Raw genomic sequence first — 144,179 nt, 5'->3', positions numbered from 1 at the left:
TTGGTGAATTGGAAAGCGCGGGGTTAAAATTTCACCTCACAACATAGCCTATGACGCTCTCAGGGTCCAGACGTGTGACTGTGCAAAATTTTGTGGCTGTAGCTGCGACGCCTCCAACACTTTTCCTTTCACTTTTTCCCCATTATGTAGATAGGGGCAAAATTGTTTGGTGAATTGGAAAGCGCGGGGTTAAAATTTTGCCTCACAACATAGCCTATGACGCTCTCGGGGTCCAGATGTGTGACTGTGCAAAATTTTGTGGCTGTAGCGGCGACGGTGCAGATTCCAATCCCGGACATACACACATACACACATTCAGCTTTTTATATTAGATTGTTAACATTGTTACCTATGACTGTTGTGTTTGAAACTTGTAAACTGTAAAGCGCTGCGGAATATGTTGGCGCTATATAAATAAAGATTATTATTATTATTAATTCATAAAAAACTTTTCAGTGGTAGCCAAACCACTCACAGATATGACCAAGAAGGGGACAGATTTCTCTGTGGTGCAGTCCTGCCAGGGAGGCATTTGACATATTGAAAAGGTGTTTCGCTTCTGCGCCGATTCTCATTCAGCCTGACATTTCTCAGCATTTCATTGTGGAGGTGGATGCATCTGAGGTGGGAGTGAGGGCTGTATTGTTGCAGGGTGCATCTCCTGTAAATGGCAACCATGTGCATACTTTCCAAAGAAACTGTTGCCAGCTGAGAGAAATTATGATATTGGTAATAGGGAACTCTTGGGCCTCTTTCACACTTCAGTTGTGTGGCGTCAGTTAGGTCCGACATCGTGGCGGATCGACGGATCCGTCAAATTTGGTGAAAAAACGGTTCTAACGGATCCGTTTTTTTAACGGATCAGCTGCCTTGATCCGTTAAAAAAACGGATCCGTTAGAACCGTTGCGACCGTTTTTACATCCGTTGCAACCGTTTTTTGACGGATCCGTTTTTTAAAAGGGGAGGAATTCAATGTGATTGGCTACTGGAAACTACTGGAAAACTATATATAGCGTGTATTTACACCACATCTTTGAAAGGTTGTAGAGAAAGTGGCAGAAATGGAAGGAGTACTGGCGAACATTGCAAAGATCTATGCGGATTTTACTTTTGAGGCAAATCAGTTGGCTGTCAGCGTTCGAGAGAGGGAGGAAGAAAGACTGCGCATCCTACGGCAGCGGCGGAAGAGAAGGCTGTGGATCCATCCCATCACAGCACAACGTATGACCCGTGGTGTTTATTCCACGCTTTACATTGAACTAAGGGAAAACCCTCAGAAGTTCTTCAATTATGTGAGGATGAGAGCTGAAAATTTCGAATTTTTATTGGGCTATGTGGAAGACTGTATACGGAGACGAGACACCCAGATGCGATTCTCCATATCACCAGCAGAGCGTCTCATGGTGACTATTAGGTAAGTAATTTTTTTTAAAATGATTCTCATTCATCATACTTTTAACTGTAATGTTGTTTTTTGAATTTTTTTATTAATTATTGTCTTTTCGTTTTGTTAACAGATTCCTTGCAACTGGAGAGTCGTTCTCATCACTCCATTTTCAATTTCGGCTTGGGATATCCACCATCTCGGGGATCATCAGAGATACCTGCCGGGCATTATGGGAGTGCCTACAAGCGGAATACATCCCAGAGCCATCACAGGAGAGGTGGCTGGAGATTGCCAAAAATTTTCATCAAATTTGCCAGTTTCCAAATTGTGTTGGAGCAGTTGATGGAAAGCACATACGGATCGTCAAACCTTCAGGCTCTGGATCACAGTTTTATAACTATAAGAAGTACTTCTCTATTGTGTTGATGGCCATAGCAGATGCACAATGCAAGTTCATCGCTGTTGATATTGGTGCGTATGGACGCGCAAATGATTCACAAATCTTTAAAAATTCACCAATGGGGCGCCGTTTATATGGAGAGACATTTGAGTTTCCGCCCCCTAGACCTCTCCCTGGAACCACTGGTCCACTATTACCATTTGTTTGCGTTGGAGATGATGCGTTCCAGCTTTCCCCACATTTGCTGAAACCCTTTGGAAGTAGTGGACTGACCCAGAGGAAGAAAATTTACAATTACCGCTTAACCAGAGCACGTAGAGTAGTGGAATGTGCTTTTGGCATCTTAACTGCCAAATGGAGAGTCCTGCTTACTGCAATTAAACTGCAGACTGAAACTGTCGATGATGTGGTCAAAGCGTGCGTGGTCCTGCACAATTTTGTTTTATCAAAAGAACAAGTTTCCCTGGAGGATAATGTTTCAGAAAGCACCTTACGTGATTACCAAAACCCCACTTTTCGCAGTCCAGTAGCAGTTTCCAGAATGCGGGACAGTTTTGCAGACTACTTCATGTCTCCTGCAGGATCAGTTGACTGGCAGTATGAAATGGTGTAAAAAAATTTGTCTTTTTACACTTGTAAAAATACCATTTTTTGTTTGCTTACAAAATCTTTGTACTTTAATGCAGCATTGTATGTTTTGCAACGGTACCCTTTAAACACTGTTTATTGTAACTATTGCTATAACCTTGGTTACTTAAAAAAAAAGAGAAAGACAATAAAATTGTTTTTAAACCAAAAAACTGTTTATTTATTTACAGATTCTCATAGTTTGGGGTGGAGATAGTAGCGGAGGGGCTGACAGGGCGGACCACGTCGAGAGTGGGGGACATGACATCACGGGGAGGAACAGAAGTGGAATGGGTGGTGAAAACATGAGGTTGTGTAGAGAGTTGAGGTGCAGATGTGGTGTGTGTGAGGTATGAAGGTGTTGGTGGGATCGGGAACGGAGAAGTTAAAGGAGAAGAATGGAAAGGGGACGGTAAAAACTGTGAAAGACTAAGGGGGGAAGGAACAAATGACGAAGGAGTAGAATGGACGGGAGGAGGACGGACAGGAGGAGGACGGACGGGAGGATAGACGGTGGCTTGAGAGGGGAAAGGTGTTGACACATGATGGGTAGGTGGAGGGGCATGGGACAACGCCTGCGCTAGAGCAGTGTGGCAGCCTTGCATCACATGCATCTGCAGGTCAGGAGTTAGATTTTCCATGTGCCTGAGGACAGACTGAAAAAAACAGTGTCTTGGTGACTGGTTTGCATCTGATTGCATTTTGTTAAGCATATTGTACCCAGCAGACGTTTGCTCACTCAAAAGCTTGATGGCACTGTGAAAGGATGCATTCAGGTGCAAAAAGTCAGGCGCATAGCTCCTTTCCTGACCTCTCTGGCGCTGCCGTCCTGACCACAAAGTTGGTCTAGATGTTGCGGCAGTGGCAGAGGGGTGGGGTAAAGGGAACTCTAACTCATCACCTGCAGTTTCAAGTGACGAAGTCTGCCCTGCTGCTCCAGCGCTGGTGGATGGGGCTGAGGGATCAAACGAGAGGGAAGGTGCAGAAACAGAGGGGTCGACGTGGTCCCCGGTGGCGGACTCTTGAGGGATCGCTCCAGAGGGGTGCAACTCTGATGCAGGCTCCCGAGTGCTGCAGAAAGTGCTGTTAAAAAAGAAGAAGATAAAAAAAATTAGTATCTGGATATTGCAATTGCCCTTGCTGCAAAAAAAATTGAAGGTTACACATTTTTACAGTTTGACTGAAAATATGTGGCGTTGAATATTTACCTTCTGCTCAGCAGTGTCGAACGGAGGAACGACAGGGCTCTGGCATGTTTATATCTGCTCCTGCGTCCTCTAGATCCACTCGGGGCCTGCATCTCCTTATTAAACTCCCTCTTGAAGCGATCCCTGAGTGACCGCCACCGCACGATAATCCTGTTACCTGGAAAGAGAAAGCAAAAATTGGTTACTATACACCACATTAAATCATGCTTAAGCTGGGTTCCCATTGCGTTATGGGACCGCGTTTAACGGACAGCGTTGCACGGCTAAATTAACGCCGTGCAACGCGTCCGTTAACGCGCCCATTGAAGGCAATGGTAACGCGCTTCACTAGCGCGTGCCATGTTCGGCACGCGATAGCGTCGCGCCGGTGATTCCTGGCGCACCGCGGACGCTGCTTGCAGCGTCCGAGGCGCGCCCGCAGTCCGTTCCCCGCTCTCGCAGATCGGGGATCTGCAAGAGCAGGGACGTTACCGCGACCCCGACCGCAGCCCCATAGAAAACATTGCGTTAGCGCAATCCGCTAGCGCTAAACGGATTGCACTAACGCAATGTGACCCTAGCCTAACATAAGGTAATGAAGTGTGAATACTTACGCGCTAGATCCTGGGCCCCAGCATCGAGTTCCTCCCAATTATCCATAACAGCACTGCACACTTCCTCCCATAGCCGTCGGGTGATTAACTGGTCAGCATGGCGGCGGTCCGACATGTTCCACAGCGGCTTCCGACTTTGTACTGCTTCGATGAGGGTGTTCACATCGATGCCCTCCTCTTCATCATCTTGTTCGGGAGCACGCCGTGAAGCCTAACAAAAAGATAGGAATAAAAATGGAAAGATTATACCACATGAATTTCAAATTTTACTAAACACCAAAACAAAAAGGAACTTACTCTTCTGCGACCGCCACGATTATCATTCCGACGACTATGGGAGGTGCTTTGAGGAACTCTACGTCGAGCCCCGGATTGTGAAGACTAATTTTAAAAAAAAAAATAATAATTAATAATGTTCTTTGATTGATGCATATGTATTGTGTGTGCTGTGCTGAATGTTTGTGTTGGGTGTAGTGCATTGTATGTGAGGATCGGTCTGTTCAAAACTTACACTATGCGCTCCCGCTCCTTGCATTTCTCCACCCTGTCCGTCTCCTTCTGTTAGCCCCTCTGCTTCATATTCCTGTGAATACATAACACACAATTACCATAGTTGTACCCCCAAAAAAATTTTTAGAAGGAAAAAAAAAAAAACACACCTCAGTTTGCTGCTGATGTGCTGGGGGGCTATCTGAAGAAGACATTGTGGTATTGCGTCAATCTTGGAGTAGGTCAGTGCTTGCGTACCTCTAGGTTCCTAGGATCTGTAAGTATACAGAGAGTTCTAAGCTACTATACAAAAGGATAGATGCAGGTGTAGGAAGTTTACACTTACATCGTTTTAAAAAACTTTTAGATTTCCTCCAACACAAAATGAAAAAACATTTTTTTAACCGTCAAACTTTATATGGTAGATATGCTTGATGCACAAGCTGCCAAACCCTCTAGCCCCTGTTTCCCCACCAAAAAGCTACACTGCTCTTTATTTGAAATGCAACTACATTATGGAGAACAAGAAAAATGCAGAACACATCACACATCATTTAAACACACACAAAACACATTTTACACCTCAGCTATTCAAAATACCAGCATAGTATGAAAAACATATAAACAGGGCAGGCAGGCGCACGCACACACGCACGCACGCACACAAGATAGCAGTACTCACATGGCTGTCTCAGGCAGGGTCTGGCTTGCAGGGCCTCTCTGGCTGGCTGGCTGGCAGGGCCTGGCTGGAAAGGTCTTCCTTGCTGGGTCTGGCAGGGTGTCTCTGGCTTGCAGGGCCTCTCTGGCTGGCTGGCTGGCAGGGCCTGGCTGGAAAGGTCTTCCTTGCTGGGTCTGGCAGGGTGTCTCTGGCTTGCAGGGCCTCTCTGGCTGGCTGGCTGGCTGGCAGGGCCTGGCTGGAAAGGTCTTCCTTGCTGGGTCTGGCAGGGTGTCTCTGGCCTTCAGGGCCTCGCTGGCTGGCTGGCTGGCAGGGCCTGGCTGGAAAGGTCTTCCTTGCTGGGTCTGGCAGGGTGTCTCTGGCTTGCAGGGCCTCTCTGGCTGGCTGGCTGGCTGGCAGGGCCTGGCTGGAAAGGTCTTCCTTGCTGGGTCTGGCAGGGTGTCTCTGGCTTGCAGGGCCTCTCTGACTGGCTGGCTGGCAGGGCCTGGCTGGAAAGGTCTTCCTTGCTGGGTCTGGCAGGGTGTCTCTGGCTTGCAGGGCCTCTCTGGCTGGCTGGCTGGCTGGCAGGGCCTGGCTGGAAAGGTCTTCCTTGCTGGGTCTGGCAGGGCCTCTCTGGCTGGCTGGCAGGGCCTGGCTGGCAAGGTCTTGCTGGCAGGGTCTGGCTGGGTCTCTCTTGCATGGAAGGGTCTCTCTTGCTGGCTGGTACATTTGGGAATGACCTGTCCTCTTTATATAGTTTTTAGGTTGTCTGGGCAAAGTATCCACTTTTTGGGGCATGCTCAATCAAAAAAGCGGATTGAGGCGACGGATCCGCCAAAAAGCGGATTGCGACGGATCCGTCGCCCATAGGCACCTATTCTAAAAAAAGGCGGACGCGACGGATCCGCCGCGGTCCGCCTTTTCGGCGGCGACAAAAAACGTTACAAAGTCCGTCAATGTCTAGACAACGTCCGCCAAATTTCGACGGATCCGTCGCATGGCGGATGGAACGGACGACCATCCGCCACAATCCGTCGCTAATGCAAGTCAATGGGAAAATAACGGATCCGCCAAAAAGAAATGGCGGATCCGTCATTTGACGAAAATGGCGGTTTTTGACTGACACCGAAACACTGAAGTGTGAAAGAGGCCTTAGCAGTTAAATGGGCATTTGAGGAGTGGCGTCATTTTTTAGAGGGAGCAGTTCACCCAGTGATGGTTATCACAGGCAATAAAAATCTGGTTTACTTGGAGTAGGCAAAACGTCTTACACCACGACAGGCAAGATGGGCATTATTCTTTGCCAGGTTTAATTTTTTTGTTACTTTTAGGCTGGGGAGCAAAAATGTTAAGGGGGATGCCTTATCCCGCTGCTTCCCTGGGGGAGGAGATAAGTGCAAACCGGTACCTATTGTAAAAACACACACAGTGTGTTTTTCAATGGATTGCCGCACGTAAAACATAGGACAGCCAGGGAATGCAGGGTCACCGCAGTGCTTGAGGAAAAGCGGATCAGGACCTGGCAATCATGTGATGGCCGGGAAGGTGCCGGGGGCGGAGCCAAGCTCCGAGAACGGATGAGAACCAACAGCTAGGTGAACGGTGAATGCTGGAAACATAGTCAGGCAAGCCGAGGTCAGAAGCTGGGAAGACGAGCAGTAGCCAGGGATGAGATAGAACAGTGGTGGGGGACAAGCCAAGGTCGGTAGCCAGACGGGAGCGCAGGTCAAAAGAGCAAGACAGAGAGTGGTCAAAGACAGAGCCAAGGGTCAGAACCAGAGAGTACAGAACGGTACCGAATCAAGAAACAGAAACAGAGTCTAAGCCGGGTCATACACTGGATACACAAGCACATAGAGGCACAATGATATCAGAATGATAACTTGCGTCAACAACTCAAGCCGGTAAGCAAAAGAATCACTGACACAGAACTAGACCAGCAGCAGACGTAAATAGCCCTCCCTGAACCAAAGAGAGGCTAAACAAGGTTAACCCCTACATGACCAGGACAGGAGAAAAAACCCCAGAGTCAAAACAAAAGAAAGTCAAAACAGCACCCTTTTCTTTATAGATTGAAGGTCTCAGCGGACACAAGGGCGCATGTCCAAAACCAGAGAGCCCATCCCGGACAGTACGAAGACCACAAAGAACAAAAAGACAGCGCCACAATGGATGGTGAAAAAATAAGAGCTTACATTTATTCTGCCTTCTGTAGCGAAGTTTCGGTCAACAGACCTTTATCGCCGCTGCAGGAGGCAGAATAAATGTAAGCTCTTATTTTTTCACCATCCATTGTGGCGCTGTCTTTTTGTTCTTTGAGAAGAAAAACCCCGTCCTGTGTCATGACAGTACCCCCCTCTCAACGGGGGGTCACTGGACCCCCAGGTTTCCCAGGATACCTGGCATGAAATGACCGGACCAAGCAATCAGCATGGACGGAATGAGCCGGGACCCAGGAGCGATCCTCAGGACCATACCACTTCCAATGTACCAAATACTGCAAGGTACGGCGAACCCAAAGGGAATCCAGAATGCGCCCCACCTCGTACTCCATGTGACCATTCATCAAGACCGGTTCAGCAGAAGTCGAGGGCTCTTTCTCCATTGCCCTCAACAGTTTCAGAAGGACCCTATGAAAAACATTGGGGATCTTGAAGGAAGGTGGAAGACGCAACCTAAAAGCCACAGGATTAATGACCTCAGTGATTTCATACAAGCCAATAAAATTAGACCCCAGTTTGGCTGATGGAGCCTTAAGTTTAATGTTCCGAGTAGACAACCACACCTTCTCCCCAACCCGGAACACTGGTCCCGCAACCTGTCTCTTATCTGCAAAGAACTTATACTTCCTCTGGGCTTTCTCAATATTCCTTTGGATCACCTGCCACAATTCTTTCAAATGCCATAATGCCCCATCGACCCCAGGACACCTGGAGTCCAAACGTGAGAACTCCCCGAAATGCGGACTAAAACCATAGTTTGCCAGGAAAAGGGATATACCAGTGGACTGATTCACACGGTTGTTATATGCAAACTCAGCCAACGGCAATGCATCACACCAATCATTCTGTCTAGAAATGCACAAACGCAGAATTTGCTCCAAGGATTGATTGGTTCGCTCTGTCTGACAATTGGTCTCCGGATGGTATGCGGAAGAGAAGGATAAGGTAATACCCAACCTTTTACAAAACACCCTCCAGAACTTTGAAGCAAACTGCACACCACTGTCAGACACCACATTCAACGGCACTCCATGTAAACGAACCACATGCTGCACAAACAACCTGGACAAAGTTTCCGCAGAGGGCAAGGCAGACAAAGGTACAAAATGAGCTTGCTTAGAAAACCTGACCACCACCACCCACACCACAGTATTGCCCCTGGATGGAGGGAGATTGGTGATAAAAATCAATGGACAGGTAGGTCCATGGTCTATCAGGAATTTGGCAAAGGCACCAATTCACCGGCCGGCCAGTTATGAGAGCTCTTAGCATGTGCGCAAACCCCTCAAGCAGACACAAATTTTCAGTAGCAAGCGAGGGCCACCAAAAACCCTCACAATGGCCCCCCGGGTAGCCGAGATCCAAGGGTGTCCACTCAAAGCCGACTCATGGAACTCACGGAGAAGCCCTGAGGCACAATTGCACTGGAACAAACAATTTACCATCAGGCTTAGAGCTGGGTGCTTGAGACTGAGCCTCTAGAATCTCCTGTTCCAACTCAGACAAAATGTCAGCCACCACCACCCTCGGTTGGAGGATAGAGGCTCAGGAGGAGACACCGGATCCAAACTCTGAGACAGCATCAGCCTTAATATTCTTAGCTCCCGGATGAAACGTAATTGAGAACTGGAACCGAGAAAAAACAAAGCGACCACCTGGCCTGCCTAGGAATCAACCTTTTGGCTGATTCAATGTAAGCCAGGTTCTTATGGTCGGTCACCACAGTAATAAGATGAATAGCATCCTCCAAAAAATGCTTCCATTCCTCAAAAACCAACTTAACAGCAAGAAGCTCCCGATTGCCCACATCATAGTTTTTCTCAGCCGGAAAGAACTTCTTGGAAAAGAAGGCACAGGGTCTCAAATTAGTAAAAGTGGTGGGCCCTTGTGACAACACTGCCCCCACCTCTGAAGCATCTACCTCAACAATAAAAGGTATGGACGTATCTGGTTGGACCAGAACTGGAGCAGACATGAAACTCTTTTTTAATGACAGAATTTACGCTACAGCTGCATTAGACCAATTTTTAACATCCGCCCTTTACGTGTCAGATCAGTGAGGGGTTTGACCATGTGTGAAAACCCTTTGATAAACCTTCGATAGTAATTAGCAAATCCCAAGAAGCACTGCAAACCCTTCAAATGTCGGGGCAGAACTCCATCAATGATGGCCTGAACCTTCTTGGGATCGATGCGAACCCCCTCCTCTGAAACAATGAACCCCAAAAATGGCAGTTCCTGAACAAAAAACGAGCATTTTTCCAATTCAGTAAATAGTTGATTTTCCCTGAGCCTCTGGAGAACCAAACACAGATGATCAAGATGAGTTTGCTTATCAGATGAATAAATGAGGATATCATCAACATATATTACCACAAAATGTCCAATAAAGTCAGAGAACACAAAATTGATAAAATTCTGAAAGACTGTTGGGGCATTGGTTAAATCAAAGGGCATAACAAGATTTTCAAACAAACCCTCAGATGTGAGGAACGCCATCTTCCACTCGTCCCCCTCTCGTACCCATATCAAATTATAGCCCCCCCCGTAAATCCAGTTTAGAAAACCATTTGGCCCCAGACAGTTGGTTACACAAATCAGGAATCAGAGGAAGCGGGTATGTGTTTCGAACAGTGATCTTATTAAGTGGAGGCAAGGGCGAAGGCCACCGTCTTTCTTCTTTACAAAAAAGAAACCGGCTGCCACTGGAGAAACAGAAGGGCGAATGTGCCCTTTATGGAGACACTCAGAAATATATTCCTTCATAGCAATCAGGTCAATAGCGCAATCAAAGGGGTGGTGGGGTGGTTAGAGCCTCAGCCTCACTTTTGGAGAACACGTCTTTGAAGTCCTTCAGGTACTCCGGAATACCCTCCAGACCGACAGATGACACAGATATAGATTTCAGACTTTTGTTAACACAGTTCGAACCCCATTGAACAATCTGCCAAGCTACCCAATGAATGACAGTGGTGTGACATTGTAACCAGGGAAACCCCAGAACCAACCCCGCAGATAAATTGTCCAGAACAAAACAGGCTATGTGCTCCAAGTGTGCAGAACCCACCTTGAGGAGGAATACCTCAGAAATAGAAGTGATCCCCTCCTTGGTGAGCATAGTAGAGTCGATAGCTACCACTTTCATGGGAGCATTTAACCTAACTGTCCCTATCTTGCAATGAGTCACCAATTTTGAGTCAATAACGTTCACAGATGACCCGAAGTCCAAAAAAGCCGGAGCAGAAAATACAGTTATTCACACCAAGTTCCACCTGAAGCAACAATTTACAAGCTGAGGAAAAATGTACCTGGGGGTCTGGGTAACCTCCTCGACAGTTAACCAGACCTAGGTGTTTTCCGACACCTTAGAAGACGGGGGGCAGGATGGCCAGTCCTTCCTACAGTGTCCTGGGTCCCCACAGTAGAAGCAGGGCTTGTTCTCCTTACGACATCTCCTCTCCTTCTCCTTAACTGAAACTGTTCCAACCTCCGTGGGTTCAACAGACGAGGAAACTTCAGGTTTAATAGAAAACAGAGGGGCTTCCAGTTGCACCACTCCCCTCTCTCGAAGTTTGCGGTCCATACGGACGGCCTGTGTCATGGCCTCCTCAGGGAGTCAGGTGGTGGGTGCAGGGCCAGAGCGTCATTTGGATGTTCGGACAATCCTCTGCGGAACAACCCCCTGAGGGCAGAGTCATTCCAGGATACCTCTGCGGCTCAACGCCTAAATTCAGAATAATAATTTTCGGCCGAGCGCTTCCACTGGGAAAGACTCCTAATCGTGTCCTCAGCCAATCTCACACGATCAGGTTCATCATAAATCTGCCCCAGGGCCTCAAAGAACTGATCCACAGACATTCTCTCAAGAGCAGTAGGAGAAAGAGAAAAAGCCCACTTCTGTGGACCCTCCCTCAGAGATATGATAATCCCCACTCTTTGACCCTCGTCGCCCGAAGATCGAGGTCGCAGGGAAAACAACAATTTGCACCCCTCCTTAAATACCCGAAACTTATTTTTCTCCACAGAAAAAGTATCTGGGAGTTTAATGGAGGGTTCAAGAGAAGGAATGGAGACATCAGTCACACCGCTATCCTTATGGCCAGAGAGAGAAGCACTGCTAACGGTTTTAACCATATCCGCCATCTCCCTCTGCACCTGTTGATGAGATTGAGCAAGTGCCCTCTGCTTTACCGACAGGTTTTGCATTATTTGAGTAAGACTTGAAACCTGCTCAGACAGAGTACGGAGAGGATCCATATTACACAAAAAAACAAGTGCCCCCCCAAAGCGTTAAATGTATAAACGGTTAGTGATAATGTTAAGACACACACACAGTGTGTCTTTCAATGGATCGCCGCACGTGAAACATAGGACAGCCAGGGAATGTACGGACACTGCAGTGCTCGAGGAAAAGCAGAGCAGGATCTGGCAGATCACGTAATGGCCGGGGAGCAGAGCCAAGCTCAGAGAACAGACAAGAACCGACAGCTAGGTGAACACTGGGTATGTAGTCATGCAAGCCGAGGTCAGAAGCCAGGAAGATGAGCAGTAGCCAGGAACAAGACAGAAGGATGGTGGGGAACAAACCGAGGTCGGTAGCCAGAGGGGAGCACAGGAGAAAAGAAAAAGACAGAGAGTGGTCAAAGACAGAGCCAGGGATCAGAACAAGAGATGTACGGACTGGTACTGAATCTAGATGCAGAAACAGAGTCTAAGCTAGGTCATATAATGGATATACAAGCACACGGAGGCACAACGATATCAGAATGATAACCTGGGTCAACAACTCAAGCCGGTAAGCAAAAGAATCACTGACACAGAACCAGGCCAGCAGCAGACCTAAATATCCCTCCCTGAATCAGAGAGGCTAAACAAGGTGAGCCCCTACCTGACCAGGACGGGAGAAAAACCCTGTCCTGTGTCATGACACCTATTCTACAAAAAGGGGTAGTGATGGTGTCTTCAATCTTGAAAGAGGTTGCTGACACTCGGGGACGCCCCTGCTACCTGTCCTCTTGGTAAATTGTTTGTTCCAGTCAATCTCCGTCTTAGAGTCCTCAATGAACATTATGATATGGTGTTGGCTGGACATCTTGGGTATAAGGCCACTGCAGATTTATTTACTCTGCGTTTTTGGTGGCCAAGTGCTCATAAGGATGTTCGGGAGTATGTGGCAGCCCTGCAATATCTGTGTGCATTCTAAGACATCGCATACTCGTATGTCATGGGCTCATTTGTCGGTCGATTTTCTGTGTCTGCAGGGAACACTGTAATCCTGGTGATGGTGGACTGGTTCAGTAAAATGTCTCATTTTATTGCGTTACCAGCTTTGCCTTCATTCATTCTTGTCTGGACTACTGCAACTCTCTTCTGATCTGTCTCCCTCTTTCCAAACTTTCTCCTCTCCAATCCATCTTGAATGCGGCAGCCAGGGTCATATTTCTGTCCAGCCGCTTCACCGATGCCTCCATCTTGTGCCAGTCATTACACTGGCTACCCATTCCCTACAGGGTCCAGTATAAACTCATCTCTCTCACCCACAAAGCTCTCCACAGTTCTGCACCGCCTTTTATCTCATCTCCGTCTATCGCCCTACACGTGCCCTCCGTTCTACAAATGACCTAAAACTAACATCCCCCGTAATCCGAACCTCGCACCTCCGTCTCCAAGACTTCTCTCGTGCTGCGCCAGCTCTCTGGAATGCACTTCCCTAGACGATCAGACTGATACCTAGCCCCGACCTATTCAAGCGCGCTTTTGAAAACCCATCTCTTCAAACAAGCCTACCACATCAACTACTTTGTAAACTAACTTTGTCCTGTTCCCTCCTTCCAAATATTATCTGCGTGTGAATCTGCACCCTACTATTCACCCTCCATGCACATGATAGCTGCACTTGATACTTGACTATTGCACTTAAACACATGGGCTGATGACCGGATCATGCAGCTTTATATGAAAATCCCTATCTAATATATAATTGCCTAGAATACTACTTCCTGCAATTTGTGCCAACTTCCGTGGCTTTGTCCGGAGCTAATGTCCGGAGCTAATGTCCGGAGATTAATTGCCTAGAATACTACTTCCTGCAATTTGTGCCAACTTCTGTGGCTTTGTCCGGAGCTAATGTCCGGAGCTAATGTCCGGAGATAATGTCCGGAGATAATGTCCGGAGCTAATGTCCGGAGATAAGTGACGTCAACAGTGTCCAGTGTCTGATTGGTTGCCGCCTGCTGCGAGCGACCAATCAGAAACGTGCTATACTGTGACACACTCCGCCCGCCATTTTGGTGTGATTTTTGAATTTTTACCTCACAGCATGTTACTACTGCGTGGAGGCGGGCCCAGATTTTTACATTTGAATAAATAAAGTATATATGGATTCTAGACTCCCGATTCTTTAGAATCGGGCTGCCATCTAGTTTATTATAATTGCGAGACCTGAAATAACAAGCACTTTTCACCTATTGTGTCCCCCCATTTCCTTGTAGATTGTAAGCTTGCGAGCAGGGACCTCACTCCTAATGTCACTGTTTAAATTGTCTTAACTTGTACTGAATTTATTGTCTGTACATGTCCCTGCTTAATTGTAAAGTTCTGCGGAATATGTTGGCGCTATATAAATAAAAATTATTTTTATTATTATTGCCTAATGCCAAATATCTCTCTATTGTCTCGGATCGGGGGGAGCAGTTTATCTCCAAATTCTAGAGGGTGTTTTGCACCCGTCTGGGAATCTGTCTTTTTCTTCTGATTTTCACCCGCAGTCTAACGGGCAGAGTGAACGGGTTAATCAGAATTTGGAGACATACTTTATATCAGATATTTTGTGTCTTTGAAACAGGAGGACTGGATTACCTACTTACTGTTGGCTGAATTTGCGGTAAATATTCGTTGTCAGGAATCAACTGGTAAGGCCCGGTTTTCAAGGCATATGGGTTCCATCCGCAGTTTAGTTCCTTCAATGGTTATCGTCCTTCTGGATTACCGGAGGAAGAATGGTTATGGCAGGGGGTGACTAATAATTTGTGAAAGATGGGTTCCAAGTATAAGAGTGTGGCTGATCGGAGACATTTGGTGGGTCCGGACCTTCTCCTGTCATTATCGATGGTAATCTGGAGTTCCAGATAGTAAAGGTCTTAGGGTATGTGCACACACTGCAGATTCTGCTGCGGATCCGCAGCGTTTCCGCAGCTGCGGATCCGCAGCAGTTTCCCATGAGTTTACAGTACAATGTAAACCTATGGGAAACAAAATCCGCAGTGCACATGCTGCGGAAAAAAACGCAGCGTTTTATTTTCCGCAGCATGTCAATTCTTTGTGCGGAATCCGCAGCGTTTTTACTCCTGCTCCAATAGAAAACGGCAGATGTAAAACCGCAGCAGAATCCGCAATAGAAACCGTAATAAATCTGCAGGAAAAGCCGCAGCGGTTTTGCACTGCGGATTTATCAAATCCACTGCGGAAAAATCCGCAGAGGAGCTTTCTACGTGTGCACAGGGGTGGACATATCATTGGTGCAACCTGTGCAGCCGCACAGGGGCCCAAGAGGTAAGGGGCCCATTGTAACCTACAAATCAAGTGTAATTTTGCATTTTTAGGAGCTCTTGGGCTGCAAAGGGCCCATATATTGTTCTTGCACAGGGGCCCTTTTCTGTCTGTGTCCGCCTGTGCGTGTGCACATACCCTTAGACTCTCATCTTGTTCAATATATGGTACATTGGAAAGGGTACGGTCCTGAGGAGAGGATGTGGATACCAGCTTCCATCGTCCATGCGGCCAGACTGGTTTGGGCCTTTCATGTTGCACACCCGGATAAACCGGACCCTGAGGTTCCGGAGGTCCCTCGTAGAAGAGGAGGTACTGTCATGGTGGTTACGGCAACAGAGCGGAGCCAGAAGACCACAGCGTCTGGTGGCTCTTACTCCGCCGCTGAGAAGAAGCACTTCTCCAGTGTATTAAACATGTTTCTTTCTTTCAGCAGAACAGGGGTTAATGGACCATGTTGAAAATTCCTGCATTCAGCTGTGCTCGGTTAACCACTCCTCTTCCCTATAAAAACAGGGCTCGATTACCAGGTCTTTGTCTGAGTTAGCATTAGCTACACAGATCTGGAGTGAGAGAAGCTGGTGTGGAAAAAGAGGGCTGGAGGAGTTAATTAGCCTGGTTTCATACTTGCGTTTGGATGGTCTGCGAATGGCTGCGTGCATCCTCCCTTAAGCTCCGCCTATGCTCTGCCTACTTCCGCCTGTGTCGTCCTGCATACCTATCTTTAACATTGGGTATGAAGGGACATGCGTTGTATGCAGATGTTAAAGATAGGTACACAGGACGCATGCAGAAGTAGGCCGAGCGTAGTAGGAGCTTAAGGGAGGATGTATGCAGTAATTCGCAGATCAGCCAAACGCAAGTGTGAAACCAGCTTTAGCGACTGTTGCTTGGTTTGTACGCTTGGAAATTCCTTATCCTTTCCCGTTTTACTTTCTTCCCCCCCCTCTTCTACACTCCCTGGTGTATACTTCTGTTAAATGTGAGTGTATATTTTGTGTGTGGAGTTCTCTTTAAACCCTTGTCTCTGTCCCCCTGTCTGTCAGGTTGGTGTACTGCGGTACACAGTAGACCCTCTCTTCCCCGCGTTGGGGAAGGGGACAGACGTAGGGCTGTTGTAGGAGATAAGGCAAGGGCGGAGGCCCCGACATCTTCGCCATCTGAAGTATCCCGGGGAACAGGGTGAGCTAGGGCGCCCCCTAGTGTTAGGGCCAGGAAAGTTGCCCCCTGGTCCCAGGTCACTCGCCAGTTGTATTGTGACAGACTGACGATCACCATACACTGTGACTGAGCACTATATGTAGTAAATAATGAGCACTATATACAGTGACTGATGGACACTATATACAGTAATGGACACTATATAGTGACTGATGAGCACTATATACAATGACTGATGGGCACTATATGCAATGACTGATGGGCACTATGTACAGTGACTGATGGACACTATATACAGTAATGGACACTATAGTGACTGATGAGCACTATATACAATGACTGATGGGCACTATCTACAGTGACTGATGAGCACTATCTACAGTGACTGAGCACTATATACAGTGACTGATGAGCACTATATACGATGACTGATGGGCACTATGTACAGTGACTGATGAGCACTATATACAGTGACTGATGGGCACTATATACAGTGACTGAGGAGCACTATATACAATGACTGATGGGCACTATATACAGTAATGGACACTATATAGTGACTGATGGGCACTATCTACAGTGACTGATGAGCACTATATACAGTGACTGATGGGCACTATATACAGTGACTGAGGAGCACTATATACAATGACTGATGGGCACTATATACAGTGACTGATGAGCACTATATACAGTGACTGATGAGCACTATATACGATGACTGATGGGCACTATGTACAGTGACTGGTGAGCACTATATACAGTGACTGATGGGCACTATATACAGTGACTGAGGAGCACTATATACAATGACTGATGGGCACTATATACAGTAATGGACACTATATAGTGACTGATGAGCACTATATACAATGACTGATGGGCACTATCTACAGTGACTGATGAGCACTATATACAGTGACTGATGGGCACTATATACAGTGACTGAGGAGCACTATATACAATGACTGATGGGCACTATCTACAGTGACTGATGAGCACTATATACATTGACTGATGAGCACTATATGCAGTGACTGATGGGCACTATATGCAGTGACTGATGAGCACTATATGCAGTGACTGATGAGCACTATATGCAGTGACTGATGAGCACTATATACAGTGACTGATGAGCACTATACAATGCCTACAAGTAGTATTCAACCCCCTGCAGATTTAGCAGGTTTAATAAGATGCAAATAAGTTAGAGCCTTCAAACTTCAAACAAGAGCAGGATTTATTAACAGATGCATAAATCTTACAAACCAAAAAGTTTTGTTGCTCAGGTAAATTTTTATAAATTTTAAACATAAAAGTGTGGGTCAATTATTATTCAACCCCTAGGTTTAATATTTTGTGGAATAACCTTTGTTTGCAATTATAGCTAATAATCGTCTTTTATAAGACCTGATCAGGCCGGCACAGGTCTCTGGAGTTATCTTGGCCCACTCCTCCATGCAGATCTTCTCCAAGTTATCTAGGTTCTTTGGGTGTCTCATGTGGACTTTAATCTTGAGCTCCTTCCACAAGTTTTCAATTGGGTTAAGGTCAGGAGACTGACTAGGCCACTGCAACACCTTGATTTTTGCGTCTTGAAGCAGGCCTTGGTTTTCTTGGCTGTGTGCTTTGGGTCGTTGTCTTGTTGGAAGATGAAATGATGACCCATCTTAAGATCCTTGATGGAGGAGCGGAGGTTCTTGGCCAAAATCTCCAGGTAGGCCGTGCTATCCATCTTCCCATGGATGCGGACCAGATGGCCAGGCCCCTTGGCTGAGAAACAGCCCCACAGCATGATGCTGCCACCACCATGCTTGACTGTAGGGATGGTATTCTTGGGGTCGTATGCAGTGCCATCCAGTCTCCAACATCACGTGTGTGGTTGGCACCAAAGATCTCGATCTTGGTCTCATCAGACCAGAGAACCTTGAACCAGTCAGTCTCAGAGTCCTCCAAGTGATCATGAGCAAACTGTAGACGAGCCTTGACATGGCGCTTTGAAAGTAAAGGTACCTTACGGGCTTGTCTGGAACGGAGACCATTGCGGTGGAGTACGTTACTTATGGTATTGACTGAAACCAATGTCCCCACTGCCATGAGATCTTCTCGGAGCTCCTTCCTTGTTGTCCTTGGGTTAGCCTTGACTCTTCGGACAAGCCTGGCCTCGGCACGGGAGGAAACTTTCAAAGGCTGTCCAGGCCGTGGAAGGCTAACAGTAGTTTCATAAGCCTTCCACTTCCGGATGATGCTCCCAACAGTGGAGACAGGTAGGCCCAACTCCTTGGAAAGGGTTTTGTACCCCTTGCCAGCCTTGTGACCCTCCACGATCTTGTCTCTGATGGCCTTGGAATGCTCCTTTGTCTTTCTCATGTTGACCATGTATGAGTGCAGTTCACAAGTTTGGGGAGGGTCTTAAATAGTCAGAAAAGGCTGGAAAAAGAGATAATTAATCCAAACATGTGAAGCTCATTGTTCAGGTGGGTTGAGGGGTTGAATAATAAATGACCCTCTGAAAAGACTTTTCACAATTTAAAAAAAAAACAAACAAAGAAATAACATTCTTTTTTGCTGCAGTGCATTTCACACTTCCAGGCTGATCTACAGTCCAAATGTCACAATGCCAAGTTAATTCCAAATGTGTAAACCTGCTAAATCTGCAGGGGGTTGAATACTACTTGTAGGCACTGTATACTGTGACTGATGGGCACTATATACAGTTACTGATGAGCACTATATACAATGACTGATTAGCACTATATACAGTGACTGATGAGCACTATGTACAGTGATAAGCACTATATACTGTGACTGATGGGCACTATATACAATGACTGATGAGCACTATATACAATGACTGATGAGCACTATATACTGTGACTGATGGGCACTTTATACAGTGACGGATGAGCACTATATACAATGACTAATGAGCACTATATACAGTGACTGATGAGCACTATATGCAGTGACTGATGAGCACTATATACTGTGACTGATCACTACAGTGATTGATGAGCACTATATACAGTGACTGATGGGCCTATATACAGTGACTGATGGGTATTATATACAGTGACTGAGCACTATATACAATGATGAGCACTATATACTGTGACTGATGGGCACTATATACAATGACTGATGAGCACTATATACAATGACTGATGGGCACTATATACAATGACTGATGAGCACTATATACAGTGACTGATGAGCACTATATATAATGACTGATGAGCACTATATACAATGACTGATGGGCACTATATACAATGACTGATGAGCACTATATACTGTGACTGATGAGCACTATATACAGTGACTGATGAACACTATATACAATGACTGATGGGCACTATATACAGTGACTGATGGACACTATATACAGTGATGGACACTATATAGTGACTGATGAGCACTATATACAATGACTGATGGGCACTATCTACAGTGACTGATGAGCACTATCTACAGTGACTGAGCACTATATACAGTGACTGATGAGCACTATATACGATGACTGATGGGCACTATGTACAGTGACTGATGAGCACTATATACAGTGACTGATGGGCACTGTATACAGTGACTGAGGAGCACTATATACAATGACTGATGGGCACTATATACAGTGACTGATGAGCACTATATACAGTGACTGATGAGCACTATATACGATGACTGATGGGCACTATGTACAGTGACTGGTGAGCACTATATACAGTGACTGATGGGCACTATATACAGTGACTGAGGAGCACTATATACAATGACTGATGGGCACTATATACAGTAATGGACACTATATAGTGACTGATGAGCACTATATACAATGACTGATGGGCACTATCTACAGTGACTGATGAGCACCATATACAGTGACTGATGGGCACTATATACAGTGACTGAGGAGCACTATATACAATGACTGATGGGCACTATCTACAGTGACTGATGAGCACTATATACATTGACTGATGAGCACTATATGCAGTGACTGATGGGCACTATATGCAGTGACTGATGAGCACTATATGCAGTGACTGATGAGCACTATATGCAGTGACTGATGAGCACTATATACAGTGACTGATGAGCACTATACAATGCCTACAAGTAGTATTCAACCCCCTGCAGATTTAGCAGGTTTAATAAGATGCAAATAAGTTAGAGCCTTCAAACTTCAAACAAGAGCAGGATTTATTAACAGATGCATAAATCTTACAAACCAAAAAGTTTTGTTGCTCAGGTAAATTTTTATAAATTTTAAACATAAAAGTGTGGGTCAATTATTATTCAACCCCTAGGTTTAATATTTTGTGGAATAACCTTTGTTTGCAATTATAGCTAATAATCGTCTTTTATAAGACCTGATCAGGCCGGCACAGGTCTCTGGAGTTATCTTGGCCCACTCCTCCATGCAGATCTTCTCCAAGTTATCTAGGTTCTTTGGGTGTCTCATGTGGACTTTAATCTTGAGCTCCTTCCACAAGTTTTCAATTGGGTTAAGGTCAGGAGACTGACTAGGCCACTGCAACACCTTGATTTTTTGCGTCTTGAAGCAGGCCTTGGTTTTCTTGGCTGTGTGCTTTGGGTCGTTGTCTTGTTGGAAGATGAAATGATGACCCATCTTAAGATCCTTGATGGAGGAGCGGAGGTTCTTGGCCAAAATCTCCAGGTAGGCCGTGCTATCCATCTTCCCATGGATGCGGACCAGATGGCCAGGCCCCTTGGCTGAGAAACAGCCCCACAGCATGATGCTGCCACCACCATGCTTGACTGTAGGGATGGTATTCTTGGGGTCGTATGCAGTGCCATCCAGTCTCCAACGTCACGTGTGTGGTTGGCACCAAAGATCTCGATCTTGGTCTCATCAGACCAGAGAACCTTGAACCAGTCAGTCTCAGAGTCCTCCAAGTGATCATGAGCAAACTGTAGACGAGCCTTGACATGGCGCTTTGAAAGTAAAGGTACCTTACGGGCTTGTCTGGAACGGAGACCATTGCGGTGGAGTACGTTACTTATGGTATTGACTGAAACCAATGTCCCCACTGCCATGAGATCTTCTCGGAGCTCCTTCCTTGTCCTTGGGTTAGCCTTGACTCTTCGGACAAGCCTGGCCTCGGCACGGGAGGAAACTTTCAAAGGCTGTCCAGGCCGTGGAAGGCTAACAGTAGTTTCATAAGCCTTCCACTTCCGGATGATGCTCCCAACAGTGGAGACAGGTAGGCCCAACTCCTTGGAAAGGGTTTTGTACCCCTTGCCAGCCTTGTGACCCTCCACGATCTTGTCTCTGATGGCCTTGGAATACTCCTTTGTCTTTCTCATGTTGACCATGTATGAGTGCAGTTCACAAGTTTGGGGAGGGTCTTAAATAGTCAGAAAAGGCTGGAAAAAGAGATAATTAATCCAAACATGTGAAGCTCATTGTTCAGGTGGGTTGAGGGGTTGAATAATAAATCACCCTCTGAAAAGACTTTTCACAATTTAAAAAACAAACAAACAAAGAAATAACATTCTTTTTTGCTGCAGTGCATTTCACACTTCCAGGCTGATCTACAGTCCAAATGTCACAATGCCAAGTTAATTCCAAATGTGTAAACCTGCTAAATCTGCAGGGGGTTGAATACTACTTGTAGGCACTGTATACTGTGACTGATGGGCACTATATACAGTTACTGATGGGCACTATATACAGTGACTGATGAGCACTATATACAATGACTGATTAGCACTATATACAGTGACTGATGAGCACTATGTACAGTGACTGATAAGCACTATATACTGTGACTGATGGGCACTATATACAATGACTGATGAGCACTATATACAATGACTGATGAGCACTATATACTGTGACTGATGGGCACTTTATACAGTGACGGATGAGCACTATATACAATGACTAATGAGCACTATATACAGTGACTGATGAGCACTATATGCAGTGACTGATGAGCACTATATACTGTGACTGATCACTACAGTGATTGATGAGCACTATATACAGTGACTGATGGGCCTATATACAGTGACTGATGGGTATTATATACAGTGACTGAGCACTATATACAATGATGAGCACTATATACTGTGACTGATGGGCACTATATACAATGACTGATGAGCACTATATACAATGACTGATGGGCACTATATACAATGACTGATGAGCACTATATACAGTGACTGATGAGCACTATATATAATGACTGATGAGCACTATATACAATGACTGATGGGCACTATATACAATGACTGATGAGCACTATATACTGTGACTGATGAGCACTATATACAGTGACTGATGAACACTATATACAATGACTGATGGGCACTATATACAGTGACTGATGGACACTATATACAGTGATGGACACTATATAGTGACTGATGAGCACTATATGCAATGACTGATGGGCACCATCTACAGTGACTGATGAGCACTATATATAGTGACTGATGAGCACTATATACAGTGACGAGCACTATATGCAGTGACTGATGAGCACTATATACTGTGACTGATCACTATATACAGTGATTGATGAGCACTATATACAGTGACTGATGGGCCTATATACAGTGACTGATGGGTATTATATACAGTGACTGAGCACTATATACAATGATGAGCGCTATATACTGTGACTGATGAGCACTATATACAATGACTGATGAGCTCTATCTACAGTGACTGATGAGCACTATATACTGTGACTGATGGGCACTATATACAATGACTGGTGAGCACTATATACAATGACTGATGAGCACTATATACAGTGACTGATGAGCACTATATATAATGACTGATGAGCACTATATACAATGACTGATGGGCACTATATACAATGACTGATGATCACTATATACAGTGACTGATGAGCACTATATACAATGACTGATGACCACTATATACTGTGACTGATGAGCACTATATACAGTGACTGATGAACACTATATACAATGACTAATGGGAATTATATACAGTGACTGATGGACACTATATACAGTGATGGACACTATATAGTGACTGATGAGCACTATATACAATGACTGATGGGCACCATCTACAGTGACTGATGAGCACTATATACAATGACTTATGAGCACTATATACATTGACTGATGAGCACTATATACATTGAGGAGCACTATATACAATGACTGATGGGCACCATCTACAGTGACTGATGAGCACTATATACAATGACTTATGAGCACTATATACATTGACTGATGAGCACTATATACATTGACTGAGGAGCACTATATACAGTGACTGATGGGCACTATATGCAGTGACTGATGAGCGCTATATACAGTGACTGATGTGCATTATATACAGTGACTGATGGACACTATATAGTGACTGAGGAGCACTATATACATTGACTGAGGAGCACTATATACAGTGACTGAGGAGCACTATATACAGTGACTGAGGAGCACTATATACAGTGACTGATGAGCACTATATACAATGACTGATGAGCACTATATACAGTGACTGAGCACTGTATACAATGACTGATGAGCACTATATACAGTGACTGAGCACTGTATACAATGACTGATGAGCACTATATACATTGACTGAGGAGCACTATATACAATGACTGGTGAGCACTATATACAATGACTGATGTGTATTATACAGTGACTGATGAGCACTATATGCAGTGACTAATGGGCACTATATACAATGACTGATGAGCACTATATGCAGTGACTGAGGAGCACTATATGCAGTGACTGATGAGCACTATATGCAGTGACTGATGAGCACTATATGCAGTGACTGATGGGCACTATATGCAGTGACTGATGGGCACTATATGCAGTGACTGATGAGCACTATATGCAGTGACTGATGAGCACTATATACAGTGACTGATGAGCACTATATACAGTGACTGATGAGCACTATATGCAGTGACTGATGAGCACTATATGCAATGACTGATGAGCACTATATGCAGTGACTGATGGGCACTATATACAATGACTGAGCACTATATGCAGTGACTGATGAGCACTATATACAGTGACTGATGAGCACTATATACAGTGACTGATGAGCACTATATACAATGACTGATGAGCACTATATGCAGTGACTGATGGGCACTATATACAATGACTGATGGGCACTATATACAATGACTGATGAGCACTATATACAGTGACTGATGGGCACTATATACAATGACTGATGAGCACTATATGCAGTGACTGATGAGCACTATATGAAGTGACTGATGAGCACTATATGAAGTGACTGATGAGCACTATATCATATGCAGTGACTGATGAGCACTATATACAGTGACTGATGAGCACTATATACAGTGACTGATGAGCACTATATACAGTGACTGATGAGCACTATATACAGTGACTGATGACCACACAGGATTGTACCCACCATTTCTACAGCCATCACATTGGAATACTCCCCTGCATACCAAGTTAGCAACAGCTCGTCCAGACCCCCTCCCTCCTCCACCCCTTTTAGAATTAACTTGTGACGTCACAGTAGCGTCAGTGACAGTTATCGATTTAAACGGAAGCTGCGTGCATTAGGCCTCTTTCACACTTGCGTCGTTTGGCATCTGTCGCAGTCTGTCGTTTTGGGAAAAAAACGGATCCTGCAAATGTGCCCGCAGGATTCGTTTTTTGCCCATAGACTTGTATTTGTGACGGATTGCGACGGATGGCCACACGTCGCATCCGTCGTGCAATGGATCCGTTGTGTTTTGGCCACCGGAGGAGGGGCCACAACCAGAGAGGAACGGAGGAGCTGCAGGCGGAATAGGAAACTGCACTGTAATTCGAGGTACAGAGATCGTCTATTTATGCAGAGGCTCCATCTTGTGGCCATAGTGAGTTATAACAGCTTCTTGTCTCCAGGTATCGAGCTACTTAATGTCTGAGAGAAGGAAATCTGTTGTCTATATTATCAACCAAGTACAACTTCCGTTACTTATTGTTCTTTAGATAGTGGAAACTGTGCTGTTAATAGTTAATTTGGGCAAGAACTGCATTAAATTTAGATGGTTTCATGAATATTTCTAGGTGTGTGCATAGATGCATGTGATGTGTATATACATAGATGTATACTTCTGTCACTGCATGATTATCTACTATATAATTGTCTAAGGCTGCGTGTCCACGATCAGGATGGCCGGCGGTATCGTCGGAGCGGCTTTGCCGCTCTGCGCTAAGCCCCGCCCCCTTCTGGGACGCGATGATGCCGGATGTGTTCACAGCACACATCCGGCATCATCGCACCCATCGCATAGGGCCCTGTGCTATATCTTGCGGCGATGCAGCGTCGCCGCAAGATATACGGACATGCTGCGATCTGAAAAGACGCGCAGCATGTCAGGAGTCGCAGGGCCGCCGCGTGCGTGTTACCACGCATAGTGGAGACGGGATTTAATTAAATCCCCTCCACTATGCTGTAACATCTGGACGCTGCGTGTCTGACGCTGCGGCTCTATGCAGCGTCAGACATGCAGCGTTTCCTGCACGTGGAAACATACCCTACGGGTCACTTCCGTCTTTCTGTCCTTCTGTCTGTCTGTCTGCCCCGGATATTCATTGGTCGCGGCCTCTGTCTGTCATGGAATCCAAGTCGCTGATTGGTCTCGCCAGCTGCCTGTCATCGCTGCTGCGACCAATCAGCGACGGGCACAGTCCGGCGGAAAAATGGCCGCTCCTTCCTCCCCGCAGTCAGTGCCCGCTCCATACTCCAGTCCAGTCAGCGCTCACACAGGGTTAATGGTAGCACTAACGGACCGCTTTATGCCGCGGTGTAATGCACTCCATTAACGCTGCTATTAACCCTGTGTGACCAACTTTTTTACTATTGATGCTGCCTATGCAGCACCAATAGTAAAAAGATCTAATGTTAAAAATAATAAAAAAAATAAAAAATCATCATATACTCACCTTCCGGCGCCTTTCTCGCTCCTCGCAACGCTCCAGTAACTGGTCCATGCATTGCGATCTCGTGAGATGATGACGTAGCGGTCTCGCGAGATCGCTACGTCATCATCTCGCGAGACCGTAATGCATGCTTGAGACCGGAGCGCGCGAGGAGCGTCGGTAAACGCTTCCTAGATCCAAGGGCCAAAGGAAGGTGAGTATATAACCATTTTTTATTTTAATTCTTTTTTTTTTTTAACAGGGATATGATGCCCACATTGCTATATATTACGTGGGCTGTGCAATATACTATGCGGGCTGGACAATATACTACGCGGGCTGGGCAATATACTACGCGGGCTGTGCAATATACTACGCACGCTGGGCAATATACTACGCGGGCTGCGCAATATACTACACGGGCTGCGCAATATACTACGCGGGCTGTGCAATATACTACGTGACTGGGCAATATACTACGTGACTGGGCAATATACTACGTGACTGGGCAATATACTACGTGGCTGGGCAATATACTATGTGGCTGGGCAATATACTACCTGACTGGGCAATATACTACGTGACTGGGCAATATACTATGTGGCTGGGCAATATAGTACGTGACTGGGCAATATAGTACGTGACTGGGCAATATAGTACGTGACTGGGCAATATAGTACGTGACTAGGCAATATACTATGTGGCTGGGCAATATACTACGTGACTGGGCAATATACTACGTGACTGGGCAATATACTACGTGACTGAGCAATATAGTACGTGGCTGGGCAATATACTATGTGGCTGGGCAATATAGTACATGACTGGGCAATATACTAGGTGACTGGGCAATATACTATGTGGCTGGGCAATATAGTACGTGACTGGGCAATATAGTACGTGACTGGGCAATATAGTACGTGACTGGGCAATATAGTACGTGACTGGGCAATATACTATGTGGCTGGGCAATATACTACGTGGCTGGGCAATATACTATGTGGCTGGGCAATATACTACGTGACTGGGCAATATACTACGTAGCTGGGCAATGTACTACGTGGCTGGGCAATATACTACGTGGTTGGGCAATGTACTACGTGGCTGGGCAATATACTACGTGGTTGGGCAATATACTACGTGACTGGGCAATATACTACGTGACTGGGCAATATACTACGTGACTGGGCAATATACTACGTGGCTGGGCAATATACTATGTGGCTGGGCAATATACTACCTGACTGGGCAATATACTACGTGACTGGGCAATATACTATGTGGCTGGGCAATATAGTACGTGACTGGGCAATATAGTACGTGACTGGGCAATATAGTACGTGACTGGGCAATATAGTACGTGACTGGGCAATATACTATGTGGCTGGGCAATATACTACGTGACTGGGCAATATACTACGTGACTGGGCAATATACTACGTGACTGAGCAATATAGTACGTGGCTGGGCAATATACTATGTGGCTGGGCAATATAGTACATGACTGGGCAATATACTAGGTGACTGGGCAATATACTATGTGGCTGGGCAATATAGTACGTGACTGGGCAATATAGTACGTGACTGGGCAATATAGTACGTGACTGGGCAATATAGTACGTGACTGGGCAATATACTACGTGACTGGGCAATATACTATGTGGCTGGGCAATATAGTACGTGACTGGGCAATATAGTACGTGACTGGGCAATATAGTACGTGACTGGGCAATATAGTACGTGACTGGGCAATATAGTACGTGACTGGGCAATATACTATGTGGCTGGGCAATATACTACGTGACTGGGCAATATACTACGTGACTGGGCAATATACTACGTGACTGAGCAATATAGTACGTGGCTGGGCAATATACTATGTGGCTGGGCAATATAGTACATGACTGGGCAATATACTAGGTGACTGGGCAATATACTATGTGGCTGGGCAATATAGTACGTGACTGGGCAATATAGTACGTGACTGGGCAATATAGTACGTGACTGGGCAATATAGTACGTGACTGGGCAATATACTATGTGGCTGGGCAATATACTACGTGGCTGGGCAATATACTATGTGGCTGGGCAATATACTACGTGACTGGGCAATATACTACGTAGCTGGGCAATGTACTACGTGGCTGGGCAATATACTACGTGGTTGGGCAATATACTACGTGGCTGGGCAATATACTATGTGGCTGGGCAATATAGTACGTGACTGGGCAATATAGTACGTGACTGGGCAATATAGTACGTGACTGGGCAATATAGTACGTGACTGGGCAATATACTATGTGGCTGGGCAATATACTACGTGACTGGGCAATATACTACGTGACTGGGCAATATACTACGTGACTGAGCAATATAGTACGTGGCTGGGCAATATACTATGTGGCTGGGCAATATAGTACATGACTGGGCAATATACTAGGTGACTGGGCAATATACTATGTGGCTGGGCAATATAGTACGTGACTGGGCAATATAGTACGTGACTGGGCAATATAGTACGTGACTGGGCAATATAGTACGTGACTGGGCAATATACTACGTGACTGGGCAATATACTATGTGGCTGGGCAATATAGTACGTGACTGGGCAATATAGTACGTGACTGGGCAATATAGTACGTGACTGGGCAATATAGTACGTGACTGGGCAATATAGTACGTGACTGGGCAATATACTATGTGGCTGGGCAATATACTACGTGACTGGGCAATATACTACGTGACTGGGCAATATACTACGTGACTGAGCAATATAGTACGTGGCTGGGCAATATACTATGTGGCTGGGCAATATAGTACATGACTGGGCAATATACTAGGTGACTGGGCAATATACTATGTGGCTGGGCAATATAGTACGTGACTGGGCAATATAGTACGTGACTGGGCAATATAGTACGTGACTGGGCAATATAGTACGTGACTGGGCAATATACTATGTGGCTGGGCAATATACTACGTGGCTGGGCAATATACTATGTGGCTGGGCAATATACTACGTGACTGGGCAATATACTACGTAGCTGGGCAATGTACTACGTGGCTGGGCAATATACTACGTGGTTGGGCAATATACTACGTGGCTGGGCAATATACTACGTGGGCTGTGCAATATACTTCGTGGACATGCATATTCTAGAATACCTGATGCGTTAGAATTGGGCCACCATTTAGTGGATAAATAAGTATGTACTTTTCAACTTTGAAATTACAACGCCAAGAAGGAAAGGTCGTGGAAGTATGGAGATCACCTGTTCTGTACTGTGAGGTTGTGCACCTCTGAGTCATTATTGCTCCACAACTCTTGCTCCAAATGCGGACAAGGAATATTTAATTTATTGGAAGTGGAAGATAACTGGTGTATCTTGATGAGGTATCCGAAATAAGCATAGACCAATAAATGACAAGCATGGTTATGCAATACGTGGACATACGCCTGTCTGTCACTCATTAAGATCAAGTTCTTCAAATTTCCTTTTCACACTAGTTATAGTTATACAGCATTTCGAATCGATGAATTTTCTGGACCATCGGGTTATTGCTTGCTATATCAGCTAGTTATGGAATATTGGTTTAAGAAAATATACAAATTCTGGAAGTACAAAGGCATTGCTAAATGGGCCAAAGGGAACTTTGTTGTAGATAGAAGATAATTCGTGTTATTTAATAACATATCAGATAAACCACTGGATGAAAAGAGTTGTGGTGAAAAAAGATGAATGATGGAGTGACACATTCAGGAAGATTTAGACACAATCCTTCTGTAAGAGTCACAAAGATGGATTCATTTTCCTTAAAACATAATTATTATGTGTTCAGAACCTTTGATTTCCTAGATCATCAGACGCTATTTTGCTTTTATCCACAAATGATTGTAAAAATTGGTGTGAAAATAAGCATTGATTTTAGAGTTGAAATAGTTAGGTAAAGTGAATGGAGTAAACTAGATGTTCTACCATCATGTGTGCATACCCTAAAGACTAATATACATGCTGTTAAATTAGTTTTTTAGGGCCTGATGGTTCAGAATATTTATATTTTTGTCAATTGATAATTGATGCACACAATACACAAAAGATGGATGGTGGCGCAACATATTTAGAGCGATCTTGACACTATTTGCACACCTCTAAAAGTATGGCCTTTTCTTCAGCAAAATCAAGTTTTTTTACATATCTGTTCAACTTATTCAAAGCTGTAGAACTTTGATGAGACATCAATGGATAAAATGGGCTGTCACAATCCACAACTGTTGGACTGTGAAAAGACACATTTAAGAAGTTCTAAACACCACCTACTTACAACTCTAGCCATTGAAAGTGGGAACTCTTCATCAGAATCGAGTTCTTCAAACTTATCTTGTTGTGTTTATCAATATAGTTATTATGTTTTCTGAACCGTTGGATTTTCTCATCTCATCTGAACTCATTTGTTCAGACTGGCCTACCGCCTCAATGCATTAACCTAACGATCCCTGTGTGGCCTATTAAAAAAAAAAAAAAAAATAACTGGTTCATGCAGCTTTACATGAACACCCGAGCCTTACACTATGGCTGGTCTGAATAACTATAGCAATTGTTACCATCCACCTCTTGTGTCTCCCTTTTTCCTCATAGTTTGTAAGCTTGCGAGCAGGGCCCTCACTCCTCTTGGTATCTGTTTTGGACTGTATTTCTGTTATGCTGTAATGTCTATTGTATGTACAAGTCCCCTCTATAATCTGTAAAGCGCTGCGGAATATGTTGGCGCTATATAAATAAAAATTATTATTATATTATTATTATTTTCTGTACCATCAGGCACTTTCCTGTTTTTAGCCTATACAATTGCAAATTTGGTGTGAAAAAATACACCAATTTTGGAGATGGAATGGCCAACTGAAGGGGTTGGAGGAGGCTGGATTTTTTAACATCATGTGTGCATGTCCTAACGATGCCCTACATGTTGCTAAATTAGTTTTTTTGTGGCCTGATAGTTCAAAATTTTTCCAACTTTGTCAATTGGTGAGATGGCAAATCTCTTTCCTTCCGTATTCATGTTGTGCCCCAATTCTTTCAAAGAAAATGGTCCAGAATGGTACCTTTCTTTAGGTGGAGAGAAAACAAATGGTATCCATTGATGAGATATGAGAAGAATGCACTGACCAATGGATGAAAAAAATAATGCACACAATACACAAAAGATGGATGGTGGTGCAACATATTTAGAGAGCTCTTGACACTATTTGCACACCTCTAAAAGTATGGCCATTTTTTCAGCAAAATCAAGTTTCTAACAAACGTGTTCAACTTCTTCACAGCTGTAAAACCGTGATGAGACATCAATGGATAAAATGGACTGTCACAATCCACAACTGTTGGACTGTGAAAAGACACATTCAAGAAGTTCTGGACATCACCTACTTACAACTCTAGCCATTGAAAGAGGCAAGCTCTTCATCAGAATCAAATTCTTCAAACACCTTCATATTCTTTTTGGGTTTATTAATGTAGTTTATCAATGTTTTCTGAACCATTAAGTTTTCTCTACCATCAGGTACTTTCCTGTTTTTAACCTATGCAATTGGAAATTTGGTGTGAAAAATATACCAATTTTGGAGATGGAATGGCCAGCTAAAGGGGTTGGAGCAGGCTGGTATTTTTGATTTCATGTATGCATGTCATGAAGACGAACATAGATGTTGTTAAATTACATTATGGTGGCCTGTTGTTTCAGAATATTTACGTGTTTGACAATTGTTCAGTTGGCTAATCTTTTTTCTTTTGTATTCATACTGGGCCCTAATTCTTTCAAACATTGCCATCCAGAATGGTACCTCTAAGAGGAAAGGACAGAAATGGTGTCCACTGATGAGAAATTAGTAGAACTCTCCGAAAGATGGATGAAAGGAATAGTGGCGCAATACTCAAAAATTGGAGTGTGGTGCAACATACAGTATTTGGAGAGCTCTGGACTCTAAGCACTTGCATGCGCATCTTAAAGAATGTACATTACTTTAGGAAGATCAAGGTTTTTAAATATGTGACAACTTCTCTACAGCTGTAAAACTATTATGAGAGAAAGAATGTCTCGTCAATAAATGAAAGGACTGTGGCACAATCTACAACTGTTGGACTGTGAAGAGATACATGTAGACTGATTTCACATTAGCATATCTGTGCTGAGCGTATGATTCTCATAGATCGGCATACGTCATGCATACATATCTTTAACATGGTGTATGCAGGGACCTGCGTTTGAATGAGTTCGGATGCAGATGCATACGCATGCGTCGTTTCGCTGTGTGCGGTGGTGTCCGGCGAATGTAACATGTTGCACATTTTTTGAGGTGTCAAATATTGCGCAATTGTGCACATCCGGATGATTGTGAATGAGTGCGTCAAAACAACGCATTACTGTCTATGGGAATGCATTGGTACGCAAGAACATGCATACGCATGCATTCGATACGCATGCGTACTTCAGACGGCGCATGTCGAGTTAATGATTTCATCACCTCCACCATGAGCATAAACAATGGAAACGCATGCCAAAACGCATTTAAATGCATGCTCACGCGGCGGGGTTTTTTTTAGGTCATGCGTAAGATGATGCAGAGTAAAACCACAGCATAAGCATGCGTTTGCGCATGCAGATGATATGCTGCTCAAAAAACGCTAATGTGAACCTAGCCTTAGGAAGTTCTGGACACCACCTATCTACAGATCTAGCCATTAATGAGTGTACATCTCCAAATCAGAATCAAGTTCTCCAAATGAGCCTTCATATTCTTTTTGGGTTTATCAATATAGTTATTATGTTTTCTGAATCACTGAATTTTCTGTACCATCAGGCACTTTCTTCTTTTTAACCTATACAATTGGAAATTTGGAGTGAAAAATACACCAATTTTAGAGATGGAATGGCCAGCTGAAGGGGTTGGAGGAGGCTGGATTTTTCAACATCATGTGTGCACGCCCTAAAGACTAACATACATGTTGTTGAATTAGTTTTTTTTATGGCCTAATGGTTCAGAATTTTTCCAACTTTGTCAATTGATTAGATGACAAATCTCTTTCCTTCCGTATTCATGTTGTGCCCCAATTTTTTCAAAGAAAATGGTCCAGAATGGTACCTTTCTTTAGGTGGAGAGAAAAGAAATGGTATCCATTGATGAGATATGAGATGAATGCACTGACCAATGGATGAAAAGAATAATGCACACAATACACAAAAGATGGATGGTGGTGCAACATATTTAGAGAGCTCTTGACACTATTTGCACACATCTAAAAGTATAGCCATTTCTTCAGCAACATCAAGTTTTTTACATATGTGTTCAACTTCTTCACAGCTGTAGAACCGTGATGAGACATCAATGGATAAAATGGACTGTCACAATCCACAACTGTCGGAGTGTGAAAAGATACATTTAAGAAGTTCTGGACATCACCTACTTACAACTCTAGCCATTGAAAGAGGCGAGCTCTTCATCAGAATCGAGTTCTTCAAACAAATCTTCATATTCTTTTTGGGGTTATCAATGTAGTTATTGTGTTTTCTTAACCGTTAAATTTTCTCTACCATCAGGTACTTTCCTGTTTTTAAGCTATAGAATTGGAAATTTGGTGTGAAAAATACACCAATTTTGGAGATGGAATGGCCAGCTGAACGGATTGGAGGAGGTTGGTATTTTTGACATCATGTAGGCATGCCATGTAGACTAACATATATGTTGTTAAATTATTTTTTGGTGGCCTGTTGTTTCAGAATATTTACTCGTTTGACAATTGTTGAGTTGGCTAATCTTTTTTCTTTCGTATTCATGCTGGGCCCTAATGCTTTCAAACATTGCCATCCAAAATGGTACCTCTAGGAGGAAAGAAGAGAAATGGTGTCCACTGATGAGAAATTAGTAGAACTCTCCGAAAGATGGCTGAAAAGAATAGTGGAGCAAGACTCAAAAATTGGAGTGTTGTGCAATATACAGTATTTGGAGAGCTCTGAACTCTAAGCACTTGCGTACAAATCTTAAAGAATGGACTTTACTTTAGGAAGATCAAGTTTTTTAAATATGTGACAACTTCTCTACAGCTATAAAACTGCTATGAGAGAAAGAATGTCTCATTAATAAATACAAGGACTGTGGCACACTCTACAACTAACATAGTAACATAGTTAGTAAGTAAGTAAGGCAGAAAAAAGACATTTGTCCATCCAGTTCAGCCTATTTTCCATCATAATAAATCCCCAGATCTACGTCCTTCTACAGAACCTAATATAGTAACTGCTGGACTGTGAAGATGTACATGTAGGCTGGTTTCACATTAGCGTATCTGTGCGCAGCGTATGATCCGCATAGATTAGCATACATCACGCGTACATATCTTTAACATGGTGTATGCAGGGACATGTGTTTGCATGAGTTCGCATGCGGATACATGCGCATGCGTCATTTCGCGGTGTGGGGTGGTGTCCAGCAAATGCAACATGTTGCATTTTTGAGGCATCAAATATTATGTAATCGTACACATGCGGATGAGTGCATCAAAACAATGCATTACTGTCCATGGAAACGCATTGGTACGCAAGGACATGTGTACGCATGCGTTCGATACGCATGTGTACTTCAGACGACGCATATCCAGGAAATGATTTCACCACCTCCACCATGCGCACAAACAATGGAAACTCATGCCAAAACGCAGTTAAAAGCATGCATACGCATCAGGGTTTTTTTTCAGTCATGCGTAAGATGATGCAGAGTAAAAGCACAGCATAAGCATGCGTTTGCGCATGCAGATCATTTGCTGCGCAATAAAAGCTAATGTGAACCTAACCTTAGGAAGTTCTCGACACAACCTGTGTACAGATCTAGCCATCAATGAGTTTACATCTCCTCATCAGCTCCAAGTGAGCCTTCATATTCTTTTTGGATTTATCAATGTAGTCATTATGTTTTCTGAACAATTGAATTTTCTGTACCATCAGGCACTTTCTTGTTTTTAACCTATACAACTGGAAATTTTATGTGAAAACTACACCAATTTTTGAGATGGAATGGCCAGCTGAAGGGGTTGGAGGAGGTTGGTATTTTTGACATCATGTAGGCATACCATGAAGACTAACATACAGTTAGGTCTATATACATTTGGACAGAGACAACATTTTTCTAATTTTGGTTGCAGACATTACCACAATGAATTTAAAACAAAACAATTCAGATGCAGCTGAAGTTCAGACTTTCAGCTTTCATTTGAGGGTATCCATATTAAAACTGGATGAAGGGTTTAGGAGTTTCAGCTCCTTACCATGTGCCACCCTGTTTTTAAAGGGACCAAAAGTAATTGGACAATTGACTCCAAAGCTATTTCATGGACAGGTGTGGGCAATCCCTTCGTTATGTCATTCTCAATTAAGCAGATAAAAGGCCTGGAGTTGATTTGAGGTATGGTGCTTGCACTTAGAAGTTTTTTTCTGTGAATTAAACATGCGGTCAAAGGAGCTCTCCATGCAGGTGAAACAAGCCATCCTTATGCTGCGAAAACAGAAAAAAACCCATCCGAGAAATTGCTACAATATTAGGAGTGGCAAAATCTACAATTTGGTACATCCTGAGAAAGAAAGAAAGCACTGGTGAACTCATCAATGCAAAAAGACCTGGGCGCCCACTGAAGACAACAGTGGTGGATGATCGCAGAATTATCTCCATGGTGAAGAGAAACCCCTTCACAACAGCCAACCAAGTGAACAACACTCTCCAGGAGGTCAGCGTATCAATATCCAAATCTACCATAAAGAGAAGACTGCATGAAAGTAAATACAGAGGGTTCACTGCACGGTGCAAGCCACTCATAAGCATCAAGAATAAAAAGGCTAGACTGGACTTTGTTAAAAAAACATCTAAAAAAGCCAGCACAGTTCTGGAACAACATTCTTTGGACAGATGAAACCAAGATCAACCTCTACCAGAATGATGGAAAGAGAAAAGTATGGTGAAGGCGTGGTACAGCTCATGATCCAAAGCATACCACATCATCTGTAAAACACGGCGTAGGCAGTGTGATGGCTTGGGCATGCATGGCTGCCAGTGGCATGGGGTCACTAGTGTTTATTGATGATGTGACACAGGACAGAAGCAGCCGAGTGAATTCTGAGGTATTCAGAGCCATATTGTGTGCTCAGATCCAGCCAAATGCAGCCAAACTGATTGGTAGTCATTTCATACTAGAGATGGACCCAAAACATAAAGCCAAAGCAACCCAGGAGTTTATTAAAGCAAAGAAGTGGAATATTCTTGAATGGCCAAGTCAGTCACCTGATCTCAACCCAATTGAGCAGCATTTCACTTGTTAAAGACTAAACTTCAGACAAAAAGTCCCACAAACAAACAGCAACTGAAAACCACCGCAGTGAAGGCCTGGCAGAGCATCAAAAAGGAGGAAACACAGCGTCTGGTTGATGTCCATGAGTTCAAGACTTCAGGCAGTCATTGCCAACAAAGGGTTTTCAACCAAGTACTAAAAATTAACATTTTATTTAAAATTATTGAATCTGTCCAATTACTTTTGGTCCCTTTAAAAACAGGGTGGCACATGTTAAGGAGCTGAAACTCCTAAACCCTTCATCCAATTTTAATGTGGATACCCTGAAATGAAAGCTGAAAGTTTGAACTTCAACTGCATCTGAATTGTTTTGTTTAAAATTCATTGTGGTAATGTCTATAACCAAAATTAGAAAAATGTTGCCTCTGTCCAAATATATATGGACTTAACTGTACATGTTGTTAAATTACTTTATGGTGGCCTGTTGTTTCAGAATATTTACTCGTCTGACAATTGTTGAGTTGGCTAATCTTTTTTTCTTTTGTATTCATGCTGGGCCCTAATGCTTTCAAACATTGCCATCTAAAATGGTACCTCTAGGTGGAAAGAAGAGAAATGGTGTCCACTGATGAGAAATTAGTAGAACTCTTTGAAAGATGGATGAAAGGAATAGTGGCGCAATACTCAAAAATTGGAGTGTTGTGCAACATACAATATTTGGAGAGCTCTGGACTCTAAGCACTTGCATACAAATCTTATAGAATGGACATTGCTTTAGGAAGATCAAGGTTTTTAAATACGTGACAATTTCTCTACAGCTATAAAACCATTATGAGAGAAAGAATGTCTCATCAATAAATAAAAGGACTGTGGCACAATCTACAACTGTTGAACTGTAAAGAGGTACATGTAGGCTGGTTTCACATTAGCGTATCTGTGCTCAGCGTATGATTGTCATAGATCGGCATACGTCATGCGTACATATCTTTAACATGGTTTATGGAGGGACATGCGTTTGCATGAGTTCGCATGCGGATGCGTACGCATGCGTCGTTTCGCTGCGTGCTTTGGTGTCCAGTGAATGCATCATTGCATTTTTTGAGGCGTCAAATACTGCACAATCACGCGCATGCGGATGATTGCGGATCAGTGCGTCAAAACAACGCATTACTGTCTATGGGTATGCATTGGTATACAAGGACAGGCGTACGCATGTGTTCGATGCGCATGCGTACTTCAGACAGCGCATGTCCAGGAAATGATTTCACCACCTCCACCATACGCATAAACAACGTAAACATATTTAAACGCATGCACACACAGCCCCTAATTTTATTCCTCCAATCTGCACAGCCTGTTACTTTATTCCCCCAATCTGCACAGCTGTCAGTGTATTCCCCCCTCTGTACAGCCCCTCATTTTATTACCCCCTCGGCCGAGCCCCTCAGCTTATTCCCCAATCTGCACAGCCCCTCATTTTATTCCCCCCCCCTCTGCACAGCCCTTTATTTTATTACACCACATCTGCACAGCCACTTACCTCATTTTATTCCCCCATTAGCAGAGCCCCTCACCTTACAGGTCCTTCTCAAAAAATTAGCATATAGTGTTAAATTTCATTATTTACCATAATGTAATGATTACAATTAAACTTTCATATATTATAGATTCATTATCCACCAACTGAAATTTGTCAGGTCTTTTATTGTTTAAATACTGATGATTTTGGCATACAACTCCTGATAACCCAAAAAACCTGTCTCAAAAAATTAGCATATTTCACCCATCCAATCAAATAAAAGTGTTTTTTAATAACAAACAAAAAAACCATCAAATAATAATGTTCAGTTATGCACTCAATACTTGGTCGGGAATCCTTTGGCAGAAATGACTGCTTCAATGCGGCGTGGCATGGAGGCAATCAGCCTGTGACACTGCTGAGATGTTATGGAGGCCCAGGATGCTTCAATAGCGGCCTTAAGCTCATCCAGAGTGTTGGGTCTTGCGTCTCTCAACTTTCTCTTCACAATATCCCACAGATTCTCTATGGGGTTCAGGTCAGGAGAGTTGGCAGGCCAATTGAGCACAGTAATACCATGGTCAGTAAACCATTTACCAGTGGTTTTGGCACTGTGAGCAGGTGCCAGGTCGTGCTGAAAAATGAAATCTTCATCTCCATAAAGCATTTCAGCCGATGGAAGCATGAAGTGCTCCAAAATCTCCTGATAGCTAGCTGCATTGACCCTGCCCTTGATGAAACACAGTGGACCAACACCAGCAGCTGACAAGGCACCCCACACCATCACTGACTGTGGGTACTTGACACTGGACTTCAGGCATTTTGGCATTTCCTTCTCCCCAGTCTTCCTCCAGACTCTGGCACCTTGATTTCCGAATGACATGCAAAATTTGCTTTCATCAGAAAAAAGTACTTGGGACCACTTAGCAACAGTCCAGTGCTGCTTCTCAGTAGCCCAGGTCAGGCGCCTCTGCCGCTGTTTATGGTTCAAAAGTGGCTTTACTTGGGGAATGCGGCACCTGGAGCCCATTTCCTGCACACGCCTGTGCACGGTGGCTCTGGATGTTTCCACACCAGACTCAGTCCACAATCTTCCTCAGGGTCCGGTCTCCTCTTCTCGTTGTACAGCGTTTTCTGCCACATTGTTTCCTTCCAACAGACTTACCATTGAGGTGCCTTGATACAGCACTCTGGGAACAGCCTATTTGTTGAGAAATTTCTTTCTGGGTCTTACCCTCTTGCTTGAGGGTGTCAATGATGGCCTTCTTGACATCTGTCAGGTCGCTAGTCTTACCCATGATGGGGGTTTTGAGTAATGAACCAGGCAGGGAGTTTATAAAAGCCTCAGGTATCTTTTGCATGTGTTTAGAGTTAATTAGTTGATTCAGAATATTAGGGTAATAGGTCGTTTAGAGAACCTTTTCTTGATATGCTAATTTTTTGAGACAGGTTTTTTGGGTTATCAGGAGTTGTATGCCAAAATCATCAGTATTTAAACAATAAAAGACCTGACAAATTTCAGTTGGTGGATAATGAATCTATAACATATGAAAGTTTAATTGTAATCATTACATTATGGTAAATAATGAAATTTAACACTATATGCTAATTTTTTGAGAAGGACCTGTATTTTATACCCCCATCAGCACAGCCCCTCACTTCATTTTACTCCCCTCATCACAGCACCGTACTTCATTTTATTCCCCTCATAAGCACAACCCATAACCTCATTTTATCCCCAGACAGCACAGCACCTCACCTCATTTTATCTCCCCTATCAGCACAGCCACTCACCTCATTTTATTCCCCCATTAGCACAGCCCCTAACCTCATTTTATTCCCCTCCATCAGCACAGTTTCTCCATTCAATTTATTCCCCCATCAGTACAGCACCTCCCCTCATTTTATACCCCCCCGCACCGTAATATAACAATTAAAAAATAAAGCTCATACTCACCGAATCCCGGCTGCAGTCCACCATCTCCTCTGTGCAGCAGTGAACGCTGGATGGCTCAATGACGTCACTGCACTGTGTCCTGCTGGAGATCCTGGCGGAGCAGGGGAGATGACAGCTCCACTGCTCCTGTGTCAGGATACACGTGAATGCAATTGATAGCAGGGAGGGAGAGACAGCCGGGATGCAGTGAGAGGGGTGAGCGGTGTCGGTGACTGACATCGCTCACGTCTGTGCCTGCGCCCTCTTGGGTAGGCACGAGGTGACGCCCTAGGCAGGTACCTACTCTGCCTACCCCTTGTCCTGGCCATGGGTGCCAGTAAAATATATCTGAAGAAATATTCCAGGTAAATGTCTACTTTGTTCTATGCTAAGTGTAGAAGGGCCTAAGGGGATTTCATGTAATGGGGATTAAAAGATCAACTAACAGAGAATCTCTGCCTTGAATACTACTCTCTTACATTTTACACTAGCCATTTTATGGTTGTACAAAACAGATTTTGTTATGGTAGAAAAATGAAATTTGACAACCTGAATAAATACATGAAGCACAGAAAAAAGTACATGATTCCTAAAATGCCTTTACAATTTTATTTTAGATTATAGAAATACAGGATTTATTACAAAAGTGGAAAAATTAAACCCAGGAAAAAATCAATAAGCTTGAGGTTACAATGTTTTAGATAGTGGTAGACAGTATAAAAACCTACATGATAAAAACCTGAATTTTAAATATCCATAAAGGTGTATTCCCTTTATGGCACATGTGATAAATGTCTGAATGATACAAGTCCCACCTCTGATCCCATTTCCATATGGGAGTTTCTCAACATTTCTAATGAGATAGTCATTGGCGACAGGCCTATACCAGAGCCTTCGCACAGCTTACTTCATTCATGTAATAGCCAAAACACACGAAAAAAATTTACATGTGGATCTGAAACTAAAAGGTCGATCAGCATGGACAGCAGTGTTCCCCATCAGATTACCATCTACCCAAGAGGGGCCTCTTCATCAGGATGTCCCTTGTGTTATAAATAATGGCCATTCAAAGAGGGTCTGACCAAAAGCACGCAACACCTTTTACTTTTAACCTCTATAGCAGGGGTTCCCAACTTGTAACTCGAGAGCCACATGTGGCTTGTGGGCCTGTGATATTTGGCTTGCGGCTGTCTGCCAGCTGGGTGCATTAGCACCAGGTGTAGCAAACAGCTACTAGGAGTTAATCCATAGATGGTGACTTGTGTGTAGCTCTGCATAGAAGAGCAGATCTGGAAGGGGGTAAGATGGGAAACCCTGGAGCTTGGCATACTGCACTGGTGTGATTTCAGAAGAAAAGCTTTGGCTATCATTATATCAGTAATGGGGGGCTCTGGGTGTCACTACTGTGAGTGGGGCAGGAGCTGGATGTGACTCGTGAACGTCTCTCAGAGCTGAATGTGGTCAAGGTAAGAAAACTTGGGAACATCTGCTCTATAGATTACTGATATTTTAGTGCTTTTTTTCAGTTCGTGCACATATTAAATGTACTCTTCCTATCTACACAGGCTATTTAATGACTGACAATCACCAAAGAAGTAGTTACCAGTGGTCGTTTACTGCTACAAGTCAGGTTGTGTCTAGAGCAGTGGTCCCCAACCTTTCTGACCTTGAGAGCCACATTCAGCTCTGCAAGAGGGTCGCGAGCCACATCCAGCTCCTGTCCCCCCTCACAGTTGTAGCAACCAAAGCCCCCATTATGGGTACAATGATAACTAAAACTTTTCCACAAAAATCACCCGAAGCAATATATCAAGATCCAGGGGTTCCCACCACATTCAGCATTCTCCCATCATGCACTCCCAACACAGTCACATCCATCTTCAAGCACCTCCTTTGACCGGTAGTATCATCCTGTCTCCAGTGTACCATACTTACCGTAAATTATCTCTAACCCCCCAAGACCAGTAGAAGTGTACCCAAATCTGCTCTTCTGTGCATGGCTTCTCACAAAGTTCACCATTTTGAGATGTGCTCTTCATACCAGTTTACTAAATCTGGAGCTAATGCACCAAGCTGGCAGACAGCCGCGAGCCACAATTCATGGGACCACGAGCCACATGTGCCTCCCGAGCTACAGGTTAGGGACCCCTAGTCTAGAGATTAATACCATCCAACATGTAGGTTCTCCTTTGGCTTAATAGAGATGAACCTACACGATGAAAGTCTTGTTCCCTTTGCAGTCACAGTTTTTGGTCCTCTGTAATTATTTCTTTAGGAAACAAAATATCAGGAGATCATAATTTTTTTTTTTTTTTTAAATGAATGAACATTTTATTAGCGTAATCATCATGAAAAGGGGCCCTTGTTTATAATAACAGACCCTCTTCATTGAAGGAAACTCTATAATTATTAAGCTTCTTGGTCTTGAACACTGCTAGTGGCCCAAATATGGTACCTTTAGTGCCAGGTATCCCAAATATAAAATAACATATTGGACATTAGACAACAGCTTTCAGATTTTTTTTCTATGTTAGAAATACAAAATAAAAATGTAATTTTAAACTTTTTTTTATTTTAACCTGGACGAGAAACTGCCTGACAGTTACTAGTCCCTTATTCTAGTGTGAAATATACACAACTCACCTTGGATGAATCCCTTCATAGAGAGTTTCCCCAATGAATAAGCTCATACAATGAAAGTAATAATTGCCCAATGTTTCACAGCTAGGGCTACTGGAATAAAATAAGTATTATTCCACCATAATTTCTATACTGTGCACACAATATTCTTAGGTATGCAAGTCACATTCATTGTTTTTGCCCAAATTTCTGTACGGTTAGGTTAACACAACTTGCTTATAAAATTTCCTGATGCTTACATTAACCGTGTCGCAAGCGTTCATTAGTTACAAGCAAAGAGGACACTTTCATCAATATGTATCAAGTCTGCATGATATACTTTTTGTTGGTTTTAATGAGAGTAATTGGCAAATGGCCATAGGCAAACAGTTGCATACCCCCTGGAGAATGCGCCGTGTTGAATGACTCAACCAATCCTGGTAAATGTGCACCTGAATTTATAGGAAACAGATCAGAGATTCTAACCGGGAGACATCTCACCATGTATGATCATTTTACCCGTGACTTTTAAAAGTCAAGTCATGTTGACTGATCCGTGGATAAAACAAACATCATCCTCCAATAATTGGATATCTAGATTCTGCTACTGATCTCATTCTGGAGATCATATGAACTACGGAAATTCATCTCAAGGATGTCTCGGTCATCTCAGAGAACCTGTCAGGAGTATCATGTTATCTGATCCACGGACAGGCTACCTCTTTACAAGCAACCATGTTTTACTCTGAAATCCTGTGGCATTGCAAAGAAAACAATGGTTGAAAAATGAGAGACCGATCAATCAATCTGAATTTGGCAGTGGTAAACCAGAGGGTCCCGCAGTAGGTTGTTCATCTTGTACCTGGGCCCTGCTCCCTGTCTCTGCCTCGTTCTACAAGCTACGTTTTATCTGAAACATCAGATTTCCCAGTAAAGCATAATTTTGTAATGAGGGAACCTGTCTGTATGTCATACTGCCCATAGTTTGGGCAGCAAAAAATATATTACCGGTTCAGTTTAACACCAGCATTAATTACATACATTATCAAAGGATAATTTTAAAAATATTCATAAATTTTTGTATAAACTATCAAATACAATCCAGAAAAAAATAATTTGCACATTTTGCCAATTAAATACTCTATGTAAATTGCTGAGAGTAAAGGTACCTTCACACTAAACGACGCTGCAGCGATCCAGACAACGATCCGGATCGCTGCAGCGTCGCTGTTTGGTCGCTGGAGAGCTGTCACACAGACCGCTCTCCAGCGACCAACGATCCCGAGGTCCCCGGTAACCAGGGTAAACATCGGGTTACTAAGCGCAGGGCCGCGCTTAGTAACCCGATGTTTACCCTGGTTACCATCCTAAAAGTAAAAAAAACAACCACTACATACTTACCTACCGCTGTCTGTCCCCGGCGCTTTGCTTCTCTGCTCTGGCTGTGAGCGCCGGGCAGCCGGAAAGCAGAGGGGTAACGTCACCGCTCTGCTTTCCGGCCGCTGTGCTCACAGCCAGAGCAGAGAAGCACAGCGCCGGGGACAGACAGCGGTAGGTAAGTATGTAGCGTTTGTTTTTTTTACTTTTAGGATGGTAACCAGGGTAAACATCGGGTTACTAAGCGCGGCCCTGCGCTTAGTAACCCGATGTTTACCCTGGTTACCAGCGAAGACATCGCTGAATCAGTGTCACACACGCCGATTCAGCGATGTCAGCGGGAGAGCCAGCGACCAAAGAAAGGTCTGGCCCTCTAGCCCCGATCAACGACATCACAGCAGGATTCTGATCGCTGCTGCGTGTCAAACTAAACGATATCGCTAGCGAGGACGCTGCAACGTCACGGATTGCTAGCGATATCGTTTAGTGTGAAGGTACCTTAAGTCTTCTGATTGGCAGAGTAAAGCCTCATTCAGACATCTGAATTTATCACTGTTGTTAAGGAAAAAACCTCGAAAAACAGACATTCAACAATGTTATGGGCGCGATTTTCATCAGTGTTTGGTCAGTTTAACATCGGTGATTCAACAGTAATTTTCATGAGTAAGAAAGAAAACCGATTACAAAGCGTCGCTTAATGTTAATGTTACTTACGGACAGCACATGGACTACAAAGTGATGCCATCCGTGCGCGCTCTGTGATTTTCATGGACACATAAACTTCTGTGGGTAATTTTGACCCATGACTCCGATCAAAAAGGGACATCTATGTGTTTTGTTTTTAGCAGACACATGGTCCACAGTAAATCACAGACACGTGAACAGCCCCATAGATTGTAATGGGTAGATGTGCTATCCGTAAAAGCACCTATATGATAAATAGATGTCTGAATGAGACCTAACGGTTAGGTTAGGTTTTGTTGGTTATAGAAGACACTCTAGATAATACATGAAGGGATGAAGAACTTCCATTCTCCGGGGCCAAGCTTAAATCCCCGAGACGAAAGGAGGTTTTTGATTTCCTTTTTTTTTGCATCCTCATATTTTTCTTTAAACTTACTCTGTATATCCTCCCAGTTCATCAATATCTCCCCATTTTCACCTATGATACATATTTTTTCCCTCACGCTTCTGTCACTTTGCAGCAGCCTACTGAACGATTCATTTTCAGCACAGTTTCCATACAACCAGTCTTCCTTCTTGTTATGTGCTCGGTATTTTGGGCTGAACTTTACAGTATACATCTTGTTGCATTTTGTGCATGGAGCGATTTTCACGTATCCCCCTATTTGAGTTTTTAAATTATAAGCATTACAGTGTACTTGTTCTGGGAATGTTATAGGAAGACCTGTACCAGCACAACACACCGCATACGAGATCGCCTTGTCCCACACATGCAGGGCTGATATTGCAATCATTATTTGCCGTTGGACCTTCCCTTTACAGGACATTGAGGATCCATAAGCTTTCTTAAGAACTTTTACATCCCTAGAATCTTTAACACAGCAATATGTAACTACTGTAGCTGTTAAGGCAAAATCATTGGCAATGGGTTGGTTTCCTTCTTCGTCAGTAACCTTCCACAGGGACTCATTGATAACCGCCAGTTCTTTCAAGAATAAATCTGGATCTTCTGGTTTCAGACATTCAGTCATCTAGAAGGGAAATTAAAAGAAATATGCAATTAGTAGAAAAATCCAGATTTGCCGATTAGGTGAGATGAGAGAGAACTTGCCTTAACACCCTTCCTGCGTTTTTCAAATCTGATCAATGTGACTTTCTGTGGTTGTAACTTTCTAATACTTCTACGTATCTCAGTGATTCTGAGAATGTTTTTTCATAACACACTGTACTCTACTTGTAGTAAATTTACGTCAATATGATTTTTGTTTATGAAAATATAAGAAATTTGACAAATTGAGAAAAAGTCTTCATTTTCGAACTTCAATTCTTTATGCTTTTAAACCAGACAGTCATAGTACTCAAAATTAATATATAAAATATATAACATATCTCTACTTTATATCAGCATAATTTTTTAAACAAACTATTTTTTGCTGTTAGGAGTATTAAAAGTTTAACACATTTACAAAACCTTTTTTTCTTCAGGGACAACTTCACATTTGAAGTGACTTTTAGAGGCCGCCTACTTTTCAGAAAACCACTAGTGATGAGCTAATATACCCGTTGTTCGGGTTTTCCCGAGCATGCTCGGGTGGTCTCCGAGTGTTTATGACTGCTCGGAGATTTAGTTTTCATCGCTGCAGCTGAATGATTTACCGCTACTAGCCAGTCTGAGTACATGTGCGGGTTGCCTGGTGGCTAGGGAATCCCCACATGTAATCAAGCTGGATAAGGCTTCTTTCACACTTGCGTTGTGTTACATACGTCGCAATGTGTCGTTTTGGGAAAAAAATTGATCCTGCAAATGTGCCCGCAGGATGCGTTTTTTTCCCCATAGACTTGTATTGCCGACGGATAGCGACGTATGGCCATACGTCGCATCCGTCGTGCACTGGATGTGTCGTGTTTTGGCGGACCGTCGGCACAAAAAAGGTTCAAGGGAATGTTTTTTTGTACGTCGCGTCCGCCATTTCCTACCGCACATGCAAGGCCGGAACTCCTCCCCCTCCTCCGCGGCACTTAGAATGGGCAGCAGATGCGTTGAAAAACTGCATCCGCTGCCCACGTCATGCCACATTTTCACAATGTGCATCGGTACGTCGCACCAACGCTTAGCGACGGACCCGTACCGACGCAAGTGTGAAAGAAGCCTAACAGATGTAAATCATTCAGCTGCAGCAAGGAAAACTAAATCTCCAAGCACTAAAAAATACTCAGAGACCACCCGAGCATGCTCAGATAATCTCGAGTAAGGCCGGCGTCACACTCAGCGTATAAAAATACGGTCAGTAATTTACGGCCGTAATACGCAGAAAAGTCCCCAAAATAGTGGTCCGTATCTCCTCCGTAGGCAGGGTGTGTCAGCGTATTTTGCACATGGCATCCTCCGTATGTAATCCGTATGGCATCCGTACTGCGAGATTTTCTCGCAGGCTTGCAAAACCGACATACGGACATACAATGGATCCATGTGCTCCCAAAAACATAAAAACATATGTACTGTAATATATGTATATATATATATATATATATATATATATATATATATATATATATATATATCAGTGAGACACATATACAGTATATACAGTTAGGTCCATATATATTTGGACAGAGACAACATTTTTCTAATTTTGGTTATAGACATTACCACAATGAATTTTAAACAAAACAATTCAGATGGAGTTGAAGCTCAGAATTTCAGCTTTCATGTGAGGGTATCCACATTAAAATTGGATGAAGGGTTTAGGAGTTTCAGCTCCTTAACATGTGCCACCTTGTTTTTAAAGGGACCAAAAGTAATTGGACAATTGACTCCAAGGCTATTTCATGGACAGGTGTGGGCGATCCCTTCGTTATGTCATTCTCAATTAAGCAGATAAAAGGCCTGAAGTTTATTTGAGGTGTAGTGCTTGCATTTGGAAGGTTTTGCTGTTTAGTAAACATGCGGTCAAAGGAGCTCTCCATGCAGGTGAAACAAGCCATCCTTAAGCTGCGAAAACAGAAAAAAAAAACATCCGAGAAATGGCTACAATATTAGGAGTGGCAAAATCTACAGTTTGGTACATCCTGAGAAAGAAAGCAAGCACTGGTGAACTCATCAATGCAAAAAGACCTGGGCACCCACGGAAGACAACAGTGGTGGATGATCGCAGAATAATCTCCATCTTGAAGAGAAACCCTTTCACAGCAGCCAACCAAGTGAACAACACTCTCCAGGAGGTCGGCGTATCAATATCCAAATCTACCATAAAGAGAAGACTGCATGAAAGTAAATACAGACGGTTCACTGCACGGTGCAAGCCACTCATAAGCATCAAGAATAAAAAGGCTAGACTGGACTTTGCTAAAAAACATCTAAAAAAGCCAGCACAGTTCTGGAAGAACATTCTTTGGATAGATGAAACCAAGATCAACCTCTACCAGAATGATGGAAAGAGAAAAGTATGGCGAAGGCATGGTACAGCTCATGATCCAAAGCATACCACATCATCTGTAAAACACGGCGGAGGCAGTGTGATGGCTTGGGCATGCATGGCTGCCAGTGGCACTGGGTCAATAGTGTTTATTGATGAGGTGACACAGGACAGAAGCAGCCGAATGAATTCTGAGGTATTCAGAGCCATACTGTGTGCTCAGATCCAGACAAATGATGTCCCATGATGTAAATAAATCTGAAGGGGTTAAATTATTTTACAGGCAGGAGCTCTGCTATAATGCAGCTGTGCTGGTGCCTGTAAAACCCCAGCGAATGAATGGAATGTAGGTCAATGACCTGTAGTTACCTTCATTCGCGGTGATGCGCCCTCTGCTGGATGTCCTCATATGACCTCGAGCGTGGGAACTTTTCTGAATATTTTCCCAGCCTCAAGGTCATATGAGGACATCCAGCAGAGGGCGCATCACCGCGAATGAAGGTAACTACAGGTCATTGACCTACATTCCATTCATTCGCTGGGGTTTTACAGACAGGAGCACAGCTGCATTATAGCAGAGCTCCTGCCCGTAAAATAATTTAACCCCTTCAGATGGATTTACATCGTGGGACATATCGACGGAAGGTATGAGATATTGTTGGTTTATTATTTTTAATTTGTTACAGGTCAAGGGTCTTCAGGTGGATTGAGAGTGGAATAAAATATTACAACAACCTGTGTGTTTATTTCATTAAAATACTTTGCAATATTGTGTGTGTGTTTTTTTAACCATTTCATGCTATTGGATTAATAATGGATAGGTGTCCTAATTGACGCCTCTCCATTATTAATCTGGCTTAATGTCACCTTACAATAGCAAGGTGACATTAACCCTACATTACCCCATATCCCACCGCTACACGGGAATGGGAAGAGAGTGGCCAAGTGCCAGAATAGGCGCATCTTCCAGATGTGCCTTTTCTGGGATGGCTGGGGGCAGATGTTTTTAGCCGGGGGGGGGGGCAATAACCATGGACCCTCTCTAGGCTATTAATATCTGCCCTCAGTCACTGGCTTTACTACGTTACTACTCTGGTGGAGAAAATTGCGCGGGACCCCACGCCAATTTTTTCCGCCATTTAACCCTTTAATTTAATAGCTAGACAGCCCAAATTTTGCACATACACACTACTAACAGTAGTGTGGAATATGCAAAAAAAATGGGGATATGAGATGGTTTACTGTATGTAAACCATGTCTCATATCATGTCGGGTTTAGGAAGGAGATAGGAAAAGCCGGCAACTGAATTACCGGCTTTTAAGCTATCTCGCGCTGGATGAAATATTTATATATATATATATATATATATATACAGTGGGGCAAAAAAGTATTTAGTCAGTCAGCAATAGTGCAAGTTCCACCACTTAAAAAGATGAGAGGCGTCTGTAATTTACATCATAGGTAGACCTCAACTATGGGAGACAAACTGAGAAAAAAAAATCCAGAAAATCACATTGTCTGTTTTTTTTAACATTTTATTTGCATATTATGGTGGAAAATAAGTATTTGGTCAGAAACAAAATTTCATCTCAATACTTTGTAATATATCCTTTGTTGGCAATGACAGAGGTCAAACGTTTTCTGTAAGTCTTCACAAGGTTGCCACACACTGTTGTTGGTATGTTGGCCCATTCCTCCATGCAGATCTCCTCTAGAGCAGTGATGTTTTTGGCTTTTCGCTTGGCAACACGGACTTTCAACTCCCTCCAAAGGTTTTCTATAGGGTTGAGATCTGGAGACTGGCTAGGCCACTCCAGGACCTTGAAATGCTTCTTACGAAGCCACTCCTTCGCTGCCCTGGCGGTGTGCTTTGGATCATTGTCATGTTGAAAGACCCAGCCACGTTTCATCTTCAATGCACTCAAAATCTCACGATACATGGCCCCATTCATTCTTTCATGTAACCGGATCAGTCGTCCTGGCCCCTTTGCAGAGAAACAGCCCCAAAGCATGATGTTTCCACCACCATGCTTTACAGTAGGTATGGTGTTTGATGGATGCAACTCAGTATTCTTTTTCCTCCAAACACGACAAGTTGTGTTTCTACCAAACAGTTCCAGTTTGCTTTCATCAGACCATAGGACATTCTCCCAAAACTCCTCTGGATCATCCAAATGCTCTCTAGCAAACTTCAGATGGGCCCAGACATGTACTGGCTTAAGCAGTGGGACACGTCTGGCACTGCAGGATCTGAGTCCATGGTGGCGTAGTGTATTACTTATGGTAGGCCTTGTTACATTGGTCCCAGCTCTCTGCAGTTCATTCACTAGGTCCCCCCGCGTGGTTCAGGGATTTTTGCTCACCGTTATTGTGATCATTCTGACCCCACGGGGTGGGATTTTGCATGGAGCCCCAGATCGAGGGAGATTATCAGTGGTCTTGTATGTCTTCCATTTTCTAATTATTGCTCCCACTGTTGATTTCTTCACTCCAAGCTGGTTGGCTGTTGCAGATTCAGTCTTCCCAGCCTGGTGCAGGGCTACAATTTTGTTTCTGGTGTCCTTTGACAGCTCTTTGGTCTTCACCATAGTGGAGTTTGGAGTCAGACTGTTTGAGGGTGTGCACAGGTGTCTTTTTATACTGATAACAAGTTTAAACAGGCGCCATTACTACAGGTAATGAGTGGAGGAAAGAGGAGACTCTTAAAGAAGAAGTTACAGGTCTGTGAGAGCCAGAAATCTTGATTGTTTGTTTCTGACCAAATACTTATTTTCCACCATAATTTGCAAATAAAATGTTAAAAAAACAGACAATGTGATTTTCTTGATTTTTTTTTTCTCAGTTTGTCTCCCATAGTTGAGGTCTACCTATGATGTAAATTACAGACGCCTCTCATCTTTTTAAGTGGTGGAACTTGCACTATTGCTGACTGACTAAATACTTTTTTGCCCCACTGTATATATATCTATATATATATATATATATATATATATATAGATATATATATGTGTCTCAATAACACATATATATATATATATATACCTATTCTATGTGTAGACATTTATTTTAGCTATTCTATCCTGCCAGTGTGATTTTACTATACACCGCACTGAATTGCCAGCTTTTCTCTCTAACACCGCTGCGTATTTCTCGCAAGTCACACTGTTGGTCCGTGTGTAATCCGTAATTTTCTTGCCCTCATAGACTTTCATTGGCGTGTTTTTTCCGCAATACGGTGACAAACGCAGCATGCTGCGATTTTCTACGGCCGTAGAAAACCATATAATACGGATCAGTAAAATACGGCTGATAGGAGCTGGGGCATAGAGAAGCATTGTACCGTATGCAATCCGTATTTTCAGCACCTCTCTTACGTCCGTAAAACACGGTAGTGTGACGCCGGCCTAAAGAGTATATTCGCTCATCACTAAAAAACACTAAACAAGACCCCATTTTGAAAACTGTATTCATAACCACATTTGGAACGTTTGTTAATAATGTTGAGCATTCCAATACCGCAAGTATTGGGTATCGGCCGATATTTGCGGGATCGGAATTCCGATACCGAATTCCGATACTTCCCGCGTATCGGATACCGGAATCGGAAGTTCCCAGAATTCAAACTGCACGCAGCAGCCAATGAGTTATGAATGGAAGTGTGGGCACATCCTGTTTAGCATGGTGGGCATGTAAGTACTGGCAAGGCTGTGATTGGCTGCTGAAATGATGTCACTCTGCACTATAAAAACGCTGCCGCCATTTTGCGCTCACTCTGCTGTGATTTCAGTTAGGGACAGGACGCTGTGTTCTAACTGAGGGCCAGTGGAGATAGCTAATTGCTTTATTTTGCTTTTCCAAGGCTAATTTAGCAAACGCTGTGTTCACTGTTCAGTTCACCTTGCTCTTGCCTTGCAGCGCTGTTTTAACAGCGTTCTGCAAGGTCTCTGTGTGTGTGTGTGCAGCTCAGTCTGTAGTCTGTGTGCAGCCATATACCAGGTTGTATTCAGCTCAGGGGGGGTTCACACTGCCTCACACAGTTCTATCCATTGTCCTTTTTTGCTCATAGTGCAGCCTGCTGCACATTTTTTCTAAAATTTCCTATTAGTGTCTTTCCACCCGTCTCCAGCCAAATAGTGGAAAAACACTAGATAGGATAACCTAGAGGGGGGTTTTTGTGCCTTACAGCGCCGTTTACGGCTGTCTGCACGGTCTCCGTGTGAGCGCAGCTCACCCTGTAGTCTGTGTGCAGCCACAGCCCGTTGTATTCAGCTCAAGGTTTGTCACTGCCTCATACTGTAAAATAACTTGTCCTTTTTACAAATAGTGCAGCCTGTTGAAAATTTTTTTTAAAATTTCCTATTAGTGTCTTTCCACCCGTCTCCAGCCAAATAGTGGAAAAACACTAGATAATATAACCTAGAGGAGGGTTTTTGGGCCTTGCAGCGCCGTTTACGGCTGTCTGCACGGTCTCCGTGTGAGCGCAGCTCGCCCTGTAGTCTGTGTGCAGCCACAGCCCGTTGTATTCAGCTCAGGGTTTGTCACTGCCTCATACCGTTAAATAACTTGTCATTTTTTTCAACTAGTGCAGCCTGTTTAAAAATTATTTAAAAAATTCCTATTAGTGTCTTTTCACCCGTCTCCAGCTAAATAGTGGAAAAACACTAGATAGGATAACCTAGAGGAGGGTTTTTGGGCCTTGCAGCGCCGTTTACGGCTGTCTGCACGGTCTCCGTGTGAGCGCAGCTCGCCCTGTAGTCTGTGTGCAGCCACAGCCCGTTGTATTCAGCTCAGGGTTTGTCACTGCCTCATACCGTTAAATAACTTGTCCTTTTTTTTCAACTAGTGCAGCCTGTTGAAAATTTTGTAAACAATTTCCTATTAGTGTCTTTCCACCCGTCTCCAGCAAAATAGTGGAAAAACACTAGATGGGATAACCTAGAGGAGGGTTTTTGGGCCTTGCAGCGCCGTTTACGGCTGTCTGCGCGGTCTCCGTTTTTGTTAAACTCGCTCTGTAGCCCGATCTGCACAAAAAAAAAAAAGTAAAGTTCACTAAACAACACTTAACACTTGTGTAGGCCACATTTTATCAATAATAAAGTCTAGTCCACACTTTACATCATTAGTGTTTCTTATACCAGTTAGGAGGAGCATTTCAGGAATAAGCACACTAAGGCCTTAGTACTTTTCTGCTTATCTTTATCTGTCAACCAAGATGAAGAGGGCAGGGAGTAAGGGTCGTGGGCGTGGAGCAGGGAGAGGAGCAGGGAGAGGACGTGGTGATTCTGTGCCTGCTGCGGGCACCGGTGACTGATCATCACCCAGTTTCAGCAGGGAACAGTCCTTCATGCGCAGCTTTGTCGGAGAGCGCCGTGCACCGCTGCTGCGTGAAGAACAAATTGAAGCCGTTGTCGGATGGATGGCAGCTAATGCATCGACTTCAATTAGTGCCACATCCTCTCAGGCACAGACCACTGGAGAGCAGCCATCTGTCTCTTCACCACCTGCCAAATTGGCCAGGCAGTCAGAGAGCCCAGGACAGGAGCCGTCTCTACTTCTGTTCTCTGAATCTCTTGGCTTGGAAACAGGGGGCCAGCCAAGCAGTATTGGAGAAATGGAAGAAGAGGCAGTGTGCAGTGATGCCCAACAGCTTTGTCTCTCTGACTCTGAAGAGGCGGGTGGGTCAGTGCCTGCTGTGACCACAGCACAGTACGCATCTGATGATGAAACTCAGGTGCCGCTTTCTGGTGCGTACTGTGCTGCCGAGACTACCCAGGAGGAGCAGTTGGTGGCAGAGGGTAGTGGAGATGATGAGGTCCTTGACCCATCGTGGCGTAAGGAACAGGAAGGTGGTGGGAGCAGCTCAGAGGAAGAGATTCCCCTAATGGGCCAAAGAGGGAGAGGGAGGGGGAAGACTGCGGAGCCTGTAGCCTCCACTTTGGCACCCGTTAGGAGCCTGTCTCTTTCAAAAGCCAAAAAGGGCGCTCCCAAGACTTGCAGTGCCTGGTCCTTTTTTGACACAGTTGCAGATGACATTTGTTTTGTCAAATGCAAGCTGTGTCATCAGAAAGTCAAAAGAGGTAAAAGTGTCAGCAACCTCAATACCACAAATATGTGGAAACATGTGCGGACCAGGCACGTGGTGGAGTTACAAAAACACACTGAAGACCTAGGCCAACCAACAGCGGCAGCTACCACCTCTTCAGCTCGTGTTGCCTCTTCCTCCAGCTCACGCACAGCTGGTTTGGCGTCCTCCCCGGATCGCCATGGAAGAACCTCTGGCACTGTTGTCCAGAGACCTAGTGTAATTCCACCCACAGCACCATGTTCCCAGTCATCCTCACACTCCCAGCCTAGTCTACAGCCATCGGTAGTACAGGCACGGGAGAAAAGGCGGGCATTCTCGGCAAACCACCCCCAAGCACAGGCTCTGAATGCAGGCATTGCCAAACTTCTGTCGCTGGAAATGCTCTCATTCAGGCTGGTGGAGACTGACAGCTTCCGTGACTTGATGGCATTGGCAGTCCCACAGTACAAGGTGCCCAGCCGCTTTTACTTCAGCAGGTAAGCCGTCCCTGCCCTGCACAAGCATGTGGAGGGACAAATAAAACACGCGCTACTGAACGCCATCAGTAGCAAGGTCCACCTCACCACCGATGCGTGGACCAGTCAACATGGACAGGGGCGATACCTTTCCGTCACTGCCCATTGGCTTAATGTTGTTGAGCCGGGTACAGACCGTGCGAGTGGCGCAGGACGTGTCCTGCCCACTCCAAGGATTGCAGGAATCCAGTCTGTACGCATTGACTCCTCCTCTTACACAAGTTCCTCAGATTCATCGCTGCAGGATCCGTCACAGTCCACCTCCACATGGACCCGTGAACGTTTACCTGTTACGACTGACATGAGCACAGCCGTGGCCAAACGTCAGCAGGCCGTCTTGAAATTAGTTTCTTTGGGGAATCGAAGCCACACAGCGCAGGAGCTCTGGAATGCCCTAAAGCAGGAGAGCGATGTGTGGTTTGTGCCAGCGAATCTCCAGCCAGGCATGGTAGTGTGTGACAATGGGCGAAATCTGGTGGCAGCTTTAGCCCTTGGCAACCTCACTCACATCCCATGTCTGGCACATGTGCTCAATTTGGTTGTGCAGAGTTTTCTGAGGGACTATCTGGATCTTGATACACTTCTGCACAAGGCCCGCCTAGAGTGTGCTCACTTGCGGCGTTCCAGCTTGGCAAGATCCCGCATTGCTGCTCTGCAGCGTCGGTTTCGCCTTCCTGAACATCGCATCATATGTGACCTACCTACCAGGTGGAATTCCACGTTACATATGTTGGAGCGGTTGTGTGAGCAGCAGCAAGCAGTAATGGAGTACCAGCTGCATCAGGCGCAAAAAAAGTCGCAGTCAGAGCCGATCAGACTTCACAAACACAGAGTGGGCCACTATGAAGGACGTCTGCCAGGTTTTGCGTCCTTTCGATTATTCCACGCGGATGGCAAGTGCAGATGATGCACTAGTCAGCATGATTGTCCCCCTTATCTGCTTGCTTCAAGAAACCCTGCAAGGGATAAGGGATGATGTGGAAGAGGTGGAGGATGAGGAGTCACCTTTTCCATCAGCTTCTGGACAGTCAGCGCCACGTGGTTCCTCACAAAGGGGTCGGCAGGGGACCCTTTGTGAGGAGGATGAGGAGGAGTCAATGGACGAGGAAGAGCTACGTCCAGAGGAGGGAGTTACACCATTGTCCAGTGGTCAGTGTGTACAGCGAGGGTGGGGTGATGAAGAGCGGGCAGAGATCATGTCTCAAGCAGGGGACAGCGTTTCTGGGCCAGTTGGCAGTCTGCAGCACATGGTTGATTTCATGTTGCAGTGCCTGAGAGACGACCGCCGCATCGACCACATTCTCAACGTGCCTGATTATTGGGTGTACGACCTCCTCGATCCTCGCTACCGTGACAATGTCCAAAACCTCATCCTGGCGTTGACACGGGAGCGTAAAATGCGGGAGTACCATCTTCTCCAGTCCAACTGAGAGGAGTGGTGCTAGTGCTTTACAAAGCAGCTCAGTGCGTCGAGGCAGTGGAGGAGGAGGCTCTGCACAAAGAGGGAGCAGAAGCAGTGCCTCTGCCCAAGGCAAGCCCAGTATGGCACAACTGTGGAAAACTTTTGTGTGCCCGCCCCAAATGTCTACACCATCACCGGCGGCTCCAGTCAGCAGGAGGCAACGGTTCCGTCAGATGGTGACAGACTACATGGCTTGCCCTCTTAGTGTACTCCCAGACGGCTCTTCCCCGTTCAAGTTTTGGGTCTCTAAGCTGGATACATGGCCAGAGCTAAGCCAGTATGCATTGGAGGTGCTGGCTTGCCCTGCGGCTAGTGTCTTATCGGAACGTGTCTTTAGTGCCGCAGGTGGTGTACTAACAGACCGTCGCATGCGACTATCCTCCGATAACGTTGACCGGCTTACTTTCCTGAAAATGAACCAGGCCTGGATCTCGCAGGAATTTGCCACTCTTCTGCCTGATTAAGTAATTGGGTGTCATCCAGGTCTCCTGATGTGTTCATCTTTCTACCACCTGAACTGCTATTCCAGGGCTCCAACACCGCCAGTTGCGGCTCAGAAGTGCAGGCTGCATAGTCAAAACATACGACCCAGTGTTATTGGGTTTCAGTAACGTCAGCTGATCCCCAGCTGTGTAGCCGGCAATGTGTCCTGCGACCGCCACGCTGGCACAACAACCTAAATGTAAGGGAACCTGTCCCCCCCCCCTCGGCGTTTGTTACTGAAAGAGACATCTTGTGCAGCAGTAATGTTGCACAAGGAAAAGGTAGCTCTTTTAGTTTAGCTCCTTGCACACGCAGAACTTAACACTTATAAAATGTGTTCACTGATACCGTTATACCGTCCCGGAGGTGGGACTTTCCTTCATAATGTGACGCAGCACAGCTGTCGTTCCTACCCCCTTGGTGCCATGCGCTGCCTCCTCAGTGTTGTTTTAAGCTGTCACGGAGCCTGCGCTGTTCTGTTATCCCTTGGCCATGGCCAGTTTGCGCTGCCTGTCTTCTGACATAATTTGGTGTCAGGATGGCTGCGCCCGCGCTGCCCGAGAACCCGCCTCACAGTGTCTTCTGATTGAATCACACTGCGAGCCTGGGATCCATGGGCATGCGCAGTGCATATCTTCACCTCGGGCTCTCGCCCATCTCCCTCCGCCTTCTTTAGACTGTGCGCCGTCAGCTGATCCCTAATAGCATGCCACGGCCGTGACGCCGCACAGTCTGAAGAAAAGGGAAGGAGGGGAATAAGAGTCGAGGATATGCACTGTGCATGCCCATGGATCCAAGGCCCGCAGTGGGATTACATTAGACGACACTGCGAGGTGAGATCTGGAGCAGCGTGGACGCACAGGCATTGACAGCCTGACACCAAATTATGTCAGAAGACAGGCAGCGCAAATTGGGCATGGCCAAGGGATAACAGAACAGCGCAGGCTCTGTGACATCTTAAAACAACGCTGAGGAGGCAGCGCACGGCACCAAGGGGATAGGAATGACAGCTGTGCTGCGTCCCATTACGAAGGAAATTCCCACCTCCGGGACGGTTTTACGGTGTAAGGTGACACATTTTTAGTGTTTACTTCTGTGTTTGTAAGGAGCATAATTAAAAGAGCAACCTTTTCCTTTTGCATCCTTAGTGCTGCACAAGATGGCTCTTTCAGCTACAAACGTCTTGGGGGGGGGGGTTAAAGGTTCCCTTTCAACTTGCTCCAATCAGGCTTCGGCCTACACTCTGTTCCTCTGCTCCTCCTGCTGTCCCTGGGCTCTAACACCGCCAGTTGGTGCCTGGAAGTGCTGTGTGCACAGTCAACAGTCGCTCCTCTGTTATTGGGGTTTAGTAACGTCAGCTGATCCCCAGCTGTGTGTGCGGCAATACCTCCAATCTGCTCCTCCTGCTGTCCCTGGGCTCTAACACCGCCAGTTGGTGCCTGGAAGTGCTGTGTGCACAGTCAACAGTCGCTCCTCTGTTATTGGGGTTCAGTAACGTCAGCTGATCCCCAGCTGTGTGTGCGGCAATACCTCCAATCTGCTCCTCCTGCTGTCCCTGGGCTCTAACACCGCCAGTTGGTGCCTGGAAGTGCTGTCTGCACAGTCAACAGTCGCTCCTCTGTTGTTGGGGTTCAGTAACGTCAGCTGATCCCCAGCTGTGTGTGCGGCAATACCTCCAATCTGCTCCTTCTGCTGTCCCTGGGCTCTAACACCGCCAGTTGGTGCCTGGAAGTGCTGTCTGCACAGTCAACAGTCGCTCCTCTGTTATTGGGGTTCAGTAACGTCAGCTGATCCCCAGCTGTGTATCCGGCAACGTGTCATGCGACCGCCACGCTGGCACAACTAAAATGTAAGGGGACCTGTCCCCCCCCCCCCCCTAGGTGTTTGTTACTGAAAGAGCCACCTTGTGCAGCACTAATACTGCACAAGGAAAAGGTCGCTCTTGAAATTATGCTCCTTGGAAACGCTGAACTACACACTCATGTAATGTGTCCCCTCACACCGTCCAACCGTCCCGGAGGTGGGACTTTCCTTTGTAATGTGACGCAGCACAGCCGTCATTCCTACCCCCTTGGCACCGTGCGCTGCCTCCTTAGCGTTGTTTGATTCCGTCATGGACCCTGCGCTGTTATGTTATCCCTTGGCCATGCACAGTTTGCGCTGCCCGTCCTCTGACATCATTTGTTGTCGTCCTGGCTGCGCCTGTGCGTCCACGCTGCCCGAAATGACACTTCGCAGTGTCGTCTAATGTGATCCCACAGTGGGCCTGGTATCCATGGCCATGCGCAGTGCATATACTTGCCTCTCACTCCCCTTCTTCACGCTTCTTCAGACTAGGCGGCGTCAGCTGATCCCTAATAGCATGCCACGGCCGTGACGCCGCACAGTCTGAAGAAGCGGGAAGGAGGTGAATGAGAGGCGATGATATGCACTGCGCATGCCCATGGATCCCTGGCCCGCAGTGGGATTACATTAGATGACACTGCGAGGTTGTATCTCGGGCAGCTTTGACGCACAGGCACTGCCAGCCTGACACCTAAATGATGTCAGAAGACGGGCACCGCTAACTGTGCATGGCCAAGGGATAACATTACAGCGCGGCCTCCGTGACAGAACCAAACAACGTTGAGGAGGTGGTGCACGGCACCAAGGGGGTTGGAATGACGGCTGTGCTGTGTCACATTACAAAGGAAAGTCCCACTTCCGTGATGGTTTGACGGTGTGAGGGGACACATTATATGAGTGTGTACTTCAGCGTTTGCAAGGAGCATAATTTTAGGAGCCACCATTTTCCATGTGCAGTATTACTGCTGTACAAGATGGCTCTTTCAGCAACAAATGCCTGGGGGGGGGGGGTTAAAGGTTCCCTTTCAACTTGCTCCACTGCAGGCTTCGGCCTACACTCTGCTCCTCTTTGATTCCCTGGGTTTCAACACTGTCAGTTGCCACCTGAAAGTGTTGTCTACACAGAAAAAACACTAGCTGATGTGTCAGTGGGGTTCAGCACCGCCAGTTGTTCCCCTGCTGTGTAGTCGGCAACGTGTCCAGCACAAGCCACGCTGGCACAACAGAACAAAAGCTGCCACCAGTGCAGGCTTCGGCCTACACTCTGCTCCTCTCCTCCTCCTGCTGACCCTGGGCTCTAACACTGCCAGTTGTAGCCTGGAAGTGCTAGTTGCACAGAGAAAAACACCAGCCAATATGTTAGTGGGGTTCAGCACCGCCAGCTGTTCTCCTGCTGTGTAGCCGGCAACGTGACCTGCAAACGCCACGCAGGCACATGAACTGAAATTAAAGGGACCCTGCCACCCACCCCAAGGTGTTTCTATGTATAACAGCCACCTTATACAGCAGTAATGCTGCATTTGTACAAGGTGGCTGACTTTTTCTCCTTGCCAACGTGGAACTCAACACGTACAAAATGTGTCTCATTGAGACCATTCCACTGTCCCTGAGGTGTGACTTTCCTTTCTAATGGTACGCAGCACCACCCTTGGTAGCGCTGCCCGACTTCTGACATCATTGGTTGGCTGCCTGTGCCTGTGCTTCCGCCCTGCCCGACACAACCCCCCTCGTTGTCTCATATATTTTCGCTGCGAGGGTGTGATTGATGGGCATGTGCAGTGCATATGTTCGCCTGTCTTAACTCATCTCCTTCCGCCTTCTTCAGACTGTGCGGCCTCATGGCCGTGGTAGGCGATAAGGGATCAGCTGAGGCCGCCCAGTCTGAAGCAGGTGTAAGGACATGTGTGAGCGGCAAACATATTTACTGCACAAGGCCACGAATCCCAGGCACGCAGTGTGAATTTTTGAAAACACACTGCGGGTCTGGGATTCATGCCCATTGCTAACCGCAACGGCCAACATGAAATGAGGTGAGAAGACCGGCAGCGCTCACAGCGCATGGCCAAGGGATCACAATAGCGCAGACTCCTGTACAACAAATAACAACGCTCAGGAGGCTGCGCCCAGCACCAAGGCGTTATTTATGTGCACCTGTGCTGCGTCTCCTTAAAAAGACAAGTCACGCCTCCAATACAGTTCTACTGTTCAATGGGTTAAATTGTGTACGTCTTTCATTCTGCGTGTGCAATGAGCAAAACTTAAAGAGCAACCTTTAACTTGTGGAGCTTTACTGCTGCACAAGGTGTGGCTGTTCAACATTGTAACACCTGAGGGTGGGTTAAAGGTTACCTTTGAAATTGGTTCAATTAGGCTTCGGCCTACACTCTGCTCCTCCTGCAGACCCTGGGCTCTAACTACGCCAGTCGGGGCCCGGAAGTGCTGGCTGCACAGAGAAGAACACCCACCATTGTGTCAGTGGGGTTCAGCACCGCCAGCTGTTCCCCTGCTGTGTAGCCGGCATCGTGTCCAGCACAAGCCACGCTGGCACAACAGACCAAAAGCTGCCACCAGTGCAGGCTTCTGCCTACACTCTGCTCCTCTCCTCCTGCTGACCCTGGGCTCTAACACCGCAAGTTTTTGCCCAGAACTGCTAGCTGCACAGAGAAAAACATCAGCCAATGTGTCAGTGGGGTTCAGCAACGCCAGCTGTTCCCCTGCTGTGTAGCTGGCAACGTGTCCTGCAAACGCCATGCAGGCACCTGAACTGAAATTAAAGGGAACCAGCCCCCACCCCCCCAGGTGTTTCTATGTATAACAGCCACTTTGTACAGCAGTACTACTGCATTTGTACAAGGTGGCTGACTTTTTCTCCTTGCCCACGTTGAATTAAACACGTACTAAATGTGTCTCATTGAGACCATTCCACTGTCGCTGAGGTGTGACTTTCCTTTCTAATGATACGCAGCACCACCCTTGGTTGCGCTGCCCGTCTTTTGACATCATTGGTTAGCTGGCTGCGCCTGTGCGTCTGCCCTGCTAGAAACAACGCCCCTCGGTGTCTTATTTATTTTTACAGCGAGGGTGTGATTGATGGGCATGTGCAGTGCATATGTTTGCCTGTGTTCACTCATCTCCTTCCGCCTTCTTCAGACTGGGCGGCCTCATGGCCGCGGCATGCGATAAGGGATCAGATGAGGCCGCCCAGTCTGAAGCAGGTGTAAGGACATGTGTGAGCGGCAAACATATTTACTGCACAAGGCCACGAATCCCAGGCACGCAGTGTGAATTTTTGAAAACACACTGTGGGTCTGGGATTCATGGCCATCGCTAACCGCAACGGCCAACATGAAATGAGGTCAGAAGACAGGCAGCACTAACAGTGCATGGCCAAGGGATAACAAGAGCGCAGACTCCTGTACAGCAAATAACAACGCTCAGGAAGCTGCGCCCATGCACCAATGTGTTATTTGGGACACCTGTGCTGCGTCTCCTTAAAAAGACAAATCACGCCCCCACTACAGTTTGACTGCATAATGGGCTAAATTGTGTACGTGTTTCATTCAGCGTGTGCAAGTAGACAAATTAATAGAGCAACCTTTCACTTGTGCAGCATTAATGCTGCACAAGGTGTGGCTCTTGTACTTTGTAACACCTGAGGGGGGGTTAAAGGTTACCTTTGAAATTGGTTCAACTAGGCTTCGGCCTACACTTTGCTCCTCTCCTCCTCCTGCTGACCCTGGGCTCTAACACCGCCAGTTTTTGCCCGGAACTGCTAGCTGCACAGAGAAAAACACCCGCCAATGTGTCAGTGGGGTTCAGCACCGCCAGCTGTTCCCCTGCTGTGTAGTCGGCAACGTGTCCAGCACAAGCCACGCTGGCACAACCGAACAAAAGCTGCCACCAGTGCAGGCTTCGGCCTACACTCTGCTCCTCTCCTCCTCCTGCTGACCCTGGGCTCTAACACCGCTAATTTTGGCCCGGAAGTGCTAGCTGCACAGAGAAAAACACCCGCCAATGTGTCAGTGGGGTTCAGCACCGCCAGCTGTTCCCCTGCTGTGTAGCCGGCAACGTGACCTGCAAACGCCACGCAGGCACATGAACTGAAATTAAAGGGACCCTGCCACCCACCCCAAGGTGTTTCTATGTATAACAGCCACCTTGTACAGCAGTACTGCTGCATTTGTACAAGGTGTCTGACTTTTTCTCCTTGCCCACGTTGAATGTAACACGCACAAAATGTGTCTCATTACAGACCATTACAATGTCCCTGAGGTGTGACTTTCCTTTTTAATGACACGCAGCACCCCCCTTGGTAGCGCTGCCCGTCTTCTGACATCATTGGTTGGCTGGCTGCGCCTGTGCGTCCGCCCTGCCTGAAACAACGCTCCTCGTTGTCTTACTTATTTTTAATGCGAGGGTGTGATTGATGGGCACGAGCAGTGCATATCTTCACCTGTCTTTACTCATCTCCTTCCGCCTTCTTCAGACTGTGCGGCCTCATGGCCGCGGCATGCGAGAAGGGATCAGCTGAGGCCGCCCAGTCTGATGCAGGTGTAAGGACATGAATGACAGGCGAAAAAATTTACTGCGCAAGGTCACGAATCCATGCCCCGTAGTGTGACTTAAAGAAAAGACACTGCGGGTCTGGGTTTCATGGCCATCGCTAACCGCACCGGTCAACATGAAATGAGGTGAGAAGACAGGCAGCGCTTACAGCGCATGGCCAAGGGATCACAATAGCGCAGACTCCTGTACAGCAAATAACAACGCTCAGGAGGCTGCGCCCAGCACCAAGGCGTTATTTTGGACACCTGTGCTGCGTCTCCTTAAAAAGACAAATCACGCCTCCACTACAGTTTGACTGTATAATGGGCTAAATTGTGTACGTGTTTCATTCAGCGTGTGCAAGTAGACAAATTAATAGAGCAACCTTTCACTTGTGCAGCATTAATGCTGCACAAGGTGTGGCTCTTGTAACTTGCAACACCTGAGGGGGGGTTAAAGGTTACCTTTGAAATTGGTTCTACTAGGCTTCGGCCTACACTCTGCTCCTCTCCTCCTCCTGCTGCCCCTGGGCTCTAACACCGCCAGTTGGTGCCCGGAGGTGCTGGCTGCACAGAGAAAAACACCCGCCATTGTGTCAGTGGGCTTCAGCACCGCCAGCTGTTCCCCTGCTGTGTAGTCGGCAACGTGTCCAGCACAAGCCACGCTGGCACAATTGAACAAAAGCTGCCACCAGTGCAGGCTTCGGCCTACACGCTGCTCCTCTCATCCTCCTGCTGCCCCTGGGCTATAACACCGCCAGTTGTAGCCTGGAAGTGCTAGCTGCACAGAGCAAAACACCAGCCAATGTGTTAGTGGGGTTCAGCACTGCCAGCTGTTCCCCTGCTGTGTAGTCGGCACCGTGTCCAGCACAAGCCACGCTGGCACAACCGAACAAAAGCTGCCACCAGTGCAGGCTTCAGCCTACACTCTGCTCCTCTCCTCCTCCTCCTGCTGACCCTGGGCTCTAACACTGCCAGTTTTTGCCCGAACGTGCTAGCTGCACAGAGATAAAAACACCAGCCAATGTGTCAGTGGGGTTCAGCACCGCCAGCTGATCCCCTGCTGTGTAGCCGGCAACGTGACCTGCAAACGCCACGCAGGCACATGAACACCCCAAGGTGTTTCTATGTATAACAGCCACCTTGTACAGCAGTAATGCTGCATTTGTACAAGGTGGCAGACTTTTTCTACTTGCCCACGTGGAACTCAACACGTACAAAATGTGTCTCATTGAGACCATTCAACTGTCCCCGAGTTGTGACTTTCCTTTCTAATGATACGCAGCACCACCCTTGGTAGCGCTGCCAGTCTTTTGACATCATTGGTTAGCTGGCTGCGCCTGTGCGTCCGCCCTGCTAGAAACAACGCCCCTCGGTGTCTTATTTATTTTTTCAGCGAGGGTGTGGTTTATGGGCACGAGCAGTGCATATGTTCGCCTGTCGTCACTCATCTCCTTCCGCCTTCTTCAGACTGTGCGGCCTCATGGCCGCGGCATGCGAGAAGGGATCAGCAGAGGCCGCCCAGTCTGAAGCAGGTGTAAGGACGTGTGTGAGCGGTGAAAATATTTACTGCTCAAGGCCACGAATCCCAGCACCGCAGTGTGACTTTATGAAAAGGCACTGTGGGTCTGAGATTTATGGCCATCGTTAACCGCACCGGCCAACATGAAATGAGGTCATAAGACGGGCAGCGCTAACAGGGCATTGCCAAGGGATAACACAAGAGCGCAGACTCCTGTACAGCAAATAACAACGCTCAGGAAGCTGCGCCAAGCACCAAGGCGTTATTTGGGACACCTGTGCTGCGTCTCCTTAAAAAGACAAGTCACGCCTCCACTACAGTTTGACTGTATAATGGGCTAAATTGTGTACGTGTTTCATTCAGCGTGTGCAAGTAGACAAATTAATAGAGCAACCTTTCACTTGTGCAGCATTAATGCTGCACAAGGTGTGGCTCTTGTACTTTGAAACACCTGAGGGGGGGTTGAAGGTTTCCTTTGAAATTGGTTCAACTAGGCTTCGGCCTACACTCTGCTCCTCTCCTCCTCCTGCTGCCCCTGGGCTCTAACACCGCTAGTTTTTGCCCGGAAGTGCTAGCTGCACAGAGAAAAACACCAGCCAATGTGTCAGTGGGGTTCAGCAACGCCAGCTGTTCCCCTGCTGTGTAGCCGGCAAAGTATCTTGCAAACGCAACACAGACACAAAGCTGCCTCCAGTGCAGGCTTCGGCCTACACTCTGCTCCCCCTGCTTACCCTTTGCTCCAACACCGCTAGTTGGGGCTGTAGGAAGACAATCTTTAATAGGCAACGCATCCTGGTTCCAGCACCGTCAGCTGGTTCCGGGTAGTGTCAAGGTCACTGAGACGCCTATGCGTTGCCCCGTCGTGTTGCGGTCGAGTTAGCCAATTCCAGGGTGCCTCCAGTTTAGGAGCTTCCTATGTGGGCTGCGTGAATTGGTAGTCAAGGCTGGTTCTGTAGTGCCAGTAGGCCAAGCTCCCCCTGTAGGACTGTTGGGGTTCGGTAACTGCGGCTGCCTCGCGGCCTAGCTGTTCTCTCCTCTCCTGTGGACCTTCTGGTCCACCACCTGGTTCCAGCACCGTCAGCTGGTTCCGGGCCGAGCCTTTGGCTTAGGTGCCTCCTTCTGGGTATCCGAGTTCCGCCAACGTCAGGCGGTCCTTGGTAGTGCTTTTAAGCGCGGGCACCTACAGCTTAGTAACCGGGTTCCAGCACCGTCAGCTGGTCCTCGGTCGTGCCATTGGCTCTTGCACACTGGGGCAACGCATCCGGGTTCCAGCACCGCCAGCTGGTTCTCGGCAGTGTTTTTGTCACGGGTACTCCCTCGTGCCCAGCCTGGTTCCAGCACCGTCAGCTGTTTCCGGGTATTGTCAAACTCACTGAGACGCCTATGCGTTGCCCCGTCGTGTTGCGGTCGAGTTAGCCAACTCCAGGGTGCCTCCAGTTTAGGAGCTTCCTATGTGGGCTGCGTGAATTGGTAGTCAAGGCTGGTTCTGTAGTGCCATTAGGCCAAGCTCCCCCTGTAGGACTGTTGGGGTTCGGTAACTGCGGCTGCCTCGCGGCCTACCTGTTCTCTCCTCTCCTGTGGACCTTCTGGTCCACCACCTGGTTCCAGCACCGTCAGCTGGTTCCGGGCAGAGCCTTTGGCTTAGGTGCCTCCTCCTGGGTATCCGAGTTCCGCCAACGTCAGGCGGTCCTTGGTAGTACTTTTAAGCTCGGGCACCTACAGCTTAGTAACCGGGTTCCAGCACCGTCAGCTGGTCCTCGGTCGTGCCATTGGCTCTTGCACACTGGGGCAACACATCCGGGTTCCAGCACCGCCAGCTGGTTCTCGGCAGTGTTTTTGTCACGGGTACTCCCTCGTGCCCAGCCTGGTTCCAGCACCGTCAGCTGTTTCCGGGTACTGTCAAACTCACTGAGACGCCTATGCGTTGCCCCGTCGTGTTGCGGTCGAGTTAGCCAACTCCAGGGTGCCTCCAGTTTAGGAGCTTCCTATGTGGGCTGCGTGAATTGGTAGTCAAGGCTGGTTCTGTAGTGCCAGTAGGCCAAGCTCCCCCTGTAGGACTGTTGGGGTTCGGTAACTGCGGCTGCCTCGCGGCCTAGCTGTTCTCTCCTCTCCTGTGGACCTTCTGGTCCACCACCTGGTTCCAGCACCGTCAGCTGGTTCCGGGCAGAGCCTTTGGCTTAGGTGCCTCCTCCTGGGTATCCGAGTTCCGCCAACGTCAGGCGGTCCTTGGTAGTGCTTTTAAGCGCGGGCACCTACAGCTTAGTAACCGGGTTCCAGCACCGTCAGCTGGTCCTCGGTCGTGCCATTGGCTCTTGCACACTGGGGCAACGCATCCGGGTTCCAGCACCGCCAGCTGGTTCTCGGCAGTGTTTTTGTCACGGGTACTCCCTCGTGCCCAGCCTGGTTCCAGCACCGTCAGCTGTTTCCGGGTACTGTCAAACTCACTGAGACGCCTATGCGTTGCCCCGTCGTGTTGCGGTCGAGTTAGCCAACTCCAGGGTGCCTCCAGTTTAGGAGCTTCCTATGTGGGCTGCGTGAATTGGTAGTCAAGGCTGGTTCTGTAGTGCCAGTAGGCCAAGCTCCCCCTGTAGGACTGTTGGGGTTCGGTAACTGCGGCTGCCTCACGGCCTAGCTGTTCTCTCCTCTCCTGTGGACCTTCTGGTCCACCACCTGGTTCCAGCACCGTCAGCTGTTTCCACGCAGAGCCTTTGGCTTAGGTGCCTCCTCCTGGGTATCCGAGTTCGGCCAACGTCAGGCGGTCCTTGGTAGTGCTTTTAAGCGCGGGCACCTACAGCTTAGTAACCGGGTTCCAGCACCGTCAGCTGGTCCTCGGTCGTGCCATTGGCTCTTGCACACTGGGGCAACGCATCCGGGTCCAAGCACCGCCAGCTGGTTTTCGGCAGTGTTTTTGTCACGGGTACTCCCTCGTGCCCAGCCTGGTTCCAGCACGTCAGCTGTTTCCGGGTACTGTCAAACTCACTGAGATGCCTATGCGTTGCCCCGTCGTGTTGCGGTCGAGTTAGCCAACTCCAGGGTGCCTCCAGTTTAGGAGCTTCCTATGTGGGCTGCGTGAATTGGTAGTCAAGGCTGGTTCTGTAGTGTCAGTAGGCCAAGCTCCCCCTGTAGGACTGTTGGGGTTCGGTAACTGCGGCTGCCTCGCGGCCTAGCTGTTCTCTCCTCTCCTGTGGACCTTCTGGTCCACCACCTGGTTCCAGCACCGTCAGCTGGTTCCGGGCAGAGCCTTTGGCTTAGGTGCCTCCTCCTGGGTATCCGAGTTCCGCCAACGTCAGGCGGTCCTTGGTAGTGCTTTTAAGCGTGGGCACCTACAGCTTAGTAACCGGGTTCCAGCACCGTCAGCTGGTCCTCGGTCGTGCCATTGGCTCTTGCACACTGGGGCAACGCATCCGGGTTCCAGCACCGCCAGCTGGTTCTCGGCAGTGTTTTTGTCACGGGTACTCCCTCGTGCCCAGCCTGGTTCCAGCACCGTCAGCTGTTTCTGGGTACTGTCAAACTCACTGAGACGCCTATGCGTTGCCCCGTCGTGTTGCGGTCGAGTTAGCCAACTCCAGGGTGCCTCCAGTTTAGGAGCTTCCTATGTGGGCTGCGTGAATTGGTAGTCAAGGCTGGTTCTGTAGTGCCAGTAGGCCAAGCTCCCCCTGTAGGGCTGTTGGGGTTCGGTAACTGCGGCTGCCTCGCGGCCTAGCTGTTCTCTCCTCTCCTGTGGACCTTCTGGTCCACCACCTGGTTCCAGCACCATCAGCTGGTTCCGGGCAGAGCCTTTGGCTTAGGTGCCTCCTCCTGGGTATCCGAGTTCCGCCAACGTCAGGCGGTCCTTGGTAGTGCTTTTAAGCGCGGGCACCTACAGCTTAGTAACCGGGTTCCAGCACCGTCAGCTGGTCCTCGGTCGTGCCATTGGCTCTTGCACACTGGGGTAACGCATCCGGGTTCCAGCACCGCCAGCTGGTTCTCGGCAGTGTTTTTGTCACAGGTACTCCCTCGTGCCCAGCCTGGTTCCAGCACCGTCAGCTGTTTCCGGGTACTGTCAAACTCACTGAGACGCCTATGCGTTGCCCCGTCGTGTTGCGGTCGAGTTAGCCAACTCCAGGGTGCCTCCAGTTTAGGAGCTTCCTATGTGGGCTGCGTGAATTGGTAGTCAAGGCTGGTTCTGTAGTGCCAGTAGGCCAAGCTCCCCCTGTAGGACTGTTGGGGTTCGGTAACTGCGGCTGCCTCGCGGCCTAGCTGTTCTCTCCTCTCCTGTGGACCTTCTGGTCCACCACCTGGTTCCAGCACCGTCAGCTGGTTCCGGGCAGAGCCTTTGGCTTAGGTGCCTCCTTCTGGGTATCCAAGTTCCACCAACGTCAGGTGGTCCTTGGTAGTGCTTTCAGGCACGGGTACCTCCTGCTTAGTAACCGGGTTCCAGTAACGTCAGCTGGTCCTCGGTAGTTCCATTGGCTCTTGGACCTTCGGCTACCCATCCGGGGTCCAGTACCGTCAGCTGGTTCTCGGCAGTGTCTTTTGCTCTTGTACCTTCTGCTCCCCATCCTGGTTCCAGTAATGTCAGCTGGTTCCGGGCAGATCCTTTGGCTTAGGTGCCTCCTTCTGGGTATCCGAGTTCCGCCAACGTCAGGCGGTCCTTGGTAGTGCTTTTTAGCACGGGTACCTCCTGCTTAGTAACCGGGTTCCAGTAACGTCAGCTGGTCCTCGGTAGTTCCATAGGCTCTTGAACCTACGGGTAGCCATCCGAGTTCCAGTTCCATCAGCTGGTTCTTGGCATTTTCTCAGCCTTCTTGTACTTTCTGCTACATTTCCAAGTTGAAGACCCTAAAGTCGATGACCCGGAAGACCACCCCGATGACGACGGCGGAGACGATGACGGCGGAGACGACGAACCTGGAGACGACGACCCTGGAGACGACGACATGGAAGACCGAGAAGCAGAAGAACAAGAGGCTGCAGAACAAAGAGCAGAAGAACATTAAGCATAACACTTAATATCAGAGCAAAAGATATTATCTAAATTATATGCAGAAGAAGACTAAGCAGTGTATGGGGGTGAGTCCGTTCCTCCTCGTGGTGCCCCTGGATAAAGCCTGATGCTGCAGGCCAAACTGAACGCGGACAAATGTAACTTTTGTGACTGGCAGAACGGAAGGTGTAATCTTCAAACTTTTATAGATAACAACTACGGGAATGCCTGTCACAAATGAGAATATGATGAAGAAGTAGAATAGGAAGAATAATAATAGTTGAATAAAATGAATATGAAGAATGTAATAAAAAAAAAAATAGGTAGAAGATGAAGAAGAAGATGAATAAGGTGAAGAAGTTGATGTCAAAGATGCTGATGATGAAGAAGATGAAAGTGTGGGAAAAGTAAAAAAAAAAGAAGGGGAAGGGCGCGGAATAGTGAAACATCAATATCTGACAAAAAAAAAAAAATTACATAGTCAATATCTTTGTCACTCCGAACGTCTTTAAAAAAAAAAAAAATCATGCTATTCTATTTGATTGGGCTAAACCTCTATGCCTTTAATGTCTCCGCCACCTCCCCAAATACATCCTACATTATTCTTAGTTGTTTTCCTTCATGTAGAATGAACCTACAAGGAAAGAAAGGGTTTATTTTAATTCCGATATTTTGGTCCCATTGACTTGCATTGGGATCGGGTATCGGTATCGGCGATATCTGATATTTTTTGAATATCGGCCGATCCAATCCGATACCGATACTTTCCGATATCGGAAGGTATCGCTCAACACTATTTGTTAACCCTTCAGGTGCTTCACAGGAATTAAAAAAATGAAAAATTACATTATTTTCACTAAAATGTTACTTTATCACCCACATTTTTTATTTCCAAAAGGTAAACGGCAACATTACTCCACAATTTGTTATGCAATTTCTCCTGAGTACGGAGATAGCCCACACATGGTTGGAAATTACTGTTTGAGAAGAAAAGGAGCACTATTTGAATTTTAGAGCGCAGTTTTGGCAAGAACAAATTGCAGATGCCATGTCACATTTGAAAAGCCCCTAAGGTGCCAAAACAGCATACACCCCCACAGGTGACCCCATTACAGAAACTACACCCCTCAAGGAATTAATTTAGATGGATAATCACCATTTTGGACTCACTGGTGCTTCACAAAAGCTTCTAACATTGGAATGCAAAAAATTTAAATTTTCATTAACCCCTTTCTGACATATGACGTACTATTCCATCAAGGTGGTCTGGGCCCGTATGACCACCGACGGGATAGTACGTCATATGCGATCGGCTGCGCTCACGGGGGGAGCGCAGCCGATCGCCGCTGGGTGTCAGCTGAATATTACACAGGAGCAGTCACGGACCGCTCCTGGCACATTAACCCCCGGAACACTGCGATCGAACATGATCGCAGCGTTCCGGCGGCATAGGGAAGCATCGCGCAGAGAGGGGGCTCCCTGCGTGCTTCCCTGAGACCCTCGTAGCAACGCGATGTGATTGCGTTGCTCAGAGCATCTCCTTTGCAGGCCCCAGATCCAAAATGGCTGCGGGGCTCCTTCCGGGTCTTCCGGGAAGCCTCCTTGCAGTGCCTGTCAGATCGCTAATCTGACACAGTGCATTGCAAAGTGTCAGATCAGCGATCTGATACTATACTGTGATGTCCCCCCTGGGGCAATATTATAAAGTAAAAAAAAAATATTTACATGTGTAAAAAAAAAAAAAAATTCCTAAATAAAGAAATATATATATATAGAGAGAGAGAGAGAGAGAGAGAGAGAGAGAGAGATAAACAATACATTTGTTTATCTAAATAAAAAAAAAAACAATAAAAGTACACATATTTAGTATCGCTGTGTCCGTAACGACCCAACCTATAAAACTGTCCCACTAGTTAACCCCTTCAGTGAACACTGTAAAAAAAAAAAAACAAGGCTCAAAACAACGCTTTATTATCATACCGCCAAACAAAAAGTGGAATAACACGCGATAAAAAAGACAGATATAAATAACCATGGTACCACTGAAAACGTCATCTTGTCCTGCAAACAACGAGCCACCATACAGCATCATCAGTGAAAAAATAAAAAAGTTATAGTCCTCAGAATAAAGCGATGCAAAAATAATTATTTTTTATATAAAATAGTTTTTATCGTATAAAAGCGCCAAAACATAAAAAAAATATATACATGAGGTATTGCTGTGATCGTACTGACCAGAAGAATAAAACTGCTTTATCAAATTTACCAAACGTGAAACAGTATAAACGCCCCCCCCCCTCCAAAAAAAGAAATTCATGAATAGCTGGTTTTTGGTCATTCTTCCTCACAAAAATCGGGATAAAAAGCGCTCAAAAAATGTCACGTGCACGAAAATGGTACCAATAAAAATGTCAATGCGTCCCGCAATAAACAAGACCTCGCATGTCTCTGTGGACCGAAATATGGAAAAATTATAGCTCTCAAAATGTGGAGACGCAAAAACTATTTTTTTTCAATAAAAAGTGTCTTTTAGTGTGTGACAGCTGCCAATCAGATAAATCCGCTAAAAAATGCTATAAAATTAAATCAAAACCCCCTTCATCACTCCCTTAGTTAGGGAAAAATAATAAAATGAAAAGAAATGTATTTATTTTCATTTTCCCATTAGGGTTAGGGTTGTGGCTAAAGTTAGGGTTAGGGCTACAGTTAGGGTTGGGGCTAAAGTTAGGGTTAGGGTTGGCGCTAAAGTTAGGGTTAGGGCTACAGTTAGGGTTGGGGCTACAGTTAGGGTTGGGGCTAAAGCTAGGGTTAGGGCTAAAGTTAGGGTTAGGGTTGGGGCTAAAGTTAGGGTTGGGGCTACAGTTAGGGTTGGGACTAAAGTTAGGGTTTGGGTTGGGGCTAAAGTTAGGGTTGGGGCTAAAGTTAGGGTTAGGGTTAGGGCTAAAGTTAGGGTTTGGATTACATTTACGGTTGGGATTAGGGTTAGGGGTGTGTTGGAGTTAGGGGTGTGGTTAGGGTTGGGATTAGGGTTAAGGGTATGTTGGGGTTAGGGGTGTGGTTGGGATTAGGGTTAGGGGCATGTTCTGGTTAGGGGTGTGGTTAGGGTTATAGTTAGGGTTGGGATTAGGGTTAGGAGTGTGTTTGGGTTAGGGTTTCAGTTAGAATTGGGGGGTTTCCACTGTTTAGGCACATCAGGGGCTCTCCAAACGTGACATGGCATCCGATTTCAATTCCAGCCAATTCTGCGTTGAAAAAGTAAAACAGTGCTCCTTCCCTTCCGAGCTCTCCCGTGCGCCCAAACAGGGGTTTACCCCCCAACATATGGGGCATCAGCGTACTCAGGACAAATTGGACAACAACTTTTGGGGTCCAGTTTCTCCTGTTACCCTTGGGAAAATACAAAACCGAGGGCTAAAATATAATTTTTGTGGAAAAAAAATATTTTTTATTTTCACAGCTCTGCGTTATAAACTGTAGTGAAATACTTGGGGGTTCAAAGTTCTCGCAACACATCTAGATAAGTTCATTGGGGGGGTCTACTTTCCAATATGGGGTCACTTGTGGGGGGTTTCTACTGTTTAGGTACATCAGGGGCTCTGCAAATGCAACGTGACGTCTGCAGACCAATCTATCAGTCTGCATTCCAAATGATGCTCCTTCCCTTCCAAGCTTTGCCATGTGCCCAAACAGTGGTTTACCCCCACATATGGGGTATCAGCGTACTCAGGACAAATTGGACAACAACTTTAAGGGTCCAATTTCTCCTGTTACCCTTAGTAAAATAAAACAAATTGGAGCTGAAGTAAATTTTTTGTAAAAAAAAGTTAAATGTTCATTTTTTTTAAACATTACAAAAATTATTGTGAAACACCTGAAGGGTTAATAAACTTCTTGAATGTTCTTTTGAGCACCTTGAGATGTGCAGTTATGACATGTGGGACATGTTACTTATCACCGTATATACTCGAGTATAAGCCGACCCAAGTATAAGCCGAGACCCCTAATTTTGCCACAAAAAACTGGGAAAACGTAATGTATAAGCCTAGGGTGGGAAATGCAGCAGCTACTGGTAAATTTCAAAAATAAAAATAGTTACCAATAAAAGTAAAATTAATTGAGACATCAGTAGGTTAAGTGTTTTTGAATATCCATATTGAATCAGAAGCCCCATATAATGCTCCTTACAGTTCATGATTGGCCCCAAAGATGCTCCATACAAAATACGCCCCATATAATGCTCCATACAGTTCATTATAGCCCCATAAGATGCTCCATATAAAAATGTGCCACATGTAATGCTCCATACAGTTCATTATAGCCCCATAAGATGCTCCATATAAAAAATGTGCCACATGTAATGCTGCTGCAATAAAAATAAAATGACATACTCACCTCTTGTTGCTGCCCGCTGCTCCTCAACGTCCCGGCTCTCCGCAGTGACTGTCCAGTCAGAGGGCGCACACTGACACGTCATCGCGCCCTCTGACCTGAACAGTCACTGACGGAGCGGCGGTGGAACGGGGAAAGGTGAATATGAAATACTCACCTGCTCCCGGTGCAGTCCCTGGCAGCTTCTCCGGGACAGATGGTCTCCGGCGCCGCAGCTCTTCCTCTGTTCAGCGGTCACTGGTACCGCTCATTACACTAATAAATATGCGGCTCCACCCCTAAGGGAGTGGAGTCCATAATTATTACTTTAATGAGCGGTACCACGTGACCACTGAACAGAGGAAGAGCTGCAGCGGCGGAGACCATGGGACATGCAAGGACTGCGCCAGGAGCAGGTAAGTATGTGACAGTCGTCGCTCCCTCTCACCCGCCGACCCCCCCCACCGACAATGGCTCGAGTATAGGCCGAGAGGGGCACTTTCAGCCCCCAAAAATGGGCTGAAAATCTCGGCTTATGCTTGAGTATATACGGTAAGTATTTTGTGTGACATATCTCTGTAATTTAGGGGCATAAAAATTCAAAGTTGAAAAATTGTGAAATTTTCAAACTTCGCCAAATTTCCCTTTTTTTCACAAATAAAAGCAGGTAATATCAAAGAAATTTTACCACTATCATGAAGTACAATATGTCACGAGAAAACAATGTCAGAATCATCAGGATCCGTTGAAGCATTCCAGAGTTATAACCTCATAAAGGGACAGTGGTCAGAATTGTAAAAATTGGCACGGTCATTACCGTGCAAACCACCCTTGGGGTAAAGAGGTTAATTCCATGAAAATGTAGTCTTAACCCCAAATTTGTCAATTGTTATGAAGTCTGGTCTGAGTAAACCAATACCCAATAAATGGTCAGAAACTACTGATTGGGCACTCGGTAGAGCTCAGAAAGGAAGGTGCACAGTTTTGGCTGGAGTAGACTGGGGATGCCATGTCACATGTGAAGAGCTTCACAGAATTTTAATACTAAGCCATGAAAATAAAAAATTCATTTTGTCCAGATGTTGCTTTACCCCCAAATGCTTAATCTTCACAAGGGTAACGGGAAAAAAATAGGCCACCCAATTTGTTGTACAATTTCTCCTGAGTACACCAATACCCACTATGTGGTCAGAAACAACTGTTTGGGCATACGGCATGGGTCAGAAGAGAAGGAGCTCCATTTTAGAGTGCAGATTTTGCTGCAGTGGTTTCAATGTCAAGTTGGCAGAGCCCCTATGGTGCCAGAAAAATTACCCCATTTTATAAACTACACCTTTGACCAGCTTCACTTGTTTACATGGGGAATGCATGAGTGGTTCTCCATAATGGGGTTGTCTGGTAAGAGAATAATGAGAAAGGGCTGCAGTTCTGACTTAATGTAGGCAAAAGACTCAGCACCGAAATGACAATGGAGAACGAAGATCTTGATGCAGTAAGTAAATATTTTATTTTGATCTGGAAAGAAAAAGTCCAACGTTTTGACCAACAACGGTCTTTATCAATGACATTGCTTTGTAGAAGAGCCAAGTAACTCCATTGTCACCATTGTCATTTTGGTGCTGAGGTTTATTTTGCCTACATTGTTGCCTCACAGTCATAGACCTCATTCTCAATATTTCACACTTAACGAGCATCATCTTTGCACTTAGGGCGTTATATCTTCACCCCCAGACTCTGCCCTACAGGGATTTATTACCCACCCTGTCACCATCTTACATCTCAAGGGTTTGGCTTCTTTATGATTTTAATGGCTTAAAGGTTCCGTTTTTTATCTCTGTTCTGTGTCCCTTTGTCAACGCTCTCTGCCCCTGAAGAGTTACATCTTTAAAGGCTCCATTTTAAACATTCCTCTTACAATAGCACCTCAGTCACCCTTGCCAGGTTGTCTAGACCACTCTCCAGGTCCTCTTCATACACTTAAGGTACCGTCACACTAGACGATATCGCTAGCGATCCGTGACGTTGCAGCGTCCTGGCTAGCGATATCGTCCAGTGTGACACGCAGCAGCGATCAGGCCCCTGCTGTGATGTCGCTGGTCGGGGAAGAAAGTCCAGAACTTTATTTCGTCGCTGGACTCCCCGCAGACATCGCTGGATCGGCGTGTTTGACACCGATTCAGCGATGTCTTTGCTGGCAACCAGGGTAAACATCGGGTAACTAAGCGCAGGGCCGCGCTTAGTAACCCGATGTTTACCCTGGTTACCAGCGTAAAAAAACAAACAGTACATACTTACATTCAGCTGTCTGTCCCCTGCCGTCTGGTTCCTGCACTGAATGCTGGCCGTAAAGTGAAAGTGAAAGCACAGCACAGCGGTGAGTCACACAGCGGTGACTCACCGCTGTGGCTGTGCTCTGCTTTCACTTTACGGCCAGCAGTCAGTGCAGGAACCAGACGGCAGGGGACAGACAGCTGAATGTAAGTATGTACTGTTTGTTTTTTTATGCTGGTAACCAGGGTAAACATCGGGTTACTAAGCGCGGCCCTGCGCTTAGTTACCCGATGTTTACCCTGGTTACCGGGGACCTCGGGATCGTTGGTCGCTGGAGAGCGGTCTGTGTGACAGCTCTCCAGCGACCAAACAGCGACGCTGCAGCGATCCGGATCGTTGTCGGTATCGCTGCAGCGTCGCTATGTGTGACGGGGCCTTTACATTAACAACCAGGCAGCCTTTTATCTAGACCCTATCTCTCATAAGGGCTTTCGTTCTGCAACCCCTACTTGTCTTCAAAACCTATAATCCGACACAACCCAGGATAATGCCACGCCTTAGGCCTCAGGGAAACTTCAACTTTATTCCATATCTGTCTACAGTGATTTCCTAGGTTGGAGCTTGGCTATCATCCTTTCTGTTTCAGAACAGGCCTTATCAAGAGTCACCAAGGAGACTGATATTCTGCAGGGAGGCAACCTACATTTCACATCTGTAATCAGCCCCAGGTTCTTGATGGTCATTCACTTTGTGAGTCATAAGCAAAACACCTAGGCAGTTTATCCCTGAGATCAGCACTCATTCTAACAGGAAATCTCTCCTTGTAGCTCCCCACTGGGCATTCTTTCATGTTTACTAGACCCTTGGTCTACCACTCCAATCAGCAACATTTGAATAGCTCTTCATCTCACCTTAGAAGGACAATTTATCACTCCAAGAGGTGCAAAATACTGATGAACACACCTGCGATAACTGTGACTTACGTCCTATAGAAGCTTTATTTGTGTTCATTCAGAATAATAACATCCCCACCCTCTGTATGGGTGATATAAGGATTTTTGTGTACTCACCGTAAAATCCTTTTCTCCGAGCCATTCATTGGGGGACACAGACCGTGGGTGTATGCTGCTGCCAGTAGAAGACTGACAGTAAGTGATACAAAAAAAGTTAGCTCCTCCCCTGCAGTATACACCCTCCTGCTGGCTCTCAGCTAACCAGTTCGGTGCAAAAGCAGTAGGAGATCAATAACAACATATGAGAGTATAGTATGTCAAATTATATATGAGAGTATAGTATATCAAATTATATATGAGAGTATAGCATGTCAAATTATATATATATATACAGTATATATATATATATATATATATATGAGTATAGCATGTGAAATTAAATATGAGAGAATAGCATGTCAATTATAAAAACAAGCACAAACTAATAACAGGGTGGGAGCTGTGTCCCCCAATGAATGGCTCGGAGAAAAGGATTTTACGGTGAGTACACAAAAATCCCTATTTCTCCTTTGCCTCATTGGGGGACACAGACCGTGGGATGTCCCAAAGCAGTCTCTGTGTGGGAGCAACATCAGATCAGACCCTGTGTAACGCTACTTACAAGTGCGCCACAGCGGCCTGCAAAGTCCGCCTGCCCAGACTCACGTCTGCAGAAGTCTGGAAATTATGGTTCTTCAAGGGTGCATGCTATTACGTGTTACAGAACCACTCAGCACCCAGAATATGTTGTGCAGTTATATGTATGTATAATAGGTTCCATGTGAGATGCATTTCTCTAATGCATCAGCCCACAGGCTGCGCTCCTGGGCAGAGGGGACACGATATTCCCCTTTTGTCTGCCCCCCACCTTTGTAATTCCCACAGTAAATATCGGCAGGCTCCGGCCACCTGCGGCTATTGTAATGTATGTCTGGCCTGCCGCTTTTCTATTGGCCTGCCCTCTGTATCTGTGTGATATATTCTGTGTCCTGTGAGTAAAGTGTTGTCAGACTGGAAATACGTGGAGAAGCAGTGATCTTTTATATGCGCCCATGTAACCAAGCAATTCCAGCCAGCGTCCTTCATTCAGACTCCAGCCAAAGCAGAGTGGACCTCCGGAAACACGGGGTGGTACTGAAAGAGGTACCCCAGATTGGTAGACCCTGTTACACATGCGGACTGGATGAACCCGCAAAATTGACAGACGTGCTTTGCTGATGCCTGGTGTCTAGAACCCAAGAAACCTCGATTGATCGAGTGGAGTAAAAATAGGCTGACGTTTAACACGGAAGGACTTCTGGATGTGTAAAGAATCCACCAGACTAACATGGCCGAAGACACGGCTAAACCCTTCCTGAAAAAAACTCCAGGAAGCCCAAATGAGGTGTCCATCGTCTCGAAGGACGCTGTCCTCGACACATACTTACTCAGGGCACTCACATTGTCCAAGGAATGGGGCACCCATTCCGTTTTGTGGACAGGAGCCGAAAGAGAAGAGGGAGGAACGATGCCCTTGTAACAGTGGAAGTACGATAACCCCTTGGTAACAAGGGACGGGGACGAGCTGAGGACAACCTTGCATTGATGGTAATAAGGTAAAAAGATCTGAAGGAACAGAGCAGCCAGCTCTGAAGTCACATCTGAATTGACCTGGACAACGCGGATGTCTCAGGATCACTGGGGCCTTCCTGCTTCCTAAAGACCCTCGGAACTAGTGGAAGAGGCGTGATGGAGCTGGTATTACAGAAGAACCAGAGCATGCACTGTGATGTACATTGGCGTTCAGGCTGGACGCCATCCGATCTACATTTGAAGTGCTCCAGTGAAGGCAGACATGTTGGAGGACTTCCGGTATAAGCTCCCACTCACTTGAGGCGAAACCCTGGCTGCTAAGGAGAAACTGACGCCCAGAGTTGTACTCCTGGAATGAGTGCTGCCGAGATCACCGGATGATAGATCTCGGCTCATCAGAGGGGGTAAGGTACGTAGGTCAAGGTATCTGACCACGGGTACCTGCTAGATGCTAGACGTATTGCACAGCCGTGATAATATCCAACTGAATTTGGATGGGGAGACCTGCCAGAGGGCATTGGGCCTGCTGTAGGAGCAGAGGTACCGTTGGGATCCCCAGAAAAAAACTGATCGGGAGGCTGGATTCCCGAGATAACCAGAGGCCTTGACCTGGGATACTCAGTAGTCACTAGCAACCATTGAACTGGAAGAAAGGATCTCCCCCGGATGAGAAAGACGCTCAGAGATTACCCTTTGGAAACCTGTTTGACCTGTAGACAAAAAAACAAGCGGAGCGAAGGGAACTGCCTCCATTGATATTATTCTACCCAAGGATACTCATAGCAAATTGGATGGAACGAGGGCAGGTACGGACCGGGGCTGAAATTCAGCCCTGTCTTGAGGACCCGCTTCTTTTAACGACGTAGCAGAAGAGATAGCCCACGACCAGACAGGCCGTTCTGGCATTTGCCAGAATTGCCGGATGGCCATTCCGGCCCGGAATGAGGGGATGAATGACCAAGTGAGGGGCTCACTGTTGAAGAACCACGGCCTTCTTTCAAAGGGAGGATTCCAACCCTCTAGAGGTGTCCAGGATCGTCCTTAAAAAGGATATCTGCTGGGCTGGAAACGAGGAAGACCTGTCTAAGTGTATCCGCCAGCCCAGGTGAGAAAGGGTATCGTAAGGTATATATACATATAGACGAGCTCAGCATAATCCTGGAAGGATAGCTGAAAGTCGACCAGATAGGTGAGGACGGCCACGCACCCAGAGTGCCAGAGGGACATGACAGCCGCCATGATAATGGTGAACAGTAGCAAAGCCGAAGGGCAAGGTCGTGACTTGTGAAGGTAAGCATCCCGAATGTCGATGGATGCCAGAAAAAAACTCCACCTTTTCCTATTGAAGTGATTGCCGAGTGGAGGAACTCCATCCAAAGAAGGATGACCTTTATGAAGCTTGTCAGAAGTTAGAGTTCCAGTTCGGTCTTACTTTTCGGTCCTCTTTTTGGAACCAAGATCCCTTAGATTTAGACTGTCCTGGACAACCCTTCCACTGTTGGTTGGATCTATAGGACACCTGCTATCCTTTGTTCCTACGTGGGGAACACCCCCAACTACTCACTGAATAAGCGACCACTCTGTAAGGGTGTGATGTCAGAGGTTTTTTTTTTTTTTTTTGAACGCACAGTATGCTTCCGTTCTCTGATCCATAAAGCCCTTCTGAATGAAATGGGATTCGCTGCAGACAGCGCCGCGCAACTAGCCGCATTCAAAGAGGCGTGCACCACAAAGCCTCCCGCTCAAGAGATTTGAATGGCCAGCTGTACTGTCTTCGGAAAGAGAGATAATTGATCTGAAACAAACAAATATAGACCAACACTGGAACCATCAGTAACAAAAAACTACATAGACCAAGCACCCTGTGGTGAGGTGTATAGCATATTTACATAGGACACTCCTATGTGTTGCAGACACTACTCTAATTTGTTCTGTTAGGCCTCTTTCACACTTCCGTCGTTTGGCATCTGTCGCAATCCGTCGTTTTGGGCAAAAAACGGATCCTGCAAATGTGCTCGCAGGATGCATTTTTTTGCCCATAGACTTGTATTAGCGACGGATCGCGACGGATGGCCACACGTCGCGTCCATCGTGCGACGGATCCGTCGTGTTTTGGCGGACCGTCGGCACAAAAAAAGTTCAATGTAACGTTTTTTTTGTCTGTCGCGTCCGCCATTTTCGACCGCGCATGTGCAGCCAAAACTCCGCCCTCTTCTCCCTAGACTGCAGAGTGGGCAGCGGATGCGTCGAAAAACTGCATCTGCTGCCCACATTGTGCAAAACTTTCACAACGTCCATCAGTACTTTGGTGTGAAAGAGGCCTTATTGTGAATCAAAGTAGCTAAGGTCTCCGACCAGTAGACCATTGGTCTGGTAACCCGTGTGGGCTAAGGAAGGGTAAAGCACTGAACTCGATGCGGTCATTGTCTGACAGTCCATGGTATTTTTAAAAGATGATCCATCGGGCAGGGATACTGGTAGGTGCCAGGTAGCAAAGTTGCATCCGCCAGGTGAGGAAAAAAACCCATCTCTTGAGTTGCTGCCATCATTGAATGTGTAGAGATAAAAGGATGAACTCTCAATCAACCATCCTCTTAACAGGGAGATGGAGAGGAATCGTCCGCCTCCTCGCATCATCCGTTAAATAGTGGCGATGCAGAAGGGAACTGCTCGGACGTCAAAAGGAAGGCATCTGTACATCTACAGGGATCAAGTCCCCTGGAGGACCGGGTTGACATCAGGCCCGGTGGTAGCAGAGTATACGTGGAGGAGACACTCCATGTGCTCATTTGATGATGGCATGAGGAGATTGGTGTCCTTTGAAGGACCCGTCGCCCAGAGTATATGTGGAGGCGACCACTCCATGTGCTGATTTGATGATGGTGTGAGGAGATCAGAATCCTTTGAAGGACACGTCGCCCAGAGAATACGTGGAGGTGATACTCTATGTGCTCATTTGATGCCGGTGTGAGGTGATCGGTGTCCTTAGAAGGACCCGTCGCCCAGAGTATACATGGAGGCGACACTCCATGTGCTCATTTGATGCTGGTGTGAGAAAATCGGTGTCCTTTGAAGGACCTGTCACCCTTAAAAAAAAACAGTTAAACCAGGCATGGCATCTCGTGTCGCTGAAGAAGAGTCTGTTTCTAGAGCAAGTCTTTTTGCGATTATTCATGGTGTTTACCACTGCGCTACCATGGTGCTCGCCAGTGAGTCGCTTATCCGGATGCTCATTGTCCAGGAAAATTGCAAATGTGCTACTAAGGGTTTCCGTTTTTGAGGGACCCTGTGTGATCTAGAGGAGAGCCGTAGTCCTTGGCAATTTACAGAGATTTGTTGATGGCCTAAATGGGCAAATCGATCATGTTCTGAGGCTCTGGCGAGTCCAGATCCAAGGCAACGTCTGATTCATATGCGGAGTCTTGTTCCGTTTCTAGAATACATGTGGCCCCTGCTAGCAGCCTAAAGCTCACATGTATGGGAGGATCCATGTATATTGGTCTTGCGAGCACTTCAAACCAGAGGGTTCAATCTCGTGGTCAGAGAAGCCATGGATTACGCCAGAGGCGAAGCCCCTTGGGGGGCTACTGGACATGCGCCAGGGAATGCGGTCATGTACCCTTAAGACCAGGGAATGCTGGACGAGTGCCTTATAGACCAGGGATTGCTAGTCATGTGCCTTTAAGACCAGATCTTGCTTGTCATTGGTCGTATGAATTAAAACAGGGAACGCTAGTCCCTTTATGCTGCTGGGGTGCGTGCAGGGGAGGGGTGAGGAGGGAGGGATTGCTTTCTCCTTACCCGGATCCTGAGTCCCCCATCTGGAATAGCGCTGTCTTCAGCGCTGAATACCGCCGGTTCAATGCAGCAGCCACTTCCGAATGAGCTCGTGTCCGAAATGGCAGGAGGATGAAGATGGCCACCGAGAATAGAGTTCTCGTCCTGAATGAAGGGCGCCTGAATAGGGGGGCGGAGCCATGAAGTGGGGCCTAGCATGGGCGGAGTTCCGGGTTGCGGCCTACACAAACCCAGAGCGAGGGGCTAAATTTTTTAAGCCAGCCAGCGCGGAACGAGGAAAAACGCCGCCGATTGCGCAGAGCCCTCCAACCGCTCGAGTCCCGGCACTTACTCCAGTATGCAGCTTTGTTCAGCAGGTCAGAAGGTAGAAAAGATCCTGTGCTGTTGCTGCTGTTTGGACGGTGCAGGAATAAAGAAAAGCCCTCAATCCATCGACCCTTTAGCAGGGAGGTGGAGAGGAACCGTCCGCCTCCTTGTACCATCCGCTTTTAATAGTGGTGGTGCAGTGGGGCTGCTCGGACGCCATGCTGGAAAGTGCCTCTGAACAGCCGAGGGTAAAACCTGGTGGGCAGGGCTGAATGTCCGGCAATAGGCCTGGCTGCAGAAGAGGATACTGGAGGTGACACTCCAGTGCTCATCTGATAAGGGAGGGGGGAGATCGGTGCTCTTGAAGGGGCCCGTCGCCCCTAGAATCAGCTCAGGCAGTGGCATCCCACGTCGCAGGAGAGGATTCGGAGAGGAACACTCTCTGTGCTCGCCTGTTATTGGTTCGGGGAGATCGGAACCTTGAAAGGATCCGTCGCCCCATTCGTCTGTTGTAAAGATAAAAGGAGTTTTTGGGTCTGCATGGCTGAGAGCAAGTCCCCTCTTAAATTTAATTAATGAATCACTCATTACAACATCATACGGCAGAGAGTTCCATAGTCTCACTGCTCTTACAGTAAAGAATCCGCGTCTGTTATTATGCTTAAACCTTCTTTCCTCCTGACGTAGAGGATGCCCCCTTGTCCCTTTCTCAGGTCTATGATTAAAAAGATCATCAGAAAGGTCTTTGTACTATCCCCTCATATATTTATACATTAAAATAAGATCACCCCTTAGTCTTCGTTTTTCCAAACTAAATAGCCCCAAGTGTAATAACCTATCTTGGTATTGCAGACCCCCCAGTCCTCTAATAACCTTGGTCGCTCTTCTCTGCAACCCGCTCTAGTTCAGCTATGTCTTTCTTATACACCGGAGACCACAACTGTGCACAGTATTCTAAGTGTGGTCGAACAAGTGAAATTATGGTAAAATTATGTTCTCCTCATGAGCATATATGCCTCTTTTAATGCATCCCATTATTTTATGCCTTTGTAGCAGCTGCCTGACACTGGCCACTGAATATGAGTTTGTCATCCACCCATACACCCAGGTCTTTTTCATTGACGGTTTTGCCCAGAGTTTTAGAATTAAGCACATATTTATACATCTTATTACTTCTACCCAAGTGCATGACCTTACATTTATCCCCATTAAAGCTCACTTGCCATTTATCAGCCCAAGCTTCAAGTTTACGTAAATCATCCTGTAGTATAAAATTGTCCTCCTCCGTATTGATTACCCTGCAGAGTTTAGTGTCATCTGCAAATATTGAAATTCTACTCTGAATGCCCCCTACAAGGTCATTAATAAATATGTTAAACAGAAGAGGGCCTAATACTGATCCCTGTGGTACCCCACTGCTAACCGCGACCCAGTCAGAGTGTGCTCTATTAATAACCACCAGGGCCGGACTGGCATCGGGCAGTTTTGGCAAATGCCAGAACGGCCGGTCCCTGTAGTGGGCTGCTCGATCTTTTTCCCCCCTTCATGCTGTCAGCTCCTGCAGTCAGAAGCGATCGACCTGCTCTATTAAATTACTGCCGCCACACAGGATGAAGTTTGCCGCTGCCCTCTGATGTCCTGATCACCAGCTGCAGTGAGGTAACTGAGACAGGCAGGGGGGAGGGGGAGCGCGCTCTGCTCTTCTGTGCTGCTCCGACTCTGCCACTTGCACTCACTTAGGCTACGTTCACATTAGCGTTTCCCGACGCAGCGTCGGGAAACGCTGCGGCGACGCATGCGTCATGCGTCCCTATATTTAACATGGGGGGCGCATGTACATGCGTTGTGCTGCGTTTTGCGACGCATGCATTTTTTTGGCCGCAAGCGTGGGGCGCAGAAAACGCAGCAAGTTGCATTTTTTTTGCGTCCCAATTTCGGCAAAAAAGGACGCATGCGTCGCAAAACGCAGCATTTTAGCATGCGTTTTGTTGCATTTTTGTTTGCGTTGTGCGGTGCGTCGCCGACGCAGCCCCGCACAACGCAAATGTGAACGTAGCCTTACTGCTGTTTGTTATCACACATCAGACCGGCCGCCCACTTCCTCCTGTCCAGCGTGGTGGCAGGGACAAAAGAGATTTAGGAGCTGCTGATAACGAGTATCCTGAGCAGAAGCACAGAAAGCCCCGGAGTTTTACCAAGGAGAAAAGAAGCTGTTGAAAGGCAGCATTAATAGAATTAAGAAGAAAAAAAAAGCTGTGTCCACTCTGCTCCCACACCACTAAGGCTATGTTTCCACAGTCGGTATTAGCAGCGCTTTGAATACGGCTCCGTCCTAAGTGCTGCCGGCTTCTGTGCGTGAGGTGATTCCGCCTGTGTTCATAGATCCGTGCGGAATCACCGCAATCTATACATTGGACACCCTACACTGCAGTCCCCACTCACCTCACAGCCTTCTCCTCCACCACCAGCTCGGATACGGAGCCTGTGACACATCTCGTCAGCCTCCTAGTGAAGCCAACTCGGTCCAGCGGGGGGAGGGGGACAAGCATCGCCTCTGCTGCCCCGACCCAGCAATCTCACCGCTATCTCCCCCCTCAGCCACTCTGCAAAGTCCCGGCCTCAAAATCAGTCCAGAATGTCCCGCACTCCGCCAGCGGAACCAAGCGCCTCTGATGTCACAGGTCCCGGAACGTAACAGTCCCTCCTTTAGCTGCAGTTCTGTCTATGACTCAAGATTTGACCATTATACTCTATTATATGACAACCTTTGTGATTGACCTGATTTCTATGCACCAGCATTTCTGCTCATTATATGAGCATATATGAGTAGTCCTGCAGTAGTATTAATAAAAATAATATTAATTTTATTTCTATAGCGCCAACATATTCCGCAGCATCATTCTATAAAATAGGAAATAAGGATGTAGTATTACAGAAAGGAGCACACTTACATATTCCAGGAAAATGGAGTACGGAGTGTAATACGGGAGGTGGGTGTTGTACTCATTGAAAGCTTTTGGTAGTTTTTTTCTAAATTGGTCAATCTTCTCCTCAGGAAGGAATTCATTAGGTTTGATTGGTGGGATGCTAATATGTCCAAAAAAGAAGATGGAATGTAGGAACTGGTGGGAGAAATGGATAAATAAGTGGTACAGCAAGTGTGCATTGTATGCCTTCACACATAGTCTATAAAATTCATTTAAAGTAGAAAGTATTGCCAGTACCAACCAATCAAATCACAGATTTCACCAAAAGTTGGAATCTTATTGGTTGTTATAGATGGCACTTCTACTTTTACCAACCATATTATTTTATACATGATTATATTAAGATGAGGTTTAGTATTTTTGTAACCATTAATATTTCCCCAAATTCCTAATATTATTACACGTACCCGTTCGATATAGTGATGCGTAACTTCCTCACTGGCCTTCTCCTTCTGCAGCCGCCTCATAAAGGTCTTAATGAAGAGGTTTCCGCTTGTCACTAAGTTTTCTCTTTGTTTTTCTCTATTCCTTATCCGTTTTCTGGAGGAGAAAAGCCATATTGTAGATTACACTGACTTGATCTCTTCTTTCCAGTATCACAACTGGTGAATACCATGCTGAACCCCTCCTTAAAGGGATTGTTCCTGTTCAAAAACTTGTGTATAAGCCTCAATAGATTAAAAAAAAAATCTGAGTATTAATTATCCTCCCCCTGGTTCAGCATTGATGTCACTTTAACAGCCCTGCAGCCAATCAGTGAGCTCAGCAGCTTGTGCCATTACACACAACAGAGACCAAGGCAGTGACGGACAGGATCCTGAACCCAAGGAGGGTTTTTGTTTTTACAACTACCAAAGCTTAGACCCAAAATTTTCTGAATAGTGGCAACCCCTTTAATAGCTTTAACTAGGTTTTTTAGTTTCAGTAAATAAATCCTATTCATTGTAAAGGGATAAGCTGCTCAACCATCAAACTGCAATGCTCTGTGTCTTGACACCATTTAATCACATGTGAAACAAGCAATTGTAAGTACAGAGTGCTTTATAATATGGTGCTAGCAATGTATTAAGAGGATAAAAACTTTGATGCGAGGAGAGCTTCTGTAATGACTGCTGGGACACGCACTGATTAGCAAAATGTGAAATTTATATCCCCAATGGGGCACTTTTTTGTCTGACTCCCAGAGTGGAGTATTCGTTCACTATGGGACTGTTTGGAAAAATATACAGTCTATATCTATCTATATGTCAGTGAGACATATATATATATATATATATATATATATATATATTTACTAGATGGTGGCCCGATTCTAACGCATTGGGTATTCTAGAATATGCACCCCCACATAGTATATTGCACAGCCCACGTAGTATATTGCACAGCCAGGTAGTATATTGCCCAGTCACGTACTATATTGCCCAGCCACGTGGTATATTGCCCAGCCACGTAGTATATTGCCCAGCCACGTAGTATATTGCACATCCACATAGTATATTGCACAGCCCACGTAGTATATTGCCCAGTGACATAGTATATTGCCCAGCCACGTACTATATTGCCCAGCCACGTAGTATGTTGCCCAGCGACGTAGTATATTGCCCAGCCACATAGTATATTGCCCAGCCACGTAGTATATTGCCCAGTCACGTAGTGTGAAGGAACATATTAAGAAAGATTCTCCATTTTTTGCTTTTCGACTCCATTTTGTTGTTTTGATATAAATTTTGTTACTAGGGTAAAGTTTACAGCTGTTATGAGACCTTGATTGTTGCAATCTGAACAGAACATAAGACTGAGGGTGTATTGTTCTACGAGATTTTGACGTACAGACTGTTCCTGCATTCTTATAGGTTAAGAACTGTGAGCGTGCTGATTGGTTGAAGTATAATTTCTATGACTATGAAAAGTCATACACAATAAACGGGGGCCAGAGATCTGCTTGATGCCCCCCAAACAGAGACATTCGTCTCCGTCTGGTCATTTTCAGTTGCCGGCAACACCCTGTAGATTAATTTGGAAGTCACTGAGTTAACCGTGGAGGATCACTTTAGATCCTCCCTCGACAGTAGTATATTGCCCAGTCACGTAGTATATTGCCCAGCCACATAGTATATTGCCCAGTTACGTAATATATTGCCCAGTGACATAGTATACAGCACAGACACGTAGTATATTGCACAGAGACGTAGTATATTGCCTAGCCACGTAGTATATTGGCCAGTCACGTAGTATATTGCCCAGCTACGTAGCATATTGCCCTGCAACGTATGTCACAGGTTAAAAAATAAACATACTCACCTTCCGAGGGAGCCGTTGTAGTCATGTCGCCTGTGTGCGGTGCACTCGGCAGCTTCCGGTCCCAGAGTTGGTAGCGCAGGACCCATGATGACGTCGCGGTCACATGACCGTGATGTCATGGCAGGTCCTTCTCGCGCAGGCACGCAGGACCTGTGATGAGGTCAAGGTCACATGACCGTGACGTCATGGCAGGTCCTTGTCGCATACCATCCTTGCCACCGGAACCTGCCGCTTGCATGGAGCGGTTACCGGAGCGTCGCGAGGAGCGGGAAAGGCGGCGGAAGGTGAGTATATAATGATTTGTTTTTTTTATTATTTTTAACATTAGATCTTTTTACTAGGGTTGAGCGAAACGGATCAGACAAAATAAAAAATCGCCGACTTTCGGCAAAGTCAGGTTTCGTGAAACCCGACCCGATCCTAGTGTGGGATCGGCCATGAGGTCGGCGATCTTCGTGCCAAAATCGCGTTTCGTATGACGCTTTCAGCGCCATTTTTCAGCCAATGAAGGAGGATGCAGAGTGTGGGCAGCGTGATGACATAGGTCTCGATCCCCACCATCTTAGAGAAGGGCATGACAGTGATTGGCTTGCTTTCTGCGGCGTCACAGGGGCTATAAAGGGGCGTGCACGCCGACCGCCATCTTACTTCTGCTGATCGTAGCATAGGGAGAGGTTGCCGCAGCTTCATCAGAAGAAGGGATATAGTTAGGGAGGGAAGATTAACCCCCAAACTGCTTGTGCTGTAGCGATTTCCACTGTCCAACACCACCATTGTTTTGCAGGGACAGTGGAGGCTAGATTTTTGTGCATCAGCTCTGTAGCTTATTAGGCTGCATTATAAGGCTCCCTGATAGCTGCATTGCTGTTTGTACGCCGTTGTGCAAACCAACTGCTTTTTTAAAAGCAAAAATCCTGCTCCTTTCTGCACAGTTACCTACTTTATTTGTCCACACTTTTGTGTGCAGCAGTCCTTTTTATTGCTGCCATACTTTTCCTGAGATCATTGTAGGGAGATTGAAATTGTACTACAGTCCTTGAATTTTTTCATATATCTTCCAGCCACTTTCTGCCACTTACATTGTGTTGTTGTATAAACTGGGCGTGATTTTTTTTTAAGTCTCCCAAAAAAAGTGAGATTCAAATTCTCACAAAGTGGATATACTTCATTCCTGTTTGTTTGTCGTATGTCAGCCAGCCACTTTCTGCCACTTACATTGCGTTGTTATATACAATGGGCCTGAGTTTTGGTTCAGTCTCCCCCCAAAAAAAGTGAGATTTAAATTCTCAACGAGTTTATATACACCTTCTACCTTGTTTTACAGTACCATATAATGGTTGTTATTTTGGTTGGATTTTCCATTAAAAAATGAGGAAGTCTGGTGGAAGAGCCTTTGGACGGTGGTTGCCAGCTGGTACTGATGGTGGTGGTGGTGGTGCATCTGGTAGTAGTGGCAAAAGCACAATAGCACCTAAGGCTGGAGGTGTTGAGTCAGCGTCATCGTCTGGCTACACAAGGCGTCGAAGGCTCCCTTATCTGGGAGCAGGAAAACAGCTTTTAAAGCCGGAGCAGCAGGAAAAAGCTTTGGCTTTCTTTGCTGACTCAGCCTCTAGCTCTTTAGCCTCCTCTTCTGAAAGTTCCAAATGTAAAAGCAGTGAGTCGTCAGTGGATGTTCCCGGTCATGAACAAGATGTTTCCTTGTGTCCTTCACCCAAACCAGAAGTGAAGGATGCGTCAGGCGACACTACAGGTTACTCCATGGAGCTCTTTACAAATACCGTACCTGGGTTAGAAAGGGAAATTGTTAACTGCCCATTACAAGATGAATCGGACATGGAGTGCACAGATGCACAGCCACAGCTAGATTATTATGCTGTTCCATTGACTCAGATCACTAAATTGCCCTCGCAGTGTACTGAGCCAGAATCTGACCCTGATGAGACTATGGTGCCCAGTCCCGAACGTTATAGCACCTTACACGGTGACACAGAGAAAGGTGCACATGACATTGAAGAGGAGGTGATAGATGACCCAGTTGTTGGCCCAGATTGGCAGCCATTGAGGGAAGAGGGTGCCGCTGGCAGTAGCTCAGAAGCGGAGGAGGATGATCCGCAGCAGCCATCTACATCGCAACAGCTGTCATCTGGCAGGCCCGTATCAGGTCAAAAACGTTTGTCATAAAAAAAACAGTTTTAGGACAGCGTGGCCATCTGGTGAAAGTAGCACAGCGTGCAATGTCTGAAAAGGTATTCCATAGTAGGAAGAGTGTAGTGTGGCAATTTTTAACCAAGATCCAAATGATCAGTCAAAATTTATCTGTAAGAAATGCTCAAAGACCTTTAGCAGAGGGAAGAATCTTCAAAATTTAAATACAACGTGGATGCTTAGACATTTAACCAGCATGCACTTGCAAGCCTGGACTAACTACCAAATGGCCCGTACCGCTGGTGCACCTGCTCAGAATGAAGGTAGTCAGCAACGCTACATTGCTTCCCTCACTGTAAGCCCACCGGTTAGGACACCACCAGCAGCAAATGTGGAGGTATCGTCGCAAGGCCAAAAGCAGTCAGGGAATCAAAAGGTTTTTGGTAGAAAACACTGTATGTAGGCCAACATCAAGAATACCATCACCAACCCACTCTCAATCCACCATGTCCACCACCCTCACCGCAAGTTCCACCATATGCAGCTCTCCAGTCCGGCTCACCTCATTAGGAAAAGAAAGTACTCATCCTCTCATCCACGTACACAGGGTTTGAACGCCCACATTGCTAGACTAATCTCGTTAGAAATGATGCCCTACCGGTTGGTTGAAAGCAAAGCTTTCAAGGACCTGATAGCCTACGCAGTACCACGCTATGACCTACCCAGTCAACACTTCTTTGCAAGAAAAGCCATCCCAGCCCTCCACCAGCATGTCAAAGACCGTATTGTCCATGCACTGAGGCAATCAGTCAGTGGAAAGGTGCACCTCACAACAGATGCATGGACCAGTAGGCATGGCCAGGGACGTTACGTGTCCATCACGGCGCACTGGGTTAATGTGGTGGATGCAGGGTCCACAGGGGACAGCCATAGTGGAACAGTTCTGCCTAGCCCACGGTCTAGGAAACAGTTGGCTGTAGGAGTTCGCTACCCCTCCTCCTCCTCCAGAAGCGAAAGCTCATCCACAGAGTGCAGTCGCACGACCACTCCATCCGCAGCTGCCAGTGTTGCACATGAGGTGTCCCATTATCGAACAGCTAGTGGTAAGGGTCAACAGGCTGTGCTACAAATGAAGTGTTTGGGCGATAACAGACACACCATGAAAGTACTTGCCGAGTACTTGCAGCAACAAGCTCAGTCATGGCTGGGCAGTGTACATCTTGAGGCAGGTGAGGTAGTCAGTGATAACGGAAGGAATTTTATGGCTGCCATAGCCCTTTCAGAAGTTAAACACATACCTTGCTTGGCTCACACCTTGGACCTGGTGGTGCAGTGCTTCCTCAAAAATTATCCTGAGTTACCTGCCCTGCTCCTGAAGGTGCGAAGACTTTGCTTGCACGTCCGCGGTCGCCTGTACACTCCAGCCGTATGCTGAACCATCAGTGATCGCTGAATCTTCCCCAGCACCGCCTAATAATCGACGTTGCAACAAGGTGGAACGCCACACTGCACATGGTTCAGAGGCTGTGCGAACAGAGGAGTGCTGTAATTAATTTGTGGGAAGATACACATACACGGGCAGGCACTTGGATGGCAGACATGGAGTTGTCTGGTGTGCAGTGGTCGAAGCTACAAGACCTCTGTCAAGTCCTTCAGTGTTTTGAGGAATGCACACGGCTGGTAAGTGCAGACGACGCCATCATAAGCATGAGCATCCCACTAATGCGTCTGCTGATGCAAAGTTTGACGCACATTAAGGAGCTGGCATCTGCAGCTGAGGAGGAGGAAAGCCTTGATGACAGTCAGCCATTGTCTACTGAGGTAACTCTCCTGGACGAGGTGGCGGATGAAGAGGAGGAGGAGGATGATGGGGATGAATATTTATGGGAGGAGGATGCTTCTCAGGGGGCAATAGAAACTGTTGGCGTTGCAAGGTCAGGTACAGGGTTTTTGCGGGACACAAGTGATGTTGATTTGCAAGAAAGTGCTCCTCAACCCAGCACAAGCAGTGAATTGACACCTGGAACATTGGCCCACATGGCTGAGTATGCCTTGCGTATCCTAAAAAGGGACCCCCGCATTATCAAAATGATGACCGATGACAATTACTGGTTGGCCTGCCTCCTGGATCCACGATATAAAGGAAAATTACAAAACATCATGCCACACGAGAACCTTGAGCAAATATTGGCTACCAAACAAGCAACTCTTGTAGACCGTTTGGTTCAGGCATTCCCAGCACACAACGGTGGTGATGGTTCTCACACGAGCTGTAGGGGGCAACATGGCAGAGGTGTTAGAGGTGCACAAATGCGAAGTGGCGTTGGACAGAGGGGTTTTATGACCAGGTTGTTGTAGTGATTTCGCAATGACCGCTGACACGACAGGTACTGCTGCATCGATTCAAAGTGACAGGAGACAGCATTTGTCCAGTATGGTTACGAACTACTTTTCCTCCCTTATCGATGTTCTCCCTCACAGGTCATTCCCCTTTGATTACTGGGCATCTAAAATAGACACCTGGCCTGAATTGGCAGAATATGCATTACAGGAGCTCGCTTGCCCTGCTTTTAGTGTGCTATCAGAAAGAGTCTTCAGTGCTACTGGTTCAATACTGACCGAAAAAAGGACACGTCTGGCAACCCAGAATGTTGATGATCTAACCTTCATTAAAATGAACCAATCATGGATTTCAAATTATTTTGCCCCGCCTTCCCCTGCTGACACGTAGCTTGCCTGAAAAAATTCTTGTTTTTGGCCTCCTCTTACTGATTTCTCCAATTCCTCCATTTGCAGCTGCAGAATGTCCACCATAGGCCATTTTTATACCTCCCTAAATGGGCTGACTCCCCCCCACAGGGCCGGGGTCACCACCTGGCGCAAGCACCCTTGCGAGTGCTGTTTGCCTGGACAGATGGGTGCGCCCACTCGTGGGTGCGCCCACTCTTGGGCAACGGCACTGGCACAGGGTCCCTCATAGTACAATGAAGTGTCTCTGATGGTGGTGGTGCACAACCAACGTCAGACACACCGTCGTAATATGAGGGGCCCTTTGCCAGTACCGCCGCCCACGAGAGAGTGTTCCCCCCAGCTCGAACAGTGCTCTACCACTTGCAATACTTACCTCTCCCTGCTCCACCACTGTGTAGTGTGTTCTGTTAAATCCTTCAATGGCACTGCCTATACAAATGTGTTAAAATGATACATGATAGTTAAAATATACAGGGGCCCTGGCCTCCATTTAGACCAGTTAATACTTTGCGCCTACTACCACTGTCTGCTACTCAGCAGAGGAGCCCACCCCTGTACCACATGTACCCCCTATGCCAGAGGAGCCCACCCCCTATGCCACATGTTTATCAACTATTTATTGGCAGACATTTAGCCTACTTTATCATTTGGGCCTACCAACTGTGTCTGCCACTCATTACAGTTGTCCTCCACTGAACAAACCAATGCCGCCTGTTTAGTCATGTTACCAATTTTGAACTGCATTTAGCCTACTTTATCATTTGGGCCTATATCTGTTTCTTCCTCATCCTGCCCATTGCCCAGCTAGATGAGTCTGCTGGTACATTGACTCAAAATGCCAGAAGGTGCAGATGAAAGTGCAGGTTCCTTCATCAGGTGGGGGGGCATACTCGTTGGCACTGGCACAGGGCCCCTCATAGTACGCAAAAGTATCTCTGGCAGTGGGAGGCGCCACATGCCATCAAACACACTGCCGTACTATGAGGGGCCCTGTGCCAGTGCCAACGAGTGGCCCCCCCTGCTTGCTCAGGATCACAGCACTTGCAAAGTTGAAATACTTACCTCTCCCTGCTCCACCGCCGTGACGTATTCCGCGTTTCCTGGGCCCACGAAAATCTTGAGCCAGCCTTACCCCCCCACAACTTTAGCCAAATGACCCCCGGTTTTCAATGCCTAACTATTATTATAAAGTAAATTAAGATTGACAAGCTTAATTAATAAGAATGGATGTTTTTGGCATTAAAATGGGCACTGTAGGTGTTTTCCTGTCCTCCACTCACTGCCGACTTTGATTCCCCATTGCCTTGCATTGGGTTTCGTGTTTCAGTTGGCCCCCGACTTTTCGCAATAATCGGCCGATTTCACCCGACCCGACTTTTGGCAAAGTCGGGTTTCACGAAACCCGACCCGATCCTAAAAAGGTAAAAGTCGCTTAACTCTACTTTTTACTATTGATGCTGCATAGGCAGCATGAATAGTAAAAAGTTGGGGACACACAGGGTTAATAGCAGCGGTAACGGAGTGCGTTACCCGCGGCATAACGCGGTCCGTAACCGTCGGCATTAATCCTGTGTGAGCAGTGACTGGAGGGGAGTATGGAGCGGGCACCGGGCAGTGACTGCGGGGAGTAAGGAGCGGCTTTTGCCATCTCCTTCTAAAACCAGACAGGATATGAGACATGGTTTACATACAGTAAACCATTCCACATCCCTTATTTTTTACATATTCCTCATTAATAATGTTACAAGTGTATGTGTGTAAAATTTGGGGGCTCTAGCTGTTAAAATAAAGGGTTAAATCACGGAAAAAAACGGTGTGGGCTCCCGTGCAATTTTCTCCGCCAGAGTGGGAAAGCCAGTGACTGAGGGCAGATATTAATAGCCTAAAGAGGGACCATGGCTATAGGACCCCCCTGGCTAAAAACATCTGCCCCCAGCCACCCCAGAAAAGGGTAAGGCGCAATTGCAGCAAGGATGCCGATTTCCAGGAGGGGGCGTGGGAACTTACTACCTGTTTGTCTGATAGAGGGTATCCACGTAAGGTTATATCGAGGGCCTTTCAACATTCCCAGAACAGCAATAGATACAGTCTTTTACAGCCAAGAGTAAGTGGGGACATCTCCTCAACCAACCTAATAACGGTATATAACAACCAGTGGCAGGACATTTATAAAATCTTAGGAAAACATTGGGACATTCTATTAAACGAGCTGAAACTCAGACCCCATCTGTCTGAAAGACCTAGGATCATTGCTAGGAGGGCTAGGAATTTAAAAGATCATCTTACCGCCAGCCACTTTATGAGACCAACTGTCAAAACAGGAACAGGGAGCCGTATTAAGGGATCTTTCCCCTGCGGAACTTGCAACGTATGTCCATTCATGATTGCCACTGATACTCTTCTCCTTCCAGTCTTCCCGGAAAAGATTGAAACAAAACTGTATGCCAACTGTCGATCCAGGAATGTAGTCTATTTGTTGATTTGCCCTTGCCCAAAAATATATGTTGGACAGACCAGCCAAGAGGTCAGAAGAAGGATCCAGCAACACATATCGAACATCGGCAAGGTAAAAGGAGACAAAGAAATAGGTAAGCCTATTTCATCTGTTGCATCCCATTTCTTGGAGCACCACGATGGTAGACACTGTAACTCACGGGTTATGATTGTAGATCAGGTCGTGGGTAGTATACGTGGTGGCGATCAAACTAAGGAACTCCTCCGACGTGAGTCACGCTTGATTTTCAATTTAAGGAGCACATCCCCAAATGGCCTCAATGAGGAGCTTCTATTTTCTGTTTTTTATGGTTAGTCGCAGTGCAGCCCCTTATCAGACTGGTCCCATTGTCTATGTTTTTTTTTTTTTTTAATCTGTCTTTGATTGCTTATATGCATCTGTATGTGTTTTGCTTTTTCATAGAGTCTTGCACTACGTATCGTTTGCTGAAATTGAAGAAAGACTTCTTTATAGTGGCCACCAGGATGAAATGTTCTGTCACATTCACCAGGCATTATTCTACTACTGTAGGCATTAAGGTACCGTCACACTAGACGATATCGCTAGCGATCCGTGACGTTGCAGCGTCCTGGCTAGCGATATCGTCCAGTGTGACACGCAGCAGCGATCAGGCCCCTGCTGTGATGTCGCTGGTCGGGGAAGAAAGTCCAGAACTTTGTTTCGTCGCTGGACTCCCCGCAGACATCGCTGAATCGGCCTGTGTGACGCCGATTCAGCGATGTCTTCGCTGGTAACCAGGGTAAACATCGGGTAACTAAGCGCAGGGCCGCGCTTAGTAACCCGATGTTTACCCTGGTTACCAGCGTAAAAAAACAAACACTACATACTCACCACTGTGGCTGTGCTCTGCTTTCACTTTACGGCCAGCAGTCAGTGCAGGAAGCAGACGGCAAGGGACAGACAGCTGAATGTAAGTATGTACTGTTTGTTTTTTTACGCTGGTAACCAGGGTAAACATCGGGTTACTAAGCGCGCCCTGCGCTTAGTTACCCGATGTTTACCCTGGTTACCGGGGCCCTCGGGATCGTTGGTCGCTGGAGAGCTGTCTGTGTGACAGCTCTCCAGCGACCAAACAGCGACGCTGCAGCGATCCGGATCGTTGTCGGTATCGCTGCAGCGTCGCTAAGTGTGACGGTACCTTTATTCTACCATTCTTATCCTTCCTTTGTGGCCAAATTGTTCTGATTGTTTACAAACTGCTTTGACTGTGTATGTTCTATGGACCGTTTACATTATCGGCGCCGCGTAGAATTTTGTCCACCTCATTATCCAACATTCAGCACCATATGACTCTCCCCCATGCCCTTATTATATATTTTTTTCATCACAGTACCATATTGAATGTTCAATTGGACCGCTCTGTATCTTGGCTCCTCCGTTTTTTTCGAAGGTGGAGTATCATGCACAAAAAGAACGAAGAAATCATCTATGTGGACTCTATGTCTAGGGTTCTCCCTTTGTATGCTATACATCTTCAAATTGTATTTATACATAAAATTAAAAATCACATGTACACATTGACTTTGTGATATTCCTTAATTATAGCAGTTGTTTGTTTTGGGGTTTTTTTTGTGTGTTTTTGTCCTATTGTCACTACTCCCCCTATGTGTTGTTTCTGTTGTGTCATTTCCCCAGTCCATTGTTTTGTGTTTGTCCTTCACTGTTGGTTACTGTGTATTGTTTTTCATGTGTTAATTGTGGCTTTTATGTTTTTTTGTGTTTTTTGTGTTTTTTTTGGGGATTGTTGTTCTGTATGCTTTTGTCTTTTTGGTTTGCAGTTTGCTTATGTATACACTTCAATACCTGACATGTTATGTTTGGTCTGTGGTCCTTTTTAATTATAGTGGTCAATATGTGGCTACATCCACAACTGGCTACTTATCTGGTATAGTTTGTATTTTTTGGGACAATTGTATCTATTATCCTTTACATGGGCTATACTGCGGTTCACTGTGTATGTTTTTCTTGATGCGCTGCTTTGCTTTGCTTCCTGTGGCATTTGCGCTATTGGCTCTAAGTTTTTTTTATATTTCCCTAGCCTGTGCACAGTGCGCATGCCTGGCTCCTTTGCCCTGCGCGCGTGTGCGGTTACTCTCAGCGCGTCACAGTATGCGCATGCGCCGTACCAATTCCTTCATTTTCATCCAACTTTATCACCTTCCGCCGGCCTGGAACATGGACAAGATGGCCGCGGCTTTGCATCACTCCATGCGCCCGACCGGCGGCGGCGGCCCACGCAGGTGATCGTTCTCCGTAATTATCGTGAGTATGTATATATATCCGCTGCACATGTAGCACTTTATGCTATCTCTCCCTGAAGAAGCCGCTTTTTCTTGCGGCGATACGCGTTGGATCCTATCTTACACCACCTGTCCCCTACTACTAATGCCGACTTCGTTCTCTAAGCCTCCGGACCATGGAAGCTAGGATATGTTAATATAAGGCTGGGGCACTTTCTCACTATAGCCATCATCTATCTGCATCTTTATGTACTTTCACTGCATTTCCTTGTCAGTATCTGTGCATTTCCTTGTCAGTATTTAAGTGGTACTCTTTTTTACAAAATTCATATGGTACTGTGATTTGGTGACAAAAATGCTCCTCATTTTTTGGTGCAGATATAGATCAATAACGAGTACTTTTTGAGCCATCTTTGGAATTTTTTGTTCATTTTACATCATATGTATATATGCATTTCTATATTGAGGGCTTTTGGGGATTTATGGTGTATTTTTCCATGCCCCTATATCAGGGCATGGTTTCTGAATAGTATCTCTTTTTGCATTTTTAAATGTTTTTAATGATCTTTGTGTTGTGTGTCATTTTTTCTACCAATAAAACATTGAATTTTTTATACATGGTGTGAGATGTTCCCATTTGCATGGGCATGATCTTATCTCGATTTTGCTTATGCCTCTCTTTCCACACCCATGGTGAACTCTCCTATTTAATCTGATATGCAGTGCCCTCCTGTTTCTCTATTCAGCCACCCCAGAAAAGGCGCATCTATGAGATGCGCCTTTTCTGGCACTTAGCCTCTCTCTTCCCACTCCCCTGTAGCGGTGGGATATGGGTTAATAAAGGGTTAATGCCACCTTGCTATTGTAAGGTGACATTAAGCCTGGTTAATAATGGAGAGGCATCAATAAGACACCTATCCATTATTAATCCAATAGTAGTAAATGGTTAATAAAACACACACACATTAGGAAAAAAGTATTTTATTGAAAAAAAGACACAGGGTGTTGTAATAGTTTATTATACTCTCAATCCAAATGACGACCCTCGTTCTGTAAAAAAGGAAAAATAAAAAAACAATAATATCCCATACCTTTCCGCCATTACAGTCATGTCCCACACTGTAAATCCATCTGAAGAGGTTAAATAATTTTACAAGCAGGAGCCTGCTAATGCAGCCGCCCCTGCCTGTAAAAACTGGGGAATGAATGGGAAGAAGGGGAACGTAGCGACCTAGACTTGCGAGGCTGCGCCCTCTGCTGGCATAACCTCAGATGAACTCTAGCGTGAGAAAATATTTAGAAAAATTCCCACGCTAGAGTTCATATGAGTTTATACCAGCAGGGGGCGCAGCAACGCAAGTCTAGGTAGCTAGTCTAGTGTATTAAAACACAAGACAAGCCATACATTGGATATCATGACTAAGGGTGTTTGATCACCAGAAACGCGTTGATATCGCATTTTATTCTTTGAAATGGCTGATGTTTTTATCCTCTATTGAACACATTTTCAAGTGAATAAAGACAAGAGTTTTTTCACGATCTCGTTGAGCTGGACTCCTCATTTCTTCCCTGACTTCTCCACGCCTTGACACAGTGGTTCCGTGCTCCGAGTTTCCAAGGATGTCGATAATGGTGAGCTGGACTTTGTTCGATAAGTGTTCAACCCTACGGGTTTGAACAGAGGGGGGGGAATATGTAGTATAGTGACCTATGTTATAGGTAGGGGGCGCTGTATGAGCTTCCCAGAGTGTGCATGGAGGCGTATGGTGGCCATAGGAATGGATGGCAATCGCAGATGTAACTGTGGTGATGAGTCAAATTATTGTGAATGGCCGGTATGTGTGACGCAGAGAATGCCACTCTGCACTGTCAGCCTGAAGTAAGGATGTTCTGGGACCTGTAGTCCTACAAGTGAAGTGTGGTGTTTAGCTAGGGAGGCTGGCAGGGCTAGTTCTGAGAGATGGGAGGGTCAAACTAGCCATACACACTCCCATCTAGGGGAGTGGTTACAACCAAATAATGTGACTGAGGTCTGGTCACATGGGCGCTGAGTGTGGACCTGAATGGTCTGTGCTGGAAGGTCCTGGAGAGCCCATGTGTTGGGAGGGTCGGCTCCCTGAAGAGCACATGGTGAGGGCTCTGGACCTCGCACAGACCAGACTATGGAACGGATGGAGATCCGTGTTGTGCTGACCGGGGTCAGAGAGAGAATGTCTGAAGGATGCCTCTAGTGAAGAGATGTATCCGAGAACCTGTGTGGCACCAACAGGTAACGGATGGAGATCCGTGTTGTACTGACCGGGATCAGAGAGAAAGAAAGAGAGAGACATTGTGTCTGGGGCACCTCTGAGGTGAAGAGGTGTCCAGAAACCCTTGAAGGTTGCCAACGGGTAACGGTATGAAAACCGTATGTTATGCTGATCGGGATCAGTGAGGTACTGTGATAAAGCTGAATATGTACAGACGGAGTTCATGCTGTTGTCAAGTTCCTGAAGATGTTGTTTATGTGGATGTGAAATAAACCTAAGAGACTGTGTTTTGTAAGAAAACCGAGCCTGTATGCGTTATTCCCGTGCCAAGCAAGTGTCCCCCAAGACCCGAAGTAAGGGAAATGCTACAATATATGTATATCTACCTATTCTATGTGTAGACATTTATTTTACCTATTGTAATAAAACCTGTCAGTGTGATTTTACTGTACACCGCACTGAGTTGCTGGCTTTTCTATAGAACACCGGTGCGTATTTCTCGCAAGTCACACTGTTGGTCCGTGTGTAATCCGTATTTTTCTCGCCCCATTGACTTTCATTGGCGTATTTTTTGTGCAATACGCTGACAAACGCAGCATGCTGCGAATTTGTTCGGCCGTAAAATACGGATGCGTAATATACCCCAGATAGAAGTTGCCCAATAGAGAATCATTGGTCCGTGTGCAATGCGTAGTTTTTGCACATCTCATACGTCCGTAAAACTCTCTAGTGTGACGCCGGCCTAACAAGGATAAAAATATGTGGTCATTTGTTTTCACCCGACAACCCCTTTAACCTTTACAAAATGGGCTAGCCTACACTTCCCATATGTCTCAATAAGCCTTGGACACCCACAACCCAGTCGCCAGTTCATAATGTGTTCTTTCTTACTAACTACTGCACATCATTAAAAGTTGACACAATTTAACCCTTTTTTGCTATGATCCTTACTTTTTCCCACTAGTTATAATTATATTTACAAAGAAAACTTACTTTTTCTTCTCCATCTTCTCATTGTCCAAACAGGTATTCTGCTTTGAAGGAGAACAAAGAAGGACAATCACATATAGAACATATGGGCTTGGTTTTACAATATCTAACATAAACTCACGTACATATTTGATCTGGAAAAATTTGTAGTAAGAGTATGGGTAAAACATGGTGTTTCACTGCCTGACAAAGTGGGAACCTTCTCTATGATGTGTATATGCCATAGGATTTTATCTAAACTAAACTGTAGTATCATATAATCTTGTTCAAAGGCTGCCAACCAATTTTGTTGTATTTACTCAATACCCAGTGTGCTGGGCAAACACGACCCATGTGGCGGTATTGGCAGATATTACTGATCCATGATCTAAATGCTATATGTGATCCAAAGAAGCAGGAGGATGAGGAGGCAGTCAGTACCCATACCTCTGAAGAACAACTGCATGGCTCTCATGCAGGACAAGATATACATCAAAAAAGTGCATTGCCCACTAAGAACACTCCAGTAATCAATCAGTAGCCTCTTGAAGGGAGAAAAAGAAGCGCTATTGTGAAGAAGAAAAGAAGAATGGTGGTCATGTGGGATTCCCTATTGAGAGGAACAAAAGCCATTATCTTTCCAACCGGACATCACCTCATGAGAAGTGTGCTGTCTTGCAGGTGCCCAAATGAAATTTGTGTCTGATAGGCTATTAAGACTCTTCAGTGCTACAGACTACTAACTATGTCTACTAATACATGTAGGAACAAATGACACAGCCAAAAAGAACCTAGAAACTATATGCAGAAACTGTGAAGACCTAGGCCAGAAAGCGAAGAAACTTGGAGAGCAGGTTGTCTTCTCATCCATCCTCCCAATGAATGGACATGGAAACAAGGAGATTGAACAATATTCTACAGGTGAACAACTGGCTACGTCGTTGGTGCCATCAGAAACATTTTGGTTTTCTTGACCATGGAATGAGTTACCTGTGTGATGGATACCTTGCTAGAGATGAGTAGCATCTAATGAAAACAGGAAAACACACATTTGGTAGACGCCTTGCTACACTCATCAGGAGAACTTTAAACTAGGGCAATATGGGATGGTAAATATGCAGCCAGGAAAATGTATGCAGCTAATGAATTCTTTTGAGAACCCTGCTATTAGAAGTGGAAATAAAGAACAAACACAACAAATTCTGAATGAAAATAGAGGAGCAAGACAAACCGACTATAAATTAAAATGTGTTTATGCAAAAGCACAGAGAGACAAACAAGGAGAATTGGAACTGCTAACATAGGAATATGATGTAATTGGAATCACTGAAACTTGGTGGGATGATACACATGATTGAAATACAAACTTTGAAGGCTACAACTTATTTGCAAGAAACAGGATTTAAAAGAGGGGAGGAGGAGTTGTACTGTATGTTAGGAAAGCATATTTCTCCACAGAGATCCAAGCTTCAGAGAATGGTAGCTCTGTATAAACTGCTTGGGTACGAATACAAGGAAAAAAGAACAGAAAGGACACTATTGTAGGTGTTCATTATAGGCCGCCTGAACAGACTGAAGATATGGTTGAACTCTTTTTACATCAGATGTTTTTGTTCTCAAAACAGTATGACATAGTGATCATGTAAGATTTTAACTATCCTGATATTTGTTGGGTATCTTTCTTAGGCAAAATTAATGGGTCCAGAAAATTCTTATCTTCTCTCGATGACAACTTTATCTTTCAAAAGGTAGAACAGTGGACAAGAGGATCTGCAATCTTGGACCTAATTCTTACTAACAGGGAGGAAATGGTTGAGCAAGTAAAGGTGGAAGTCCTGCGAAAACTCAGACTCACACTTTTAGGTTGGATTCAAGAAAGGCAAATTTTAATGGACTCAGAAAGAGGGTAGGAAAGGTCCAATGGCTGACAGAGATGTCCAAGAAGGATGTGATATTTTGCTAAATGAAATTCTCACTGCACAATCAGCGTCAACGAGGCGTCATCAGTGATGTTCGATTCAGGGGCTGTGCTTGTCCCTGCTGTGTCCCTCTCTGCGAGCCATGCACTGTGCGACCTGCACAATGACAGTGTTCAGGTTAGTAATAATCAGCCAAGAACAGGGAGGCATCAGAATACCCAGTATGTAGGAGACTACTGACGTCACTAGGGGAAGGGGGGGGGCAAGCGCCAGTCTTCTGCACGCTTAGTATTCTGACATGTCTTTTTTGTTGGCTGATTATTACTAATCTGAGCCAACAATAGAGTGGATACTGTCACTGTGCAGATAGCACAGTGCACAGATCGCACAGTGCACAGCTTGCAGGGAGAGATGAGCACAGCCCTTGAAAATAGTGTCACTGATTTGTTTCAGGGAGGAGTCAGGGGCTGTGACTGTAACCTCTGCCACCTAGTGATTCTTCATTTCAGGCAGGGGTCAGGGGATGTGTCAGTTACCGTAGCCCCTGCCCCCTGCCCTGATCATGCTTCCTTTGAGTATCTCAGGATGCACTGGGATTTCCAAACGTATCATCAAACAGGAAATTAGGAAAAATACAATAGCAGTTAGATAGTGTAGTTAGGGAATGGCAAGGAATTTTTAATACAAGTGTATTAGAAAATAGCTTGTATAATGGCACTAAATACACAGGGATTTAGAATGAAATTTAGTTTGACTTTGGCCTACCCCTTTAAGTAAATGGCTATGATTGATATATTATGGTTTAAATCTGTTCTGCCACTGTTTAAGTAATCCTGAAAAAGTCATTAAAATAATAAGGTTTGCACAGCCGCCACAAGGGAGGGAGATAGTTCTATCAATATTCATACTATTTCTATGAATGAGAGTAACAGAAACACAACTAATAATCATAATAGTCATTCTGATATGTTCAGGGTTCCATTATAACAAAGTGAGACTCTGTTCTTGGCTACATGGACAGCTGCGTTATTAGTCTTTGTCACAGATTCTGTCATTTTTACAAGGACAAATATCCCAACATGCCAGGTAAAATAGCAAGTAACATGACGGAAACCCAATGGAATCCATTATAAACAATGGGGTCCATCGGGTATTGCTGGTGTGAACAGGGCCTGATCCTAGTTCAAAATACAAACCACATCTGAACAATGACTATATCACTATATGAGACAAAACATAATAAACTAAATGTATGCATCGGCACATGAAATGTAAGCTCTGTCTGAGAACAAACCGGATGTTTTACATTCCAGGGGGGTTTTCTCGTATGGTCAAATAAAGCTTAATCATCGCATAATAAAATGTAGTATAGTTTTATAACTTCTTATCGTTTTTCAAAATCTCTGCTTGTGGTCATGGAATGAGAACCTTAATTGTTTACTCCCAGATGAAATACATATTTCCAAGGGTTCATTATACATGGTGTATTGTAAATATAGAAAGTCATGGGAATATTATAATACACAGTGTATGGGCAAAGGTATGTCAAACACCTGATACGCTTGTTGTATAGTTTTTTTCCCCCAATCTTATATATCTATTCTACATTCTATAACTTCAGGCATTTGCCTAATATTTACGTCCCAAAGGCTTAACTCACACTGTCCTGTATGTTCTGATTCGACTCTTCCACGTCCATGGGTTCTGGCTCGGAATCACAGCAGTTCATAGTTGTCAATTACGGGTTATACCTGATGAAGAATGAGCAGCACATTCAGGATAATGATCCTTTATATCAAATGCCAGTCCTTGTATTCCCAGTACAAACAAAATCCACCTTTGCTACAATCACAATCGCATATACAAATGGCCGAACTTATCAATGTGCATATTATTAATCAGATATCTCTATATGTGATTCTTTTTAATGCACGCCCACCCAAAAATTGTTTATGAAGCTTATCTAAAAAAATTTTGGGAAGTCACAATTGACTTTGCCTGGATTATCTAACCTGTTGAGGGTCTGCGAGTCTCACCTTCACTGTAGTCTGCAGGTCTTCGTTTGCCGGTATTCTGTGCAAATCAGAAAATGAATGGACTTAACGTGAAATGGAAACTGATCTTCTAGGAGGAGGGAGGTATTGCACCGTACCAGAAGTTAGACCAGGCTGAAACAGGAAGAGCAAGTGGTATTTACTCACTGAGCCTCCCAACCCTGCATGCCACAGGGCTGATACATGCCATTGATTTGTGTAGGGGATTTACATTTGTAGCATGTAATACACCACCTGCGATACTCTCTAGTAAACAAAAGGGAGTCTCAAACCTAGATACTTGATAAAACAATGAAGTTTTATTAATACAAACATTAAAACATGATACAGAAAAAGGTGCTGGATTGTACCAAAAGAGGGACCATATGTCCTAGGAAACCTACACACTAAACCCAATACGCACTATAGCCATGTACAAACATAATGAACTAGGGAAAAGGATACCATAATAAGGCCCACTGCGCACAGGGGTCTAGCTAGATAATGTGCTGACATAGCCGCCCAAAGGCAATACATTCAGTAGTATGTGCACAAAGAATGCCCCAATAAATCCAGCACAGTGGCACATAGGTATATAAGCATATGTCCCAGATAAACAAAAACCGGCTAGTACATACCGCTATATGGATCGGTGTGGAAGCCCGGACGTCCCTCTGCCCCGACGCGTGTTTCGCACTGCTTCTACGGGAGGCATATAAGCAGTGCGAAACGCGCGTTGGGGCAGAGGGACGTGGCTATAGTGCGTATTGGGTTTAGTGTGTAGTTTTCCTAGGACATATGGTCCCTCTTTTGGTACAATCCAGCACCTTTTTCTGTATCATGTTTTAATGTTTGTATTAATAAAACTTCATTGTTTTATCAAGTATCTAGGTTTGAGACTCCCTTTTGTTTACTAGAGAGTATCTCAGGTGGTGTATTATATGTATGCAGATACTTTGCCCATCTGTATATGGGCTATTATATCTTTGGGGCTATTTTTTGTGATTGGATTTGTAGCATGTAGTAGAACAATTCTAGACTTTTCCATCCTGATATTGCTGGCTACTTATAGTATTTACAGTTAGGTGTCCTAGCAGGGGATCTCAGACTGGCATAAGGGTCAAAAGGCACATTCTTATATGCTTCTTCAGCCAAAGGGGCATGAAAAAATGGCCAGCGTTTCTAATCAGTAGATCAGAATCAGATTGTTCGAGGTCCATTACCAGGCACCCCCACTGATCAGCTGTTATAATGTTACATGCTCTTACAGCGGCCAAATGTAAAGAGTGTAGGAAGCAGAACACCTCTGCTCCAGTCATCAGTATCCTAGTAGGAGACAACCCCTTTAATTGAATTTATCCAAAATTCTGTATAGAACGTTGTTGAAGGGCTTATCCACTACTCAACCCATTCTCAATCACTGTTTCCCCCAAGTAAAATAATAACACCTATACTCACCTCAGGTGCTGGCACCACTGGAACGGCGCCGGTACTGGCTCATCCGGGGCTGACGTGCCATTGTTATGATATCTCACCTCTGCAGCTAATCACCTCTCCCCTCCTTCGGACAAATCAGACATCTGAAGGAAGTGAGAGATCAGTCACAGTTCTCACTTTTTCCAGATGTCAAATACAGTGATGCTACCGCTGATCGGCCTCAGGGATAGCTTGACACATGTTACATCAACCCCGGGAGAGCCAGTGCTGACACCGCTGGAACGGTTATAGATGTTATTATGTTACTTGGGAGAAACAGTGATTGAGAAGGGGTTGTCCAAGTAGTAACCAACCCCTATAAACTGAGTTTGCTTACTGGAATTTTGTATTACCTGACAAATACTGAAAAAATACCCCATCTGTATTTTGTGAGCAGCACTTTTGAAAATAGGAGCATTTACAATAAGTAGAATTTTTTGTTACCTGTGTAATTTATGGTGAAGGAAATATCAGCAAATTAGTCAAACATGTTTAGAAATATACAGGGTGCTGCCATTCATGTAAGTATGGAAGGTTTCATGAGGTCTCTACACTGGATGTGGCAGCAGATACTTTCATTTCCATGAAAGTGAAACTTAGTACAACCTTGTACAAAGCAGCCAGTAGAGGGAGCTGTGTACAAATCCTGGTGGATGACTTGTAATGATTCTGATGCAGGATGGACCGCTGCAGCAGTCACACCCTTCAATGTACCTCAATAAATAAAGTTTTCTTCCTCAGCAGCAAACTGTAACTTTGCTACCTTCTAAAACGGGGTTGCTTTTGGAAATCATGTATAAATTAGTGGCCCTAAGCGATTGGAAATACAGAAGTTATTGGGCAGCGTAGCTACCGAGAGGGTGGAAGGCAGAGGGTGCTGTGGTCCCGAGCTCTGAGGGGCCCACCCAGACCTATTCTACTTTTAACTGTTTCAGCGTGCGCAGAGTGTCGATACAGTTAAACTCTGTGGCAGAGCAGAGAGACATGATTTCCCTGCACTCTCCGTTCTGTAGGCAGTAGTTGCTGCAGTCCTGCTGCCTACAGAACAGGTCCATGGCGGTTCAATGCTGTGATGTCATCACGCCGTGACATGCATGAGTACCGGCGTGATGTCACCGCGTTCGTCTTCTGTGACCTGCCACTGTCTGCTGCTGGACTCGCTGGGGTAAGGTGTGTATGTGATGTTTATTTTTTTTTTTGCTTAAAATTGTGTTATGGCCATATGTGTGGGGGCCCTGCAAAAATAGTGGAGGCTACTATCAGGGCCTGCATAAATAGTGGGGCTACAAAGGAGGACCACATAAATAGTAAAGGCTACTAATGAGGTCCCCATAAATGGTGCAGGGCTACTAAGTGGAGGCCATCATATATAGAAGGGGCTACCAGAACGTGGGGACTACTAAGGGGGCCATGACACTGTGCGGGATACTAAGGGGGTCATGACACTTTGGGGGCTACTAAGGGGGGGATGGCAGTGTTGGGGCTACAAAGGTGGTCATGACACAGTATGGAGGCTACTAAGGGGGTCATAATAAAGAGTGTGTGTTACTTATGGGGCCATGATACAGAGAAGTGGCTACTAAGGGGGTCATCATACAGTTTAGGGGCTGCTGTGGGGGCCATGATCCAGTGTGAGGGCTACTAAGGAGGTCATGATACTGTAGGGGCTACTAAAGGGCTTTGATACAAAGTGGGGACTGCTAAATTGGTCATCTTAGTGTGGGGGCTACTGAGGAGGCCATCATACAGTGTAGGGATTACTGTGGATCCATCATAAAGTGTAGGGACCACTATCACCGCCATCATACCTTGAGGGGGCAATCATACAGAGTTGGGGCCATAAAACAGTTTGTGGGCTACTCAGGGGTCAGTATGCTGTTTGGGGGCTACTATACAGTATGGGGGCATTATACTCTGTGTAGGTGAGCATCAAACTGTGTAGAAGGGAGCTGTACAGGGGGAGACTCTGGACATTATTAAATGTTAAGTGGGCACTTATTGTTTTAAGGGCAATCTGGTTCTTGTGACTGTCAAAGGGGCGCACAGCGGGAATTATTCTAGGGGGCAAAATGTGAGTACTGTTTTCTAAGACACTTGCAAACGGCATTAATATATTCTAGAGATTTGTTTTACCATATAGAAGACTCGCAGTACCACCCAGTAGGTGCAGTAATAGGGACACATAGAGCAGCAGTGGCTCAGCACTGGGGTATCAATAGGATGAGAAGTCAGATATGTTTTTCTTGTATTCTCTGCACGGTGAGCGCCACGGTTATCGCGTGCGGGTGTCAGCTGTATGTGACAGCTGACACCCCGCAGCAATGCCCACGAACGGTGCTAGCGCCGATCGTGGGCATTTAACCCCTCTGATGCCTCTGACAGTAGTGACAGCGGCATAGAGAACAATCGCGCAGGGACAGGGCTCCCTGCGCACTCCCATCAGAACAATGCGATGCGATCGCATTATTCTGGTGGTCTCCATGGAGACCCCGGCTCCAAGATGGCCATGGGGTCCTTCCGGGTCCTGCAGGGAGGTGGCTTGTGAGCATCTGCTGAGAACAGGCGCCGGCATGCCTCCTTCCCTGCCTGTCAGATTGCTGATCTGACACTGTGCTATGCAACGTGTCAGATCAGCGATCTAACATGATTTAGTGATGTCCCAACCTGGGACAATGTTATAAAGTTAAAAAGTAAAAAAAAAAATAGAATGTGCAAAAAATATTTTTTGTAAAAACCCCAAATAAAGAAAAACATTTTTTTCCAATAAATCCATTTATGTAAAAAAAAAAACAATGAAAGTACACATATTTGTGTCCGTAACGACCCGCTCGATAAAACTGTCCCACTAGTTTACCCCTTCAGTGAACACCGTAAAAAAAAAACGAGGCAAAAAACAATGCTTTATCATACCGCTGAACAAAAAGTGCAATAAAACACGATCAAAAAGACGGATATAAATAAACATGGTACAACTGAAAACGTCATCTTGTCCCGCAAAAAACAATCTGCCATACAGCTCCAGCAGCAGAAAAGTAAAAAAGTTATAGCTCTCAGAATAAAGCGATGCAAAAATAAGTTTTTCTATAAAATAGTTTTTATTGTTTAAAAGCGCCAAAACATGAAAACAGATATGTGAGGTATCGCTGTAATCGTACTGACTCGAAGAATAAAACTGCTTTATCAATTTTACCACATGCGGAACGGTATATAAAAAAAGCAATTCCTGAATTGCTGGTTTTTGCTCTTCCTGCCTCCCAAAAATTGGAATAAAAAGCGATCAAAAAATGTCATGTGCTTGAAAATGTTACCAATAAAAACGTCGACTCGTCTCGCAAAAAACATAACCTCACATGACTCTGTGGACCAAAATATGGATAAATTATAGCTCTCAAAATGTGGTGATGCAAAAACTATTTTTTGCAATACAAAGTGTCTTTTAGTGTGTGACAGCTGTCAAACATAAAAACCCGCTAAACCCCCCCCCCCACTATAAATAGTAAATCAAACCCCCTTTATCACGCCCTTAGTTAGGGAAAAATAATAAAATAAAACAAATGTATTCACTTCCAGTTTCCCATTAGGGTTAGGGGTGGGGTTAAGGTTAGGAGTGTGTTGGGGTTAGGGGTGTGTTCGGGTTGGAGTTCAAATTGGGGGGTTTCCACTGTTTAGGCACATCAGGGGCTCTCCAAACTCGACATGGCGTCTGATCTCAATTCCAGCCAATTCTGCGTTGAAAAAGTCAAATGGCGCTGCTTCCCTTCGGAGCTCTGCCTTGTGCCCAAACAGTGGTTTACCCCCACAAATGGGGTATCTGCGTACTCAGAACAAATTGCACAACAACTTTTGGGGTCAAATTTCATCTGTTACCCTTGGGAAAATAAAAAATTGGGGGCAAAAAATAATTTTTGTAAAAAAAAAATGATTTTTTATTTTTACGGCTCTACATTATGAAAATCTGTGAAGCACTTGGTTGGTCAAAGTGCTCAACACACATCTAGATAAGTTCCTTAGGGGGTCTACTTTCCAAAATGGTGTCACTTGTGGGGGGGGGTTCCACTGTTTAGGCACATCAGTGGCTCTCCAAACGCAACATGGCGTCCAATCTCAACTCCAGCCAATTTTGCATTGAAAAGTCAAACAGCGCTCCTTCCCTTCTGAGATCTGTCATGCGCCCAAAAAGTGGTTTACTTGCATATATGAGGTATCAGCCTACTCGGGACAAATTGTACAACAACTTTTGAGGTCCAATATCTCCTGTTACCCTTAGTAAGATAAAACAAATTGGATCTGAAATAATTTTTTGGTGAAAAAAAAGTTAAATGTTAATATTTTTAAACATTTAAAATATTCCTGTGAAGCACCTGAAGGGTTAATAAACTTCTTGAATGTGGTTTTTAGTACCTTGAGGGGTGCAGTTTTTAAAATCGTGTCACTTTTGGGCATTTTTTGTCATATAGGCCCCTCAAAGTCACTTCAAGTGTGAGGTGGTCGCTAAAAAAATAGAATTATATACTAGAGAAAATAGAATTATTCTTACCGTTAATTCGGTTTCTAGTAACCGAAGGGAAGGATTACTCCTGCTGTCGTGGTGGGTTACTAGAAACCGAATTAACAGTAAGAATAATTCTATTTTCTCTAGTAACCCCCCACGACAGCACACCTGGAGCAGTACCCAAGAGTAATCTCTTAGGGAGGGACTATAGCCATGAGGACTTTTTCTCCGAAGGCTAAGTCTTCCTTTGACATCAGGTCTAGCCTGTAATGTTTGGAAAATGTATGGACCGAGGACCATGTAGCGGCTCTGCAAATTTGCTCAATGGAAGCACTGGCTTTCTCGGCCCAGGAGACAGCTGTTGCTCTGGTAGAATGAGCTGTGAATTTTTCTGGTGGTGGAAGGCCTTGGATCTGATAAGCCTCCAAGGTTGCTCTCTTGATCCAATTGGCAATTGTAGATTTGGAAGTCTTCTTTCCCTTAGTCTGACCGTGAAGATGGATAAACAAATTCTGATCCTTCCTAATTTTGTCTGAAACTTGAAGGTAATAAAGCACCATTCTCCGAACGTCTAAAGTATGGAACGGTTCTTCTTCCTCATTCTTTGGTTCTTGATAAAAGGGAGAATTATCTCCTGCGACTTGTAGAAGTCAGATGATCTTTGGGAGAAAGGATGGATCCAATCGCAGAATAAGTCTATCTTGCAGAATCCTCATGTAGGGTTCATTGATTGACAGGGCCTGTAGTTCACCTACTCTCCTGGCTGTAGTTATAGCTATCAGGAAGGTGGTTTTCCAGGCGAGTCTATCCATTGCTATTGATGACAAGGGTTCAAAAGGTGGAAGTGTAAGTCCCTTCAGGACTATATTGAGGTCCCAAGATGGGACTATATTTATGGATCTTGGAGATATGCGGGATGCTGCCGTCATAAATCTTCTTATCCATCTGTGTTCGGCTGAAGGCTGATCAAAATACGAGCTCAGTGCCGCTACCTGTACCTTGAGGGTGCTGGGTCTGAGACCTCTTTCTAGGCCATCTTGTAAAAAATCCAGGATCCTGGCTAAGTCCGGCCGGTCTGGGTTAGGCCGTTCAGGAGCACTCCATGTGATATAGGTTTTCCATACTTTCTGATAAATGGAATTGGTAACTGTCTTCCGGCTTTTCTGTAGCATACTAATGACTTTCTTTGATAGTCCTCTGGTCCTCAGAATTGAGAATTCAGAAGCCAGGCATCCAGGTGTAACCTTTCGGGATCTGGATGGAGTATTGGCCCTTGGTAGAGAAGGTTATTGACCGGAGGAAGTGTTATCGGTCCATCTACTCTTAGGCTGATGAGGGTCCCGAACCAGCTTCTTTTGGGCCAAAATGGAGCCACCAAGATCACCTTGACCTTCTCTGCTCTTATCTTCTGTAGGACTCTTGGTAGAATTGGTAATGGAGGAAAAGCATACGCCAGGGAGAGTGCCCATGGTTGGGCCAATGCGTCCACAGCTAGCCCTGGATTGATTGGGTCTAGCGAGAAAAACTGGTCCACCTTTGTGTTTTGACAGTTTGCGAACAGGTCCACTTCTGGCTGTCCCCACTTTCTGACTAGTATCTGAAAGACTTCTGGGTCTAGGCTCCATTCCCCTGGATGGATCTTTGTCCTGCTCAAGAAGTCGGCCTGTATATTTATTTCTCCTTTTATATGTAGTGCAGATAGAGAGAGAACATGCTCCTCGGCCCACGAAAATATTCTCGCTGATATTGTTTTTAGATCTTCGTGTCTTGTACTTCCCTGATGGCGAAGGTGGGCAACTGTTGTCATGTTGTCCGAGTATATTTTTATATGGGAATTCTGAACAAGAGTTACTGCTGCCTTGAAAACTTCCTCCACCGCTTTTAGTTCTTTGAAGTTCGAGGATTGCTGGCTTATCTCGGTTGACCAGTATCCCTGGAATATGTGCTGGTCTACCGTAGCTCCCCAACCTTTTCCGCTGGAGTCTACTATTATAGTCACTGCTGGGTCTTGAAACCAGGGAACTCCTCTCATTAAGTTGTCCTTCTGTAGCCACCATGTCAATGAGGACCTTACTTGCGGTGGTATTCGGATCTTTTTGTCTAGAGAATCTGGGGATCCATCCCAGCTTGACAGAATGAGTTTGGAGTATTCTGGTGTGGGCTTGTGCCCATGCCACCATCTGGATGTGGAGCGCCCCCAGACGCAGGGCCGCGGGTTACTCGGAACCGGTCCTCTCTGTCTCAATTCTGGGGTTGTCACGGGACCTGGTCCGTGACCCTGCTAAGGGGCGTCCAGTAAAAGGGTGAAGGAAGTTGTTAGATGTTTGTGACGCCACCTGTGGTGTTCGGTCAGGGTGACCGACGCTGCTCGGGGTCCACTGGGGTGATGTGAGGGCAGCTAAATGGTATACCTTCCCACAGTTGAAGTGAGTCCCCAGGGCTTATCAGTAGTGTAGGTGGCGATGGTGTGAGGCGCAGTCAATAACGAGGACACAAGCTTGCAGTCTCTTTACCTCTTTACTGATGACTTCAGGATCCTCAATCCAGAGCACTATTAACCGGGCTGTCTGAAACCGGCCGGTCCAAAGGCACATCCAGAGTTCCCTTTGCAGGTGGAAATCGTTGCCTACCACTAGCGCCTGTGTGTTGTAGTGCTTCCCTGCTGAGCATTCGGGATAGTCCTCACAACTTCTGTTCTTGTTCTTTCTCGTTCTCTCTCTCCGTCCCCCAAGTTTATCTGGATAGGACGCACCTGTTTGACGGGAAGGCTCGGAGCTATTCTGGGACCCTAGAGACGCCCCTCTCCACGCTTGCCCCCTATGTCTGCTTAGGTGATGTATGGTAGACAGCCAACCTATAATTAACTGTCCTTCGGTATTTGAAGTAAGGCATAAAGTCAGTTACTTCCTCGGTGTTCCGGTCACCGGCTACGCGCCTTAGTAGGATGTTGCCGTTCTCGGGGCACGACTCCTACTGGCTCTCCTTTGTGCTTGATCTCGTTTCTCACTGTCCACAATATCCTTCGCTTCGTGTCCTTTCTTTAGATGCCGCCGCAAGGTAGTGCAGGCGCGGCTCTGTAACGATCTGTCCTTGTTGCTAAGTCACTGCCTGGTTCCCACGCCTGACAGGGACTCCCCTGAAGTCTCCCCCGCAACACCCCTTGCCACGGGATGTTGCCTGGGCAAAACCCAGTCAGCTTCTCCTCCTGTGTGCTGGTGATACCTGGTCAGGTGAACTCCTTTAGTGCCATCAGACGTACCATCACTCCCCTTAGTGGCAGAGAGACATTACTGCAACGACCAGGTCTCTGGGGTGCTGCAGATGCATGATGTCATGGTCCCTAGAACTGACATGGCCCATCTTAGAGATATAATCTTTTTGTCCCGCAACATTCTTATCTTCGATGTAAGCAGGGTCCGCTTTTGTTCGGGTAAGAAAGATGTTTGGTTGTGAGAGTCTAACAGAACTCCTAAAAAGATCTTCGTTGTTGACGGAAGATTTTTTGGGGTTAACTACCCAGCCTAGAGACGATAAGATCTGGACTGTTGTTTGAAGATTCTCCTGTAGAATTGGAACCGTAGGGGCGACTACCAAGAGATCGTTGAGGTATGGTATTATGCAGATCTGCCGACCTCTGATGTAGGCCATTACCTCAGACATGATCTTTGTAAAGATTCTTGGGGCTGAGGATAGTCCGAATGGGAGGACATTGAACTGAAAGTGGTCTATAGCCTTTCCTCTGGTGACCGCAAACCTTAGAAATTTCCGATAAGTTTGATGGACTGGGACGTGATAATATGTGTCCTGTAAGTTTATGGTCGCCATGACGAAGTCTTGTCCTATTAGGGGTACTGTCGAGCTGACGGATTCCATCCTGAATCTTCTGTAGGTTACATATTGATTCAGTGGTTTTAGGTTGATTATCATCCGATGGGTTCCATTTGTTTTGTTTTTTTAATCAGAAATAGGTTGGAATAATGATGTTTGTTTCTCTCGTTTTCCGGGACTATGGAGATCACATTGTTGACTAAGAGATCCTGTATTCCCGCTATCAATGTGGATTGTAGTTTTGGTGTAGATAACGTTGTTGTCTTTATTCTTTTTTGGGGATATGATATAAACTCTTTCTTCATCCCCTCTTTGACCAATCTTAAAGTCCACTGATCTACACCGATCTCTTGCCAGTATGGGAGGAAGTTCGAGATCCGACCCCCCACCGTGATAGCGTCATTGCTTTCTTTAGTTTTGGGGTTGGGAAAGAAAAAGATTCCTGTCTTTCCCTCCTTTCGGATAACTCCAACGTCCCGTCTTGCCCTTCCCTCTGTATTGAGGAGTATGCTCTTGCTGAGCGCAGAAGGGTCTCTTCCTAGGGTTTCTAGGCTCTGGTAAAGTCTTCTTTTTGTCTGAGGCCTTCTCCAGAAGATCATCCAAGGCTGGTCCAAACATATACTTTCCTTTGAAGGGAATGGAACACAGCCTCATTTTAGAAGTCATATCACCAGACCAGGATCTTAGCCAGAGTGCACGTCTTACTGAGTTTGACAATGCGGATGACCTCGCTGTCACCCTCACTGCTTCTGCGGAGGCATCCGCTAAAAAGCCTGTTGCTTTCTGGAAGATAGGCAAGGAGGCTAGAATATCCTCTCTGGGAGTACCTGAGGACAAGTGCTCTTCTAGTTGTCCTAGCCAGTGATGCATCGATCTAGCCACACAAGTGGATACGGAATTGATGTTCAGTAAGGACATTGACGTTTCCCACGATTTCCTTAGTAGTCCGTCCATCTTACGTTCCAGAGGATCTCTCAATTGGGAGGCATCCTCGAATGGTAGCGTGTTTTTTTGGGCTACCCTAGCAATCTTGACGTCCACTTTTGGAACCTCCGACCAGCATGAAGCTGTCTCATCATCTACTGGAAATCTGTCCTTAATCTCCGCTGGAGTAGTCAGCCTTTTTTCTGGGGATTCCCACTCTTCCAGAACTAAATCCCGGATATTTTTGTGAATAGGAAACACTTGTCTTTTCTTAGAACGAAGCCCCCCGAACATCTCTTCCTGTACTGACTGAGCTGTTTTCTCTTCCTCAATTTCCATAGTTTTCCTTACTGCTGTGAGGAGTTCTTCTGTCAGTCGACGAGAAGTAATATCTTTCTTGCTGGAAAGTTTGAGTCAAGGCATAATTCACCTTCCTCTGGGGGTTCGTCCGACGTTTCCCCCTGAGAGTCCTCCTGCCCTTCCTCCTGTGGATCAAGTTTCCTCTTCTTGGCCTCAGGAGGGGCACTAGGAGAGGTTGTAGGTTGGGAAAGGGTGGCCAGAGAGGTTTTAATCTCGTGCTGGATTAAGCCTTTGATCTACTCCATCAGAGATGGCTGCTCTTCCCTGATAATTTTTTCTGTGTATTCTTTGCACAATGGTTTCTTGTATGAAGATGACAGCTTCTTCACACAATCTGCACATTTGCGGGTAGTTTTTGATTTGCTTCCTGATGCAGGTTCCTTGTCCCCCTAAAAAGAAGGGGAGAAGGAATCATAAGATTACAACCTGCATCAGGGAGTGGACACCCTGGGCCAGACTACTCACTGGGGCCGGGATGGTGCTGTGATCTGCAGATGCAGAGCGCGAGGGAGCGGACATCTCCATGGTCTTCACCATACAGTGGTCTTACCTATGATGTCTTCCTGTCCGGGGCCTAATATAGGCGACCAGACCACAGCACCTGTCCTCATGGATAGAGGACCTCCTCCTCCGATGGCCGGATGTACGTGGGAGGGAGACCGCCGACATAATCCACGTTATTCACCTTGCGTTCCAGCCTGGAACGCAAAAGGACCTTCCAATCCACTGAAGCCGGCCAGCGTCTGACGTCACATCCTGCCGCCGGCCTCAGACCTGAAGTCCTCATCGCACGCACACCGCTAGAGGAGGAGAGGGGCTGGAGAGCTCTGAGAGGCCTCCAGCCGAAGAATGCCGCCCAGACCTTGCCCAGCAGGTGCAGACTGGTTGCAGATGTCCCGAGTCCTGGAGGAGACGGGAGCAGCGCTCGGGGAAGAGAGGTATGTCTGCTCCCCAGCTGCCTGGTGTTAAAATTTTCATTCCCCCTGGTGACCGCTGCCGGCACAGTGCACCTGGGATGACCTCTTCATCCCTAGTAGGGACAGGAAAAAACACTGAGGGGAGGATGAGGGAGGGGTTATTTAACCTCTTGGTCATTTCCTGTCCCTATTAGGAAAGGGGTAACATCCTCCAGGTGTGCTGTCGTGGGGGGTTACTAGAGAAAAATGGTTTTGCAAATTTTGTTGTAAAAATGAGATATCGCTGGTCAAATTTTAACCCTTATAACGTCCTAACAAAAAAAAAATATGTTTCCAAAATTGTGATGATGTAAAGCAGACATGTGGGAAATGTTATTTATTAACTATTTTGTGTGATATGACTCTCTAATTCAGTGGTCCCCAACTCCAGGCCTCGAGGGCCGCCAACAGTGCAGGTTTTCAGGATTTCCTTAGTATTGCACAGGGGTTGGAATCATCACCTGTGCAGATGATCACATTACCACCGATGCAATACTAAAGAAATCCTGAAAACCTGTACTGTTGGCGGCCCTCAAGGCCTGGAGTTGGGGACCCCTGCTCTAATTTAAGGGCATAAAAACTAAGTTTGAAAATTGCGAAATTTTCAACATTTTTGCCAAATTTCAATTTTTTTCACAAATAAGTCATATTGAAGACATTTTACCACTATCATAAAGTACAATATGTCTCGAGAAAACAGTCTCAGAATCACCAGGATCCGTTGAAACTTTTCAGAGTTATGACCTCATAAAGTGACAGTGGTCAGAATTGAAAAAATGGTCTGATCAGGAAGTTAAAAACAGGCCTCGGGCTGATGGGGTTAAGGGAATCGTGTGAGCATGCGCTGCAGACTACTAAAGAAGATCGAAGTCTGCAGAGACAGGCTTGTGGATGATAAAACTCATGGAGTCTGGACAAGATGAAGAAGAAGAGAGAACGACTTCAGAGACACCGTGATCTATAAGGTACCTGGATGCAAATTTATTTTGTGATACTGACTAATTCTCTTATTTTTATTTATGTTAGAAGTATTAAAGGGGTTGTCCAAGTTTGTGATGAGTCTGCAGTCATTCTATGTGACTGCAGACTTCTGAATTCTCACAGTGCTCACTGGTGATGGCAATTTGCATGAATGCTTTCACGTGCTGACTATGTGTGGCCTCACGCAATGAAAATTAATTGAGTGAGGCATGAAACGTCTAGTCGGAAGGTGGCCAGAAGTACACAAATCGCATACACATGACCGTCCACTCTTGCCAACAGAGGGGGAGAATCCTAAAAGTGTGCAGTGCATGCGCTATGAGAATTCAGAAGCCTGAAGCCACATAGAGTGACTGCAGACTTACATCTCGAACCTGTTCATGCCCTTTAATTATAAAATGAAGCCCTGTAGTATGCCAGTCCTAACAGTGTGTAACATACCCACTGCCAGGATTCAGCTCTGCTAGCTGGTTCCAGCCATCATTACATGGCCACATCACTCATATGCGATTTTCATACTTACAGTAACATAACAACGAGCTTCTCTTCCTGCTTCTCTCAGTACTTTACTGAACATTGAGAGAATTAGGGAGAGCAGTTCGGCACATGACTAAGTGTGCAAATTGCATATGTGCTTAGAATGAGGGGACACCAAATTAAAGCCTAGATACTCCTCAAATGATAAGCATTTGATGCTAATATCAGAGTTGGTCTTTGTATAGAGATTTTTTTTTGTAACGGCGAGATAATCTGCTGAGGTTCTAATACATCCACTGTTCAGGTGTGCCACCATAGTTGTAATTAGGGTTACCTGGTTAGGGGCCCACTCAGAATTTTATCCTCCTGGACCAAACCCCTAGCTAAGCCTTTGTAAAGACAACTTACACCAATAACTTCTTGTGAGAGTGTCTTACTGCTTATACAGGACTTAAAGCCCCCAAACGCATTAGAAAATAAGTCGTCTGAACCTGACGATTTCTAATTTAATGTGCATGTGGTCCTCCCCACTATCCTCCTACAGATGTTAGGGAAGATTAGGATCACTTTGCACTTCAAAGAGAACATAGAAACACTCAGCCAAACTGAGCGTTCATGTTTTGGGAGAGATGGCTGTTAAATATTAATTATTGTTATTCATTTTTACTCAACTCTGTACTGGGTATATTTGTTGACATGATCTTTGGGTTAGTCTTGCACATTTAGCATGGGTGGATGTATGCCATATGGACTTTCATGAATGGTCACAGCAGGTGTTATGTGAGACAGATATTGCTACAGGACACATGCAGGTGCTCTCTCACTTTCTCCACTCAGAGGGTCTAAGTTCAGGAGCTGACACGTGCTCTAGTCCATATAGGATTTTGGCCTACACACAGGAGCTGAAGTGTGCTCATGGGGCCAACTATATCCTGGACTTTGACACTAATGGATAAGCATCTGACAAGCGCTTTTGCAGCCTACTGTAACTGGGACGGACACTCCTAGACAAGCACCTGATAAAACTTCTACACAGAGAAACATGGATGAGTAAACCGCAACCAACTTAATAAACTATTCATGGCACTAGTTCACATTTTATAATTTTTCTGCAATGATTCTTTTTGGTGGACAATACAATAAACCACTACATTGTTTATAAGAATTATTGTAACATTTTCTTTGGAGTATCAAATCTGGTAAGAAGTCCTGAATAAATATGTGAAATATGTATATTTAACAATAGCTGTCAGCTGAAAGAGTTAATGTGTATCTGGGCTTAAAGACTGATTAACAAAATATAAAAGTTGTTGAAGTCTTTATCTTGCCAAGCTCAGCTATTTTAGCTGTGGACTTCAAAGCCACTTTATTCCTTGCCATGTTCCCATCCCTACAATGCACTCTGTAGGCTTGTCTTTTCTCATTAGACTCGATGAGGGAGTGCACTGTCACTGTGTATTGCAAGTAACATCACACAGTGATAAGGGAGCTCCTACTGAGCATACTTTGGAATTGACAACCGATGCATGCTCAATACAGGAGAGACAAGTCCACAGACTGAAACGGACGTCATTGATGAGACTTCATTTCAGAGTGGAAAAAACAGCTGCGGGAGTGGCCAAGCCCCTTCCCTCTGATCATGTCCCAATTGAGTATCCCAGCAAGCACTAGGGATTCTCAAACAAAATGTTGACAAACCTGGAAGTTTAGAAAAAATAAAGCAGTTAGCTAGGGCAGAGAGGAAACAGCGGAGACTTTTTAATTAAAAGTTATTAGAAAAGAGATTTGATTATTTCATTACATAGATATTTAGGATTTAAATCAACATTATGCTCAGCCCACCCCTTTAACACTAAGCTTTTTATTTGCCTATATAAGACAGATAGTAGTAGCTGGGCATATATCAGCACAAAAAGGTGTTATGTTCTATGCCTGCTCACATTTTGTGAGTTGTGTTATCACTAAGGGGGTTATATACTCCTCATCTCTTACCAATTTGTTCTATGAGCACTTTTTTCCCCTTCTTTGGTTACTCTAGCTAGTTTCTACATTTATAAAATGTGACCTTTTTAAAACACAACAAAAAAAAAAGTTTCTCTACTTCACACAGACCCTGGGGCAGAAAGAGTATTTAAATGTTAGCAAGTGTGACAAAATTAGCGATACTGACACATGCTGGCGTCCTGGGTTCAAATCCAACCAAGGACAGGATCTACAAGGAGTTTGTATGTTCGCCCCCCAAGCTTGTGTGGGTTTCCTCCGGGTTCTCCGGTTTCCTCCCATGCTCCAAAGATCTAGTGATAGGGACTCTAGATTGTGAGCCCCAATGGGAACAGTGCCAATAATGTCTGTAAAGCACTGTGGAAATAATGGCGCTATATAAGTGAATAAAATAAATAAGTATGGTGTGATTTATCAAGCGGGGTTCATGTACATCAAATCAGTTATCAAATATGTCGATACATTAATGTGGCTAAAATTATTCCACTTTTGATATATGGGTGATAATGTCTGTGGTGCAGAGAGAAAGCTGAGACTAGTCAGTGGAAAGCAGCACAGGATGGCACTTTAAATAATGATGATGGGCCCATGGTGGGGAAATAGATTAAAAAACCCTTAGCGTGCTTACACATTGCGTTCAGGCATCCATAAATTGACCCCGTCGAGGCTTGCATCTGAACCCCCCAACAAAATGGGATTTTGGTGTATTCACCGATGGGGCCATAGACTAGATTGGTGCCAGAAGAATGCTCTGTTGTCCATCATTTTCGGGAGTGGCCATCTACTGGAGGCGGACATTTAAACATAGACTGGTAGTAGCACTGCCCTATTGAATTATATTATTCCGAGGGTTGATAAAAAATCGGATAGCACTCTGTTGTGAATTCTGCTCTTGGGTTCCCTCTGGTGGTTGTAGGTGGGAATGCAGTTGTCTCTGAGTCACAGTCCTGGCCAGGTGTATCTGATGATTACAATTCGGATTGGGTTATTTAGATGTGCTGGATCCTTTAGCCCTTGCCAGTTGTCATTGTTTCTTGTGAAGTGATGGTTCACTTTCTGGCTTCTCCTGCCTGCTGCCAAATTCAGCAAAGATAAGTGTTTGGTAATTTGAATCTGTTGCACACCGCTGTGTGCTTGTTTCAGTTTTATTCCTGCTCTGATTGTAGGATTCACTGGAGTTGCAGATTTACGCTCCTACACCTATTAGTTAGATGTAGGAAGTTTTTGTAATTTCTGCTGTGGATGTTTTTGAAGGGTTTTTTACTGACCGCACAGAACTCTGCTCTTTCCTGTCCTATCTAGCTAGTGTGGCCTCCTGTGCTAAATTCTGTTTTCTGCCTGTGTGTGTTTTTTCCTCTCTGATTCACCGCCAATATTTGTGGGGGGCTGTCTATCCTTTGGGGATTTTCTCTGAGGCAAGATAGTATTCCTCTTTCCACCTTTAGGGGTAATTAGTCCTCAGGCTGTGTCGAGGTGTCTAGGTTTGTTAGGTACACTCCACGGCTACTTCTAGTTGCAGTGTTAAGTTCAGGATTGCGGCCAGTACAGTGGCCACCATCTCCAGTGAAAGTTCTCATGCAGCTCCAAAGTCACCGGATCATAACAGTACAACTGGCCAACAATGAGTTAAATGCATCTCAGAAGAAGGGAAGGAAGCTTTTGAGCCATTTTTTTTTCTCCAGTCTGTTGTGTGTTCTCCTCCCTCTTTATATCTGGGTGACTGACGAGCCCTGTGCTAGCATGAATGTTCAGGATTTAGCCTCTCGTGTAGACCAGATTGCTGCTAGGGTGCAAGGTATTTCTGAGTATATTTTTCAGACTCCTGCTTTAGAACCAAAGATTCCTACTCCTGATTTATTTTCTGGTGACAGGTCTAAATTTTTGAGTTTCAAAAATAACTGTAAACTTTTTTTTGCCCTGAGACCTCGATCCTCTGGTGATTCCATTCAGCAGGTAAAGATCGTTATCTCACTGCTGCGTGGCGACCCTCAGGATTGGGCGTTTTCTCTGGAATCTGGAAATCCGGCTTTGTTTAATATTGATTCCTTTTTTCAGGCTTTAGGATTATTGTATGATGAGCCTAATTCTGTGGATCAAGCTGAGAAGACCTTGTTGGCCCTGTCTCAGGGTCAAGAGGCGGCAGAATTGTATTGTCAGAAATTCAGAAAATGGTCGGTGTTGACTAAATGGAATAATGACGCTTTAGCGGCAATTTTCAGAAGGGGGCTTTCTGAATCCGTTAAAGATGTTATGGTGGGGTTTCCCACGCCTTCCAGTCTGAGTGAATCTATGTCTCTGGCCATTCAGATTGACCGACGCCTGCGGGAGCGCAGAACTGTGCGCGCTGTGGCGTTATTGTCAGAGCAAATTCTTGAGCCTATGCAATGTGATAGATTTCTGTCTAGAACGGAACGACAAGGTTTCAGACGTCAAAATAGGTTGTGTTATTATTGTGGCGATGCTTCTCATGTTATTTCTGTTTGCCCTAAGCGGACTAAGAGGGTTGTGTTATTATTGTGGCGATGCTTCTCATGTTATTTCTGTTTGCCCTAAGCGGACTAAGAGGATCGCCAGTTCAATTACCATCAGTACTGTACAACCTAAATTTTTATTATCTGTGTCCTTGATCTGCTCATCGTCATCATTTTCTGTCATGGCGTTTGTGGATTCAGGCGCCGCCTTGAATGGATTTAGAATTTGACAAGCGTTGTGGTTTTTCCTTGCAGCCTTTGCAGAACCCTATTCCTTTAAGGGGCATTGATGCTACACCCTTGACTAAAAATAAGCCCCAGTTTTGGACACAGGTAACCATATGCATGGCGCCAGCCCATCAGGAAGATATTCGATTTCTGGTGTTGCATAACTTGCATGATGTAGTCGTGCTGGGTTTTCCGTGGTTGCAGGTACATAATCCTGTGTTGGACTGGAAATCCATGTCTGTGACTAGTTGGGGTTGTCAGGGGGTTCATAATGATGTTCCTTTGATGTCAATCTCCTCTTCTTCACCTTCTGAGATTCCAGAGTTTTTGTCTGATTTTCAGGATGTATTCGATGAGCCCAAGTCCAGTTTTCTTCCACCGCACAGGGATTGTGATTGTGCTATTGACTTGATTCCAGGCTGTAAGTTTCCTAAGGGTCGACTTTTCAACCTATCTGTGCCTGAACATACCGCCATGCGGAGCTATATTAAGGAGTCTTTGGAGAAAGGGCATATTTGACCATCTTCACCGTTGGGAGCAGGGTTCTTTTTTGTTGCTAAAAAAGATGGTTCCTTGAGACCCTGTATAGATTATCGCTGTGACGGCGTGTACGGCAGAGCAAGAAGGGACTACAGGCCAAGGGATGATTCCACAGATTTATTATCAAGAACGCTGGAACAAGACATGCAGGTAGATCTACAGAGTCCACAATTAGTCCAACGGAACAGGTTCGGGGGCACCTCCCGATAATCCTTGTGCCAGGTGACAAAGCAATAGTCCACAATTAGTCCAATGGAACAGGTTCGGGGGCACCTCCCGATAATCCTTGTGCCAGGTAACAAAGCAATAGTCCACAATTAGTCCAATGGATCCCAAAACAATCTCACAAATGACGAGATATGTCCTCAGCTCAAGTCTCGCCCCGTTCGCTTCCGCAGTCCCAGATGGGCGTGGGGTCTTGCCTCAGCTAGGAATCCCCACTCCTTCTCCTTCAAGGATCAACCCACATCTGATCTCAAAATAAGAATGGATTGTCTGAGCTCCTAGGATCCGCCCATGAAGGGGGGTAGGGGTCACACCTTCTATTCAATGGTTGAGTCCACCAGAAGATTCTAGACTGGTGGGCTCCGCGGAGTCTATGTAGTATGTACATTTGACTAGCCACCTGCTGTGAGGAAGAATGGCTATTCCTCCACTAGTGATGTTGACAAAGCTTAATTACATTATAGCTTAGGGCTGCAAGTATTGGGGGAAGGAGACATATTGTTACAGGTGAACTCCCAGCACAAGACAATACATAAATTACAGCTAATAGAAACCAGAGAACAGTTACATACATCAAATGGCATTTTATTCAAATACAGGACAGGGCAAAAGTACATATCATGACAATCCCTTCCCCTCCCAATTTGTGTACGTACTAGGGACCTCTACAGGTCGCTGGTTAGGTACACACAGGCATGGCTGACAGGACTCAGGGCTCCTCTTGCCTGGACAGTCCATCTGCATTTTGGTGTTGGCTGCCTCTTCTATACTGTATGGTAAAGCTATAGGGCTGCAGAGCCAGGCTCCATCGTAGTAAGCGTCCATTGTCCCCAGAGACCCTGTTCAACCAGATGAGGGGATTGTGATCAGTAACCACAGTGAATTCTCATCCATACAGATACAGTCTTAGTTTCCTGAGGGCCCACACTACAGCCAGACATTCTTTTTCAACAGTTGCATAGGCCACTTCTCGGTCCAGCAATTTCCGGCTGAGGTAGGCAATGGGGTGCTCGTCCCCAGCTGCATTCACCTGGCTGAGGACAGCTCCCAGTCCATAAGCAGAGGCGTCCGTCTGCACAATGAATCTCCTCTTGTAGTCTGGAGGAGCCAGAACAGGGTCGCAGACCAGAGCGTCCTTCAGCCGGTTAAAAGCCTCATCACAGGCTGGAGTCCAGATCACCAGCCGAGGTATCGTTTTCTTGGTCAGGTCGGTAAGAGGCTCGGCCACAGTGCTGAAATGAGAAACAAATTTTCGGTAATAACCGGCAGTGCCCAAAAAAGCCATAACTTGTTTCTTAGTTTGGGGTACAGGCCAGTCTCTAATAGCCTGGATTTTGGCAGGCTCACGACGGAGCTTCCCTCCTCCCACTCTATGCCCTAGGTACTGGACTTCACCCATCCCCAATTGGCATTTATCTGGTCGAATGGTTAGGCCTGCTGCAAGAAGCAGGTCAAGAATAACGGCTACTTGTTTCAGATGTTCCTCCCACGTCTGGCTGAAGATGGCGATATCATCCAAGTAGGCACAAGCAAAGTCACCACATCCCTGGAGGATCTGGTCCACCATTCTCTGGAAGGTTGCAGGGGCAGTCTTCATTCCAAAGGGCATGTTTAGAAATTCATACAGACCAAATGGGGTTATAAAAGCGGACCGTTCTCTCCCTTCCTCCGTCAGAGGGATTTGCCAGTATCCCTTACTGAGATCCAAGGTAGTGACATATCGGGACCCAGCCAGGCGGTCTAGAAGTTCGTCAATACGGGGCATTGGGTAAGGATCACTGACGGTATGGTCGTTTAGTCATCGATAGTCCACACAAAACCGAGTACTCCCATCCTTCTTGGGTACTAACACCACAGGAGAGGCCCAAGGGCTATGGGAGGCCTGGATTACACCAAGCTGTAACATCTCCTCCAGTTCGTGCTGCATGGTGTGTCGAACTGATTCAGGTACCCGGTAAGGAGCCTGTTGTATGGGACGGATACCCTGAGTGTCCACATGATGTTGGGTGACGGTGGTTCGACCTGGTTGGGAAGAGAAAGCAGCCCGTCTCTGTTGAAGCACTCCCAGCATCTGTTTTTTCTGTAAGGAATCCAGGTGATCTCCCAGTGGAACCTGTTCCACAGTGGATGGGGCTCTCGCTGCTTCCAAGAGATCAGGTAGGGAGTCCGCATCCTCTTGACCATCTTCTGAAGCCAGCCGACAGCTTGCTATCACTGGAATGTTCCGGTCATGGTACTCCTTAATCATATTCACATGGACAGTCTTTTGTCTTAGCCCCTGATCATCTAAAGCAAGAAGATAATTGGTGTCATTTAGTTTTCTGAGAACCCGGAAGGGACCCTCCCATGTGGTCTGCAGTTTATTCTGCCGATGGGGAACAATCATTAAGACCTGTTGTCCTTCTACAAACTCCCGATAGCGTGCTTTACGGTCATACCATGTCTTCTGTCTTGTTTGAGCCATCCGCACATTACTCTGGGCAAAACTAGCAAGTTGAGCCAGGGTTTCTCGCAGCTTTAGAACATAAGGGACAACAGGGGCTCCTGTATCCTCAACTTGCCCCTCCCAGTATTCCTTGAGCAGGGTTAAGGGCCCTCGGACCTTTCTTCCATAGAGTAGTTCAAAGGGGGAAAACCCAGTGGACTCCTGGGGAACTTCCCGATAGGCAAACAAGAGATGGGGTAGGTACTTCTCCCAGTCTGAATCTCTGTCAGTGAAGGCCCTTAGCATATTCTTCAGAGTGCCATTGAATCGTTCACAAAGTCCATTTGTTTGGGGATGATACGGGGTCGTTCGGATTGCTCGTAATCCACAAGTGCGCCACATGCACTGGACCAGCTCTGACATGAACTGGGAGCCTTGGTCTGACAAGATCTCACTGGGGAATCCTACTCTGGTAAAAATGGTAACCAAGGCCTCGGCCACCTTGGCTGCGGAAATACTTGACAAGGCCACAGCTTCTGGATATCGGGTGGCATAGTCCACAACAGTGAGAATGTACTGCTTTCCAGATTTACTTGGTTTAGCCAGAGGTCCAATGATATCGACAGCTACTCTTTGAAAGGGTTCTTCTATTATAGGCAGCGGTTGCAAGGGTGCCTTTGGGTGATCTCCGGGTCGCCCTCTACGCTGACATATGTCACAAGTTCGGCAGAAATGCGCTACAGCTTGGGAAATCCCCGGCCAATAGAAAGTTTGAGTCAATCGTCTCTCCGTGCGAGTTTTGCCTTGATGGCCGGCCGTAGGAATGTCATGAGCAAGGTGTAATAGGGGAATTCTGTACTTCTGAGGAACAATCAGCTGTTTGCTATAAGTCCAGGGCTTATCTAGGGAGTCGGCATTGGTAACCCGATATAGAAGTCCATTTTCTCTGATAATTCTTTCCCCGTTCTCCCCTAGCTGCCCTATCTCAGCCCGAGCTCTAAAACTAGCAAGGGTGGGGTCAGTCTCTACCTCTTGTCTAAACTGAACTTTATCCCAAGTAACATTCATATTATCCCCACAAGAAGAATCACTCACCGGCTGTGACGGCAGTTCTGGTGGCCTCATTTCCATGGATGGGTTGTATATGTCCACATCCGCTGCTCTCTTGGCTTGACTTCTGGTTACCGCACCAACAAAGTTGCAATGAAGATTTCCCACATCATTTCCTAGAAGAACATCTGCAGGGAGGCCGCTCATCACACCGACCATGCATTGTTTGGCCCCAAAGCCATAATCCAGGGTCACACTCGCTCTTGGAATATATCTCTGGGTGCCTCCAGCCAATTCAATGGCAATTCCTGGTCCCTTTTGAATTGCTTCTGGTTGAATTACTCGAGGATCGGCTATGGTGAGGAAAGCCCCAGTGTCACGGAAGCCAACAACTTTTTGGCCATCCAGCACAACCTCCTGTAGATGTTTGTGATGAAGATCAGAAGAACAGGTGGCTGGGGCTCGCACCCCATAGACTCCTGGTAGGGGAGCCAGGATATCAGAGTCACTTGGCAAGTCATCAGGGACTGAATCCAGCTCTTCTCCTGGTGAGGGGGTCTGTAGATAATGAACAGGCAAAGGCGATCTGTAGCTGTTCTGCCTCCGAACACCTGGACATTGGAATTGCAGATGCCCAGGCTGCCCACATCCATAACATCTGCGCTCTGGGATTCTTCCTCCGCGTCATCTTGCAGGTGAACTCCTTCCAAAGCCTCAATAAGCTGCTCCTTGGAGAGTCCCTTGTAGCTGACTCCCAGTTCACGGGCCTTTGTTTGTAGGCTCCCCAAAGTCCAGTTCTTGTACTCTGCGGTGTTGGTTCCCGATGTTGGGCCATTGTCCTCCATTCCTTCTGCTCTGATCCCACTGCTGCCAACCAGTCTGTGACGGCGTGTACGGCAGAGCAAGAAGGGACTACAGGCCAAGGGATGATTCCTGTTATGATAGGCAATTCAGTAACACAATGTACATAGCGATCAGAGCACATACAGTGATCTGATAATAACCCAAAATAATAGAACGAGCTCTGAAACGTGGGAACTCTGTAGACTGCAATACCTGATCCTCTCCAAACACAACTAGAGGCAGCTGTGGATTGCGCCTAACGCTCCCTATGCAACTCGGCACAGCCTGAGAAACTAACTAGCCTGAAGATAGAAAAATCAGCCTTCCTTGCCTCAGAGAAATACCCCAAAGGAAAAGGCAGCCCCCCACATATAATGACTGTGAGTAAGATGAAAAGACAAAACGTAGGGATGAAATAGATTCAGCAAAGTGAAGCCCGATATTCTAGACAGAACGAGGATAGTAAAGATAACTTTGCAGTCTACATAAAACCCTAAAGAAAAACCACGCAAAGGGGGCAAAAAGACCCTCTGTGCCGAACTAACGGCACGAAGGTACACCCTTTGCGTCTCAGAGCTTCCAGCAAAACAAATAGACAAGCTGGACAGAAAAAATAGCAACAAATAGCAAAGAAGCACTTAGCTATGCAGAGCAGCAGGCCGCAGGAATGATCCAGAGAAACACCAGTCCAACACTGGAACATTGACAGGAAGCATGGATCAAAGCATCAGGTGGAGTTAAGTAGCGAAGCAGCTAACGACCTCTCCAGATCACCTGAGGGAGGAACCTCAGAAGCTGCAGTACCACTTTCCTCCACAAACGGAAGCTTCCAGAGAGAATCAGCCGAAGTACCACTTGTGACCACAGGAGGGAGCTCGACCACAGAATTCACAACAGTACCCCCCCCTTGAGGAGGGGTCACCGAACCCTCACCAGAGCCCCCAGGCCGACCAGGATGAGCCACATGAAAGGCACGAACAAGATCGGGAGCATGGACATCAGAGGCAAAAACCCAGGAATTATCTTCCTGAGCATAACCCTTCCATTTAACCAGATACTAGAGTTTCCGTCTAGAAATACGAGAATCCAAAATCTTCTCCACAATATACTCCAATTCCCCCTCCACCAAAACCGGGGCAGGAGGCTCAACAGATGGAACCATAGGTGCCACGTATCTCCGCAACAACGACCTATGGAATACATTATGTATGGAAAAAGAATCTGGGAGGGTCAGACGAAAAGACACAGGATTAAGAACCTCAGAAATCCTATACGGACCAATAAAACGAGGTTTAAATTTAGGAGAGGAAACCTTCATAGGAATATGACGAGAAGACAACCAAACCAGATCCCCAACACGAAGTCGGGGACCCACACGGCGTATGCGATTGGCGAAAAGTTGAGCCTTCTCCTGGGACAAGGTCAAATTGTCCACTACCTGAGTCCAAATCTGCTGCAACCTGTCCACCACAGTATCCACACCAGGACAGTCCGAAGACTCAACCTGTCCTGAAGAGAAACGAGGATGGAACCCAGAATTGCAGAAAAACGGAGAAACTAAGGTAGCCGAGCTGGCCCGATTATTAAGGGCGAACTCAGCCAAAGGCAAAAAGGACACCCAGTCATCCCGATCAGCAGAAACAAAGCATCTCAGATATGTTTCCAAGGTCTGATTGGTTCGTTCGGTCTGGCCATTAGTCTGAGGATGGAAAGCCGAGGAAAAAGACAAGTCAATGCCCATCCTACCACAAAAAGCTCGCCAAAACCTCGAAACAAACTGAGAACCTCTGTCAGAAACAATATTCTCCGGAATGCCATGCAAACGAACCACATGCTGGAAGAACAAAGGCACCAAATCAGAGGAGGAAGGCAATTTAGCCAAGGGTACCAGATGGACCATCTTAGAAAAGCGATCACAGACCACCCAAATGACTGACATCTTTTGGGAAACGGGAAGGTCAGAAATAAAATCCATGGCGATATGTGTCCAAGGCCTCTTTGGGACTGGCAAGGGCAAAAGCAACCCACTGGCACGAGAACAGCAGGGCTTAGCCCGAGCACAAATCCCACAGGACTGCACAAAAGTCCGCACATCCCGCGACAGAGATGGCCACCAAAAGGATCTAGCCACTAGCTCTCTGGTACCAAAGATTCCAGGATGACCAGCCAACACCGAACAATGAAGTTCAGAGATAACTCTATTCGTCCACCTATCAGGGACAAACAGTCTCTCCACTGGACAACGATCAGGCCTATTAGCCTGAAATTTTTGCAGCACCCGCCGCAAATCAGGGGAGATGGCAGACACAATGACTCCTTCCTTGAGGATACCCGCCGGCTCAGATAAACCCGGAGAGTCGGGCACAAAACTCCTAGACAGAGCATCCACCTTCACATTTTTAGAGCCCGGAAGGTACGAAATCACAAAGTCAAAACGGGCAAAAAACAACGACCAACGGGCTTGTCTAGGATTCAAGCGCTTGGCAGACTCGAGATAAGTCAAGTTCTTATGATCAGTCAATACCACCACGCGATGCTTAGCTCCTTCAAGCCAATGACGCCACTCCTCGAATGCCCACTTCATGGCCAGCAACTCTCGGTTGCCCACATCATAATTACACTCAGCAGGCGAAAACTTCCTGGAAAAGAAAGCGCATGGTTTCATCACTGAGCAACCAGAACCTCTCTGTGACAAAACCTCTCCTGCACCAATCTCAGAAGCATCAACCTCGACCTGGAACGGAAGAGAAACATCTGGTTGACACAACACAGGGGCAGAACAAAAACGACGCTTCAACTCCTGAAAAGCTTCCACAGCAGCAGAAGACCAATTGACCAAATCAGCACCCTTCTTGGTCAAATCGGTCAATGGTTTGGCAATGCTAGAAAAATTGCAGATGAAGCGACGATAAAAATTAGCAAAGCCCAGGAACTTTTGCAGACTTTTCAGAGATGTCGGCTGAGTCCAATCATGGATGGCTTGGACCTTAACCGGATCCATCTCGATAGTAGAAGGGGAAAAGATGAACCCCAAAAATGAAACCTTCTGCACACCAAAGAGACACTTTGATCCCTTCACAAACAAAGAATTAGCACGCAGGACCTGAAAAACAGTTCTGACCTGCTTCACATGAGACTCCCAATCATCCGAGAAGATCAAAATGTCATCCAAGTACACAATCAGGAATTTATCCAGGTACTCTCGGAAGATGTCATGCATAAAAGACTGAAACACTGATGGAGCATTGGCAAGTCCGAACGGCATCACTAGATACTCAAAATGACCCTCAGGCGTATTAAATGCAGTTTTCCATTCATCGCCTTGCCTGATTCTCACCAGATTATACGCACCACGAAGATCTATCTTAGTGAACCAACTAACCCCCTTAATCCGAGCAAACAAATCAGATAACAATGGCAAGGGATACTGAAATTTAACAGTGATCTTATTAAGAAGGCGGTAATCTATACACGGTCTCAGCGAACCATCCTTCTTGGCTACAAAAAAGAACCCTGCTCCTAAAGGTGACGATGATGGGCGAATATGCCCCTTCTCCAGGGATTCCTTCACATAACTGCGCATAGCGGTGTGCTCAGGCACGGATAAATTAAACAATCGACCTTTAGGAAATTTACTACCAGGAATCAAATTGATAGCAAAATCACAATCCCTATGCGGAGGTAGGGCATCGGACTTGGGCTCATCAAATACATCCCGGTAATCAGAAAAGAACTCTGGAACCTCAGAAGGGGTGGATGACGAAATTGACAGAAATGGAACATCACCATGTACCCCCTGACAACCCCAGCTGGAGACCAACATGGAATTCCAATCCAATACTGGATTATGGGCTTGTAGCCATGGCAACCCCAACACGACCACATCATGCAGATTATGCAACACCAGAAAGCGAATAACCTCCTGATGTGCAGGAGCCATGCACATGGTCAGCTGGGTCCAGTACTGAGGCTTATTCTTGGCCAAAGGTGTAGCATCAATTCCTCTCAATGGAATAGGACACTGCAAGGGCTCCAAAAAAAAACCACAACGTTTAGCATAATCTAAGTCCATCAAATTCAGGGCAGCGCCTGAATCCACAAACGCCATGACAGAATACGACGACAAGGAGCATATCAAGGTAACAGACAGAAGAAATTTAGACTGTACAGTACCAATGACGGCAGACCTAGCGAACCGCTTAGTGCGCTTAGGACAATCAGAAATAGCATGAGTGGAATCACCACAGTAGAAACACAGCCCATTCAGACGTGTTCTTGCCGTTCAACTCTGGTCATAGTCCTATCGCACTGCATAGGCTCAGGTTTAATCTCAGGTAATACCGCCAAATGGTGCACAGATTTACGCTCGCGCAAGCGTCGACCGATCTGAATGGCCAAAGACATAGACTCATTCAAACCAGCGGGCATAGGAAATCCCACCATGACATCCTTAATGGCTTCAGAGAGACCCTTTCTGAAAATCGCAGCAAGCGCAGATTCATTCCATTGAGTGAGCACGGACCATTTTCTAAATTTCTGGCAATATAGCTCTATCTCATCCTGAGCCTGACCGAGACAGCAAATTTTTTTCTGCCTGATCTACTGAATTAGGCTCATCATACAGCAATCCAAGCGCCAGGAAAAACGCATCGATATTACTTAATGCAGGATCTCCAGACGCAAGAGAAAATGCCCAGTCCTGAGGGTCGCCCCGCAAAAAAGAAATGATGATCCTAACCTGTTGCGCTGGGTCACCAGAAGAGCGAGGTTTCAAAGCCAGAAACAATTTACAATTATTCTTGAAACTCAGAAATTTAGTTCTATCTCCAAAAAACAAATCTGGAATAGGAATTCTCGGTTCTAACAAAGAATTCTGAACCACAAAATTTTGAATATCTTGAACTCTTGCCGTGAGCTGATCCACACATGAAGACAGACCTTTAATGTCCATAGTAACACCTGTGTCCTGAAGCACCCAAATGTCTAGGGGAAAAAAAAAGGCTGAACACAGAGCAGAGAAAAAAAAAATGATCTCAGAACTTCTTTTTTCCCTCTATTGAGAATCATTAGTACTTTTGGCTTCCTGTACTGTTATGATAGGCAATTCAGTAACACACTGTACATAGCGATCAGAGCACATACAGTGATCTGATAACCCAAAATAATAGAACGAGCTCTGAAACGTGGGAACTCTGTAGACTGCAATACCTGATCCTCTCCAAACACAACTAGAGGCAGCTGTGGATTGCGCCTAACGCTCCCTATGCAACTCGGCACAGCCTGAGAAACTAACTAGCCTGAAGATAGAAAAATCAGCCTTCCTTGCCTCAGAGAAATACCCCAAAGGAAAAGGCAGCCCCCCACATATAATGACTTTGAGTAAGATGAAAAGACAAAACGTAGGGATGAAATAGATTCAGCAAAGTGAGGCCCGATATTCTAGACAGAACGAGGATAGTAAAGATAACTTTGCAGTCTACATAAAACCCTAAAGAAAAACCACGCAAAGGGGGCAAAAAGACCCTCCGTGCCGAACTAACGGCACGGAGGTACACCCTTTGCGTCTCAGAGCTTCCAGCAAAACAAATAGACAAGCTGGACAGAAAAAATAGCAACAAATAGCAAAGAAGCACTTAGCTATGCAGAGCAGCAGGCCGCAGGAATGATCCAGAGAAACACCAGTCCAACACTGGAACATTGACAGGAAGCATGGATCAAAGCATCAGGTGGAGTTAAGTAGCGAAGCAGCTAACGACCTCTCCAGATCACCTGAGGGAGGAACCTCAGAAGCTGCAGTACCACTTTCCTCCACAAACGGAAGCTTCCAGAGAGAATCAGCCGAAGTACCACTTGTGACCACAGGAGGGAGCTCGACCACAGAATTCACAACAGATTCCACAGATTTATTATCAAGAACGCTGGAACAAGACATGCAGGTAGATCTACAGAGTCCACAATTAGTCCAACCAAACAGGTTCGGGGGCACCTCCCCATAATCCTTGTGCCAGGTAACAAAGCAATAGTCCACAATTAGTCCAATGGAACAGGTTCGGGGGCACCTCCCGATAATCCTTGTGCCAGGTAACAAAGCAATAGTCCACAATTAGTCCAATGGATCCCAAAACAATCTCACAAACGACGAGATATGTCCTCAAGTCTCGCCCCGTTCGCTTCCGCAGTCCCAGATGGGCGTGGGGTCTTGCCTCAGCTAGGAATCCCCACTCCTTCTCCTTCAAGGATCAACTCACATCTGATCTCAAAATAAGAATGGATTGTCTGAGCTCCTGGGATCCGCCCATGAAGGGGGGTAGGGGTCACACCTTCTATTCAATGGTTGAGTCCACCAGAAGATTCTAGACTGGTGGGCTCCACGGAGTCTATGTAGTATGTACATTTGACTAGCCACCTGCTGTGAGGAAGAATGGCTATTCCTCAACTAGTGATGTTGACAAAGCTTAATTACATTATAGCTTAGGGCTGCAAGTATTGGGGGAAGGAGACATATTGTTACAGGTGAACTCCCAGCACAAGACAATACATAAATTACAGCTAATAGAAACCAGAGAACAGTTACATACATCAAATGGCATATTATTCAAATACAGGACAGGGCAAAAGTACATATCATGACAATCGCCTCTTGAATAAAATCACTGTCAAGTTTCAATACCCTTTACCTTTGCTTTCCGATTTGTTTGCTAGGCTTAAGGGAGCTAGTTGGTTTACTAAGATTGACCTTCGAGGGGCATATAATCTTGTTCGTATTAAGCAGGGTGATGAATGGAAAACTGCGTTTAACATGCCCGAAGGCCAATTGGAATACCTTGTGATGCCATTCGGACTCTCTAATGCTCCATCTGTTTTTCAGTCCTTTATGCATGATATTTTTCGGACTTATCTTGATAAATTCTTGATTGTATATTTGGACGATATTTTGATTTTTTTCCGATGACTGGGAGTCTCATGTGCAACAGGTCAGGATGGTGTTTCAGATCCTTCGTGACAATGCCCTATTTGTGAAGGGGTCTAAGTGTCTCTTTGGGGTGCAGAAAGTCTCTTTTTTGGGCTTCATTTTTTCTCCCTCGTCTATAGAGATGGATCCGGTTAAGGTTCAGGCCATTCATGATTGGATTCAGCCCACATCCGTGAAGAGCCTTCAGAAATTTTTGGGTTTTGCAAATTTTTATCGCCGTTTCATTGCTAATTTTTCTAGCATGGTTAAACCCTTGACAGATTTGACGAAGAAGGGCGCTGATGTGGCGAATTGGTCCTCTGCGGCTGTCTCTGCCTTTCAGGAGCATAAACGTCGATTTACTTCTGCTCCTGTGTTGCGCCAACCGGATGTTTCTCTTCCATTTCAGGTTGAGGTTGACGCTTCTGAGATTTGGGCAGGGGCCGTTTTGTCTCAGAGGGGTCCTGTTGGTTCCTTAATGAAACCGTGTGCCTTCTTTTCCCGTGAATTTCCACCTGCTGAACGCAATTATGATGTCGGCAATCGGGAGTTGTTGGCTATGAAGTGGGCATTTGAGGAGTGGCGACATTGGCTTGAAGGAGCTAAGCACGGTATTGTTGTCTTGACCGATCATAAGAATTTGATTTACCTCGAGTCTGCTAAACGGTTGAATCCTAGACAGGCTCGATGGTCCTTGTTTTTTTCCCATTTTGATTTCGTGGTCTCGTACCTTCCGGGTTCTAAGAATGTTAAGGCTGATGCCCTCTCTAGGAGTTTTTTGCCTGATTCTCCTGAGGTCTTGGAACCGGTCGGTATTCTGAAAGAAGGGGTGGTCCTTTCTGCCATTTCCCCTGATTTACGACGGGTTCTTCAGGAATTTCAAGCTGATAAACCTGACCGCTGTCCTGTGGGGAAACTGTTTGTTCCTGACAGGTGGACTAGTAGAGTGATTTCTGAGGTTCACTGTTCCGTGTTGGCTGGTCATCCTGGCATTTTTGGTACCAGGGATTTGGTTAGTAGGTCCTTTTGGTGGCCTTCATTGTCACGTGATGTGCATTCTTTTGTGCAGTCCTGTGGGACTTGTGCCCGGGCTAAGCCTTGTTGTTCCCGTGCTAGTGGGTTGCTTTTGCCATTGCCTATTCCTGAGAGGCCCTGGACGCATATTTTGATGGATTTTATTTCTGATCTTCCGGTCTCCCAGAAGATGTCTGTTATCTGTGTTGTTTGTGACCGCTTCTCTAAGATGGTTCATTTGGTGCCCTTGCCTAAATTGCCTTCCTCTTCAGATTTGGTTCCGTTGTTTTTTCAGCATGTGATTCGTTTGCATGGTATTCCGGAGAATATTGTGTCCGACAGAGGTTCCCAGTTTGTTTCTAGGTTTTGGCGGGCCTTTTGTGCTAGGCTGGGCATTGATTTGTCTTTTTCTTCTGCGTTTCATCCTCAGGCTAATGGCCAGACCGAGCGCACTAATCAGAACTTGGAGACTTATTTGAGATGCTTTGTGTCTGCTGATCAGGATGATTGGGTGGCTTTCTTGCCATTGGCCGAGTTTGCCCTTAATAATCGGGCTAGTTCTGCTACCTTGGTTTCGCCTTTCTTTTGTAATTTTGGTTTTTATCCTCGTTTTTCTTCTGGGCAGTTTGAGCCCTTCTGATTGTCCTGGTGTGGATTCTGTGGTTGACAGGTTGCAGCAAATTTGGGCTCATGTGGTGGACAATTTGGTTTTGTCTCAGGAGGAGGCGCAGCGTTTTGCTAACCGTCGTCGGTGTGTTGGTTCCCGGCTTCGGGTTGGGGATTTGGTCTGGTTGTCCTCCCGTCATGTTCCTATGAAGGTTTCTTCCCCTAAGTTCAAGCTTCGGTTTATTGGTCCTTATAGGATTTCTGAGATTATCAATCCAGTGTCTTTTCGTTTGGCTCTTCCAGCCTCTTTTTCCATCCATAATGTTTTCCATAGATCTTTGTTGCGGAAATATGTGGTGCCCGTTGTTCCCTCTGTTGATCCTCCTGCCCCGGTGTTGATTGATGGGGAGTTGGAATATGTGGTTGAGAAGATTTTGGATTCTCGTTTTTCGAGGCGTAAGCTTCAGTATCTTGTCAAATGGAAGGGTTATGGCCAGGAGGATAATTCTTGGGTTGTTGCCTCCGATGTTCATGCTGACGATTTGGTTCGTGCCTTTCATTTGGCTCATCCTGATCGGCCTGGGGGCTCTGGTGAGGGTTCGGTGACCCCTCCTCAAGGGGGGGGGTACTGTTGTGAATTCTGCTCTTGGGCTCCCTCCAGTGGTTATGAGTGGTAGTGCTGTTGTCTTTGGATCGCAGCATTCATCAGGTGCGTTCACTTATTGCAATTTGGACTGGGCTATTTAGCCTGGCTTGATTGTTTAGTCAGTGCACTTTGTCCATTGTTTTTGGAGGATTCACATCTCTGACTGGTCTCTCCTGTTTTGCAGTCCATGTCTACAAAGATAAGTTCTGGCTTTGTTTTTGCAGTTCACATGCTGTGGGCTTAATAGTTCAGTGCATTTTCTGGTTTTGTCTTGTCCAGCTTTGTCTGTGTTAGGATTCCTTCAGCCTTGCTGGAATCTCTGGAGATGCAGATATACCCTCCATGTCTTTAGTCAGATGTGGAGTTTTTGTATTTTCTGTGGTGGATATTTTCTAGTGTTTTAATACTGAACGCATAGTACTCTGTCCTATTCTTTCTATTTAGCTAGAATGGCCTCCTTTGCTAAATTCTGATTTCAGTCTGCGTATGTCATTTCCCTCTCCTCTCACAGTCAATATTTGTGGGGGGCTGTCTTTCCTTTGGGGATTTTCTCCAAGACAAGCCAAGGCAAGATAGCTTTCCGTTTCTATCTTTAGGGGTATTTAGTCCTCAGGCTGTGTCGAGGTGTCTAGGGAGCGTTAGGTACATCCCACAGCTACATCTAGTTGTGTTGTTAAGTTCAGGGTCTGCGTTCAGTACAGGTACCACCTTCTCCAGAGTACGTTTCATGCTGCTCCTAGGCCACCAGATCATAACAGTTCTGTATATATATTTTTAAAACTGTTATTGGCGAACACCTGCAACGCATATAGAGCCGGTTATTGGATTGGAGGCATCTGTTTGTATTGTGAAGTGAAAAAACATTTTATTCTATTTATCATTAATAAATTTCTACTTTTGAACGTAAACATTCTGTGGCCTGGTTAATATACCTGTTAGGCTTTTGGTGTAATAGTATAGTGAATGTGTTCTTGATCTTTTTCTTTGGACTAATATGTATAAAAACCATCATACAGTATGTAGCATGTGTGGCATGTGTGGTCATTATACAGTATGGAGCATCGTGTGGCCATTATACAGTATAGAGCACTATGTGGCCATTATACAGTATGGAGTATCATGTGTGGCCATTATACAGTATGGAGCATCATGTGCGGCCATTATACAGTATGGAGCATCATGTGTGGCCATTATACAGTATGGAGCATCATGTGTGGCCATTATACAGTATGGAGCATCATGTGTGGCCATTATACAGTATGGAGCATCATGTGTGGCCATTATACAGTATGGAGCACTGTGTGGCCATATTTTTTGTTTATAATTATTGTTTATGAAACAGTGCGATCAGCATTGCTAAATGGCTGTGGTTGGGATGTGAATATGGGTGTGACTAGTTGTGAAATGGGTGTGCTCAGAGGCGTGGCTTAAAATTTGCAGTGGTTCGCTGCGTGCGCTGCAAACTTTATCCCTCTTTCCCCTCTTCAAAAGTTGGGAGGTATTATTTAACTGCGCCCCTACTTGTATATGTTTGAGGAAAAGGTGTGTGTAAATGGGTGTGGCTTAAAAATGGCTGTGGTTTTCCTACACAAACACAGAACCTGTCTGTCTGTATGTGTCTTGTGTTTGGGTCCGCCTGTGTGCTTTTGTGCATCTGTGCGTGTTTGCATAAGCCTGTGTGCTTTTGTGTGTGTGCATCTGTGTATTTGCGTATGGCTGTGTGCTTTTGTATGTATGCCTGCACCTGTGTTATGCCTGCACCTTATGCCTGCGCCAATGTGCTTTCAGGCATGTGTGTGTGCGTCTTGGTGATTGCACGTGCATGCGTCCATGCCTTTTGGTTAATTCCCTGTTTTGTTTTTTTTTGTTTTTAAATCTGATGCATTTACCAAGTATAGTGGTCTGTGCAGTATGTGGTTTCAATGTGTGAGCGCGTGTCTTGCGTGTTTTTTTTTCTCTTTAAAATAGTTTTTTTTTTTTACTGTTGAAACCATTCCCAGTTGATGTACTTGTATTTAAAATAAAGAGCATTTTTGCTCCTAATTGTGATGGTACAAAAAAAAAGAAATTAAAAAAGAAATTAATAAAATGTTTTAAAAAAAAACGTCTGTAGTATCATTTCAGAAAGTTAAATTTAAAACTGGTGTATGTACAAATGGCCACACATGCAATACAGAGTTGGTTAAGGGTTTATTTTTTATTAAAGTCATTTTTTAAATGTTTTTTTTTTTTGGGAGGGGGGAATTTTTAATGGGATATTTGAAAATCACATATGTGGTAAATACCTTTTAACATGGTGGGTTGACCTTTCAATTTTAATTTTTTTTTTTTGGGGGGGGTGGGTGGAAATGGTTATGTGCATCGGGTGTATTTGTTTTTGGGTTTGTTTCTCTAAACTGTTGGTGTTGGCCTGCATGACCATTGCTCACATCATTTGAGCAGGGTGGTTATTAAATCTTTAACATTACCTAGTTCAGGGGGTGGGTCTAACTATAAATTCTTTATACCTACAGATTCACCAGGGACCAAAGCCACCTCTGCCATCCCACAGGGACCACCCAGACGTGCACAAATCCGGATTTTTTCCTTAAGTAAGTTTTGAAGACCCTAAATCTGCCAATTCAATGTGTATAGCAGATTACAAGTGTCTTTTTACTTACAGAGCTACCAGGGACCAGAGCCACAATGTCCTCTTCTGACAGCCCTCCTCCAGAGCAACAGCGTGTATCAGTAAGTTACCAAAAATTTTAAAATGTTTTTGTTTTTATACTTTACATTTATGTTAATCACTACATGCATTAATTATGTTTTAGCAGGAAGCTGAAGCAGACAAGGGCCCCTCAGAAGGGGACGAGACTGGTGGAGAGATGCAAGTAGCGGAGGGACTGAGTGTAAGTTGTGGCGAAACAGTTGCTTCACACATCACAGTGCACCCAACACAAAACAGATCTTCATACATCACTGTACACATAAAACATATGCCTACATTAAAGATTATTATTATTATTATTCATTTTTATAGCGCCATTTATTCCATGGCGCTTTACATGTGAATGGGGCAAAGATAATTATTTTTCTTTTTTTTTAGTCTGCTGCTGTACATTCTGGACAACGCCGTGAAGGTTCTCCCAGCCGCTCCCAGAGTCGGCGTAATCGCAGCCACGGTCGGCCAGCAGTGAGCTGTAATTTTTTTTCTTCTATTGGTAGTTTTGTGTTTCAGTGTACTAATTTTTTTTTCTTTATTTTCAGTCTTCACAGCGTGCTCCCGACACAGATGAGGATGAATGACTAGATGTGGACCACCTCATTGAGGAGGTCCGCGAGCGGGAGCCGCTGTGGAACATGGCTGACCGCAGGCATGCTGATACCCATGTGACCCGTCGGCTCTGGGAGGAAGTGTGCCAAAATCTGTTTCCGAGGTGGGAGGACCTTCAGCCAAGGCAGCAGACTAAAGAATGTAAGTATTCACTTTTCAGTAATGTTTTGAGCTGAATGGAATGTATTGTAATTAACAATTTTTTTTTTCATTCTTGTCTTTACAGGTGAAAGGGTTAGGAAGCGGTGGCGGTCGCTTCAAGAGGGAGTTTAACCAGGAGATACAGGCCCCGAGTGGCTCAGCAGGACGGAAAAAGACTCGCTACAAGTATGGCCCTGCCCTGCCCTTCCTCAGGGAAACCATGCTGAGTAGAACGTAAGTATTCAACAGCCCATTAAATAACCATGTTTAGCTGTCTAACTTTTTTTGGTTTCAGTCAGGGCTTTTTCCTATCAATATATTGTTGGTTTTTTTTTCACAGCACCGTCTGCAGCCATCGGGCGCCTGCATCTACCTTGGCACCCTCTGCAGCGATCTCTCTGGAGTCCGCCACCGAGGGCCACGTCGGTAGACCCCACACCTCTGACCCCTTGTCTGACCCTTCCGGTACCTCTGTCCCATCCACTTCCGCCTCCCCAAGCACTGGAGCATCATTGCAGCCTTCATTACTTGAATCTGATGCTCAACAGTTAGCGTTCCCTTTACCCCACCCCTCTGATCCTGCCACCTCTAGACCACCATTAGGTTCGTGGCGGCAGCAACAGAGGGGTCAGGAAGGGAGCTATGCTCCTGAATTCTTACATCTGAATGCATCCTTCCAAAGCTCTTTCAAAATTTTGGGAGGGCAAGTGACTACTGGGTTCAACATGAAGCAGATACGCATGAGCGAACACAGTAGTCGCTTGGATAGGCTGCATTCAGATGTAAGTCAATCTCCAGGCAGCCTTTTTTTTTCAATCCATGCTCAGGAGCATGGAAAAGCTTTCTTTTGAGCAGCAGATGCGGGTAATGAATAGCTGCCATGATGCTCTACTTAAGGTCCTGTCCGAACCCCAAACTACCCCCACACCTCCCCACACAGCCACTACACCATTTCCACCCCAGGCACCATTTCCACCACAGGCCCCATTTCCACACCAGGCCCCATTTCCACACCAGGCACCATCCCAGGCCCCATTTCCACCACAGGCACCATTTCCAGACCAGGCCCCATTTCCACACCAGGCCCCATTTCCACCCCAGGCCCCATTTCCACCACAGGCCCCATTTCCACACCAGGCCCCATTTCCACACCAGGCACCATCCCAGGCCCCATTTCCACCACAGGCACCATTTCCAGACCAGGCCCCACCCCAGTCCCCCTATTACTAAACCCAGTCCCAATACCCAACCCAGTCCCAATACCAAACCAAGTCCCAATTCCCATCCCCGCCCCCAAACCAAATGTCTTCCCCACTGTTTTCTTCCTTGCCCAGCTTTCCTTCCCCATTTAGTATGCCACCTACCCCAACACCACCCCCCTCTGCTCAGCTTCCTGCTTTTTCCCACCCTTCCACTGCACCCTAACCCAGTAGGCTTTCCCCACCTATCGACGTGGTCCAACCTTCCAGCCCCTCCGCTAGTATCTCCACCCACACTTTGAAGACCTCTAAATGTGTTTTGTTTTACAAATGTACATAATGTTTCAAAAAAGTTAAAAAATAAAAAGTTGTAAGAAAGATGATGATTTGAAAAAAAAAATTACAGTTTCTTTTTTACAAAAAGTATAATAATGCTTTGAAAAAAAAAATACAAAGAAAATTTAAATAAAATTCATTTTGATTTAAACTCTACTCTTTGTGTCTGTGCCTTCATTTAGGTAAGCTGGTATGGGTAGCTAACAAAAGGTAAAAAAATGTAAACACCACACGTTAAAAGGTATAACATATTAGGTTTATTACCAAGAAAACCCACACTTTTGGAAACTGATTAATAAAACTTGGTGTCAATAAAAACACAATTTGTACAGAAACATAAATCCCTGAGACATGAAATAAAGATGTCACACAATGTTGTCTTGCCATGGAACCTGGCCTACAGGTGACACAAAATACTCTGCAAAGTGGTCCCTCATTCTGGTAACAGAACCTGCGGAGCGAACAGAGCTGCTGCGGTAATCCCACAAGGTTGTCTCTGATTCTTCATCATCAACGGAAACAGGCTCCTTGGAAAGTACAAAGTTATGGAGCACCACACAGGCCTTGACAACCTCATCTACTGTTTGTGTGTGCAGTCTTATGGCAGTTAGCAGAACTCGCCACTTTGCAGTTAATATTCCAAAAGCACACTCGACCACTCGTCTGGCTCGAATAAGGCGGTAATTAAATACTCTTTTTGTTCTGGTTAAGTCTTGGCTAGCATATGGTTTAAGTAGGTGTGGCGATAACTGGAAAGCCTCATCACCAACACATAGATATGGCATGGGTGGTCCAGTTGTTCCTGGGAGTGGTCTGGCTGGCGGAAAATCATATGTATACAAAAAATTATATGTATACAAGCAACGGCCCATCGGAGAGTTTTTGAATACTTGGGAGTCGTTGGACAGGCCATAGGCTCCAATGTCCACAGCCAGGAATTTGCAGTTGGCATCTGCTATGGCCATGAGTACTATGGAAAAGTACTTCTTATAGTTGTAGTACTCAGAGCCAGATCCTGCCGGTTTAGCAATCCGGATGTGTTTCCCATCGACGGCACCAACGCACTTTGGGAAATGGCACAGTTTCTCAAACAGTTCTGCACTTGTCAGCCAGATGGCCATTGTCGGTTGTGGAATGTACTCCTGCTGCAAGGTATCCCATATAGCCCGACAGGTCTCTTTCACTATTCCGGAAATAGTAGAAATTCCAAGGCGGAACTGGTAATGGAGTGAAGTCAGGGATTCACCCGCAGCAAGGAAGCTGTGAAAAACAAATAAAAATGTTAGAAAAAAACTGCATGGATCAGGTGTAAAACAGTGGAATGGCCACAAACAATAAAAAAAATTACATGCTGCAGAAAATGCAACGCAATGTTTCAGCGCAGTATTTTCTGCAGCATGTTCACTGCTGATGTTGTTTTCTATAGGTTAAAACATGTTTACATGACATTAAATATGAGCAATGACATAAAAAAAAAGGCTTACCGCAGTGTCACAATCATCCGCTCCGCCGGTGTGATGGCAAGCCTCATCCGTGTGTCCTGCCTTTGGATGACATCCCCAACTTGTTCCAGCAAAAAATCTAAATGATCCTGCCTCATCCGAACATAATTGAAAAATTTGTCTGGGTTCTGCCACAACTCCAGGTAGAGAGTTGACTGGACGCCCCGGGTTATCCGCAGTTCATTTATAGGATGTATCCATAGTAGTCTCCGGCGACGTTGCTGCAGAATAATCTTCTGTCTTGC

The 144,179-nt window shown here is 45.7% G+C and overlaps 1 protein-coding gene across 2 annotated transcripts; it reads right to left on the bottom strand.

The window, feature by feature from the left end:
• Positions 1-44,917: 44,917 nt before the first annotated feature.
• Positions 44,918-105,087, bottom strand: LOC138667636 (uncharacterized). Of its 2 annotated transcripts, none has more exons than XM_069755762.1 (6): positions 104,949-105,087; positions 104,573-104,663; positions 101,018-101,058; positions 86,231-86,363; positions 85,788-85,958; positions 44,918-45,721 (listed from the first exon to the last, which is right to left on the bottom strand). In XM_069755762.1, exons 2-6 carry the CDS (start codon positions 104,639-104,641, stop codon positions 45,005-45,007), a joined length of 1,131 nt encoding a protein of 376 aa, XP_069611863.1. In that variant the 5' UTR covers positions 104,642-104,663; positions 104,949-105,087; the 3' UTR covers positions 44,918-45,004. The 2 variants fall into 2 exon arrangements, with proteins under 2 accessions (XP_069611863.1, XP_069611864.1); XM_069755763.1 differs by having other exon boundaries at positions 101,018-101,055.
• Between the last annotated feature and the right edge of the window lie 39,092 nt (positions 105,088-144,179).

This window comes from Ranitomeya imitator, chromosome 2 (assembly GCF_032444005.1).
Source record: "Ranitomeya imitator isolate aRanImi1 chromosome 2, aRanImi1.pri, whole genome shotgun sequence".
Classification (NCBI taxonomy): Eukaryota; Metazoa; Chordata; class Amphibia; order Anura; family Dendrobatidae; genus Ranitomeya; species Ranitomeya imitator.
The sequence above is the reverse complement of the archived record's forward strand: the minus strand, read 5'-3'. Positions and strand labels throughout refer to the sequence as shown.

Coding starts and splice junctions, on each gene's coding strand:
- LOC138667636 (XM_069755762.1), bottom strand. CDS start 104,641: ATGAACTGCTGTGATTCCGAGCCAGAACCCATGGACGTGGAAGAGTCG. Junction 101,059..104,572: donor ATCAGAACATACAGGACAGT/GTGAGTTAAGCC, acceptor TCTCCTTCAAAG/CAGAATACCTGTTTGGACAA. Junction 85,959..86,230: donor CGCATCACTATATCGAACGG/GTACGTGTAATA, acceptor TTCTCCCACCAG/TTCCTACATTCCATCTTCTT.